The 144,179-nt window shown below is 42.0% G+C and overlaps 1 protein-coding gene across 22 annotated transcripts; it reads left to right on the plus strand.

The window, feature by feature from the left end:
- Positions 1-2,364: 2,364 nt before the first annotated feature.
- Positions 2,365-114,200, plus strand: MPDZ (multiple PDZ domain crumbs cell polarity complex component). 22 transcript variants are annotated; one of them, XM_053372125.1, is made up of 50 exons: positions 2,365-2,448; positions 10,764-10,847; positions 12,262-12,428; positions 20,925-21,140; positions 21,934-22,073; positions 23,565-23,778; positions 25,605-25,733; positions 27,112-27,315; positions 30,485-30,605; positions 31,440-31,528; positions 32,402-32,597; positions 36,650-36,739; positions 39,967-40,049; positions 42,155-42,301; positions 42,807-42,953; positions 45,661-45,849; positions 47,884-48,093; positions 49,193-49,309; positions 50,792-50,953; positions 54,372-54,638; positions 55,494-55,617; positions 57,006-57,204; positions 59,259-59,300; positions 62,511-62,615; positions 63,875-63,967; positions 66,265-66,442; positions 67,995-68,105; positions 69,010-69,093; positions 71,909-72,010; positions 74,082-74,153; positions 75,819-75,981; positions 76,571-76,767; positions 79,082-79,173; positions 79,421-79,511; positions 80,624-80,704; positions 82,167-82,259; positions 82,369-82,443; positions 83,995-84,181; positions 90,821-90,966; positions 92,312-92,395; positions 92,549-92,742; positions 100,625-100,772; positions 102,255-102,341; positions 103,547-103,643; positions 105,378-105,421; positions 107,828-107,950; positions 109,828-109,932; positions 111,678-111,790; positions 111,982-112,105; positions 112,953-114,200. In XM_053372125.1, exons 2-50 carry the CDS (start codon positions 10,832-10,834, stop codon positions 113,097-113,099), a joined length of 6,405 nt encoding a protein of 2,134 aa, XP_053228100.1. In that variant the 5' UTR covers positions 2,365-2,448; positions 10,764-10,831; the 3' UTR covers positions 113,100-114,200. The 22 variants fall into 22 exon arrangements, with proteins under 22 accessions (XP_053228100.1, XP_053228101.1, XP_053228105.1 ...); XM_053372126.1 differs by having other exon boundaries at positions 105,381-105,421; XM_053372130.1 differs by having other exon boundaries at positions 83,995-84,109.
- The last annotated feature ends 29,979 nt before the right edge of the window (positions 114,201-144,179 follow it).

Here is a 144,179-nt window from a genome sequence, read left to right on the forward strand (position 1 = left end):
ATTGACGTCATTGTGTTTTGATTGAATGGGAATTTGGCTTTGGGCGCAATCCCCAGATTGTAACCCATGTTGTGTAATAGTTAGTGTGTTGGACTAGGACCTGGGAGACCAGGGTTCAAATCCCCACTCAGCCATGAAACTCACCAGGTGACCTTGGGCCAGTCACCATCTCTTAGTCTATCCTACCTCAAAGGGTTGTTTTGAGTGGCACTGGAGATATATTGTCCAAAACCAGTTTGAAATCCATGTCGTGACATCAGTTTCACAATTTTAGCAGTGGATCACAAATCATATGCTTTTGTGTGTGTGTGTTTGCGCGCTATGCAAAAAATCACAATGTGAGGGAAACTGTGAAGCCAGCCCATGCTTCTACATAGTTCCATCCTTATTTCAGACACTGTGATATATCACTATAGCACGATGCTATATCACGATGCTTAGCTGGTAATATATTGTGATGTTGAAAACCAGGTTTCGCCCAGCTGTAGCTGTGAGGAAGAAATGCGGAGGGGGAGAATCACTGCACCACCTTGAGATCCTTCTAAGATAAAGGTGCTCTATAAATGCAATAAATAAATTAAAATAAATTGTGGGTTTACAGTACCCCTACACAAATATGCATAACATCAGCCCTAAATGTACTGAATGAAAATATTTTGAGGAAGAGGCAGCATCATGGTGGCCTAACATCCTAAAAATACTGGAAGCAGCCTTTTGACCTACATAGACTGTTCTATGTAGAGCCAGTGTGGTGTAGTGGTTAAGAACGGTTGACTCGTAATCTGGTGAACCAGGTTTGCTTCCCTGCCCCTCCACATGCAGCTGCTGGGTGACCTTGGGCTAGTCACACTTCTCTGAAGTCTCTCAGCCTCACTCACCTCGCAGAGTGTTAGTTGTGGGGGAGGAAGGGAAAGAAGATTGTTAGCTGCTTTGAGACTCCTTAGGGTAGTGATAAGGGAAAGAAGATTGTTAGCTGCTTTGAGACTCCTTAGGGTAGTGATAAAGCAGGATATCAAATCCAATCTCCTCCTCCTCCTCCTCCTCCTCCTCCTCCTCCTCCTCCTCCTCCTCCTCCTCCTCTTCTTCTTCTTCAGGCATAGTTAATGCTATGTATTCATTCATCCACTAAAACAGATTTCTACCACTGCCTGTTGATCAAATCTTGCCATGAGGCTCTCATAAGACCAAAACGTGATAAGATTCCTGGAAGTTGAAAGCAGCAGCAGAGCAAGTAGCCAGCTGCATAATTAGCAGGACAATTAATATCCCGTTAAAAAAAATATACCTGGTGCTTCAAAGAAAACACTCTGGTCAGCCAGGCAAACTGGGGGCAGGGGTGCCAACTTGAATAAAATATTATTTTGGGGGGAGGGGGCGCAGGTAAGCCCCAGCTGGCATAACAGATCCCATGACAGGGCGCGCACACAGAGCATCTGAATGGCTTTGCCCATTAACTTTTTTTGGGAAGGGGTCTGTCCCCCTCATTGGGGGTGGGGAGAAGGTAACCTGGCCCCTAGAAGATTGGGGAGGGGGTTTCAAAGTTCAGGCACCGTGACCGAAAAGTGGTCCCGGTAGCTACCCACCTAATGGCGAAATGGGGCGCGGGGGGGGGGGGGGAAGAGAGAATGAAGAAACTTCTTAACACGTGTTGGAGAGGAGAGCTGGGCCGAATCCGACCCTCGCTTTCTCCCTCCCTCCCGCCGCCCGCGCGCTTCGTTCCTCCCAGAGCAGCCTCGGGGAAAATAGGGCAACTGCCGCCGCAGGATTCAGGGTCCTGGGAACCGGCGCGCGTTTCTCCGAGGGCGCAAAAGGAGCCGCCGAGGGGGCCTCGCCCGGCAGAGAGAAAGCGGGTCTCTCTCGGCACCCGCCTCTCACCGGAGACGGACAAAAGACTGAACCTCAGCTGAACTTCGGGAGGGCGAGGGTCACCCTCGGCCCAGCCGGGCTCGTCAGGCCGGAGGGACGGCGCAAGCTCCTCGCGGGACCCGCACTCGATCGCGGCGCTGCTGCTGCTGCAACAACTGTGAGGCGCTGCGTAAAACCCCCTCCTTGGATCTCGCTCTTTCCTGTCTTTTGGGAACCTCCCTTTCCCCTCCCCCCCCAACGGAGCATCCCCGTTCGGTCGGCTGCGCTGCTGGCGGGGGTGGGGGGCGCCAGCCTCTCTCGGCCAGCCTCGTTTTTCCAGGGGGGGGGGTGGAGAGAAGCGGGGTCGTGCGCGCCGCTGCGCCCGCGGAGGCCTGGCCTGCGGGGGGCGGGGGGAGACCGGCTGGCGGAGCGAAGGCCGCCTGTTGCTTCTTGGGCAGGAGCTGCTGGCGCTGGCCCGGTTCCAGCAGCGGGACCTGCCGGAGGGGGGAGGGGAGGGGGCGGGTCTCGGTCCGGGTCTTCACTCGGCGGCTGGACGAGCAGGAGGGATGCGGCGGGCCGGTTCTGCTTCAGCCTCTGCCGCGGGTAGGAGGAGGAGGAGTCATGGGGAGGCCCACCAAAACGCGCCTTCCCCGGCCTGGCCTGCTGGGCTCCGTCTCCCCCCTCCCTTTCCTCTGGCGAGGAGTTTCCTGCGGTCACGCTCCCTGCTCGCCTTCCTTCCCTTCCCGTCGCTCTCCCAGCTCCCTTTACCGTCCAGAAACACTCGGGATCAATGCGACGCCTTTGCTTTTTTGGGGGGTGGGAGTGGGGGGGGGCACCGGGGAGCAGCGAGCACCCTCTCTTCTCCCCTTAGGCGAACCCAGGGAGTTCAAATGGAAAGGAACTTGCATTGCTAAGAGGAGAAGATGCGGGGAGGGGGGGAAAGAGAGATGTGTTTCCATGCGCAGTGGAGCGGGCAGGGAGCGAGGATGCCAAGGAGCATCATCCTGAGTCGGAAAGAGCCAGACTTGTCGCTTTCATATGTCATATTCTGTGAAAGCAACCGGAGAGAACTAATGTAAGACTTCCCCTTTCCCGGGGACAGTCCCCGGATTTACAAATCCGTCCCCCATACAGAATCCATTGAAGCTGAAAAGTGTCCCCGGATTCATTGAAAAATAATCTGGTAACCTTAAACTAAAGCGAGCCGACAACTCCGCCTTTGCCCTTGTTGGGAGCGGAACAATGAGGGTTAGTTGTGGTTGCGGCTACACACACTCAGGATCATTTCCCTTGGCTAAGCGTTGCTTAACAAGGCTTATTCCCACCCTCCTTGTTGAAAAAAAAAGTAGAGAAATGCACAATCCTCACACTTTTGGTGTGCTTGAATGGGTAGGGTTTTAGTCTGCTGGGAGCACACTGTTAAGGACTAGATCATTACTCCACACTGGATTAGCCTGGAGCAGAAGAGTATTGGCTTTGTGTATATGCAGGAGCGAAGTAAGCAACCGGGTATAGGTGTAATCCTGCACACCCACCTGCTTTTACATCTCATGCTGAAAAGGCCCAAACGTCAGTCGCTGCTCAACATATTAATTGCACGGGAGTTGATATAATCCCCTGTGTTAAAGTACAACTAATGTGTAAAATGGTCCTGATCAAAGTCGGTGTGTGAACATAGTCCCCACTGCCCTTAATATTTGTGTGGCATGTTCCCATTCTGCTGGACACATGATGCAGCAACGCTTGCTCAAAGCAAGAGGGGGTCAGTAGAAGTAGTGTATGGAAAACACCATTTCAGTGTTTTTGAAATTAATGCAGTAAGCACCAAAGACCCAGTTCAGAGCTGAAGTGCACTTCAGTTCACTTAACTCTCTTTCACATTGTGACTGTTAAGTTAAAGTAATGCACTATCTATCTTAATCATTAGCTCTTTCTTTCTTTCTTTCTTTCTTTCTTTCTTTCTTTCTTTCTTTCTTTCTTTCCAACTATCTCTGTGCTACTCTCTGGAGATCATGTGGCTATCTTTAAAGTGTGGATCTAGAATAATTCACAAGAGTGCAAATAAGGAGTGAATTCTTTCTTCAAGTAATCATGCAGATCTGTAGGTGTTTTGTGCAATACAATTAGAATCAAACTTCAAATGGTAGATGCTTTTTTGTTTGTGGTGTTTCTTAATTTAGTTTTTCCAAAGGCTTTTATGGACTAGTGAATAACTATAGTACAGTATAAATACTGCATGGCGGTACCGAGAATTTGTCTCCAGCGTTTTTACAGATAGGAGGACAAGAGGCTTGGGTTCTGTGTAGCATGACCCTGTCAGCAAAGATGTATTGTATTTTCTTGATAATATAGCACCCATTTTAAAGAAAGGCTCACATGACATTTTGGAGAACTGTGCTTGATTATTTATGGCGGTCTCCTCTCCAGTAAGCAGTTCAGTGCACTCACTGAAATGAATGTCAGCATATTAATGAATCTTAGTGTGGTCTAGTAAGTTTTCTTTTCTTTGCCGATGACAAAACTACACTCTAAACCTAAGGAGGAAAGGTGGTAGGCAGCCTTTTTGATAAGCAAGTTAGGCTGTTGTAGTTGACTTGAAGTCATTTTGTATCTGGCTGTTTATTTTGCTTTGCTACAGTGACATGTTTTGTCACATTGCACAGATGGTGGGCGTTGCAACCTATTTGCAATGACTTGTTGGGCCAGCAAACAATTCTGAGAACTGAGTTGTAAGAAGTCCAGATTAAGGACAAATAGTGGTATGTTCTGTACAGGGACAAGCTCCATGCACTTGGAAGTTAAACAGGCACATGCGTGCAGATGGACCTGCCTTCAGTATTGTATTGAGCAAAAATTCGTAGTAGCATGTTAGCTTTCTGCATGAGCAAAGATCAGGAGGATGTTATTTTTCCATAATACCAAACCCCCAATCCTAAACAGAATTAGGCATGGTTAACGCTTGAGCTCTACAGTGTCTTTGCAAGCCAAAGGGGCAGTTTCGTGTGGCAAAATGATTGCGTGAATTGGCTCCCCTTCTAAGTCAGGTGCTTTTTACCATGGTAGTAGATGGTGAGGGAAAGTTCTGGGTTTTAGCATAATTGACATGCAAACTGCTTTGAAAGCCACTTTATCAAAATGGTTTGCTATAAATTTCCAGCAAACTTAGAATATGGCTGTGCTTTCATTTTAGCTATGATGCCAGAAAGTGTAGGTTTGAGTTGGGTTTTGTTGGGAAGAAAGGAAGACTGAAATTAAGGAGGCCTAGTTTTAGCGAAATGTTTAGGACTTTTCCCTTGGTGTGTTTGATGAAATCATGAACTGAAGAAACCATTCTGTGTCAAAGCAAAAACTTATGTTTTGTTAGATCGCTGTTGTTACCTGCGCTCTTTATAATTAACAGAGAATTAGACATTTACATTTATATTTGAATGCCAATGAATTTGATGAATGCGTGCCCTGAACCTTCTGTTGACATGCTTTCCCATAAAGAATTGAAATACATTCTTCTTGTCTTGGGTTAAAATAGAAATCTGCATTAGGACAGCCAAGGTCAATATCAGCTTTAGGAAAGTAGAAAAGTGCCGCTCTGAATGCTGGTATAGATAGCTTTTATCTCTTGTCTCTTCCCTATGTTTTTTTTTGACATCCATAGGCATGAGAGCACTGAACCTTTTCTATGACAATTTAGTCTGAATGTTTAGTAGGTTAGTATCTTCTAATGCCCAGATTATACTTTAATCTTTAGATTTAGGTTTGACCAGGCCCAGCTTGCAGTAATAAAATTCAAATTCAAACACTTATGGGTTTCTAACAAGAGTATTCATGAGAATTCTAACATGGTATTCATGAAATCAATTGGATTATGTAAATCAGCTTCTTAAATATTTTTAATGTGAATTCTTTTGATGTTTCATTATTGCTTTCTGATCCTAGAGCTTCTAGCAACAGTGCGCTGTGTGGTTATTAGTTTGTATAAGAAAAATATCTTCACTTATTTTGAATTTATTTATTTATCTGAAATTTATATATGCAGCTTTCTTTTCTACCGTCAGAGGTGAATGGAGATGTTGACTGGTTAAATCATGATCAATATTTAAAGAAATTGTTTTTTTGAACAGTAGTAAAGACAGTCTTACATTTATTACAGAACCCCAAATTAACTGGTAGGAAACAAAGCTAGCACAATCAATTATTAATAACTGCAATGAATTTCCGCAAATATGAGTGTATGTTAGTGCTGTTAAGTGATCAGCTTTATTTGCCAGGTAGTTAGAAGCAACAGGGTACTTTACTTACAAATTTTACTTTGGTGGCAGATTTTGTTTTATATTAAGCCAGATAAATAAACAAAAACAACAGAGCAATAAAAAAGCAAAGCAGAAAAGTTGGTTTTGTAATGCAACTATGTTTCTAGATGGTGTGCAGGAGTATATTGGTGTGTATCCCTAAACTGCACAAGGACTCGGGAGCAAGACTGCTCACTCCTGCCTTTGCTGTTTGATGATACCATGATGGACATGTTTTGCTTCATGGAATTTTTGCCAGATATTTTCAAATGCGCTGAATTATCAGTAGGTTGTATTGGATGCAGTGGCGTAGCGTGGGGGGTGCAGGGGGGCCCGACCGCAACATCTGGGGGGCGCTCGCTCGCACTCGCAGCTCTCTGCCCCTACCTGGCTCACTCACTCTCTCTCACTTGCCTTGCCCCGGGTGCTGACAACCCACGCTATGCCACTGATTGGATGATATGTGTTATTGAATCTTCTTCAGATTTGAAGTGAGTGTGTCATGCCCTCCTAAAACAGTTTTGATATTATGGGATAGATACTTGTGGGCATCATTTTTAAACAGAGCATATGGGTGAAAAATCCAGTGCACACAAGCCAGTTCATGTGGTTGATGTCACAGATACCAGAAAAAGGTATCAGAATATTAAATATCAGTGGTTATTTAATGAATAAATCCCAATGGATTTTTCTCTTACTAATCAAGGGAATCTATGTAGACACTTGTTTTGTTTTGCTTAGCTTTGCCTACTGAATAATTTTACAAGGCTTTTACCCTTTTCCTATGCCTTTTATATTTGATTGGGGAAATGGTCAATTTTTGCCCTTCAGAAATTTCACATCTTAAATAACATTTTACTGGTTTTGATAGATTTATAGTAATTGTATGAACTCTTTTGTGTCATAGTTTAATTGTGTATTTGTGGATATATGTTTAAGCAGATTTCCCCAGATGCAGATCAGTTAAATGCATTGATAAATATATTACTTATATAAATACTGCACTTGTCACATTCCTGGTGTACTTTTTCAAAATGCATATAAAAGTAGGAATAAATTGGCTGTATAATTTGAGTTTACAATAAATTGTTTACAATAAAAAAATATTTCCTATAACAATTAGAATGTTCTACAAGTATTGATAAAATAAGAAATAAAATAATAGTGATCATGTCTTTTATCTTTTATTTGTACTTTTGTGAGGCTTTTATTAATTACCATTAACAGTTTTTAAAACCTTTTACAGTTCATATCTTGTTTTAGCATCACAACCACTCTGTAAAACAATTCATACTCCCCCCCCCCACTTTTTAGGCAGTTGGGTTTCCAATATAGTGACTTGATTCAGGCAATTCATTTATCCATTAACTGTGATAAACTTTGGCTTATCACTGCATTTACTCTGCATTGCTTTAACCTCTCCGAGCTTTGATAAGACCAGTGACCAAGTTGCATTGCTTGTTGAGAAACAAGATAGTGGGCTCAAAAATGCTAGTTATGAGCAGAATCTTGTGTGTGTTTAAAGAACATGTCATCACAAAAAAATAGTGCCCCATGGTTATGCGAGGAACAATCAGTTACAGTATTGAACAGGTAAAGTAGCAACCATATTTCATGGTTATTATGCATCACAGTTTGAGAATAGATCATATTCTTGCATGTGCCTTAACTTTGGATGTAAAATAGTCATCATTTTATTAATTTAACCTGACGCAGCAAGGGGACCTATATGTCTAAACAAGTTTCCTTTTGAGTATCATCAGCTAAAGCCACAGATGGGAATGCTCATCTGAGCGTGGGTGGAGCATAACTAAAGTATGCTTTAAATAGCATGCACATCTTAATGTGTCTCCACATCCTGATGCAAATACTCATGCACAGAAAGGTTTCTAAAATGTGATTTGAGCTGCGTGGGAGTGAGAATGAAAAAAGGAGGCTGTGAAAAACTTCTGAGATTTCAGTTGTTTTTACAGTAGGGTTGTCATATCTTGAAGAGCAAAAAAAGAGGACAGCCCGAGCCACTGCCAGCCTGAGCTGGGGAAATAGGCACACAGGGCTGCGGCGCCTGAGACCAAGTCTGAGCTACTCTGTGCCTGCACCAAAAACCCCATAAACAAACCAACAAACCCTGAATATTTCCTTTGAAATGTAAAACATCACCTAGGATGAACCTGTTGCCCCCCCCAAAAAAGAGGACATGTCCAGGATTTCTTGGACATAAACCCTAGTTTAGAGAAACATCTGGATTAACAGTACTGTCCTCGAGAATATGTATTGATTTTAGCAAAAGGGAGAAAAGTAAGGGTGCTCTCTCTGATCCCAAACTTACCTTGCGTCTCTGTTGGTGATGCAACAACATCCAAGCTTTGGGGTTCTGTTCTGCTTATGGAGATCAGGATTCAGTATTGCATGGGCAGCCTCCATCTCCACATTGGGCAGGAAGCCTGCTGATCACATAGGGTTCCCATTCAAGGCAGAGAGCATTGCACCTCAGCCATGGTGAGGCGTGCCTGGCCTGACCTGGTAGCAGAGACTAGGGGGAGAGTGAGCGGCAAAGCTGGCACATGCTCTTCTTGGCCACAGCCTGCCCCATGTGCCCACCCCTGGCAGTGCGGGCATACGCTCCGCTGCTGTGCATATGCATCGGGGTGGGGCTAGTGGCCACAGGCCCAGCTCCACTCCCTTCCTTCATGAAATGGTTAATCATGTTGATCAAACACTTGAATGGGGCTTGATGCTGCCAACCCAAATATATTTGCATGAAAGCATTTAACACTACAAAAGAGTGATTGGCAAGGCAGACAAAATGTTTGTGTTGCTTTTTGGGCATCTCCCGGAAGGAAAGGCACGTTGATTTGCTTTCATATATAGTATGAATTCATTTGAACTCACGGCGAAGTGTTGCTCACAGTGGATTTAATTTATTTACAGTGGGTTGGGTCCAGAAATGTGTGAGCGGAGGTCTGTTCACAGAACGTTCCCCTGAATGGAAGGAAGAGGTGATTTTGGCCCATTTCCCCCTCCCTGTGCAGTTTTGCTCGTTCTGTTCTGGAGCACCTGTGTGCCTTCTAGAACAGTTCTACCTTTGAACTTTAGAAGATGTGCACAGTCATTTGTCTGTCTTCGGCTATTTAGCTCACCATCACTTATCTCTGTAGCTGAAGGGCTAGAGGCTTCCTCTAAAACAAAACAACAAAAGGCAGCAAAAACTTGCTGGATGACCAGATACCAAGTTTTGTGTTTACATGGTGTGATCACTTAATATATATCATGGTGTGATATATCATGGTGTGATGCTTAATATACACACACTTCCCTAATATTGTGTAGCTCTATCTAGAAGAATCCTAGGGATGTATAAGTAGGACGCCTCACTTAATATCTAATTTCATCCTCTCATTTGATAATGGGGGCTCAGGTAAAGAAGTCTGACTGTATGTGTAAGGCAATTTGCATCTCAGTGTGAATGCCTGAATGGTTCATTCCTCTTTGTGTGGGTGATCAGCTTACAAATCTGTTCCTTTTGCCATTCACTGGCCTCTGTAAAATTGATAACGTGGCACTCGCACACAAAAAGCTTCCTCTCTTCCATCCCAATGGGAGGTTGCTTCCCTGCGAAGTCCAGCCTACCTAATGAACACGTGGGGCCTGGTTGTCAGTGTTAATTCCAGTAAGGCTTGAGAAATGCCATTGCCTGCAGTAAGGGCTGCAAGGCAAAGCCTGTTACTGCACCTTCTATCTTTGGCATCGCATGTTTGTTAATCTGATGCTGTAAGCCTTATAGTTCCCCCAAGGTATTTATTCAAAAATGGATTTGTGAAATATTAAGAGGACCGGTTTAATGAAGCGTGGTGAAACTTCTGTTTGGAAATTATGTGTTCAAGTACAAAAAGAATTCTCACAGCTATTGGAGGGGAATTGCAGGATACATGCCTTTTTAACGAAATGCCGAAGGTTCAGTCAAATAGCATGGGATGGTGTGTTGTAGGTAACAGAGTTGCAAAATCCAGGGACTTGCCCTGCCTTCATTAGTGATGGTGTTTTCTTTATATTATGTGTGTGTTGCACTTTCTGTTTGTCTTTGCAGCTGTGTATAATTTCCCTTGAATTATTTCTTTTGGTGAAAAGCGAGCAAAAAAAAAAGTTGCCCAGTGGTTATGGGGAGCATAGAAAAGCAGCCATATTGCTTCTGTTTTCTACAACTACATATTTCTGCAGCACCCCACTTTCTCTGCCCCTCTTTTCCTCCGTATCTTCATGAGAGTTTGCATAGTGGGTTTTAGAACCTGCATTTTGAATGCTGCAGCATAATGTCTGCTAGCATTTAAATAAAAAGAAGCTATTGTTGTACGCCTGCGCTAGTAAATTGCTCAGGACAGGGTGCCAGCTCAATCTCTTACAACACAACATCACTGTGGCGTTGCAGTGACACGACAACTGCGCAAACGTTTGAGATGAGGTATCTAATTAGCTTGTTGTTCACTTTTTGGACTACAACTAATACAGAAATAAGAAGCGATTGATTGAGATTCTGCTAGATCAGTCAGTCGGGGCGGGGGTATGGTTCTGACATAGTAGTTTTAAATTCCTGTTTTTACAGCTTAGTGTTTAAAATCTTTCTTCCTCCCACAGTTCTGTTGTAGGAAGACCTTGAGCTGCTGACTGCTGTTGGTGAAGTATAAATTAAGCAAGTGGAGGCCATGTTTGAAACAATAGGTAAGACATGATACCAAAACACATTTACATACTTAACAAACCCTTTTCATTCTCTTTTTAAAGAGCTATGGTGAACTGTGTTTCCTCGTGTTTATCCAAATTCAGGAGAAATACGTGCGATGTTCATTGGTAAACAGTTCACTGAGATGAAGTCCTGGTGGAGATAAATGTCTAAGACTGCTGGCAAGAAATGCTTATAGATCTATATGAAGATGTATTATGCCAAGTGAGGTCATTGGTCCATCTTGCACAGTACTCTTGACTAGGAGCAGCTCTCTAAGGTCTTAGGCAGAGCTATTTACCAGCCCCGTTAGCAGTGTTAGAAACAAATGGCCCTTAAACCAAGGTTACATTCGCCAAAATGGAATGTCTAGTTGCCATTTTGGGGCAAGCCGGCTCCAGTGTCTCATTTTTCAAGTGATATACTGACTGCGATTGATTCTCAGTTAAACATCTGGCTAGCTCAGATGATTACCTTGAACTAGGTTAAGAACTTTGACAACCTAAAGCATGGCAGTGGGGTGGGGAAAGTGAAGTGAAGATGCACCTCTAGATGGTGTAAATGCCAGGTTATATTCTGGCGCCCTGGCATCTTCATTGGGTCGCAAGTGACCGATAGCCAGGTGCAAAATGCACCTGGTCCTTGGCTTATTTCAAACACTGCCTGTTAGCTGCTAATTTTTAGCTAGAGATTGAACCTGGAGCCATCTGCATGTAAAGCATATTCAGCTATAGCCTCTTGCAGATGTGTGTTGGTGTCCAAGGAAGAGCTGAAGTTGATCTCATTAGTTAAGCCAACACCTGAAGCAGATAGTAGAACAATGAAGCAAGGTGATCAGGCCCTGGATGTGGAAGACAGCTGTGGCTCAACCTGGAACAGAAGGCCAAAGGGCAAGACAAAATAAACAGGGGCCTTCAAAGGCATTTCGGATGGAACAAAGCCATGTCTCAAGTAGTATGGTTGGAAGGACATTCACATATATGGATAGAGGAGAATGATTGGACAATGTTATTGGTGCATCCATCAATCAGTGATTGGGCCATATGATTACTATTGTCTGGAAAGGAGGACTATACATTCCTGAGCTTCAAAACAATGGTGCATCCATCATTTTGTGTTAGCTCCCTGATAAAAATTCATTCAGGAAATCAGAATCCATTTGGGCCATGGGTTAACTGTAGAAAGCTAAAATACAGTCACTTAAAAGTATAATTAAATGGATATTCTGCTGGCGTTGTGCTATGACAGGGTAGTTGGATGCAATTTTCACTAAACCGGATGTTTAAAAAAAGTGTGTGGAGACATCCACATTTCCATCTTGTTTTAAGAGCTGATAAAGTAGCATGTAAGCATCTATGCCTAACAGTATATACGCATATTAAGGGTACCAAGTAATAGGGAATATTCTTTCAGATACTCACCGGGCCCTCCAGGCAGTGGAACGCCTGCAAGCTAAGTTACGGGAACGAGGTGATACAGCAAATGAAGAGAAACTGAGTTTACTGAAATCAGTGCTGCAAAGTCCTTTGTTCAATCAAATCCTCAACCTTCAGGCTTCTCTTCCACAATCAAGAGATCAGGTAGGATGGTAACATCTCCAGGGGAAAGAGGAAATGCCAATATGACTTTGTCAAATCCTTTTATCTGATAACACTCTGAACAGCTTGCAAAATAGACACCAAACAGTAAAAATGTCCAAAATTTTCCTTGTAACTTAGCAAGTTTGGCCTTCTTAAAGTTAATGTATGCAGTTTTCTCACTGAATACTGATTATAGGTAAACCTGTAAACTTTAGGAATACTGTTACTACTGAAATTAGGATAACTGGTATCACACACTCTTTTCCCCAAGCTGTTTTGTGAAGAACGGTGCCATTTAACCTCTGTCAGAATAGCTTGAGAGTTGTGGGGATTCATTCTTTGACCTTATTTTTAGCTGTTGGAAATAAAAGAGAAGTTTTACATTTGCGCTGACATTGTGAGACGAATATATATATATATATATATATATATCACAAAATTTGGATACCGCAAAGACCTCAAAGTGGTTTGCATAAAAGATAAAACAATAAAATTATTATTGCTAAAAACGTTACAACCGTTTGCTAACTTGTGCAACACAGAAGAATGCTGGTGTTAAGCCCTGCCTTGAGTTATGTGACGCATGCCTGTGGAAACATACCATTCGTAATGAAGGCCTGACTCCAGCCATTATCAGGAATGTGATAAGAATGGAATGCAGTTGTCATAAGGAATATGAATCGCTAACAGTGCAGAACTATACATGCCCACTCAGAAGTAAATCCCATTGAGTTCAAGGGGCCTGATCCTCAGTTAGGTGAGTGTAGACTTGTAGTCTAACATGCCTGGTTTTCACTCAAATGAGTGGAACACAAATGTGTGAGGTGCTGGTAATAGTTTAAATCTAGAGGCAATTGTCACACATCTGTTTTATTTAGTTAAATCTGGTGCATTGAAGTGAGTATAACAACAACAACAACAACAACAACAACAGCAGCAGCAGCAGCAACAACAACAACAACAACAACAACAACAACATTATTCTTTGTACCCCGCTCATCTGACTGGGTTATGACAAATTTAGTATAACATTAGTATTACTGCTATATATCTCAGCCATTGGCCACCTTTTGAAGAAATGAAAACATAAAAATCTTTTACTGTACTTCTATTTTTTCTTTTGCTAGAAGCAACAGCATCTTTGCTCATCCACGTATAACATGGCTTATTACATTCTGTTATCATTATTACAGTGCCTTTACTCTTCTGTGCTATGTATTTTTTTTAAAAAAAACATATGTGCATTTTTGGGCATAGTTGGGAAAGAATTCCTTTGATGAGATATGGAGCTTCCTTGTCTGCATGCTAAAGGGCTGGAAGAACCAAAGCTTAAGGAGTTTTTAGTTATTTGTTTAGAACATTTCACTTAAGCGTGGATGTTTTATAACTGGCGCTCAGATGCCTGTTGATAGGTTGCCTTGTAAGCCTTTTCATTAAAATAAACAAGATTTGTTGCTTATGTTGAGGATTTTAAAATGCAAAGTAAGCAAGATAAGTAGGAAGAAAATCCCAACAGCTAGGGACTAAACCAAACTGAATCAATTCTCTCTTTCAGAGAGAGAAACTGGTACTTAGCCTTCAGCACTCATTTGCATGTCAGCACGCTAAAAGCAAGCGCATATTTTCCCTCTGAGCATTCCCACTCTGTCCGTTTTTCTAAGTCTGATGGCATAGCAAAAGCCCGGTGTTTGAAGATAAGGGAGCAACGACAAAACTAAAAGAAATAAAAATAAATTCTGCTCTTGTGATATAACGAACTTCTTAAGTCTTCATTTGGCTTTTGTTTATAATTTGGAATATTTAAATATTCAAATAAAAACAACCGCAACCACCACTCAGTGCTGGCAATCCAGCCTTCGCTCCAACAGTGCTTGCTTCCCCTCCTCCACTGGAAAAGCTCAAAGCTGTGCTAATGAGAAAAATCCCTTTCCTCGGCTGGGTGACATTCTTCAAATTTTTTTCATACAAGTTTGAAGATAGATTTTGCAGGGTGGAAAATTACTGACTGCAGTGTAAGGGGTCTAGCCTGTCTTCACGTGCACCCCTTTTAAGTCCTGTTTCTACTTCCTTAGTTCTTTCTTTCTTTCTTTCTTTCTTTCTTTCTTTCTTTCTTTCTTTCTTTCGTGGCTTCAACCGGAGTTGCATTGAGATGTAACTATGCTTGCTTTCCTTTGATTTGTAGCCTGTGCACAGCCCCAGCTGGAAAAAAAAAAGTGCTGCAGCTCATCTTGTGCTCCACTGGGGAAAAATGTGTGAAGAAAAAGAGCAGAACCGACCAACTGGTTCTGTTGCAGGCAGTTCTGACGTTACTCTAAGGCTGTGGTATTATGCACGCTTACTTACATGGGTCTAAGTCCCATTGAACGCAGGACTGATTTCTGAGTAGACCTGCACAGGATTCTGTAAATTGCAGAACTACTTAATTACCCTGAACACCAAACCATCCAGCGTGGATCACACCAAATCCTTTTGCCACTGTCTTTCTACCCAGCTACAGATTGCTCTTGGTTCAGTGCTTCCTGCTTTTAAGAACCATGTCTGTACCAACGTTCCTTCAATTAAGAAACTGAGCTCTCAGAGAAAGATATCACAAGTCAGAAGTCCTCTGTTAAAATCATGGCACTGTGCTAAGCACCTTCTCCACCTTGGAGAAATTATAAACAGTCAGTGTAGAAGGTGCTGGACACAAGACTCAGCTGCAAATACAATGTTTTAAGTGCGTTTTGCATGCATTATACAAATGGGACACTAGATGGCATTAGTCTTATACATGGGGGCATGTTATACATGGAAAAATATGGTACTCCTTAGAGGCATAACCTTTCATGGAAGCCACTGTTGCCATCAGCTTTTTTAGGCTGGAAAAGAAGAAATATAAACTAGGTTCTGAGACCAGTTCAAATTTCCAAGAGTTTTGTGCAACTTCCATTGCTATTTTATCAGGTAGTCCAATTGCATAGTTTTCTTTATACATATAAGGCAATAAATTCAACCATGATCATAGTATCCCTGTTTTCAGCAGTGGACAGCACAGTGGGGCTGCACCGCTTACCTGAGCTCCCCTCAGCTGAGTTGCGTCTGCATACTGGGAGGGAGAGGGGAGCACGAGGAAGCAGTAAGTTTTGTGCAATGCAAATGAGCCAGCAGGAGCACCGGATTGGCTCTCCTGGTTTGCTTGCAGCATGCCAGCTTCATCACTGCTTCACCTCTTGCCCTCTCCAACTCAATATGCAGCAGCAATCTGGCACAAAGGAGCTCAGGTTAAGTGGCGCTGTGTGGTAGTGCCCATTTTAAGCACAGAAACCAACCCCATCTTTATGTGTTCCTACATGCATTGACACCCTAGCTCCACCTTCCTAGCAAAACTTGTGCTCCTGTAGGTTGCAGATGAAATGCTTTACCAAAGAATGCGCTTTGAACAAAGAACAAGCAGGGATCTCCTAAATTTTATTGCCCTTGCTCTCCTTCTCTTCGCTCCTTTCAGTGCGAGTTAAGGCAAAAGTTTTTGAAATAAGTGCTCGCTCTCATTTTGTTGCCTAAAATGCTGACATTCCATAAATGCAACTGAAGTAGATTTTTTTTTTTAATTGGGTGACATTTCAAACAAAATACAGAAAGTAGCATTTGATTGCAATGAAAGTTACCCAAATGTACATTTTATCATAAATTGTGGCATCGAAGGGTGGTGGGGTTTTTTTTGTTTCCTTCCAAATTATGCCAATATTGCAGATGTTATATACAGTAAAAGGAAAGGCAATTGTGGCAAATTAGCTTTAGGCAATTTATAGAACAAAGCTATGCTCCTTTCATACAGTATATACATAATCACTTTGCTATAAAGCTACCTCGTCATGGAGTTAACGGTGGCTTTTTTTATTGTGAAGCAGAACAGTTTATATGCAATGAAAAATATGACTTACAACTACAAAAGGCATTATTGTTGTGTGGCAGTGATCACTGAGCTACTTTAGAATATGTCACATCTGAACTGAATCACATGCAGATACACACACTCAGAGAGTCCTATTGTTTCCTGTGGAAATACTTAATCTGGATGAGCACACACCTGCGTTTCTCTCCCCCCCCACCCCAATTTATTTTATTGAACTTCCAGAAATTCCAGCTACAATTCCAATACATATTAAAAATATATTTTTTTATATTATCGACTTCCCATCCCATTTTCCGAGATGTTTTTTCTTATCCCCCTCTTGCTACACCCTGTTTTCCTTCCTTCTTTTTTTTTTTAACAAAAATCTTAATACAACTGTCTCTAATTCTTTCTGTTACTCATAATTAAAATCCTGCTCATGGGTTCTTCACATTATAATATTGGTTCAAATAATCTGGAAAGGGCTTCCATTCTTCCAAAAATAAAAACAAAAAATCATCAATTGATTCTCTTATTTTAGCTGTTAGCTTTGTTGATTCGACATAGTCCATAACTTTGCTTATCCATTCTTCTTGAGTAGGAACTTCTTCCTTTTTCCATTTTTGAGTGTAAAGGATGCAAGTTGCTTTAATTACATACATAAACAACTTAGCAATCTTTTTTTGGAATTTCTGTCCCTAGCAGTGTCAGGTTTTTTGGGCTTTAAACATCTTTTTTTTTATGTCACCATATATCATTTCCCATAATGCCCTGCCAACCTACCAGTTCAAAAATGAGTAGATAAATAGGTACCGCTGTGGCGGGAAGGTAAATAGCGTTTCTGTGTGCTCTGGCACTCGTCACGGTGTCCCGTTGCACCAGAAGTGGTTTAGTCATGCTGGCCACATAATCCAGAAAGCTGTCTGGGGACAAATGCCGACTTCCTTGGCCTGAGGCGAGATGAGCGCCGCATCCCATAGTTGCCTTTGACTGGACTTAACCATCCAGGGGTCCTTTACCTTTACTTTCTAGGTAAAGGGGCCCCTGACCATTAGGTTCAGTCGCGGATGACTCTGCGGTTGTGGCGCTCATCTCACTTTATTGCCCGAAGGAGCCAGCATACAGCTTCCAGGTCATGTGGCCAGCATGGCTAAGCTGCTTCTGGCGAACCAGAGCAGCGCACGGAAATGCTGTTTACCTTCCCACTGGAGCGGTACCTATTTATCTACTTGCACCTTGAAGTGCTTTCGAACTGCTAGGTTGGCAGGAGCTCACCCCGTCGTGGGGATTCGAACCGCTGCCCTTCTGATCGGCAAGCCTTAGGCTCTGTGTTTTAACCCACGTCCCTTCTAGGTATTCACACGTAAACTGTAGCTGTGTGGTTCTGGTGCCCCTGACTCCAAGTGCATGTGAATAGGGCCAGGAAGAATCAGTTTGTGAGTAGGGAATGCCACCTTTTCCTTGACAGAAGGCCCTCTGCCCTGAACTGGCGAATTTAACAGACAGAAATTAATTAGACCACCTTTCCCATTCCCTGTGCAGAGAAAAATGACACGTGTTCAGTTCCTTCTCATTTCTAAAGCTGTTGGGGATTTCTTGAGGGAAAGGTGCTAATCCTAGCTGGAGCCAGAGTAGTAAAGTAAGTCAAGATTCAGATACTTATGTGACTGTGACACTCATGTGCTAGCTTTGGGCAAGTCGCTATGTCTCAGCCCTCACAGGGTGGTTGTAGAAGAGGCCAGACATGTAGGGCACACTGAATGTTGGAAAGTGTTACAGAAACGATTGGTGTATTCACTGAACAGGTATTTATACAAGAGTGTCATTCTGCATGACTTGAAGCTGTCATGCCACTTAAATTGTTTACTATTGGCCAATTGGATTCACAGTGGCTAAAATATTTCCCCCCCCATACACCTGAGTTACTCTCTCATTTTTCTGTTTGGTTTGGTTTTACCCACCCCCTCTGCTGCCCTGTAATGCAGTAACCAGAAGCCACTTTGTCTGACATAGTCTTTTCACATTAAGCTAATCCCCTTTGAACATGCAACTCAATTTCTTTAATTAGCTTTAAGAATAAAGATCATTAGAGTGGAGTGCCACTATCAATTACTATGGACGAGTTCGTAGTCAATAATACATCAGAACTCTACCATAGTCTATACTAAAGCGTTATTAAAAAAACAAGAAGAAGTCTTTGGGTCTTGAATTAGATGAATTAAGGTTATGTTTTCATTCTTCTCTTCTGTTGGCTGATCTAAAGGCATACTAGGAAGCTGTGCTCCACTTTTTCTAGGGTAGATTTGATTTAAATCACGATTTAAATCACTAGTCAGTAAGACTTGATTTAAATCTTTTTTCTTCTTTTTTTACAGAAAGGCATTCCTGCTGGTATAATCTTAATATTTACAACCAGATGAAGGTTTCGTTTTTGGAATAATAATTTTTCAGAATAGTTTTTACAGTTATATAAAAAATTGCTGATTTGGTTATACTGTTAGAAATACATACACAGATAATTATGAAATTATTTTGAGGTTTAATAAGTTATCTGTTTATATTTGGACAACTTTTCTGCTGTACTTTATTGGAAGGAGAAAAATAATCATTTCCTTAATAACAATTTAAACAATTTAACTCAAACAATAACATTATAGTATATGTATCCATGTTTGTTAACTGATGTGGTTAAACTTTTTTAAAAAAACTTAGACTGAGTTTCAGCACACATGAAAAACTTAAAACAAATCCTTATTTCCTGATGGCCTTTGGACTATAATGTAACTTAAATAGAAAACTATCTTTAGAAAGATTTTTTCCTCCAAAACCATTTTATTTTAAAAATCCAATTTAAATTAAAAAGATTGATTTAAATAAAAAAAAATCTGATTTAAATAAAAAAATTCATTTTTTAACATAGATATTTTAAAAATCATTGATTCATCCTGACTTTTCCCCATTCTACCTTTAGAAGGGTAGTAAGAGAGAAATATTTTCTTTCTAAAGCAGTTTTTTTGCATTAGCAGAAGCATGCTATGTTGTTCCCTAAGAGAGGGGAGAAGTATTAGTTTGATGAGCTTCCAAGAGCTGTGATTTGTTAAAAGCATTGAAGCCTGTCCCCATTTTATATTCCAAGAAAGATGGCCTTTGTTTTCCTTATGAGAACATTAAGCCATCTTTTCCAGCATTCTGTCTTTTAACAGTGGATGCACCCAAAATAGCCCTTAGGCTGCTATAGAATGATCTATCCAAATGATTCGTTTATAATGTCTAAGATCTTCTCCTGGTGCTATATTCCCCAAAGTTTAGAAATAATCCTACGGACCACTACTTCTTTCAGCTGGTTTCTGCTGGCTATAGCATTTGTAATGTGTCGTGCTAGATGCTATGTGATTTCTAATTGTAGTTTTATTGCTTCTTTTATTTCTTATGTTCCATAGAATTCAAATGGTAATAAAGGAAAATATAATATAAGGAATAAAAGAAGCAATGAAAATATAATTGAAAATCAATATGAATATTAAATGCAGACACACCACGGTTTGGGACCCCAGATATACCTAACACAAATACATAAATATACAACATTCTGTTCATATATCAGAAATAATTGGAGAGCACCGTATCTCCCTACATAATAATTATTAGCAATCAATAAGCAATATAATTTCAGAAAGTATAGTATACTGTGCAGAAAAGCTGTTATGGTATTCTGTAGCCATACCATATCTGTTTTTTATACCTTCAATCTACAGAAGTAATTTACTTCTAAAATTTCCTCTTTTTTTTGTTTTCTGTGACGCAGTTGGACCATTTCAAACCATTTCTGCTATTCTTTTATCATAAGTGGTTGCTTGTTGTTGCATATTTGAGCTACTGACAGATTGACAACAGTTAATAAATTCCACACCAGTTATTTGGGGTTTAATGTGATCATCTAGATAGCCCAACAAAATTGTCCAAGTATTTAATGGTATAACCTAAAGGGTCATTAGTGTGATTAATCTGATTACTTCTTCCCAATATTTCTTTATTAATGGGTGAGACCACCAGATAGGCTTCAAATCTGCATTTGAGGATCCACACCTCAAGTCTTTGTCCTAACACCCAGTGTATACTTTTCTCAGTCTATGTGGTAAAGCACTTACGTTTTCTAGTCTTTGGTTATAAATTTTATGCCATTCCAGCTCAGGTTTCTCTGTCCATCAGTTCCTTATATTTCTTCTCAAACTATTGCCAAAAGCCCCTTTATTGTTTTCCTTCTAAAAATCTTACCGTCTACACGCCATTTTATGTGCCCTCATGTCCACCCCCCCCCCCAAGATAACTTCTTAACTGCCACTAAGAAAGTCAATATGTGGTTATACTAAATTTCAATTACAGTTGACTCTTAAGCCACCAGTGTGTACAACATTTATCATACAATGTTCCGTTGATTTGTTTCATGACTTCTGTAGTGTTTTAACTCTGTTTTGAACACGTGTCGTATCATTAAGGGCATGATAAACCTCCAATGTTGGATTATGTGTGGGCTTTTTCTATTTTGTTTTGTGTGTTTTGCCCAGTAGCTGCTTGTTCTTGTGTTCTTCACAACTAAAATCCAGTAATGTTGCATAATCTTTTAGGTACATGTTGCACCTTCTATCTCCTCATCTGGCGAACTCCTACAGCTTTCTCATCATGCTGCTATTGTGGAAACTTCACTCCCAAATGAATCCTATCTGTTGGCTCAGCAGAATGGCAGTCTTTCTAGTGGGCTAGAAGCAGCTGCCCGGTCTCCTCAGATTATTGTGAAGTCTGCTAGTGATGACTTTGAACTACTGATCAGAAATATGGCACAGGTAGGACTTCATAACTTGAATTAACCATCTGGCACTGTGGCCTTCTGCTAGGGCGGACATGTCAAACCGGTTGACCACAATCTACAGGTAGATCCCTGGATGATCGTGGTCGATTGTGGTCCATCGTGGAATCCTAATCTATTCCTAAGAGGGATCCAACTGTAGTGGGCAATGAATGTATCTACCCCTTGGGCAGTCATTAGGTGCCCGCTGCTGGCGATTTGGGAGATGAAAGTTGGCTTTGTTGCTGTATGCGTTTCAAAGCTGTGGATTGTTTGGTGTGCGAGTTATGGCACCCCCCTTAAAAATAACTCCACAACCCTGTGCATTAGTCCCCCCAAATAGCTCTACAGCTCATGGTACTCTCCCCCTAAAAAAGCCCATCAACGCTGTGCAATCGTCTCTCCCCCACCACCACAAGTTTTCTCGATTTTTATGAGCTTTGCTTCCCAAATGTTAGCACTAACTGTAGTTACCCTAAATGCAAGTTCCTAACCAACTTTTGCATGGTTGCAAACTGTGATTTGGCTAGTGAACATGCTGGTGGATATGTAAAGGTAACCGTACTTAGTCCCAAAGCTTAAAAGAGAAGGGTGAAGAGATGCTTCATTGTAGGACGCCCAGATTGCCTAACCACAGTGATCAGAACAGGACCTGTTCATTATGCCCCTACTGGATTTATTTGTTGCCTGCCTGGTTTGTTTATTTGTAATTTGTTTTGTTAAACATGCACAAACTTTGAAACTATATTGCTTCTGAATTTGTTTCAAAATGGTGCTGGTTTTTCTTACAGGGACGCCTTGTTGAAACCATAGAACTTGTGAAGCCTCTAAGCGGTGGTCTAGGCTTCAGTGTAGTTGGCCTGAAGAGTGAATATAGAGGTGAACTGGGCATATTTGTGCAGGAGATTCAAGACGGAAGTGTGGCACAAAGGTGAGATTGCCAGGAACCACTTTCTTAGTCAGATTTTAGAGATGGGGAGAAATCTGTAAGAGACGTGCCTCTTTTGGTCATGAGCAATAGTATAACAGCTACAAAAGGATATATTGCTCACAACTGATAGCTCATTGGAAGTTATAAAGATTGTAATATTCATGCCATTCATGTACAGTTTGAATTTCAGATCTTTCTGAAGTTGTTCCTTTTCCAAATTGTTTATCTAATTTTTAATCATTATGTTCATTTATACTTGTTGCAATTTTCCTTTGTTATATGGCAAAGGTTAAGGACTGCCCAGAAAGTTTCCCACCCTTTTTAATATTCTTTTGGGAGCTGACCAGACTGGCTGGGGAATGAATGAATGAATGAATAAATAAATAAATATTCCTAAGTTCTTATGACCTCTATTTCCTCTTCTCACACTCTGTCCCATTGCAACAGTATACTGTTTGCATGATATATTGTTAACTCCTTCCCCTGCCTAGTTTTTCTTTTTTTTAACATGGTGAATCTGTTGGTTTCTATAATTTCTTTGATTCTTGATATTTCTCTGTTTCATTCTTCTTCTGTATTGATGTGTGTATTCTGCAGGTTGTTTTGTACTGCTGTGGGAGCTTTTGGTTTGAAGGGCAGCATATAAATTAATAAAAATAAAAATATTTTTAAATTCTATTGATTTCAGCAGAAGAGAATTAAACATGAGTTTCATTCTCCCGTTGGAAGCAATGAAACTTGAAAGGACTTAGTTTGTGACCAGTATGTTTTGGGCACATAGGTTTTAAAGACTGTTTAATAAATTTATTGATCCTAAAAAGAAACGTGGATTAGGCTCACAGCTTACTTTTATTCAGCTTACTTTGACTCAAGTCTGAAGAAAGGCAGATTATGTGATTCCCTGAAAATAAATTCTCCACCAGCAAATGAATGAATCCCTTTCGTGATTAAGTTAAGAGCAGAAAGATGTCCCTTCCAATGTAGTTTCCTTCTTCAGTTTTAAAGAAGGAAAACTAGTCTCCTCCCCACCTCCCTCTTACACACCTGATGGCAGTGTTTGGTAAGTAAACTGTATGGATTGATGAATATTCAGTACTTGTACCGTGAATGAAGTAGAGCACATGCTCTGTTAAGCAGCAGGCTCAAAGTCAAGAATGAAGTTCCCAGGCTATAGCTGGAAGAGCTGGAAGCAACCCACTTGTAATATGCTTAGTCTCGGATGCGGGTGCAGGGAGAAGGAACTACCGTAGCTGTGGGGTGAAGCCAGGAGACAGTGGCAGTGGGATTAGCTTCAAAGAAAGCTGATCACCAGGGTGCCAAAATAGTTGCTCACAGCAAAACAGTAGGGAAAGATTTTTTCTTAAAAAAAAAGTTTGGGTGGGGAAACAGAAAAACAGGATTAAAAGAAACTATTTTGGAAAAACTGACAAACTAATATTTGGTGGCACTTAATTTTGATCATTTCTTTTACCCTTCGCTTGCCTACGATAGAGATGGAAGGCTGCAGGAAGCCGATCAAATCCTCGCTATTAACAGGCAACCCCTTGACCAGACCATCACACACCAACAGGCTATCGGGATCCTACAGAAAGCAAAGGATTGTGTCCAGCTGGTTGTGGCCAGGGGCGCCTTGCCTCAGCTTATCAGCCCTGTGATTTCTCGGTCCCCATCAGCTGCTAGTACAATCTCAGCCCACTCCAATCCAGTGAGTACACTGTATGAGCATTGAAAACAAGCATACCTTCCTTTTCTTAGCTTGTTGGTGGTTGCAGTTTAAATGCTGTTTTCCGTAGTCTTGTAGACTAATCACCCCTTGCCTCAAGGTCAAGATAGTCATGCATAATCTTCTCCCAGAACATTAAGCAGGCAGTTGAGTGAAACTGCATCTCCAAGGGAAGTTTTCCCACGCTGTCAATTTGTCTCCTAGTGCTCAGGCAACAATGTTCCTTCTGTAGGAAGGTCACAGGTGCAGAATTTGTGGCTCTTCACATGCTGCTCCCACCTGGCTTTGAATTCGCTTTAAGTTCCAGATTTCAAGATTTGCGGTAGGGTAGACTTGTTGAATCCACAGATAGAAAGAAGCCCATGCCTTCAGGCTCTAAGAATGATGACCAAGTGTCAATCAAGGTATCAGACCCATTTGGATTGTGGGCAAGACTCCATAGCATTCTACCCTTCTGGGAAGCGTCTACATTGAATCACAGCAGCAGCAAAGAACTCACATCAGTACTGCCCTCTAGACCAGTTCCACCCATCGCTGACATAACACTCCCTAAAGTACAGCGAATCATGCAAGAAGCCATCAGTCACCTAATAGTGATAGAGGCTATTAAACCTATTTCTCCAGAAGAAAGGTGCTTAGGCTTTGACTTAATCTTTTTCATCTCCCTCTTCTCCCCTTGCGTATTATTCTGGAGATTCTTCCAACCCTCCAGAACAGATTTTTTTGGGGGGGTGGGGAGTGCTCAGGGGGTATGCGGGGAAAGAGAGTCTTTTTTTTTGGGTAGCAGGAATCATTGTGGTGGCTTCTGCTGGCGCAGTAATTTAGTTGAATACCATCCCTAGTTGTGAAAATTCTGTCCCGAATTTCTTATAATTGCGATCCAATATTGCCCACCAGTTGTCTCATTTCTTCAGGTGCCTCATTGTCCCAGACATCCTTGGTTCTTGCCAATCCTGTAGTTAGCACAGTTGTCTTGCCATTTTCTCCCAGCCAGGATGGACCTTCTCTTTCAGGGCTCTGTCACACACCTAGATGCGCTTAACAGAAACCTAACAGCACCATGGCTGCAGTCTGCCACTTGGAAGTTGAACCACAGTCCCTCTTAGCTGCTAACAAGCCCCTTCTATATGCTGGTGTGGAGCATCATTGGAATATCCCTCTACATCAGCCAGTGCTATGGCCCACCTCTTCCAGCTCACCCATCTGGGTGAGCCACGCAGAGGATGTTAGCGTAGCTGACATTTCCCTTCTTGGATGCCCTTTCCTGACAAACAAATGGGCAGTGAGGAATTGTGGCAACTGTATGCAACCGCTGGCCAACCTGTGCCTTCTCCCCCACACTAATTTTCAGAGGCATACTGAATATATCTGAATACACATTGAGCTTCTACCACCTCTACCATGGAGCTTCATTGGATTATGAGGTAGAAAGACATATCATCACCCATGGCATGCATAATTTTATATCTTTCTGTTATATTGACTGCTTCAGAGCAATGGGTCTCAATTCCTTTTTCTATGCCTACATAGAAAAGAACATGTGTTCTCAGCTACAAGCTTTAATTTTGATTCCTGGTCCCATTTTGAGCTAATTCATTGAGACGGTAAACACTGTTGATTTGCCATTGAATACGCTCAGAATGAACAACACTGCATAGTGATTACTCATAGGCAGATTTCTAGAGTGAGGATACAGCCAATATTTAGCATGTTTACAGTTCTGTGCTCTGTTACACTAGAAACAAGACAAATGCTTGTCCTCTATTGTTGTTGTTGTTGAAATTAACTTTCAATATTGATATTTTCAGGTTCACTGGCAGCATGTGGAGACCATTGAGCTGGTGAATGATGGATCGGGCCTGGGATTTGGGATAGTGGGTGGAAAATCAACTGGAGTGATAGTGAAAACCATCCTTCCAGGAGGAATAGCTGATCAGGTACACAAACTATGTTCTTGTTTATAGCACAGAACGATATAGAATTACAGTTTATAAGTATTTTACCCACAATCGTACCTTGGTTTTTTAACAGTTTAGTTCTCGGGACGTTTTGGCTCCCGAACACCGCAAACCTGGAAGTGAGTGTTTCGGTTTGTGAACTATTTTTTTGGAAGCTTTGGTTTCTGAACGTTTTGGAAGTTGAACGGACTTCCGAAATGGATTGCGTTTGGCTTCTGAGGTACGACTGTAATTGGTACCCATCTTTTATTTTCTTGAAGTAAAATGAGGGGGTTAGCATTTTTGTGTGGGAAAACTGCTTCAGTAACTAAGAACTGCCCCACTCCAAAAAACAGCAACAATATAAGCACATATCAAAAGGGAAGAAGGAAACGGTTGGAGCTGTGCGCAGTGCCACCGCCCATCCAAGAACAGCACTGCTGCCATCCAGCAGGCGCAGATTCTGTTGCAAAATTATGACTCCCTTAGCTGAAGTTGCCGCCAGAAGTGGAGAGAGAAAAGGGATGGTCTACTCTAGCCTCAGCTTCTCTCTCTCTCCTTCCCGCTTCACCCCGCTGACTGGCAAGCTCTCTGGAGGTTTCCTCCTATTCTTCTTCCAGCTGGGCTGCCATCTACCAGAAACCATGAGAAGGGAGAGTGCTTCTACAGCTGCCTCCTCCATGGCCAAACATGAAGGTTTGTTTGCCAGAAGCATCTTAAAACCACGGGCTAAGAAGCTGGCTTGTTTAAACAAATCCTATCTGATATTGGCCACAGTTTATGGTTTAGACAACATGCTAAACTGTGGTTTGGTGTTGTTGTTGTTGTTGTTTGCGCTAAATCCCACTTCGTTTCTTTTCACTAAAACCCTACCAAGCAGTGCTAGGCGCAAAAGATGCTCCCAATTTTCGCTACTCTCTTCTCATTGCAATCCCCCCCCCCAAAGCTGCTCTTAAGAGTTGGAAGAACCCCTGGAACAGTATGGGATGTGGCACAGAGGGTTGCAAAAGGCTGTATATTGCAATAGTGTATTATGCTTACTTTTTGAAATATAAACACTAGGCATCTTGGCATCGCTTTTACCTGTGTTTATTATTTTACTGCTGCAACAACAGATGATACATTAGAGCATAAACAAGTTTTTTGAATTCCCCTATATCGTTATTGTTGCAATACTAGTACTGTTAATGCTGTATTGTTTTTAATACTCGATTGGGAGCTGCCCAGAGTAGCTGGGGAAACTCAGCCAGATGGGTGGGGTATAAATAATAAATTATTATAATTATTATAGTAATTTCTTGTTGGGGTGCATGTGTGCCCTCTCTATCTCTCTCTCTATATTTTGCCAGTGAAGTAATTGGTTTTTTTCCTCATCTAGCATGGTAGCCTGTGCAGTGGAGATCACATATTGAAAATTGGTGATACAGAGCTGGCTGGAATGAGCAGCGAGCAGGTGGCGCAAGTCTTGAGGCAGTGTGGAAACAGAGTGAAGTTGGTTATAGCCAGAGGCCCACTTGAGGAGCCCACGCCACCAGCAGTTCCTCCAGGAACACCAGTACAAACCTTTATGATGGATAACAAGGTAATGATTTGACAAGGTCAATTTAAGTAGCTGCACTGGCAATAGAGACTTCAATGGTGGTTCATTATTTAGAGTTCATGGCTCACTATTTTCTTAATCCAAAGGCATATAAATAGAGTGTGCTTATCACCATACTTAAAAATAAATCAGTCAATCCCTCACGGTAGTCAGTAGTGCATCGGTGCACTGGGAACTCTGAGGAGCCAGACATAAAAACATGCAAATAATTTCTAACCCACTAACCTCAATGTGCCACTTGAACGATGCTTCAACAACAGCTGAGCAATCAGTGTTTTGCAACACCTCCCACTTACTCTGTGGCAGCCCTTTCAGTCCAGCTGGATTATTAAAACAGTTTCTCCCAATATGCCTCTCTTCCTCCTGCCTCCCCCACCTACCTCATCACCCCCAGCAACCATCAGCCTTTTCCTTTCTGTGCCAGCCGGCACACAGCTGCAGCTCTTCACCTAGGTCAGCTGCTACAACTTCAGCTGCTGCTAGCTGTGTGCCAGCTAGCCAGCTGCCACCTTCATTGCATGCTGTATACCCCTCACTTCTCTGTTTTGCTGTTCTGGCTCTCTTTCTTTGCTCTCTGAAAGGCTCCCTCAATTCCCCCGCCCCGAGTCCCTCTGCGTTCTCCCATTCACAAATGAGTCCTTCGCTTAACGTTCCGAAGGGATGCCAAGCAAGATTGCGGTTAGTAACGTGAGAAATGGGAGAGGCAATCTGAGGCGTTGGGTGTGCGAAAACAAAGAAATACCATGCAGTAAAACAACGCATTTTTCTGCGTCTTAAGAAAGAAAAAAATCTACAGTAACATGTAGAGAGACTCAGCACCCTGTACAGATAATCTGACAGCTGTCGAACTTGATGCATCAGTTGAGCTGATTTTATTCAGCAAAATGAGGTGCTACTCGGTGGAACTGTGACTGCCACAATTGTATACTGAAATAAATAAAGGAAATAAAGAGGGGATCAAGCTCAAACCTTTCTGCCTGGAGGCATGGCTTGTTCCAGTGACCTCACAGTTTTTCACTGAACTTTCTCCCCCTGCAGTTTTCAGGAAGAATTCCTGAAAGATTATTTGAACCATTGCTTCTCATCAAATGTGTAAGGTTGGGAAACAGTCTTTTAGTCTATAAAGAAGCCTTTATTTCCTTTAATAGTTGAATTTATACTAATAGCTATTTTTAGGGACAAAGAGTAGGCAGCACGGCAGCTTTGCCTATTGGCTCTCCCTGAAATCATCACAAAAAAGCTGCTATTAATCGTTACATGCCCCAGTTCCCAAGTTATTTTTACTTTGCCAAGTAGAATTTGCATTTGTTCAGTTTTACTCAGTGACCTTCCCCTCTCCCTGCCCCTAGAATCCTTTGTGCTCCACTTTCTCTAGCATACATAGTATGTTACCTGTAAGTCATCTGTATAATACACTGTTAAATCATGGCTCATCATTTAGTTATCATTATTAGTAAAGGAGGATTTTTTTTAGCAGATCCATTGTGCCACACTGGGTGTAAACAACTGGAGTTCTGCTTGTGCAACAGGACCTCCCTGTTCTCTATCTACAGCACCTCTCCCCACCAAATATGTTTTGAAGGTCTCTGGACATTATCGGATTCAACCCATATGTTATAGGCGAACCTTAGCTCTATTTCCTGTTGAGTTTCATAGTATCGAGAATTATGGCTCTTGTTATGTCTACTGGCGTGGTTGCTCGAGAGCGAACAGGCAAGATCCCCACTGGTCTTTTCAAAAGGCTTTATTATTGGTGCAAAAACATTTACAGTGCAGAACGTCTCACTTCCATGTCTTGCTCAGTCACTAGCAGAATCTGAGAGTGGGCAGTCCTTAAACTTTCCCCAGCAGAGTAGTCTCTTGACCCCCATCCGACGCCTCCCCTCTCTGCGTGTAAACCTACTGCGCAGAGAGGGCGTGGGTAAAGGGGGACCTGCCTCCCCTCCGCTTTGCTCATGCACCATGTCTTGGCTCTCTCTTGCATCTTCTGAGCCCTGCATCTCTTCCCCACTAGAGGCGGGGCTTCCCTCCTTCTCACGATCTTTGGAGGCTCCCTGTGACCCAGCTGCCCTTCCACCTCTCGCCTCTGAGCTGATGGCAGTTCCCTGACAGCTATTATTAGTGTTGTCGTTGGCATATTTTGCACTCAGGTATCTAAAAGTGAATTGCACAATGGAAATACAAATGACAGCGATGTTAAAATCAGATATGAAAGAAGCAGTAAGCAAAAACTGAAACACTTCTACTACCACTTTCATTTAAAGCTACTCTGTTGAATATTTGTTTGTCTACAGTATTTTCAGTAAAACAATTTGGTCATATTCTAACTTGTATTCTAATCTCTACCAGCACAAGGAGTTCCTCTTCTCCTTAAATCTGCTCCAGAGTGATATGGGAACCACTGCAATAGATTTTAGGGGGCACATGGGGGGTGAAAGAGAGGGTTGGCAGTCCTGCTGCATTCTTGATAATTTTTTGGACTGACGGGACCCGAGCTTAGCACTACATTGAATACAACCCTTTTGTCTTTAAGTGTTAGCTCCTGAATTGAAAGTTTCAGGACCAAGTTGTCGTTTTATTTGCCTGAATCACATATCCTCTTGTTATTTCAATTTTAATATTTGTGTGCATATCTTTTATTTTGAAACATTTCAGTAATAATAAAATTTACCCTGTCCTTTAGTTTCCTTCTCTTGCATGATAGTAATATCTGTGGAACTGAATCTTGAAGGACCTCAAAACTGCAAAACACTTCATGGAGCCCCAAACCGTTATCGTTATCTTACTTATTTGCAAACATTTCTTCACGGATAACATTTTAACAAATGTAAGGGAGGTGAACAGCATAAAATCAACAATAAAACAACATCAATAAAACAAGTGCAGAATACATCATAAATCTGTAAATCAGAATAGTACATCAGTATAGCTGGATTGAGCTGTATAAATAGGTACTTTGAAGACAAGTAAAACTAACATTTTCAGCAGTTATTTTGGAGGGTTGCCATCTGTACAACTATCATTCCAGTTCCATGCTATCTATTTGCAATTTTGGTACCTGAATTGGTTTGGAAAATACGTACCAAAATTTTTGTCCCTCATGGGACATTCTTTCATTTGTTTTTTTTTTTTTTGTTTTCTTTTTTCTAAGAGAGATGAAGAGACACAAGTTGAAAATGATGCTAATGGAAATATGTTTGATGTGGAACTCACAAAAAACATCCAAGGATTAGGAATAACTATTGCTGGTTACATTGGAGACAAAACCTCAGGTAATATTAAGACCAGATCTGTGGAGGGCTATAGCTTGGTGGCAGACGCCATGATTTGCACACAAGAGGTCTTAGAGTCCAATCCCTGGTATCTCCAGGTATGGGTGGAAAGGACTTCTTACTGAAACCCTGGAGAGCTACTGACAGTCATTATGGACAGGGCTCAGGCTATTTTAACCAATTTTCAGGCTCTTTAATGGTGGGTCAAGCGGGACTTCAAAAGCACCATCTTCAGGTACCATTAAAATACCAGTAGCTGAAGGGGAAGGTAGCCAGACCATTACAAGCATCCAAGGTGACCAGGAACCTCCCCACTGCTGGAGAGGGTTAGACACTTTAAAGAGCAGCTTGCTTAACCGCTCTCTAAAGCACCTCCCACTCTCCTTTAAATAGCTCACCTGGGCTACCAGCTGCTTTCTTGCTTGCTTGCCTGACAGTCTGTTGTTGCTCTGCAGTTGCATGACTGCCTGTTGGTGGCCATGTGAACTGCAGCACGATGACAGCCTTACAATTTTATGTATATAGGAGGCTGTGCATGTTCAAAGAAGCCGGCATTTAACTGGGGCTGCCTCCTTGTATGCATCTATGCATTAAAATGTAATCTTATATCCTGTAATGCGTGGTACAACCCTTAGGGGAAAACGTCTTCAATGAGACTTTGGACTTACATCATAGTACTAAGGTTAAGTGCTTGGGCGTTTTTTGGTATGATAGAGAACAGTGAAATGTCTCTGTGCTGTGTCTGGGATTTTGGACTCGGGTCCTAGGTGCTGATGTAGCAATAGCTGAAAAGTAAGTTTTAATTGCATGAGGTTTTTCCCTTTTCAACCACAGAACCTTCTGGTATTTTTGTAAAGAGTATCACAAAAGGCAGTGCAGTTGAACATGATGGTAGAATCCACGTTGGAGACCAAATTATAGCAGTAAGTAATCATAGAGGAGTGATTTTATTGAATACTTGCTTTTATTACCCTCACTTTTATGATCCCCATCCCACCCCGTGGCACAGTTGACCAAAACGATTGATTTATTTAGAACCTTACATACCTTTTGTCTAACAGAAAATACACCTTATGCTAAACATTGAATAGCCAGCCATAGGGTTGGGCCATCTCCTTGGTGTGGAGACATGTGTCCAGCAGAAGGCTGATTAGATTCAGTGTTTGAAGCTGCTATGAATAGACTGCATAAAAGAAACTGGAATGGATAATTCACACGGGCCTGTTTGTAATAGCTCCATCATCAAATGCAGGTGTCTGTTCCAAACACAGGTTTTTGCATGCCTGCTTTCATTGATCTGCACTTGGAAGCATGGTTATTAATGCTGTACCCATACAGAGAGAAAACACAATTGCTCTGTTCTTCCAGTTTTTCTTGTATCAATCATTTGGTCATCCCAGCTGTCACTGATGACACGAATATATCAAAGTGCTGTAGTTGGTTATCATGTGAACACTTATAACACCAGACTGTTACTCAGCAGTAGTAACCAAGAAGGAAAGTGACTATTTGGTTATGATATTACAAAGCTACATAAACCCAGTCCTTTTCTTTCACAGTGGCTTTGTATAAATCTAAACACTGAAAGCTGAAGGAATCTGAATGTGGTTTTCTGGGATGCTCATATTCGGAGACAACAAAGCAATAATAGATAAAAGTGGCTGGAGACCAAAATAAGATATGACATTTTGCAAGTGGCTAAGATGAGATTTGGCTCATTTTGAATTACACACTTCTTGCACGTTTATCTTCTTTATAGTGGCCTGCTGGAAATTAAAACACATTTAATCATTCAGGTGGATGGAACAAATCTTCAAGGTTTTACCAACCAGCAAGCAGTGGAGGTTTTGCGGCATACTGGCCAAACAGTTGGACTCACGTTGGTCAGAAGAGGCCTTAAGCAGGGAAATCACATTCAACCCCATGAGGACTTCAGTGGTGCTGTTGAAAAGGATTTAATTTTCCAAACGATGGATGTTGGCACAGGCAAAGGTAATTAAGAATGGCTTTGCTTCAAATGAGTTGGATTTTATTTCTCTTTCTACAGCTTATAGAACTGGGGAAAATGGGTTAAATTTGCCCTTAGAGTCTGCATTTCATTTTTTTTAAAAAAATCATATAGGACTTTCTCATGTAAGGGATTTGTGTTCTCATCCATAGCTTTTATAAAGCTTTCCTCCTGGAATTTCAGAGCTAAATAAAGTGTCAGCAGGAAGCTCCCTGTTTAAGAGAGTCAGCAAAGATATGGATAGAGCAATGGGATATTACAGATTATTCTTAGTGTTGAAGGAGAATATAGTGGTGTTTTTATAGTAGTGCTTTTGTTAGGTTAGATGGATGGATAGCACCACTGTCTGTGATCTTGGAAAGTTGCCATCAGTCAAAATAGACCAAATGGATTGATTGGCCGACAACATAGGGAACTTGATAAGTTAAAACACTTTCTCCACTACTTTACAAGTAAAACAACTATACTGTATATGTGACGAACAGCTGAGCTGGTGATGCAGTGCCTTAGAATTCCACCAGAGGGCTGCAGCCTCTCTCTGATTGGCTACTAAGACAGCCAACCAGAGAGGGGTGGAGCCAGCACTTTGGGAGGGCAGATAAAAGGAGCTATTTCAGAGAGAGTGCTAGGATAGGGAGATGGTTTAAGAGAGAGCAGGAGGAAGAGAGAAAGGAGAGACTTGAGAGTTGCTTCTGGTCTGTGTTAGGGCTGGGCGATATCTGGTTTTTGACATCATGATATCTCACCAGTTAAACATTGTGATCTCCCAATATATCATGATGTCTGAAAGAAGGGTGGAGCTATGTAGAGGCACTGATTGGCTTCATGGTTTTTCCCACATTGTGGTTTTTGCATAAAACACACACATACACCATGATCTCCAATATATTGCCAGGTCAAAAATTATGAAACCTATATCACGATATGAACTTCAAACCGGTTTTGGACAATGTATTGATATATCACCCAGCCCTAGTCAGCGTGTCAGATCCATTCTGAGGAGAATATTTACAGCTATAGAAAGGAGTCTCTCAGTTTAGATAGAAAGTGGCTTGGGAGAGTATTCAGACAAGAGTTAACTGGAGGGCTGAGTTTGAAGAAGGAGAAGTAGAAGCTGTGAGGGTGATATACTTTGGTCTTGTTTCAGTCAGGAGGGGAGAGATATTCAATAAATATTTAAGAAGGATGTGGTGATCCCCTGGGTCTGTTATAATGCTAGAAGTATCTCAGGAGTATGATTGATAGAAGGTTGGGAATCTGACAGAAAGTACCACCTTGCTTAAGAACCAAAGTATTAAGCTGTAACACCTATGGTACAACTAAGTTAAGGAACTGAAGTGAAATAGCTGGAAATAAGCCAAGCATTTACTAATTAGTCTAGAAACCTGTAACATCTAACTGAAAACAAGCAACTGAAGTTTAAAAGAAGCTGTGTGTTTGCTACCTTGTTAGAAGCCTGTAACATCCACTGGTTTTAGTATACCGGTAATTATTAAATAGTTGACTGTTTCCTGAAATAACTTTATTGCTTCACGAATAATTTGTTTTACCAACTTTGTTGCTGTTTGTTCAACTTCTGCCTGAGTCTCCAAGTACTGAAGTTTTACCTCCCACAAAAAACATAAGTAAACCCGTTGTGGTTATGTAGGGTCTATGAAGCTCAATATGCTTCATCCTAGAAGGCTTAAAAATGCAGCAATGTGACATTGACAAGGTGTTGCATGGAAATATGTTGTTGGATTCTAATCAGACTCTCTGAGGCATTAAGACATCAGCCTTTCCATGTCTTAAAAATCCTCTGGAGAAGCCTGTCTCCAAGTACCCTCCTTAGTAGAGGAACACTGCTTCTGCAAAGGAGAAGACCTTTTTTGTGGTGGTGCCCAGACTCTGGATATCTTCCTATTTTAGAGTGTAGATTTTTGGAATTGTGTTAATTATTGTGTTTGTAGATTTTCAGGTTTTTATTTTGTTATAATTATTGGTTTTGAATTGTATTTCCATGGTTTGTGTTTACCCACACTTCGGTAAACTGCCCTGCAATCTTTTGGTGAAGGGTGCTTAAGAAATATCTGAAAACAAATGAGTAACTTTAATTTTGATAATATCGCCATAAAGTAAGAATTTCTTGTAGCATTCGTGTGGTGACTTTTTCCTTCTGGCTTTAACTCCATGAGATAACTTCTGAGAGCTAATAAGCCCCGTACTGAGTTTCCGATAATTTCTGCAGTATGTTACATATCACCAGGTTCAGACAAAGCGTGTTCTCCTCCCCAAAGTTGTGGGGCGGGCTAATTGATCATTGGCCACTGTTGTGATTGTGCTTCCCTTGTTGTTGGGAAAAAGTTAATGTTGCCATTTGTTGATTGACAGCCAGAAATGCTAAAACTCCCTGCACGAGACGTAGAGCTTCCTCTTTTCGCCCCGTGCATCTGATTGCTCGTCCCCCCTCCCTATATTTAGAGTTGTTCGCTTTGACCTTGCTATGCCTGTCATGGGGTCGTCTGCTCTTGGGGCAGGGGCCCGGTAGGAATTTTGTCCATCTGGCTGATTGGCTGGGGCCATTTGGCTTTTGCCTACTGTGTAGCAAATCGACACAACTTGTAAGGTTGCGGTTAGGCATTGGTTTATGGTTTAGTTGGTTGAGGGGCATGGATTGGCTGTGCCTGCCCCTCTAATGCTGCTGCTGCAAGGGATTTCGTTAAAGGAATACAGGGGCTCACTATTGCTTTTGTCCACCCTGTCAAGGGGCTAGGGCCACGCAAGAGCCCCTGGTTGTATTTGGGGAGGGCTGAGGGCAGGTTCCCTGCTCCGTCGCTACCCCCAAGTGTATTCCCCTTTTCTGACTTTCACAGGCGTGCGGAATGTCAGTCTGTCCCCCATGGTGGGGGCAGATAGTCGCAACCAATGCCTAAGCAACCACTCACATTTTTGTATTGTAACAAAGCTGTGGCCAAAATTATGCCAAAAACCTTAAACAAAAATTTCTGTGTGATGTGTGAGTTATTGGGGTGGCCCTGGGGACCTCGACACGCAAATTAAGAAAACATATTCACCATAAAGCTGGGGTGAGAGAGATAAACTTACGGGTGATTTTTTCTTCATTAAGAATAAACCATTATTGATGGATAATGCAACTGCAAGATTTATAATTTTCAGTGAAACTAATAAAAATATTAAGAATGCAATCTTATACATGTCTTACAGATGTTTACTTAGAAGCAAGGCCTGTTTAGTTCAGAGAGATTTACTTCCTAGTTAGTGGGCACGGAATTGCTGCCCAGGGCACATATTAATGTGAGAAATTGGCCGTCAGAGGACTTATTTGAGTTATGCTTACTAGCAGCCTTTTAAATATTCTGATTGGGACTTGAACCTCTGTCTTTCAAAGCATGGTCAAGGCAATTGCAGGAAGGATTCTTCCCATTGTAGAATAAATAATGCACAGGCAAAACTTTTCCCACCTGTAACCTCCACTTACTCCCCTCTCTTTGGATGACATAGATTGAATATACAACAAGAAGAGTATTTGCCAACTTTATGTATCCACAGTATTTAACAGCAGTCTAGTGGTTAAAGAAACGGTGGAAGAACAGATTTATTGTTTCCAGTGATTTGGCAAACGTTTATAGGTAGAGTGATTATTAGAAACCTCGGAGTTCTGTGTTCTTTCCCCTTTATCTGAAACAAAGGAATAAGAAAAAAAAGGCCAGTAGTATGAATTATTTTGATAGCATACATTTTTTTTCTTCATGGCAGAAAGATTTAATGTTTAGATTATTATGGGGAGTTGTTCTTCATGTATAAAACTCTACAGTGATAATGCAGTACGTTATTTTTTTAAAAAAATAAAAAGCTACTTTCATTATTATACACCTCTACAAACACAATTTCTTGTTTGAAAAACACACCCTATATTTGGTCCAGGAGGGAGCTCTTACATGATAACAAAAAATGAAAGCAGGAGAACGTATTAATTCCACATCACAGAACAACAGGGTGCACAGAAGCTGCTCAGAATATTCTTCTTCTTTTCCAGAAAGCTGTGAAGGAGAGCAGGAGCCTCCATCATTGTCATGCAGTACCAGTGTGATTCACACTGGAGAAGACGTTGGTCCAGAACAATCAGGTCCGAATTGAGAATTTATAATATAATCCCCCCCCCCCATTGGAAACACACTGGCATGCATATCTCAGCTTTTGCCTTAGTGTGTGTGTGTGTGTTTGCAACCTCTGCCTTAAAAATCTGTGAAAACCTCACTGGAAAGAACAACAGACAAAGTCTGGAGCTGTTTCTAGAATTTACCTTTATAACATGTTGTTGTTTTTTTAACTGAAATAAGCACCATACATAATATCCTTCAGAGGTTATGTTTCCATAGAACTTTTATTCACAGAAGCAAGTTTCCAAAACAATATGGGTCGGTGCTTTATCCTAACTTCTTCAATGTAATCTCTGCTTTTCCTATTTTGCTCTTTGGGAACTCTCTAACTTCCTATCTGTGATGGCCTAATCTCTATGTTTAACATTGCTTTCTACAATAATAGCAAAAGCTGTTTTTATTTGCATTTTTTTTTTCATTTCTGTATTCTAATAGTATTTGAGTTGAGTGGCTTCAGACACAGCCTTTCATGTTCTCTCTAAATATTTGTCTTCTAACACATGTTCTTTCTTGTCAGTGCTACATGACTAACGGTCTCTTAGAAAGTTTCACTAAAACATTCGTTCTGAGTCTCACAATTGGTTTTATATATATATAAATGCTTTTTAAAAGCAACCTTGTTTTATACTAGCAACAGTTTTCTACACTTTCAACTCATAAGTCATTTTGAATGATGTAGCTTTTAAAACATGCAATCTGGAGAGTACACACAGACACAGACACACACAATCTGGTGGCAAAATGCCCACTGATTTTTAATAGAGCCATTTTGTATCCCATGAAGTATTCACACATCTGTGGGTGGTCATGGTAGAGCATGTCTTTGCTTTAACATAGGTATGCACTATTTCTGATGTGGAAACTTGAATGTATAGCAGCCCACCAAAGGCTCTGCAGATCTCTTGGTTTTACTATCTGCTTTGGATTGCAGAAATGGGTGTGGGTGTTGCCATACATTTGGTTTCCTGCTATACACTATATACCTGGTAAACCATATTTTGGCGTGATAGGTTATAAGTTGTGCTGGTTTGATTTCCATTATTAAATGATCACATTTGTGGAGATCATTTCATATTCATGTCATAGTTAGATATTGCAATGTTCGCACTTTTTCGTGGCACTGGCTGTGTACTGCACATTCTCCTGTATTTCTTTAGCCTTGATGTAAACTCTTTCGAGTCATTCAGGTTTACTTTCCTGACACATTTCTTTTAGCATTTCCTCACTTCCCTTATCATCTTTCCAAAGAAACCTTCATGTTGTATATAGTATTATGAATTCGTGAGCAGGATTCCAACTATGAGCAAGAGAAGGAATGAGAGATTATCAAATTATTTTTATGGTATAAGAGACAGAAGATAGGATGTGGCAAGGAGGAGAAATAAAAATCACCATGGGAAATGGGATGGGAAGTAAAAAAAATAAAATAAAAATCTATTTCTTATTGGAACGTTTATGTGAAATTCCTGGAAATCTAATAAAATATATCTTAAAAAACAGCGAAAGAAACTTTCATGTTGTAGTACTACACTACAGCAGCATATTTCTTGTTTTTTTCCATGGGCTAAATCTATTAGAAGTGCACATATGTTTATGAACTTGCATTCTTCCACTGCCCTCTAGGGACCATAAATTCAATAGTAGCCTCTGAAACTTTTGAGTGCTAAAATCTCAAATCATTCGTGCATATTGAGAGAATGTTGGCTGTCTCTCTGCGTTTTATATTAGGACATTTCTGTTGTAAGCAGAAGGTTATTTATTTGCCTATAATCACTCAACGGCAAGCCAATTTTAAGTATATTAATATCACCAAAGAAGTTTGTGAAATTGTATAACTATAACTTGTGTGCCAGCTATTGAATCTGGAACTGGTGTTGCTTTGGATCTTGTAAAACTGGTCACTTAACAGTATCTAGCAACATACCTGCTGTTATAGCATAAATGCTAAGTGGTAGTTGCATTTTAAAAAGAAAAACCAAGACCTTCTATTATGTTGTTTTGATAAAGAGTTTTGGGGAAAAAACAAAACCTCACTATATCAATGTTTTGTGCTGTATTTTTTAAAGATACCATTTCTTATTTTGAACTGATAGAGAACATTACGGCCAGTGCTTTTTTTCGGGGGGGATGCAGGGGTATGCATATCCCTAAACATTTTGTGAATCTAAGTTTGTAAAGTAAGTAAGTAATTTTTTTATTTATACCCCACCCTCCCCGGCCAAGACCAGGCTCAGGGCAGCTAACATCATATATCAAATACATTAAAACACAACCAAACAGTTAATTAAAATACAGCTTAAAAATAGAATCAGGATAAAATTAAATGATTGCCCACAAATTACAACCATAGGGACCGGGAACCTCAAGTATTTATCATTTGGCCTCATTGAGGGGCTGTATTTCAATATGAGTAGGAAAAAGAGAGTACCCCTAAACATTTTTTTTAAGAAAGGAAAAAAGCACTGATTACAGCCAGAAAAATCTCTTTATCTTATGGTTCTTAAAGGGGGAAAATGGAGTATTTTAGACAACAGTTCTGCCAGATGAATACAGAAGCTGCACGCAATTTCTGCGTTCACAGAGAAAGTGCACTAGAGGGTAGCCAGAGAGAAACCTAATTATTCAGAAAGCTAGACGAGCACAATTAGCATTCTTTGGAAGAGAGGAGATGAAAGAAGATCCTTGCAGTAATACAACTCTCATCTGAATAGCCAGGATAAGTGCTTAAAAGACTGATCCTCAAGGTGATGCAATTCCAAACTGAATAGCTAGGGTAAGTGCTAAAAGGTACTTAGTTTAGTGTCCAATCTATAAACAAAGTGATACAAAAGTGCTCCCACAATAAACTGTTCACCTTGCGACTTGCTAAGAGTTGCTACAGATGCAGTAAAGCGACGGCAACAGCAACAAAAGTTTCAGAGAGCTTTCGTACAACCTACTTTGATTTGAGAAAAAAAATACATTGCGGGAGTTACATTGAAGTTTTCATTTCAAATTTTCATTTATTTTTCTACATTAACAGGTTGTGTGCATTAATGGCATTTTCTCTCCCCCCCCCCTTAAAATAAACTGGCAGATAGATATGCACAACATGTTTTGTCGCAGTTCATTTACTGTATATAAAAAATAAGGCTAAGAATAACACACAGGATTTTTCTTCTTCTATAGTTAACTGCCAAACTGCATCTTTTAGGTTTTCAGCTAACTTCCACCGATGAAGAAATATCATTGCAGAACAAATGGCAGTCATTTTTGGGAGCACATTATGAGGTGGTGGTAGGTAAACTTTTGCTTGCTGTTTATAGTGTGTGTGTGTGTGTGTGTGTGTGTGTGTGTGTGTGTAATGGGTGGAAGAGCTGTCCTTGCAAAATTCCAAAGGAAGTAAACATTATGTATTTGTCTTTCAGAATATTAAATCTCAAAAATAAGCATAAAATTCCATGTTATGTACGCTTTAGATGAGAAAATAAAATGTGTTCTGGGCAAACAACAGTTCATAAAGTGCTGTAGTCCATAGGAAAACTTGGTACTTGACTGATTCATAAGTTCACGGTATGTTATATTATGCTGTAGGTACACCAAGCTATGCCAAGTACATAAATGGTTGTTGTTTGCCACAACTATACCATGCAAACATGAAGTGAGTACCTGAAGTGTGCCTTGAAAAATTTATATATAGTGAAATGAATTAGTGTCTGCTTTCATTCATTTTGAGGTGGCCACTAAGCTACAGTGAAGTGAAGCAACCCTTATTTTCAGATCACTTTCAGATGCTATGCCCTTACAGTGGTACCTTGGTTTAAGAATTTAATCCGTTCCGGAAGTCTGTTCTTAAACCAAAGCGTGCTTTCCCATAGCAGCGGGGGACTCAATTTACAAATGGAACACACTCAACAGGAAGCGGAACATGTTCTTATTCCAAGGCAAAGTTCACAAACCAAAACACCCACTTCCGGGTTTGCAGTGTTCTTAATCCAAGTTGTTCATCAACTAAGTTGTTCTTAAACTAAGCTACCACTGCATTCCCATTGTTTTTTTTTTTTTTGCAAGGATGGTATGTGTACATGAAGTAGCTCTTACCTGCTCTGGAAGTAAGGGGAAAGGTAGGAGATGAAACCCAGTTATTTTTAGTTTACTAATTATTGTTATTTACATTATAGAATTAATTGACATGATTATAAATTATATATAAGTGAACTAAGAAACTCGGTAAAACATGAGTGATTTGCCATTTCATTTTGAAATTCAGGACAACACTTTTTTTGCGATCTGTTGCGCTGCTTTTTGCAGTGCGTCCAATCCTCATATGATTACAACTGACAACAGAGCATCATCCCAACTTTCTGGGCAGCATTTGCTTATTGATGTAATTACACACTGGGCAGTGCTATAGCAAAAGTACTGTACCCATATTGCTGCTTTTGGGGGATTAAAACATAGTGGCTTGTTAGTCAATCCACCCCCTTACGTCATATGGTGCTCATCATAACACAGCCTTCGAAGTAAAACCTTGCTCTATAAGCTTCTTTGCATGTAGTTATTATTTCAAATGAAGGGCTTTTCAAAGGACCACCTTTTCTCATGCGGTTCTGCTCACCCACTGGATTATTTTGCTGTTCATTTACGGCTGGTTGATGAGCAGGGGACGGTGTAGTACATTTCCTGTGCACTGTACCATCCAAAGGAGCGATACAGTTGCCTGAGCACACATGGCACTCTGGGGTGGCGGCGGTATTTTAAATATAATTCAGGGTCACAGTCAGAGCTACAGTTCTCAATCACTGACTAGCACAGCTGTTCCTCCACCTGGGATTTAGGGAGCCAGAGGGGATTATATTGCCAGGTGTGCATCCGGTCCATGCTTGACTGCTCCCAGAGGGTGACAGCAGCATGTACCGAATCTGGAATCCAGGCTTTTTACGTTGCGTGGAAACACTTCCGTTTTAGAGCACTGTATTTTGCTACCCATTGTCCCTGTGGCACCCATGGAAGCTGACTTCTTGCATAACGGGAGGTGCGATTCCTTTGATTGTGGCATTTGTTTCATTTATTTGTGGCTTTCTCCGGCCGCCTTTCATCTCTGGGGCAGCTGTAGCTCACCAGCATCTGTTCCCCTTTGCAAAGGAGAATGGGACGTTACGGCTGGCTGCCCCCTTTCAGCTTACATTGCGATTCCATCTTGTCTTGATGTGAGAAATCAATGGGCATGGATGATGTTTGAAAGAAGTGAGCTTGTAGCTTAGAAAGTAGAGCATCTGTGGCAGAATGTTAGGGTTGCTGCTTTTAAATCTACTGTCCCTTTTGTCCGTGGGTCCGAGTGCAATTTTGAGAACAACTAATCCTTCAGTGTTCTGAAGAGCCATTGTGTTCCTTCTTTCTAGGTAGCTCACGTGAACAAGTTTAGTGAAAGCAGTGGCCTGGGGATCAGCTTAGAAGCTACAGTGGGACATCATTTCATCCGATCTGTTTTGCCAGAAGGGCCAGTTGGACGATGCGGCAAGCTGTTTAGTGGAGATGAATTACTAGAAGTATGAAATAATTTCTGCTTTACTTCTGATCCTTCTTGAAAGGCGATTCTGCTGAGGATTTCCAGTATTCATAGATAGTAACATACTTTACCATATGAAATTCCTGCATGAAAATTGTATGGATAAATCCTGCATTGGCTAATTGTATGCATCAATTTGTAATGGTGCACAATACACTGCAATTTTTTTTGCAGTGTAAACCCACCTCATATGAGTGGAAGTTGTGCAGATCTGCACTCTTGAGCAAGCCCTGCCTCATTCAGCGGCATTTTGAGGATGAAAAGTTCCCAAAGGATTGTTGATAATAGTAAAAACGAATGTGGCTTTCAGAAACCCTTTCCAGCTGACATTTGAATTTGTGTTTGTGTTACCTGCTTTCTGCATTGTGCCTGCAATTCTTGCAGGGCATTGTGTTTTGTGTCATTCTGGTGCACTGTTCTTCTTACAAATTTCATTTTAAATATATATATATATTTCTGTATAATATTTTGTCTTCTGTCGGCAGGTAAATGGAATATCTTTGCTTGGAGAAAATCACAAGGATGTAGTAAATATTTTAAAAGACCTGCCCATCAAAGTAACAATGGTGTGTTGCCGTGCAGCTCAACCTATTAGTCAGTTGTTAATGGATGAATCTCAGATGATGGAACAGGTAAATCAAAGCAAAGGTGTGGGTCTTGTATGTGTAGGATGCTGTGAAGAAAGTGTGTGATCACTTGACTCTAAGCAAGGCTGTTTCAGCCTCTCTTACTCCTGTGGCAAATGGAGGCAACCAGAAAATCTCTACAGGCACTCTTTCTCTCTCTCCCCCTCTTCCCATTATACCTTGTTCGAGGTTCCACTCTGTGCTCATTCTGAAATAGAGAGCTTTATGTCAGGCATTGCCAATGTTTCTGGGCCTCTGGGCACACTTGGGATGTTGAGGAAGTGCCACTGGTGCCAGTCACAAAATGGTTGCTGTGAGGTATGTGGCATAAAACAAAATGGCTGCCGTATTGAAAAAGAGCAGAAAAAAGGAACAGGACACAAAATGATGTGAGCATTCCCTCCCTGCCCAAACATCAACCCCCCCCCCCAAAAAAAATCAGTGGGGGGAAAAGGCACATCAGTCACTACCACATTCACTCACGGAAAAAAGCCCTTTGTTCTTCTTTATTCTGATCAGAAGGAAAGGTGGATGTCCAAATCTGGCATCCAAAGACACGTCAGCATGTTTAAGGGGTCTATTGAATTAGTGTAAACAAATCGAATAGGAAGAGCAAGCAAAGAGTGCATTGTGCATTGCAGATTTTTGAGAGGACACTTGCAGAAACCTTTTGTGGGTGCCATAGGAGGTATTGGTGGGTGCACACAGGCACCAGTTTGGCAACTCTCGCTTAACTATATAGCAGGACCTTAGCAGTCTTTCTTCTTGGCTGAGTGAATGTGGGATCTTGTTGTAAGGACATACAACAGTTGGCCTTGCATGCAAGTTAGTTGCAGGTTTGTCACTTCCTTGCAAGCACATACATTCACTTGAGCGAACAACGGAAGCACTTTTATCCCACTACAAAGATGCTCAATTTGTGTGAGCTGTCTGTTTTACTGATAAAGCACCACAGTTGCACGCAGCAAAGAGAAAGCTCCAGGCTGCGTGCAGAGTATTTAAACATTTTACCCCTCCCACCAAAATTGCAACATAACTTTTACCCCAGCAACCCAGTGAACCAATCACTGCCCCAGGCCATCTTTAGAGACCCTGCCTGGTAACAGAGGGGTGGCTCAGCAGACCCCACCGCAACACGTGCTCTCCATGAAGGAGAACACGCTTTATCAGATAACACCAATGGCAGCTAATAAGATAAGGCAGAACAATCCAGAGGGAGGGGAAGCCCACATCTGTACCAATGGGTGGCTGTTGGAAGCAGCTGAGTCAGGAGCAAGGAACACAACACCATGCAAAGCATCCGTCCCCTGGCTGCCTTCAACAGATGCCCTTTTTGCTTGCTTTTCAGTGGTGGAGAGCCACTAGCCATTTACTTCTTAACACTTTCCATTCTGCCTTTCATTGCTATTCAGAGGAGAGATAGTTGGTATATGAAGGCAGACCTGATGTAGAAGGAAAATTCAATCAGAAAAGTTTGGATGAATGAAATATATAATATATACATATATGGTACAGCCGGTCCGATCCAGTGACTGGAATGTTAGATAATATTTCCACCTACAAAGCCTGGTTTAAATCCCTACTTTAGATTCTCAAAGTGGCTTTGGCCATATTAGTATGGTTACTCAGAGGAAAAGGAAAAAATGTCTCCTCCCACAAAGCCATAAAATCGTTTTAGTTCTTTATCCTGGGTGGGGGGGACGGACAAGATGTTGGCATTCAAGAAATGCAAGTCCAAAGTCCTTTAGACACACAGAAATAGTTGCATAGTTGTTTTTCACAATGAAGCAATTACCTCATGGGTTTTTTGTGAAGGGGGCAGGCTAGAGGTAGCTTGCCATTTTGTCAAGCAGAAGTGCTGTGTAAACAACTCATTATTAATAGGAAGGTTGGTTAGAGCTGCAAAGCAATGTGGACACAAATATACAGTTAGAAGCAAAATTAAAATGCAGGGGCTATTCCCTATGTGGCTTTAGAGTGGCTTCAGATGTTTTGAATGTGGAGAGAATAGAGCAGTGGTTCTCAACCTGTGGGTCCCCAGATGTTGTTGGACTACAACTCCCATCATCCCTGAGCTCTGGCCTTGCTAGCTAGGGGTGATGGGAGTTGTAGTTCAACAACATCTGGGGACCCAAGGTTGAGAAAGGCTGGAATAGAGAGTGGAATGACTTCCCTGTTCTCTGCATATGTTTGTACCATCAGAAGTGGATCTTGCACATTTCTCTTGTCTCTCAGCCTGTCCCCACCATCTAAGCTTCTGCGTTTGACCACTTCAGTGTGGTGTAGTGGTTAGGAGCTGTAGTTACGTAATCTGGGGAACCGGGTTCGCGTCTCCGCTCCTCCACATGCAGCTGCTGGGTGACCTTATGCCAGTCACACTTCTTTGAAGTCTCTCAGCCCCACTCACCTCACAGAGTGTTTGTTGTGGGGGAGGAAGGGAAAGGAGATTGTTAGCCGCTTTGAGACTCCTGAAGGGGAATGAAAGGCGGGATATCAAATCCAAACTCTTCTTCTTCTTCTTCACTTCGGATGTTATAAAGATGCATGCGGAATAAGAAAAGCAAATCAGTCATGCTTGCCATTCTCCCATCTCTCAATGTCCAGAGTTCCTTTTAGTCTCTTGTTATATGTGTATCTACTTGGAATCGAGTTTCAGTAAAAATTGTAGGATTTTCAGTTTTATTTATGGAACTGAATCTCTTTCATTTTGCAGTCTGTTATTGATCTTGGTGGACTCCTGGGCTCTTCAGAGACAGAGGATGCTAACTTGGACATGGATAATATGGGCCAGAGTGCAGATGAGGTTCAAGGATCTTCTTTGGCAATGTGGGAGACAAACATACAGCAAATTGAGCTAGAGAAAGGGAGCATGGGACTTGGATTTAGCATATTAGATTACCAGGTAATGTCCAAACTACTTATTTTGCAGAATGGGAGTACTTACTCAGGGGAATTCTGCCCCTTTAAGCAATGTAATGTCATTTACCAGGCCTTTCCAAACTCTACTGTCAAACGTGCAACATTAAGTAAACAAATTTGTCAAACTAATTCTATGGACCATCATTCATTTTATGGGACCTCGGTCTAATTCTATGGCACAGTGATCTCTGTAGCAGGTCAGCTTGCATAAAGTATTTTGCTACGATTCAGGAAGAATCTACACATTGCATAACAATAAAAGCAGTTAACATTTATTAAGATGATTATGCAGAATTGTTGGCATGAGTCTCCACAGATTAGAAACACTGATTTGATTTTCAACTCTGATTTGGTCGTTCCTCTGGTACAGACATGTACTTGGCCATTTATGTCTGATTCTATTTCTTTTAGAAATATTATTATTATTATCAGTGGCTGGACATTTGCACATTCAGCTCACAGGAGAAAAATTGATATAATTATCAATTTGAGCCGAATGTGCATATGCCCAGCCATTGATAAAAATAACAAGACCTACAAAGTCTTGCACAAGACCTACAAAGCTGCAGAGGAGTGTGAAATAGATATGCTTGCTAACAGTGAAATTGCTTTGCCTAATGCTGCAGAGCTTGGTTAGTAAAAGTCTGAGTATGTAAACATTCATAAAAGAATTGGACTGTGCCACATTAGTGGGGAATTGCTTTCACATTAAAAAATCTCTTGTACTTAGAATGCTATTCCACTAGAGAGGCGTTTAAGTCGAATTTCTACCCTAGCATTCTAGCTTTCCATGTGCTAGGACTTTCCGAATTGCTGGAAGGATTCGAATCCACAGTCCCCATTGCATTCTGAAGTGGCAGAATCCTGTTTTATTAAAGAAGTTCAATAATCTCCTGAGCTAGAATCACAAGCTGTTATATTGCCCAGCGTAATCTCCCAGTGTTACGTAGCCTGATTTCATGTTGGGCCTGGATAAAATATTCAGATTGAATATATACAAGAAAATGATCTCTACAAATGTAGGAATTAAATATTGGGTCCTGGAGGGTATGAGTGCTCCCTCTCCTCCTCAGTGCCCCAGCAAACTGGCAGTTTTGGATATGCCACAACTCTCGTAAGATGTTTAAATAGTGAAACTTTCTATTCCTCGTGAGGTAAATGGAGCTTGGGGGAGGGATATCCAACTAATCAATGACCTAAAATCCATTAATTTCAGTGGGTCTTCTCTGAGTGTACCTATCATTGGATAGCTCCCATTGGCTTGGATTCCTGGACTACTGAAGGAGCCTGTGTAATGTTTTTGTCTAGATTGATAAAGAGGATTTGGCATTATTTTATTCATAATATGCTTCTTTTATTTTCATTAATGAATAAAGCGCTTCCTGAAATGTGTATTCCCCAGTGCTTTTACATAAACATGTTAGGGATCAAAGAATACTATCTTTCACCCTTGGTTCTTCTGACATAATTTGAGTCGGCATAAACAAATATGCTTAATTATAGGGAAGCACATAGCCATTAGAAGTCTTTCAGCTGATCACTGCCTGAAACTCTCAGGTTTTAGTTTTAGATTTTTACACAAAGATATTCCATATGCCCATGTCTAACACAGAAGAGGAGAATAAAGCAGTGTGGGCACTATTTATATTATTTGATGGAGCCTCTTATTTGCTGTAGCACAAAGCACAATCGAAATAATCTAGTGCAGGCATAGGCAAACTCAGCCCTCCAGATGTTTTGGGACTACAACTCCCATGATCCCTAGCTAACAGGACCAGTGGTCAGGGATGATGGGAATTGTAGTCCCAAAACATCCGGTGGGCCGAGTTTGCCTATGCCTGATCTAATGGCTGCTTGCAGCTGCTATGTAAATGTAGACATATCTCATGAAAGTGGGGTTTCACCATTCACTGGGTTAGGGCTGGGTCATCTGCATCTTGAAAAGAAGCATAAAAACTTGCACGGGCTCCTAATTTATTGAGAATATGTTTTCCCCACTTTCCTCTTCTTTAAAAAGGACCCTGTGGATCCTGCGAATACGGTGATTGTGATCCGCTCTCTAGTTTCTGGGGGAGTGGCCGAACAAGATGGCCGGCTCCTCCCCGGAGACAGACTTATGTACGTGAATGACATCAACTTGGAAAACGGCAGCCTGGAGGAAGCTGTGCAAGCGCTGAAAGGAGCGCCGATGGGAACGGTTAGGATAGGAGTCGCAAAGCCCTTGCCTGTAAGGAACTTAAATCTTACACATTTTGTTTGGGGTTTCCTATTTTGCCAAGAAACCATACAGGTTGCCTGTTCGCAAATGCATGCGTTTCATTTATTGACCTAGCAGCTGACGACACTCACTGTGGATGTGTGAACTAATCTCGTTTTGTTTTAAAGTGATGTAAAAAAAAAAAGTTCTGTCTGTGGAGTTTCATCCGTAAAGGTCAGTTCACACATGTGTAAGTGATGTGGCTTCGGCTGCCATCAAGTGATAAGCATACGCCTCTGAACCTGCCCACAGTGTGTCTGACTGCAAAAATAAATAAATAAAACAATAGCAGTCTGAAGTGTATCTGAAGAAGTGTGCATGAACCCGAAAGCTTATACCAGAACAAACTTAGTTGGTCTATAAGCTGCTACTGGATTCTTTATATTTTTTATTTTCATTTCAATAGCAATCTGTACTTCAGATTCATCAGGGCTTCAGATTCATCATTTACTCAATAGCATCTTGTTTTGACCCTAGCTATGGAGCTTCATTTGGGAATAGCATACATTGGGCATAGTAATGGGAAGAGGAGCGGCCATCCTGGTTTGACAGAAAATTCAAAAAGGAATTTGTTTAAAGCTGGTTTTCTTCCTAACCTCAAACACAGCGTTCTTGACTTCAATGCTCTTAAGTTCAATGGAGCTTATTGATGAACATTTGTGTTTAGATTCTGAGAGTAAGTGGGACTGAAGTCTGTGGGACAAAATAGGTTTAAATCCAATCTGTTAGGCTCAGCTACATTGGTAATCGGGCTCTTTTGGCAAATATAGTGAAGTAAATATAAATCATCAGGGCTGAGAAAACATTCCAAATTCCCAGGTGCCAGGACTGGAGTATTAGATACTACCGTTGTGCACAGCTAAAATATTATTTCAAACTCATGGGCATTTCATTCTTCAGTGCTTTTCCTAGCCTTGTAAACCATTACACCTGCTCAGGGCTAAAAGAATAATCTGCAGTTCTCTCTTTTTCGGAGGCTCCCATTCATTCCCCTTTCTAAAAATTCCCTCACGCTGCATGTCATGAACATTAGCCACTATCCATCTCAAGAGCTTCATTCTCTCTGCAGCTTTCACCAGAAGAGGGCTATGTTTCTGCTAAGGAAGATTCCTTTTTCTACACTGCCCAGTCCTTTGAGGAGGAAGGGCCAGCTGATTCAGCCCTCTTCCATGCTGAGCTGGCTCTGGTTAGTGGCCACTTCCTTTCCATGATAATGTGTTAAAACCCTTTTGATCTTATGTTTTCATACCAAACAAATTTTGTCTAGCATCAGTGGAGAAACAGCCTTGACATTGTAACATAAAGACGTATTTTAAAATGCTTGCTTAACTTCTTTTTTTTTAAGGGCTTAAGAAGTTTGTTTTATTGGGTCGAGATGCTAATATCTAAATACACACACACACACAACAACAACAACAACAACAACAACAACAACAACAACCCACAAACTCACACCCACAGTCATGAGAAAAAGAAAGTACACCCTCTTTGGTTTTACATATCAGGACATAATAACAATAATCTGTTCCTTAGCAGGTCATAGAATTAGGTAAATACAACCTCAGGCGAACAGCAACACATGACCTATTATACCGTGCCATGATTTATTTAACAGGAAAAAAGCAAAATGGAGAAGCCACATGTGGAAAAACTAAAAATGAGACAGTAACTTGGATTGGATTTCAAAAAATAAATTCCATATTTGCACATTATCCTGTTTTAAGAATCTTACATCGATACAGGAAAAGGAAATTAAGGCTGCTGTCCTATGCTCTTCTGTAGGAGTAGTTAGTAGACTCACAGGTATTTGTTTCTGGGTAGAAACACAAGATTGGGCTGTCAACCACTTATGCAAAACAAGTGGTATTGACAACAATGAGTTAAGGGGATGTGTATACTGCATTACAAAGTGAGGTTTTTGCTGCTGTTTTTCAGGTCATGCTATATCGTCACCACAAAGTCTATCTAGAAGCTTGATGGATTCTTAGTTGGCTGCAACTTCCATCGTTCAAGCAAACTAATCACTTTTAAGTTTCAGTAGGAAGTTTTAATGCATGCACTTGAGATATCACATAAGTGCAGGATTTGTAACATCCTGGATACGTTTTTATTGGGCATTAAAAGATTAGTGAAAAGTATGCTAGCTTTGAATTTGGACAATGTGTATATATATATATATATACCCTATTATTTAAAATAAAATGAGAGATTTGGTAGGCAGCTTTTGTATCATGAAGATAATTAAACTTTTTTTTTTAAAAAATGGACCTGTTTAGACAAACTTAAGCAGTGCACCACATTCTTAAATTCAACAGTGGGACAGCAGATGAGATTTTTTTTCCCAGAGGTAGAAAATTATAGGAAATCATTCCCCCCGCCCCAGCATCAAACATCACCTGTTTATCACTTGATGTACTTGCAATTTCAGATCTAAATAATATTCTCAGATAACACTGGTGTATCATTGAATTTGAGGATATGGAGACATAGGTGAAAATGGAAATGGGCTCATTGTGTGTCCAAAAGATTTTGTATGTTGGAAATCAAAAAGAAAACTAAAACAAGGCACGGTAGCTAAGAAGTATTCATCCAGAGATGCAAATGTTTGGGGCTTATGTGATACAAATGCAGCAGATAGCCGGACTGATTAAATTGCCTTTGCTGTTAGGTGGATTCAAGTGAGGCAGATCTAGTGGAGGAATCCACCTTCGAATCGCACTATTCCCCAGACAATGATGGTACATTCCAGTCTTCAGTTTCAGCTCTGCATGGCAGCGCCTGTGCCGATGACCTGAAGTATAACATCTCACTACCCTCTTCAACTCCCAAGGTAAAAAGAAAAATATGTATCATTTTATTGATTGCGGTGAAGCACCACTGAATGTGAAGATGTTTGCGTTTGGCTGCTGTATTGGATGTAGCAATGACTAATGTCGCCCCGGTTGGTTCCATCTGCTCGTAGGTTTGTTATTAGATTAAAGAGCAATTTCATTTAGGTAGTGTTGACTGAACACCTTTCAGACTTTCGGAGTCCAAATGCATTTTGTGCTTTATGAGGAGGACAATATCAATTTGAGGTCTCTTGTTTCACTTCTTAAAAAAAAGAAGAATGGTTTCAATGAATTTTAATAATACTGTGGGATATTTTCAAAAAGGTTAACGTAGAGTAATGAACTATTGCTCAAAAAATAATATTTCCACCATAATAAGACACTGTTCATTTTCTCCGTATCTTTAATCGTAGTCAGTTAGTTACTATATCCCTTTAGTAAATGTGATGTCGCAGTTAGGCTAAAATTAAATCAACAGCAAAATAGCATCAACATGTTGACATTAAATTTAACCATAAAGAGCAAGATATTTTAAAAAATGTTTTGATCCCATACCCAATCCTGTTCTTTAGCATGATGGCATCTTTTACATTTTCTTCCCCGTGTTAAGATCTTCCATTTCTTGGCAACCTGTTAATTTTTTTCGCCTAAGCTTGAATAATTTCCTGTGTTTTTTTTAATACTCATGGTAGTTCTGGCATCATCATTGCCGGTGATGTCGATCCATTTTCTTGGTTGGTTTGCAGTGTATATTCCTGAAAAAAGGAGTTGCTCATCTTTCACACCTGAGGTTCACCAGCTGGCTGTATCCCTTCTGGAATGTATTTCAGTCTTACTGGCCATGGGGCCGACAGCCGGAGTTTATCTCATAATGGAATTTCCTAATCCACAACAGAATGTACCTTTGCTGTGCCAATGAGACAGATTGCATTGTTTAACTTGGTAATTGTTACTTAAAGGGATTAGACAGAGAGCATGCTGGGAAATGTACGTTCTGCAACACATCTGGTCTTACAGAAGACATCACATTGGTGTTCCCAAAGACTCTCTTTCTGTCTCTGTCTCTCCTTTTACATCTACCAGATGCAGTCCTATATATGTCTTCTCAGAAATAAGTCCTGTTGAGTTCAATGGGGCTTACTCCCAGGTAAGTCCTTATAAGACTGCAACCCGAGAGTAAAATGCTAACATTAAAGTTTGGTAGCAATTCACGTTTCATTTTGCCCAGATAAAAATAGCCACACAGAAAGCAATGCAATATACCATTTCAAATGAGCCAGAGACCTCTCTTCACACAGGGAGAGGTAATAAATAATAATAATAATAATAATAATAATAATAATAATAATAATAATAATAATATTTATACCCCACCCATCTGGCTGAGTTTTCCCAGCCATTCTGGCTGGCTTCCAACAAAATATTAAAATACCCTTCTAGAAGCAGAGGGACATGTGAAGTAGGGAATATCCACCTAAAAAACATTTTCATCCTTAGAAGAGCACAGGAAGCCCACACATGTGGACCTCAAAGTCATAGATCTAAAGTTTGGAATACAGGCAGTTGCAACTCCAGATGACAGACACATTGGAGTTTCAGTACAGTCATTATTTTGAAGAGGGGAAAAAGTTCATCTCAAATTTTACATGTTTTGGAGCCTTTCCTCACACTTGCAGAATGAAGCTTTTTGGGTAATTTATCTTAGATACAGTAGTTTGAGAGGAACATTAAAGCACTGATGGGTTAAGAAACGAGCGAGACATTAACTCCCTTACTGACAGACATGCATTCAAATAGTGCTCCATTAGGACCAGAGTCGCAGGGTTGTATCAAAAGCAGCACCAGTGAAATTACTCTTTTGCAGTGGCAGATCAGGTCCACTTCCTGGTGGGGCCGGGTTGTGGTCCGGCCACCTAGCCACTCCTCTCAGCGTCGGGGTGGTACGGCATCCTGCGTCATGCTGGGGAAAACCCCGGCAACATCAGGTTGCCAGGTGGCTAATCAGGTCACTTGGGGGGGCGTGGCCTGGGACAATTTAAGCCTCAGCGTGACTCTGTGGCTTCCTCTTCTGTTTCCTCTCCCTCCTCCCCCCCCCAGTCCTCCAACTCCAGCTGATTTGGAGGGTGTGTGGAGGGCTGCAGGCGCGGAGGGAAAGCTCTGTCTTGCTTGCACCGGTCTGTTGCGCTAGTGGAGACGGAAGAGTGGCTATTGCCCTAGATTTTTAACTATATACATGTTCAGAACAGTAGGTGCTGTTCAGGAATGCTGATGCTGTCTGAAATGTCTCATGCTCTTTATCAAATTGTCAGTGTAGTTTGGTATCGTGTCTACTTGAAAATGTGCTGCCCTGAGCATACTCCCAGGAAACTGGATAGTAAGGTTGTATCCTTAGGCTGGCATTCAACTATGTTTACTTGGAGTAGATGCATTGGAATGAATGACCACGACAAAGTTAGGTCTATGAATTTCAGTAGGACGATTTGGAGCAAAATCTGGTTGAATACCCTTGGGTGCTCTTGCCTGGAAGCAAGCCCCACTGAACACAGTGAGATATACTTCTGAGTAAACATGTGTCGGTTTTGTTCTGATGGGCTGTAATTCTATGCACACTTACTTGGGGCTGGGTCTCACGGAACTGTGTGAGACTTAACTTCTGAGTAGACGAGCAGAGATTTTAGTTCTATCTTGGTGATTGGAAAAGCATTTAGTCTTTGCTGAATTCACTTTCAAGAGATGGGCAGAACAATAACATTGTTGTTGTTTATGTTGTGACGTGGGGTTTGTGATTTCAGCTCTCTTGACATAATATGCTGGAGACAGTTCTGTAGTAACACTTCTTTATTAAAGCAAACAAGACTGAGAACTGAGGAGGGGAGAGCTACATTTATAGGGACAGGGAACTAGCTAGAAAGGATACATTTTGGAGGGAACAATATCAGGCAATCACAGTCCTGCCTTTTGGAGGAAACCAATAAGACAGAGGATCCAAATACAGCAGCTTAAATGAACCAAGAGTAGCTGTACCCTCTGGAACCAAAAGGCAGTTACTTTACCCTAATGCAAATACAGACAATAATAATACAGATATAAAATCCTTTGACTCAATACACAACAGTTTAGTTGTTTAGTCGTGTCCGACTCTTCGTGACCCCATGGACCAGAGCACACCAGGCACTCCTGTCTTCCATTACCTCCCAGAGTTTTGTCAAATTTATGTTGGTAGCTTCGAGAACATTGTCCAACCATCTCGTCCTCTGTTCTCCCCTTCTCCTTGTGCCCTCAATCTTTCCCAACATCAGGGTCTTTTGCAGGGATTCTTCTCTTCTCAAATAATAACATACCAAGCTGTTATTCAAAAAAACCCAAACCTCTAAAAGTCAAATAAACTTTTAAAAACTTTTTTTAAAAAAATTATAGGCTGTTTGCAAAGAAAGTTCAAATGCCTCAGTTGGTTACCATTTACCGGAGCAAAACCTGTACACCATGGATCTAATGCAAAGGGGAGGAGAGAGCAGATCTTCTGCTGATGTATGTGTGGAACAGTCTGCTGGGAGCACAAGAAAAGATCCAGTAACACATTCTCCTAAGAAACAAGCTGAACATGAAAGCACAGGAACTTGGACAGCTGAAGCCTCACACAATGCAAATTTAACTTCTAGATTGAACCCTGATGCTACTGGGAAAGTAAGTGTTTCATTGCGTATGTTTGTGCAGTAATGCCAGTATTTCCAGGGATCACAAAACGGAACTGATAGCCTTCCGGATATTACTGTGCTTACGAACTCCCTTAATAACTCTGCCAGCCTTGATAGCCTGGTTGAATTGTGGAATAACAGGCTCCCCTTGCAACATGGTATATCTCCCAGGTGTCCTTCTGGCAGTGCAAGTTCCTCTTGTTCAGGGAGCACCAAAGACAACTGAAGTGGCTGGCTTTGTTGTAAAGATGGCAATTTTGGTGATCAATTTATGGCCTAGGCCAGTTTCAAAGGGTTGCGCTACTACTGTCAGCGTAGCATCCGTTCTGTAAAACTGTTCTGAGCGATAGTAAGTAAGGGCTAAGTTTGCAGAGAGCTCCAAAGTGAAAGGGTGCAGGGATACAAAGGGTTTCTCTCTCTCTCGTTCTTCTAGGTCAGGCTGATTTGCAGCACAAGCACACAGTAGGAGCTTGTTCTTGGACAAAGCAGGAAGACTTTGGCATAAAACCAGGCTTATACTCCTGCCTACCTCTCCAGCACTCTGCTGCTGCTTGCACTGAAGAAGATAGTTTGCTTTATTTTCTTGCTTTGCTGCCAAGGAACTTGCATAAATGCTGATGTTTTAGCAGTAAACCATCGTGTTACTTCTTTTTTATCCCTTTAGCTCAGTCATATTAATTTGAAGGGAAACGAGTTCTGTAAGCAAATTAGGAATTATACATTTTCGTATTACGTGAATGCCTAGCAGATTGGAAACCATCTGTAATTGGCAAATCACACGGAATCCAATAATGCTCTCCAGTTACTTGTCTCTATAAACTGACACTGTTTTTCTTCTTATCAGGATCACGTACTCTTGATGGAAAATAACAGCTTAACGCATGCTGGGAGGTATTCTGCAACCCTAAATACAAACAAAAACAAGTTTGAGAAGACGATTACTATTGCAAAAGGCAATTCAAGTTTAGGTAGTTTATCTGCATCACCTTTTCTGCCGTTGTTGTAATTTCTGCCTACTTGCTCCCCAAATAAAACTGTGTAATGGTATGAAAAACAACAACAGACAAACCCATTGAGAGTGTGGCTGCTGTGTAGGCAATCTGCAACTTTTCAGGTCCATGGTGCTGTCTCCAGGAATAGGTTTTTCTCAGGAGAGTAGGAAGATATTTCAACACAGGTGTTTTGTTTTGTTTTGCTAATTGGGTGGAATTCCTTCTATTGTTTTGCTCATGATATGGCATGAGATTTAATGTGAGTCAATAATATCAAACCGACCTATGTAATTCTAGTAATTAGTGGTGAGATGGGAAACATATGGCCCTTAAGGTATTTTTGGCTTTCAGCTCCCATCATCCCTAGTTGTGAGAAATTATGGGAAACGTGTCCAACAAAATCTTTCCAAAGCATTTGACATTGGGCTATTGGAATTAGTTGATAGAATTTATTGCTTGCCTCTTTTAGCGAATACTTCAGCTAAGAGTTGTTGCAAACATGACACTGAGTAAAGCCTCACAAGACTGTCTAATCTTCTTCAGAGGATGAACGAACAACAGCACATTGAAACTGCAGTCCTATATATACTGTTACTTGGAAGCAAATCCCGTTTATTTAAAATATTTATATCCTGCCCTTCATTACAAGATTTCCCTGTGGGGAACAATAAAACTCATTCTAAAACCACAAAGCCATTAAACAGATGCAAGAGTGGGTCAGATTGCAATTAGCATCAGTTATAAAACTATAGAGCAACATCTATAAAAATCTCAAGCTGAGCACTTAACAGTTTCCAAATGCTTGAGTAAATAACTATGTCTTGATCTGATGCCGAACTGAGAGGTGATGGGTATTCCACAACTGGGGCACAACCCCAGTGAAGCTTCTCAAGCCCTTGCATAGCGTATAACTCCTGGAAGCTGGACCATTTAAATCAAGGGGACTTCATTCTGAATAGGATTACACTGTAAAAATAGCAATTCCTCAATGTTTCAGTGTGATGTTCAGAATGGAGTTTGTGCTAGACAGCTGCCAAGAAACAGAAGTTATGGTCACGCTCACAGCTTTGCATAAATGTAAATATCAGCATCTTGCTCAGAATGATTCTGATAAAAGTGCCTTATCTTAATATTATCAAATTTCACATGTGGTTTTATTTTATATTTTGGGTGGGTGGGTGGGGAGGTTGTAGGTGGTGGTTTGCTTCTATGGATGCATATCTGCTATCAGCAAAAACACCTATGTATAAGGTTTAGGTTGACTTTTTTGGGGGGTCTTCTCATAGGCTGGAATTTGCTACCGTATTACCTGTAATATTGGCTGCAAATGTATCTTCTTTATTTTCTTCTACTTCTCCTTTAAGGGATGACAGTAAGTTCCAATAAAGATGGCTCTGGAATGATAGTCCGCAGCATTATCCATGGGGGCTCCATAAGTCGCGATGGGCGCATTGGTGTTGGGGACTGCATTCTGTCTGTCAATGAGGAACCTACCACTAATTTAACCAACGCACAGGCACGAGCTATGCTGCGGAGACATTCCCTCGTTGGACCAGATATAAAGTATGTAGAGTCAATTGGTACAAGAACAATGTCTGGTGTATTTATTTATTTATTATCTTTAAAAATAATCTTGAAGGACATCATATTCCACACTTACCTTGAAGTTATGTTCCAAATTCAGAATTTAAATGGCTAGAACAGGCACCCCCAAACTCGGCCCTCCAGATATTTTGGGACTACAGTTCCCATCATCCCTGACCACTGGTCCTGTTAGCTAGGGATGATGGGAGTTGTAGTCCCAAAACAACTGGAGGGCCGAGTTTGGGGATGCCTGGGCTAGAAAACAACTCAAAATTGCCAGTGTGAGTCCAGGAAGAAAATGCAAGATTGTGATTCTCACCACGGCCTGCTCTGACCCAAGTTTACAGCTTTTAATGAGCATCCTTAAGATTTAAGTCTGATTTAAATCTGCCAGTCCTCCCTGGGGTACAGTTCTTCCTTTACTCCCACTCTGGGATCCCTTCAGATTCAACCTGTTAGGTGGGTTTGACATAAACATTTTATGTTCTCTTGCATCAGATTGCATCAGATCAGCATCAGATTGCCTTCCTTGGGCAAGAAGGGCTCCTTTTTTCACTAGTACACTTGCTGGTTTTCCTTCACCCTCACAAGGCAGCAAGTGTCCCAGCCCCGCCCCCCTTTTCCACACAAACAGATTCCTCCAGCTTCTAGCAGATGCAAGCATGTCCCCATGGGACCCAAGTTATGCAATGTCTTTCTGAGTGGAGAGAGCTGTGCCCTGTTATATTGCGCTGTGTGCATGCTTGGCGCAAGAAGAGCCTCTCAGCTCCTTGCTCTTTGATGCGGAGAAAACTTGGATTGCACACCTCCTGTGACTGAAGACCTTTGCTCAGGAAGATAAACTAGGGGATATGTTGGAATTTTTATAGGGGAAGTTTACTCTCTGTTTGCCAAAGATTCTTTTCTTTGAGAAAAATCTCAGTAGTGAAAAAGTGGCTAATTGCAGAAACTATGACACATGGCATTAAGACAGAAGAATAATGTTTTAAAGTATAACTCTCAGTACATCTTTGACAAATATCAGGAAAGTGGTTTATCTTGTACCTACATTTGTATTTCACACATGTAGACTTAGAGGCAGGGTAGCTTGTTACTTGAAAGAGGAACAAAAATCTAAAGCCTAGAAATAAAATACAGTGAATTGAAATAGTTTGCCGTCTGCTTACTCTTTGAAGACAACAGCAACAGGTGCATTATCTTAACTGCATGTTAGGTGTTCAGAGACAAGATACTTTCAGGTAACCCAGGTCATTTACAAGAAACTGGTGTAACCCGTAACTTCCTGGACCTATTAGTGGCATCATTGTCATTTGCTTAAATTGCATGTATGTAGTAAAAGGTAAATGACCCCTGGACGGTTAAGTCCAGTCAATGGCGGAAGGTGAATGCATGTTCTTTATGAATAGGAAAAAATCCTCTTTACACATTGAGGTGAGCACAACTCGCTTCCTAATAAGGGTCCTTAGCTTTCTATCCTATCCAATCAGAAGCAGACCAAAAGTTCAGTTCCTCTGGGCATGCCTGTCTTATCTATCTATCTATCTATCTATCTATCTATCTATCTATCTATCATCTATCCAAACATGTACATTTTTTTTCTAAGCAGACAAGCAGATGTGTGGCCTCACTTCTCACTCTACCTTACAATTTCTGTAATAATATCTAGGGCTTTGCTTTTTAGCAGCAGTCGTAACAGCTGCTTGTAACATCTGCCAGATAATTACCGAGCTGATTCAGAATTCACCTGCCTTCACCGAACGTGTGGAGATGAATCTCTGATCAAGGAAATAAAAGATTGATTGCGGTTCCATTTTTCATGCTTGTTAATAATCACCGCTATACACTCCCAATAAAGAGCAGATGCTTTCTGTTGGGAGGTGTGGATAGAATGGAGGTGGAAAGGGGAGAAGAGGAGAGAGAATAGGAGTGCACACTTTTAATGGCGCGTGTGCGCATCTTGCATTCAGCACAAGTCACTGACATTTGTTAACACCATTGTAAAAAGATGCTGCGTCGTATGCTTCACATTCTAGATCTTCTCCAACACCTGCTGATGATCAGGCCCCCTTTTATGTGTGAGTATCGGTGATTTAAAAGCTCATTATAGCTCTGTGTTGCAACTTGTCTGTTAAACCATTCATGCTTTCATAACACCCAAAGTAGCTGGGATATATCCAGATATAGGTACAGCATTATGTACGCAGACTTACATGGCTGCCTTCATCCAATTAGTCTGTTACTAGAATCGACAAGTTGATTCATTACCCAATTACATTACAGTATACTGGCATTTTTGGAGGTATTTAATAAAGATAACATTTTTTTGTCTTCTTAAATAGCACAGTAAAATAAGATATCGGGGGGGAATTCATCTTCAAAGGGGAGAGGACCGTTTATGAGAGTGAGTTTGATTGTTCACAGTTTTCCTTTACTAGACAAGTCAGCCTGCCAACTGACAAGTATTAACCAGTGGCACGGGGCAGAGTATTTTTCTGGACTAAAACAGAAGACACGTTTCATCCTATGCTTAAAAAGTTAAACATGCATATATTTACTCACATAGTTTCGGGGGGGGGGGGGTATTTAAGTGTAATTTATTCTCTTTTCAACTGCTGGATAGCTGCATTAGTACAGACAACCCCCATTTTTGGTGTGACAGATTTGTGTGTGATCGCACACACGTAAACAGGGCAGAACCTGGGAGTGACATGGAAATGTCATAAAAGATGTCACTCAAGGTGCGAAACGGGTGGGGCAGTGGCAGAACGGGGTGTTTGAATTGCACAGGATTTCACACAAGCGTGCAATGACCCGGGATGCAACCCCTGTGCAAATTGGAGTTTGCCTGTACTGCTTTTAGTTTCAGCCCCCTACATTCCACTTTGCCCAGTCAGGACTCAGGTATAGGATTTTGCTTTCTGAAAAACAATGATGCTTTTCTAGTCATCTGTGACACAGCTTCATCTGGGATTCCCAGTGCACCCTTGCTCCTCTCCTTGTGATGATGTATTGGCAGGGAAATACAGAATCATTGCTTGGAGTCTTTCCTATTCTGATAGGCATAGAGAGCAGTTTGATACATGCGATATGCAGCATAATTCAGTTCATGTGCATTCAGAAGTTAAGTCCCTTTGAATTCAGTAGGACATATTCCTAGGTAATTGTGTATATAGGATTACAGTCGTAATGGCTTGGTTTTGCAAAGCACACTTCAGCAATTGTTATAGCACAGGACTGTGCTCCTTCTCACTGCATTTATGCATTCAGTCTGATTATATATTGTGGCTTTTCAGCGTTGCTATACAACTGTGTATCGCAACACTAGTAAAGATACCTGAACACTCTTTCCCAAGGTGCTAGTTACTGATACAATCATGGATGTACTGATATCTGGATTAATCTCACTGTCATATTTTCTGTGACACTAATGTTTTACTCTCTCCACTGTGTAACCAAAAGACTCTAGTTGCCAAGCCTGTTGACTGTATTGTAAATTGTCCTGAATGTGATCACAGATTTCTTTATTTGGTATATTTCCTATCATAGTATGTACAGAAGGCTTTTTTTGTGTGGCTATAGAATCAAGCATGCAGTTGATTCCTTTTAGTATTGCATGCTGCCTCACGTTTACACCCCCTGTCCTCTGACTTTATTTAGCACAGGATATGATTCATTCATTTATTTATTTTTGCTTACTTTCTGAGTGCTGAGCTGATGTGTAGTCAGTTTAGTCCTTTCCAGCTTCAGTTTTTCAGCCTTTCCTGCCAGTTATGGAATCTAAAGTGGATGGGCTTATGAGCCACCTCTCCTTTTATCATTTTCTTCTTCCTAAATTGTCTTTCAACCAAAAAGAATGCTGTGCAACTACCCAATTCTACTCTCATTTTCCATCTAATCTAAAGATCTGAAGTTGTGACATCTGTTGGAAATTTTTGGTTGAATGTATGAATGAAGTTTCCCCTGCTCTGGAATCTCTCTCTATAGTGCTAGATTTTTTATTTATTTATCCATGTGATTTATTTATCAATGTGAAACCATTTTCATCGCTAACGTTACCATAGCTTTATTCACTTCCCCCCCCCGAGTCAAAATCGTGTTTTTGTTGCATTTAACAGTTTAAAAGAATCATGTTACCTCCATAAATACCACCATCTCTCCAGACTTTCTGACCACTACTACTTATTTCTCTCTAAAATGAGCACTTTAAAGGGATAACCTTCAAAACATCAAGGCGGCATTTTAGCCAGAATGGATGTCTGCAAACGGCAGGGGTAATTTCATCACAGTCAAGTTGATACGGTTGATATATTGATTGGCAGTGGGGAACAGTAAAGAGGCATAAGGAATTTTTGGTGGTATTTTTTTTCTTTTAAATCAATTTTCCATATTTATGATTGCCTTTGTGAAGCACCCAAGTTGATGTACAAGGAATAAAGCAAAAACAAGCCAATTATGAATATTCCAAACATTAAAATGACAAAAAACCTCAGCAGCATTAGCCACTTTCATCCTTCCTGTTGTGTGTGCAGAACCTTCTTGGAGAGACTGCTCTAAAATTGTGGTGCCATTGCTAAGACTATCCTGCTTTGAGTCCCAAACCACCTAATCTCAGAGGAAGGAAAATGGTACCCAGAGGAAGGATATATCAATTGATATGAAAGGGGATGTGTGTAGCTAGTGGCAGTTTGGCACTAGTAGAAACTGCTTCCAATCATGCAAGGCAACACAATTTTCAAACTCCTACCACTGCGCACACAAAGATGTGCTACAGCCCTCTGTGCCATATTCCCTGCTGTTCCAGAGAACCTTCTAACCTTCAGGAGCAGTTTCTTTTTAGCAGACGGGTGGACTGCAGTACTTAGGGAGAATTAGTGAGTACTGTGAGAGGAAGTGCTTTTCTCCAACACAAAACTATTATTGGTGGCAACCCAGAGAGAAGCAGCTCCTGAAAGTAAACACTAGATCCACGTGTTTCTGTCACCACACCTCTGAATATTAACTGTCATGCTTTTAGCATTTTCACCAGTTTTAGAGCCCAGCATGTATCATTCATTGTTATTTCTAGGTCATCCAATAAGAAGAACGGTTCTGAGTCATGGCCTAGATCTTGGTATCGTGCTCTTGTTTTGAATTGTTGCACACCCCATTAATTCGAAGAGAGACTTTTGGCTCAAGAACCAAGTACTGCAGCTGGAGAAGGCCTTAAAATCTTGACTGTTTGTTACTAAGCCATTCCTCAGACACCTGCAGCATTTTAGGTTTTATTTTTATGTTTCATATTGCAGCATTACCTATGTGCCAGCAGAGCAGTTTGAAGAGTACCAGGCCAGCTTAGGGCAGCAGCTAGAAGGAAGAATGCCACTAGATGTTTTTCCTTCGCATGTTGTCAGGTAATCTACTACACCATATTGCTATAATCCTTTCCTTCACCTCTGTTTACACATACATATGCTAATAGCATGAAAATTCTACCTCCATGCTTGCTGGAGCAAAACACTTTTACTAAAAAACGATAGGCAAATGTCTGGCATCTGTTTACTCTAGACGATAATATGGTGGTTGTGGTTTTTTAAAAGCACAGACAAAGAAATACTCAGGCTAGCCAATGATTTGCTTCAGAAAAGTTGTTCACCATTGTGCAAAGATTTTGGTCTATACTAAACCAGAGTTACTGGTGTGGGCTTCATGGGGAACTGTTCTTGATATAAGCCAGAATTGTCGCAGTGAAGGCAGAACATGATGGGAGGAGGGACCAGCCCCAACACTCATTTACAGCATAATAAATCATGGTCTCCCCCCCCCCCGAAGACAAAATAACAGTTAATTGACTAGTCGTCATTCTGCCTTCCTTTCCCCCACCCCCATTCTTAACCTCCGCCAGTGACTTTTCCTACAAATGAGAATAGGATTTTCCAGAGGAATTGTGAAATTACAAGAAGGACTTATGATATTTAGCAACATGTTCACAGATTGGATTTGGGTTGGCATAAGCTATGAATGGATACCAGTTTTGAATGAAATTGTCAATGTGACTTTGTGAACCGTCTTCTCCAACTGGTATTGTCTTCAAATGGAAGGCTGTTGTGTGTCATGCAGTGCTATTCTGGAATACCAGGGATGTGAGGAGGGGAAGGAGTCCATATGTAGATATAAAATACTACCTGCAGTTTTTGGATCTCGATTGATATACAGAATATAGAATCACCCCCATTTCCTATACATTTCTTAACCTTCTTCCTATTCTTGTGCCCTTGTTATTGTCTTTGTTGTATTTTTATTTTCTCAGTGTGCTTGCAAGGTTGTATTTTTTTTTAATCCCCCAAAAGCCCCAAGAGTTGAAAAAACAATGTAACTGGAAATTGTATCCATTTCTAGTCTGCTTGACTGGGGAAAACGCTTTAGATTGTTTGATTTTTTTAAAAAATGTGGAGCAAGGCTATAATCCTGGATTGTATTCAGTTAAGTTATATTCTGAGTAGACCCATTGAAATGGATGGACTCGAGTTAGTCACACCGATTAATTTCAGTGGGTCTACGCTGAGTAGAATTAACATTGGTTATGACCCTCAGTCTTCAATACTTCAGGACGATGAGAGATGCTATTTGTAGGTTACTAAAGCATGCTGTACATGCCCTTGTTTATTACCAGAGAAATTCCAGAACTACCAGAACGGGAAGAAGGTGAAGGAGAAGAAAGTGAACTTCAGAATGCAGGCTACAGTAACTGGAACCAACCAAGGAGGTATGTGTGTTTCTGCTACTCAGATAACCCTCTTAGCAGTTTATTTTGGTTCAATGTCCAGTTTCTCACATTTTATTGATTTGGGGGCACAGCCAGAATGCCTGGACAACTGGAAATCAAGATAAATTGAAATCTTAGTTAATTCATAAGGCACGTTTACCAAATCTTCACCGTGGTCAACTCTTGCCCGGAAACCTATGTCCCACCTATGGAAAGACGTGTGGATCCAGAATTAGCCTCCACAGTCACTTACGGACTCACTGTTAAGACCGTGTTCATGGAAGACAATTTTACTTGGCTATAAGTGATCGCCAAACAAAGAAGACGTGGGCATGGAATTTGGGTCATTTGGATAGTTTCCTTTCTTGTGCAGTTTATTGAATCGTAGTCAGGAGAACTGGAAGTGCTTCTAACCATGGTTGGAAATTCTAGTTGGTGCCAACTGTAATAATTACGTATGAATGACCGCCATACTTAGGCTTGTTTCCAACACACCACTCGTGCAGTGGGACACCCCCCCCCCAATTCCTTTCATTTCCTCATTCACCACCAGAATCTGCAACAGAGTGTCCTCAAACCTTCTGGAGCAGATTTTGAGGGTGCTCCAGGGACTGCAAGGAAGAGGACAGGAGCGGAAAGGTTTCATTGCACAAGCAGAAGTCTGTTGTGTAAGTTGAATGGCATTGCTGGATGCAGCCCTCGGCTTTGGAATCAAAAGGGCTTCCTATGAATCGAAAGGAGCAAAGGAGAAATCCTTAGGCAAGGTGGGAGGAGATCTGGAGCTGTAGAGGTGTGCCTGATCATCATCAGAGGCAGGCAGGCAGAATTACATCTGTGCCTGACCTCTTGAATCCCTAGATTGATCTTTGATAGTTCTCCACAGAGCTCTTAACTTGTGTAATATTAGCAGCGATGGATTTACATATAAACTAAACAAGCTATAGCTTAGGGCCCCACTCTCTTGAGGGCCCCCAAAAAAATTAAATGAAAAGAAACACCTGGATGTACATTTCCAAAATATAAGATAAAAAACAAATAAAATAAAACCTACATACAGCAATAGTGTTTTGTGTTGTGTATGGACCTATTAGGTCCATAAATTACCATATAGCATATATTCAACACAAGAAACAGCAACAATTTGTTGTTGACAAAGGACAACCGGACATATAAAGGGTCCCATTACCTTCAGTAGCTTAGGGCCTCATCAAACCTAAATCTGGCCCTGTTACCACCTGCCATCACTGACACCATAGGAGGAAGAGGAGGCAGCAATCAGGCACCTGTTTGTCACCCCTGGGAGTAACCACTGTGTGAGCTCAATTCTATATCATGCTGTCAATGCTTTTTTTGTGTGCTTCCTCCACATGAAGTCCAGAGGGTAGCAGCATGAGAGTAGGCCTTCTCTGTAGTGGCTCCCCGTTTGTGGAATGCTCTCCCCAAGGAGGTTTGCCTGGTGCCTTCATTATATATTTTTAGGCGCCAGGCAAAAATGTTCCTCTTCAACCAGGCCTTTAGCTGTTTTATTGTTTTGGTTTAATTATTTACTGCATTTTATCTTGCATTTTGGAGGGACGCGGGTGGCGCTGTGGATTAAACCACAGAGCCTAGGACTTGCCGATCAGAAGATCAGCAGTTCGAATCCCCGTGATGGCGTGAGCTCCCGTTGCTCGGTCCCTGCTCCTGCCAACCTAGCAGTTCGAAAGTACGTCATGTGCAAGTAGAGAAATAGGGGCCGCGCCGGTGGGAAGGTAAACGGCGTTTCTGTGTGCTGCTCTGGTTTGCCAGAAGAGGCTTAGTCATGCTGGCCACATGACCCGGAAACTGTCTGCGGACAAACGCCGGCTCCCTTGGCCTATAGAGTGAGATGAGCGTGCAACCCCAGAGTCGGTCACGACTGGACCTAATGGTAGGGGTCCCTTTACCTTTACTTTTATCTTGTATTTTATTCTGTGAACTACCCTGGGATCTTTTAATGAAGGCCGATACATAAAAAGAAAGAAAGAAAGAAAGAAAGAAAGAAAGAAAGAAAGAAAGAGAAACTGTCAGTGCAAGTTGTTGTTGTTGTTGTTGTTACTTAAATCTTAGTAATGAATAGTTTCTGATTTTGCCCATATTTGTTTTTTTGTTAATGAAACATTCTCCCCTTGACTCAAAATGGCACAATCCTAAATAACAACCGAAAGTGACAAAGAGTCTTTTCAGCCCTAAGTTCGAGCACGCTGAGATGCAATTTGTAAAAGTTGCAGACTTGTAATGTAGATGCACTGCATTTCTTAACATATTTATAATTATAGGGTTGAACTCTGGAGAGAACCCAGCAAGTCACTGGGAATCAGCATTGTCGGTGGACGAGGAATGGGAAGCCGACTGAGCAGCGGCGAAGTCATGAGAGGAATCTTCATCAAACACATTCTTGAAGACAGCCCTGCTGGCAAAAACGGAACCTTGAAAACAGGAGATAGAATAGTGGAGGTAGTAGATCGCCCTCCACTTTCCCACAGTTAAAGCTCCCAACCTCCTTACACACATGTAATGGGATTGCTGGTTGTTCTAAGAAGATTGACTTCCAGAAGTAGAATGCATGTTGTAAGCAGCTTCTGGCATGACTGAACTAGATCTGTTGGGCTCAATTGGTAGAGCACGAGACTCTTAATCTCAGGTCATGAGTCTGAGTCCTCACATCGAGCAAAAGATTCCTGCATTGCAGGGCGTTGAGCTAGATGGCTCTGGTGATTGCTTCTCTATGATTCTATGAAATGATTTCTACTGTACATTTGAATTAAGTATTTCGTTCTGGTACCCATGGTTTGTGTCTTGCAAGCACCATGGTTTCCACTTCTGGAAGTTTACAAACTCTAACGGTTGCCCATCTCTCCGTGCTTTATAGTGGATGGTTTAATTCTCAGTCATCTCATAAGAACTAAAGCGGTAAAAAGAGCTCCTCCCATGAGACTTCTAATGTTAAAATTGCAACTAACCACTAGCATGCTATACCTTGGCTTCCAGCTTCAATAGTGACTGAAAACCCGGATTAACTTACTAACACTAATATTATAACCTCATTTTCTTAGGGTGCCAAAACAGCCTTTGGATTCTTGTCTTAGACATCTGCACAACTGGAAGCCTCCTTTCAGGGAGTGCTAAGCCTTAGCCTTCCTTGGAAAGACTGCATTTTGCAGCTCTTGGGGGAGTCTAAATGTCTCACCTTTTCCCTCCCTTCCCCCTCCCTTTAAAATGAAGATTGTACTTTATACGCATGTTAATTGAGTCTTGCAGCAATTCAGTGAAGCATGTAAACACAATCTTGCTTTGGAAATACGATTTTTAAATTTTTATTTGCAGAAGGTGTTTTAGAAATTCTGTTCGCTGCTTTCAAATTATGACCCATCCTGAGACTTCTCTTTTTTTAAAAAAAGAAATAAGTACACATGTAAATTGACATACACAGGTGGTTTGTCTGCTGTGGACTGATAATACATTGAATTTGAGGCTGGATCTATACACATTAAAAAAACATGTTGCAGAAAAATGCGTTATAAAAACTGTTAATGTAAAACCCCACTAGGGATAGATCATGGCTCTACAACGCCATCTGGTGTCACATGTTTATAATGCAGTTATAATGATATAGTTGATGAGTGTATCTGAGTCCTGAGTTTTCTCAATGATTCACATACATTTGTCTCAATATCCTTGCAGCAGCCCTGTAAGGTAGGTCAGGATTATTGCCCTCATATTGCAAAAGACAGTACTCAGGCTTGGATAAAGCGCTTTGCTTAAGGTTAAAGCTCATGACTAGAACAAGATTTGAACTACGGGCTCCTCATTTGCAGCTAGGTCTCCTTAACACTGCACTATCCTGAAGGCCTGATGTCAGAAAAGACTGCCCCTAGTTTTTTGCTTGTTTGCTTGTTATGTTTTCACCATGACAAAGAGAAGTGAAATACATTTTCTAGAAGTTGCTGCGTTATTATGTTTCTAGCTGCGTATACCATTGTGTTAAGCTTAGGCCTTACGATTTCAGGTGGATGGAATTAACCTCAGAGATGCAAGTCACGAACAAGCTGTGGAAGCCATACGAAGAGCAGGCAATCCAGTAGTCTTTATGGTACAAAGCATTATAAACAGACCAAGGGTAAGCATATGAACTGTGAAAGAAAGATTTGCAGAACCAAAATATGCAGGGAGAAATTAAACATCCAAGGCTATGTTATTTTGGGGAGGACATTTCCACAAAGCTAAGGGTAGGATTCATAGTGGTTGCGATTAGCACACACATGCAAACTAAACAAAAAAACCAATCCTTGAAAACCTACTTTAGAATGGATTTGTAAGACAGTGCAGGTTTCTGGATCAAAGTGAGTGGTGGCAACCAAAAATATATATGTACATTTTGTTAGGCACTGTGGAAAAGTTTGAAGACAGGGTTTCCTAAACTTGGATCTGCAGCTGTTTTTTTACTACAACTTCCACCACCCCTAGCTAGCAGGACCAGCAGTTGAGGATGATGGGGATTGTAGTTCAAAAGCAGCTGGAGGCCCAAGTTTGAGAAATGCTGTTCTAACAGCTCTTCCACACCAAGCAGTTGTTGAGATTATGAGACTGCTCATTCAGTGCAGCTGAGACCTTCCTGCCCCAGAGCACCTGTGTATATCCCATCTTGATTACATGCTCGTCAAACATGGCAGCTGGAGACAGCTGTGGGCTGTGCATGGCCTGCACAATCTGCATGGGGCAGAATAGTTGCAAACGCCCTTTGCACCCAAATGCCCCTTTTTGTTTCAACGCTTGTAAAGCATTAACCAGGAGGGACGGAAACTTCCTGTGCAGATGCACCGTTCAAGTATGCAGAGGGACCTGTTTCGTTTTGCTTCACTTCACACTTTCAGTAACTTGTGCTGCATGGGCGACACAAACACCTGCAAAATAGTTTTAATATAGTAGCTTGCATTGTTTGTAACGACACTTCCTCCTTGTAGATTCGCTGTAAGCTGCATGTCTTGATTTACAAGCTGTTTCACAAACTTTTTGTTTCCCAGCCAGAATCTCTCTATAGCTCTGTATCGTCCTCTGCTCCCAGCGGGCAGAAACCTAATAATCCATTTTACCACCAGTCGTCGCAGGTAAATTCGCATGGAGTAGCTTTGCAGAATATTGGTGATTGTGTGCAAGACGCTATTTGAGGCTTGTGCATTTGCTGTGGCATGGAGAAAAGCAGCGCTTCTAGTTTGTGCTCTTCGTTTGAAAACCGCCGTTGTGTTTTTAGAGCAAGATCCTATAAGGGGACTTCCAGTCTTTGGTCACAGACAGTAATCCACAGAACTAACCGGGTACTATAATGAGAGTTACCTTTTAATACAGCTTTGTTAAGAAAAAAAAGTATCCAGCAATTTAACACATTCCACCAGTGCATGTTGTGGGTGGGAAATGGCTAAGTGTTACCTAGGGGATATGAATGATTACTGTGGCCAGTTATATATATTGTTTTGAAACAACTCTTAACTTGCTTGTTTAATAAGTTAAGTATTCCGTTGTGCATTTCCCCCCGGTAACTTATTTGCAAAGGATGGGAGTCGCGTTGACAAGCCTTTTCAGATTCTGCTTACCACTATGTTTTTATCAATATTTAAAGTATATACCATACTTTTCCATGTATAAGACTAGATTTTTTTACTTTAAAATTATGTGAAAAACTGTGGGTCTTCTTATACACGGATAGTGAAGGGTGGGAATTTCTTAAATTGGAGTCCCTAAAAATAGGGGGTGTCTTATACATGGGGGCGTGTTGTACATGGAAAAATATGGTAATTTATTGTCTGTTGCTGTAATATTTTCGCCTTGTTAATTGTAACAACAGTGGCAACAGTTGTGCATTCTGATCCTGTCCTTTTTTATTTAAAAGTAAGTCCCACTGAGTTGAGTGGAATTTACCGTACTTCCAAATAAGCAGGCATAGGATTTGGTAGGAGATTGGGAATGCCCCTTGGGCTTTGAAGCTTTCATTATCTGTTGCCCTTGTGTTGTGCACTCCTTCTTCATCACATCTTGCATGGAAATTTCCCCTTGTGTTCAGTGTCTGAGCTAACGATGACATAGGACCAGGGTGGATTTGATTTAAAACAGAGTCAGCAAGACTTGATTAAAACTAGTCAGTAAGACTTGATTTAAATCATTATTTTTTTTACAGAAAGACTCACTCTAGCTGGTATCATCTTAATATTTACAACCAGATGAAGGTTTCATTTTTGGAATAATATATTTTCAGAGCAGTTTTTACAGTTACGTATATCAGAAATTACTGATTTGGTTTTACTATTAGAAATATGTAGACAGATAATTATGAAATTATTGTGAGGTTTGATAAGTTAACTGTTTATATTTGGACAACTTCTGTGCTGTGCTTTATTGGAAGGAGAAAAACAATCATTTCCTTCATAACAATTTAAACAATTTATTTAACTAAAACAATAACGTTATAGAATATGTATCCATGTTTGTTAACTGATGTGGTTAAACTTTTTTATAAAAAACCACACAAAACCTTAGACTGAGTTTTAGCACGCATGAAAAACTTTTTTAAAATCCTTATTTCCTGATGAATAGCCTTTAGACTATAATGTAACTTAAATAGAAAACTATATTTAGAAAGGTTTTTCCTTTAAAGGCATTTTATTTTAAAAAATCTGATTTAAATAAAAAAAATCATATATATATATATATATATATATATATATATATATATATATATATATATATAAAATCATTGATTTTTATTCACCCTGCATAGGACAACCTCTATAGCGGTACTAATCATGGTTATGTAAGACCACAGCTTCCAACCTACTTCCAGCTATGGCTGAAAACTGTGGTTTGGCAGTAACCATGAGGTCCTCCTCTTAATCCCTTATCCATCAGGCAGCTTTGTGCCAGGCATATGTTTATATTGTTTTCAAGCTACCTTTGCTGGATCACAGCTAGTGCTGTGGTTGCGCTAAGAGGCAACTCGCCCCCCCCCCCTGCACTAATATAAATTATGGATGTGTGCACCTGCTTTTCTAATTTGGACTTGCAATGATAATGAAGGGATATTTGGAACAATCTTGGTGGAGTCCTGTTCCTTTTTGAGATGCTTAAAACCATGGAGAGGTCTCATGCATAAAGGGTGGTACAAACATGGATGCAGGTGCAACACTCAACATGCTTATTTATCAGTGATTCTCAGCTGGAATGTGTGAGTTGTCATTGAAACGCATTGTGTCTGAAATGCTTTGCAATCACTCTGTGGTATTTGATCCATGGCCACCATTTTCACACATGGATTTGATCAGGGGTCAGCAAACTATTTTGGGGAGGGTGCTAGTTCACTGTCCCCCAGACCTAGTGGCTGCGGACTGCAGAGGGGGCTTCTCTCTCCCCACCTCCCACAGCCCCTCCCCTCCCCCTGCCTACCTCCGCCGCTGCTCTGCCTGTGGTTGGGAGCCGGTGGTGGTGACCGTGCTTCTCCTTTTCGGGCCAGCTTTCCTGGGTGCCAGGCACAATGCCAGCAAGTGCACCAAGCTCCAGCCCATGGGGAGAGGCTGGCAGGCGGGTGGCGAGGCTTCCTATCAAAGCCCAGCCCCCTTCCTCCGCAGGGTGGGGAGAAGCCAGGAAGAGGGAGGGAGGAGACGCCACCACGGTGAGGGAGGGAGGGGAAAAACCACCCAAAAAATGGTGCCCGAAAAAATTGAAAAAAAATGGCAATCGCGCCGATCCAAGTGGTGGTTGCAGAACCATTTGCGGGCCGGATCCAGAGGGCAATTGGGCCAGATCCGGCCCACGGGATTTTTAGTTTGCTGACCCTTTGGATTTGATGTTGGCCAATGGATGGTCATGTTTGTGTGGAAGTGCCCTAATGTATTTGCCTTTTGGTTAGCAAGCCCCTTTCTGTTTTTCTCGTAGAACCTCCCTATGTCTTACCTGCAGTACAACCCTTTCAGTAAGCCTCCTGCCTTCAGCAGCACTAACCCTTTTGTTGAGCCTCTGCAGTTCAACACTAACAAGGTTGGATGATGCATGGATGTTTGTGATGGACTCAGTGAAAATTTATGTGTTCCTCTCTTTCTCTGCTCCTTCTCCTCTCCCTCACTTGATATTTTTTGAACAAACATCAATAAGCCAGTGACTTACTGGAGGAAAAGCATTCTCCTTATCAGAGATAGGTCCACCACACTCACCCAAAAAGCTTTCACTTGACCACTGAACCAGCTGGTCCACAACCATAGTAAGACAGAGAGGCAGCCTGTTGCTTGGGGAAAGACTAGAGGCTGCAACTGTGTCATGCTTTGTATTTAACAGATAAACTGCTCACTAAAGCTACAGATTTTCATTGTAAAATATTACATGAATCGGTGTGGGTTAGGATTTTAAAACACACACACACGTATACACTGATGAGGCAAAATTGATTGGCAGTATGACCGCATTCCCAAATCTTTTTGAGAATATTAACAGAAATAGTTTGGCTCTTCTTCTCCCCCACCCTGCCCCCAGTGAATTTGGAATATTAAGGAATGGTGTGGAGAATACAGAACACAAATAGCTAAGGTTGCAGTTCTGTAATCGCTTACCTGGGAGCCAGCTGTACTGATATCAGTGGGACATAGTCATGTGTCAGTGTGTAAATGAATTGTGTCTAGAGGCATTCTTGTATCACTGGTTGCATTGCCGCCGCCAGAACCTAGTCACAGGACAATTCTGTGATCAGTCCTGACAAAGTCAATAGCAGCTCCCCACTGCTGTCTGCAACGGAATTCAGGCTACAGATCTAACTAACATTGATGCCTCAGTTGGTAGAGAATGAGACTCTTAATCTCAGGATTGTGGGTTCAAGCCCCATGCTGGGCAAAATATTCCTGTATTCCTGTCTTGCAGGGAGTTGGACTAGATGATCATTGTGGTCCCTTCCAACTCTACAATTCTACAATTCTACCTTAGGTTCCCATCCCAGATACTTTATGCTATCTGTTATTTGTTGCCATGAAAATGGGTGTGTGTGTGTCGTGAAGCTTAGTGGTGGAACATGTGCTTTAGATGCAAGAAGTTCCTCTGCCTAGTCTCTGGCTTCTTAGGCTGAGCTGGGGGGGGGGGACGACCTTCTGAAATCCTGGGCAGCTGCTGTCAGTCAGTGTACTGAGCTAGACACCAGTGGTTTCATTCACTATAAGGCACCTTCCTGTGTCTCCAAGGTGCCACATAACTGCTTAAATGCAAGCGTTCTGTCTCTACTTGGTGATATAGGTAAGGGCTATAGAAGTAAACTTACTTTTCTTTTAATAAGCTAATAGCTTAGGTCAGAGGTCAGCAAACTTTTTCATCAGGGGGCTGGTCCACTGTCCCTCAGACCTTGTGGGGGGCCGGACTATAAATTTTTTTAGGGGGGGGAATGAGCAAATTTCTATGTCCCACAAATAACCCAGAGATGCATTCTAAATAAAAGGACACATTCTACTCATTTAAAAACACACTAATTTCTGGACCTTCTGCGGGCCAGATTTAGAAGGCGATTGAGCCAGATCTGGCCCCCAGGCCTTACTTTGCCTACCCATGGCTTAGATTCTCAAAACAAACAAAAGGCAAGGGGTTCTCTGCTGTTCTCTCCAGTACTGCTGTTCTGTGAGTAGAAGCCACTTTTGCTCACAGAACAGGACTTAAACTTCCTTTCCTCTCCTCCCTCCTGCAGCCCCTGAGCCACCTTCAAAAGCTAGTTGGGGGTTCCCCTTGAGCAGATTTTGGAGGGGCTGCTATGGCATTTCACTTCATGTACATCTGCATGCAAAAGTGAATTGATGCATAAATGTTTGTTCTCAGGTTGCAGAATTGTCTTTGTCAATTTTCTCCCAAGAAGGATTTTTTTGCTCCAAGGCTTGTGCAAATACATATTGGATAGGGCCTATGACTGGTAATGATAAACCATGTTAGGCCCTTTAAGAAATGTAGAGTCATTCTGATGTGATAAAAAAAAATAAAGTTTATATAAAACCCATTCCCTATGTAAGAATACTTGTACAGTACAAAAAGTAGCATTCTTCCAAGGATACTGTAATAAACAGCCTGCTGTTTTCTGTTACCATAGGATATGCAGAATCCAATTAGATTTACCACCAGTTGCTCCCCATGTAATCCCTTTGCTCCTACACCATTTAAGGTTTGTTTTAATTCACGGTTACTCTCCTAATTTGTAGTTAACTATCGTAGTCAGTGTATGTACTGCACTCCTTGTGTGCTGTCTGTCCTCAACCCCCCATTTTGCCCCCTTGATCATTTCAAAAGACCACGTGCTTCTTCCAAGCGTACCTGCTTCTTTCAGAGTGATGCTGCTCTCTCTGTACTTACTGTCTCCCAAATTCGTTGTCTGAAACCCACAGGATACTACGGCGAAGGATTCGGGAGTTGCCACATTTGTATTTATTTCTGCATCTTTTATAGTAGCGATGGGGGGGGGTGTCTGTGGTTCTCCAGAAGTTGTCAGGCTGCAATTCCCATCAGCCCCCAGGCAGCTTGGTCGACCGTCAGGTATCATTGCAGGAATTCCAGCAATACCTGGAGAACCAACTCTTCATAATTAAGGTCACCGTTGTTCTTATTAAGAGCTCCCTGTTCAGATCCCCGAAGACAATCATTATGCTCCCATTCACGCTTATAGGGTCTCTTCCTATGTTACCTTAGTGAAACCATTTGCCACAGTTAGGCCCCATACCTCTGCATACAAGAGGGCTAAGATGTTGATGTTGTGTGTGTAAATTGTTGATGATATGTAGCTTACAGCTAGGAAGCCAAATAACTCTTTTAGGTGATCAATAGCTTCTTTAAAAAGACTAAACAATGTCCAGACTCTTTACAGTCGTACCTTGGTTCTGGAACATCTTGCGATGCGAACATTTTGGCTCCCGAACGCCGCAAACCTGGAAGTGAGTGTTCCAGTTTGTGAACATTTTTTGGAAGCCAAATGTCTTCCTCAGCTTCCGCAGCTTCCAATTGAGTGCAGGAAGCTCCTGCAGCCAATCGGAAGTCGCGCCTTGGTTTTCGGTTGTGTTCGGAAACATTCAGCCGCACAAAATCTGAAGCTGTGTGTATATAGTTATTATATATGAACACGCTAAGTATTGAAATAAAGTTAAATTCACACACACACACAGTTGTTTCCAGAGTGTCCCTTTGGCGAATGGAAGCTCCCAAAGGAGAGGTGAGGAGACAATGCCCACAATCTCTCATGCAGGTTCCCAAACCAACTTCTGCTGTGTTCTGGAGAGGTCCGCCAACTCTCTGTGGCTTGTTTCAAGAGGGCTTCAGGGACACAGAAGTAGGCATGTACAGTGAGCAGAGTTCTGTACATGGGAACTTTGGATCCAAACTAGTATTGCTAAAGCTTCGTGTGAGTTTCTCTTCTCCCCCTCCCCACCGTTTGAATAAAGGCACTTTTCTATATGAATCCTCAAAACAGCACATCTTTCCACTTTTCTTTGGGAATCAGTAAAATTATCTCCCTTCCTTCCTTCCTTATATGATACTGTTTTTGGTTTTGGAAATACACTTTCACGTCTATGTAAGTCCTTGGTATGTAGGCCACCCAGCACATAAACCTTCACTGAATTTGGCTTTTAGTAACTGTCCTGCTTTGCTTTAAGTGCATTTGAACCTTCATTTACCATGCTGGTTTTTTCCCCCATCTGCGATTGCCTTTCCGTTCTATTATTGCACAGTATTTTAACTTCAAAGGCCCAGCCCTTTCTTTGTCATCACTTCATGCATTTTCTTTACCCAGTGCCAGTCTGCACGTTCCCAGCCACTGTATTTTCCTTACTCTCCACAGGCATCTAGCCAGTCAGATTCAGAGCCAGAAAAGACTTCGTCTTGTAACCTGCTTCTGCCGCCTCCTTCACTGTCTCCAGGAATGAGCAGTGAAATTTTGCAGCGTTCCAGCAACCAATACCTGGAAGAGCTGGATAAGGAAGATGAGTTCGGATACAGCTGGAGTAAGTTTGCTTCTTGAGAGAACCTTTCACAATTGTTTACATCTTCATATACTAAGTGAAGGTCATCTTCCTTTTTTTTTAATCTTGCATGAATAACTTGTGGAAACAACATTATTTTTTGCTATGTACATTTTGTTGTATGAATTCAGATTCTGTCTTTTGCATAATGGACAAGCATATTAAGCTCTATTCTCTGGTTGTCCTTTCCATTATAGTCCAAGTGAGATAATTGCTGCTATTAGAAAACATCTTAAAAACACAAATATGTGTGGGAGTTGTGTGTGTGTGTGTGTTTGTTTGTTTGTGTGTGTGAGTGTGTACACACACAGAGAGAGGCAGACTGTATAGAGCAGTGAGGGAGAGATTTTCTACTCTTCCATTCTGATAAATTGAAGTGCCTGGAGGCATTTTCTTCTAGTTAGAGAATTTTATTGGAAAAGAACCATAGATTCCTGTTTGAATTGTTTCAGTCTGTGTGAGATTATGGGTTTATGACAACGACTGCTGAATTTCCAAAGTTTGTGTTATTTTTAAGTTTTCGGAGATAAATTCTTCCCTTGCCACCCAATTTCTCTCTCCTTATGACTAGGAAAGATCAGTCAGCGGTATGGGCATCTGTCTGGAGATCTGCACATGATAGAGTTGGAGAAAGGGAAGACTGGCTTAGGACTCAGCCTAGCTGGGAACAAAGACCGGTCCAAGATGAGCGTTTTTGTAGTGGGAATTGATCCAAATGGAGCAGCTGGAAAAGATGGCAGACTGCAGATTGCAGACGAGTTACTGGAAGTAAGTGTCTAGTAATTATACTTAAAATGAAACATGCTGACTCTAAGGACGGGGGGTGGGGACATTCGATTATTGGTGCAAAATGCAGCCTTTAATTAACAGCACATTCTTTTAATCAGTATTGCCTTTCTTTACAATCATACTGGCTTCCCGTTATAAATTTTATGTTTGTGGTCAGGATTGTTTTCCAACTATACTAGTACTGAAGAAGTAAATAGATGCTGTGAAACAGGAGAAGTAAGTACCTTTGCTATGGTTTTGAGAGAAAGAAACCATGATTTAATGAAACAGCAAGACTGCGGTCCTGTTAATTGGGAGTAAGCCTCTTTGAGCTCAATGGGATTTATATATAGGGTTGTACTGCTAATATGTTGTCATTCATCCTGAAGCTTTTCCCATAGGTTTTTAGTTATGTCTGGTTGTCTGACGTCTCACTCCATTTCTCCTTTCATGGTCTCCAAAGTTATACCAGGACTAATGTCACAGAAGTAGCCAACATCATCTCAGATTTCATAGTCTCAGATGAAGGAAGATACACAATTCATTTTATCATTCATTGGACTACTCTTTGGGTTGATAGAAGAAAATGGAAGCTTTTGAAGTATTCAGTACTCAGCACTAGGTCCTATAGGAGGTTTAGTGCTGGATGTTAGAATATAACAGGATTAGAATAGAAAAAGAGGTGGACTAAGATATAGTACATTTAATCTAGAGTTTATCCAGCCCACATTTTGTTTCCATCAGTGGCCAGTCTGATTACTCTTATAGCTCACAAACAGGGTATCAACATGGAAGCTACCCCCTCTACAATTTGTCTGCTACCAGTACTGTATATTCAGAGGTATAGTGAGCACGAGACTTTATTTAGCTACCTTGGCTAATGCTGATAGAGCTAGCCTCCACAATTCTGTTTAACTCTTATTTAAAAACTAGGTAGGCCAATGGTTATCACACGTATTGTAGTAAATAAATATTGCAGGTTAACTATGTAGGTATGGGTGTGTTTATTTATGAAATATAATTTTTTTAAAGCAAAAGATTTATGCATATCTCTTTCTGCCCCATAAATTAGGAGACACACCCCAGCCAGATAGCTCATGACAGTAGTTGAAAGGCACAACAAAAAAATAACATCTAAAATAAAGTAAATAAAAAGATTAAAAATAACTGGTAGGAAAACAAGTGTTCAGGAGCCAGCAGTGTCATTCAGTTTGTACAACAAAACTGCAGTGAAATTGTACTATTTTAACTATATATATTTTAACTATATATAAAAATGTCGGGGGCGGGGGAGTGGGGCACAGTCCATGGGCAACAACTGAAAAGGCCTCATCCTGTGTATCCAACAGCTATTGTTTGGACAGAAGCGATACATGGAGCAGCAGCACTCCAATACACATCAGTGGATTTTTCAGAAGACATTCTTTTAAATATCACAGTACCAAGCCATTTAGGGCTCTCAGGGTAATCATCACCAATGCTTAGAATTGGGCTCAGAAATGGTCTAGGAGCTTGAACAAATAGGGGGTCACATATTCTAAACAATGGGCGCTAGTCAGTATAGACAGGCAGGAGCATGTCATAACCAACTGAAGCTTCCAAATATTCTTCAAAGGTAGCCCCATGTAGAGTATGTTGCACTAAACTTCAGTGTGACCAAGGCATGTGTGAACATGGTCACATCTCCCTTTTCCAGGAACAGGTGTGATTGGTGCACTTGTAAAAGCTGTGCAAAAGTGTTTCTGGCCTCATATAGAGGATTTAAGCACACTCTTTAGACACAGTATGCAATAGCAGAACAATCCCATGTATGTTTAATCAGAAGCAAATCCTTACTCTGTTCAATGGGGACTTCAGTGCACTCCAGGGACTGCATAAAATACCTTTTATTTTCATTTCCATGCTCGTTTACAAAATGACCTGGTTGGAGTGGGCTGATTTACCTTTACTTGCTTGTATAAACCTGCTGTCTTCATGCCTTTTCTTTCCATTTGACAAACAGTGAGTCACGAGGTGATCAATGACTAGTGGAAATTGATAATGATGTTCCCAAAGTCAGCCAGCCCACTGCAACCTAATGAAGGACGATTTCAGCCAGTCGAGAGCCAAATACAAACCAGCAGCTGTTTTATACATTAAAAAAAGGAGATAACAATTGCAGTATAGAGATACAGGATTAGTGCATTGCAACCAAAATGGTTGAATAGCAGTTTTAATAACAATAGTGACAAAGAAATCAAGTTTGCTTTTGTCTGTGGAACAAAGCTGGTATTCATAATTAAAGTAAGTATCCATCCCATTCTGATTTATCTAGATAAATGGACAAGTTCTCTATGGAAAGACTCATCAGAATGCATCTTCAATAATAAAATGTGCACCTTCTAAAGTAAAAATCATATTTATCAGGTAAGCAACCTCTAATGTTTGTATCTATTTTTAACATTTTGTAATATCTAAATGCATATTCAACAGTATCTTTCCCCATATAATTCAACTTTTGAAGCATTGCTAAAAGCTTCCCTGAATGATATATATGCTTTTCAGGATTTACCACTATTGTGGGTATGTCCTTCAAAAAGCAAAAAGCAAATGCTTTAGGTGTCGAAAGTATTGTAGAGTTCGATTTGAAAACTTTCTGCTCCATATATTATAGAAACAAAGATGCTGTCCAACAGATGGCCGTTTGTCCTGGGAAATCAACAGAGACTTCACCTTCCTCTTCTGGGCTACTTCAGTATGAAGAGGTACAATTTGTATTTCATATTTATTTTCATGTGATAGAATTAATAATGGTAGGGATGGGGAAAAGGGGATACTCTTCAGTATGTTGTAAATAGCTTCTAAACAAGAGGGATCAAGGTAGATTTTAGCAAGACTTGTTTTAACAGAGGTACTTTAATATAAATCTGAAATTGGGGGTGGGGAGGGAAGTTTGCGTTAAACAAAATGTTGCACAGTGCACAGAGCACTGCTGCTTCCAGAATATCCTGCTCCATTGCCCCTCCCACCCTGGCTTTTCATTTTGTCCCTAGTAGCCAGTTAAGAGCTTGTTGAACAATGAACATGCCCAGTGGCTTCTTCCCCCCTCCCCCAAATACCTTATATCCTATGTGGACAGTGACATTTTGGCTCCATAAGGGCTGGCACACAGAGAAATGAGATTGCCATTAGTACAGGTGACCCCCAATTTGCGTGGGGATTGCGTTCTGGGTCATCGTGTGCAACGGCGAAGCACACATAAACCCGTTCTGCCCTGCCCCTTTCCCCTGCCACGTCCAGCTTGCCGCAATGCACGTGCGCATGAAGGGATGCGGGTGGCGCTGTGGTCTAAACCACTGAGCCTCTTGGGCTTGCCAGTCAGAAGGTTGGCATTTCAAATCCCCGCAACAGAGTGAGCTCCCGTTGCTCTGTCCCAGCTCCTGCCAAGCTAGCAGTTCAAAAGCACGCCAGTGCCAATAGATAAATAGGTACCACTGCAGCGGGAAGGTAAACGGTGATTCCATGTGCTTTGGTTTCCATCACGGTGTTCTGTTGTGTCAGAAGCAGTTTAGTCCTGCTGGCCACATGACCTGGAAAGCGGTCTGTGGACAAACGCTGGCTCCCTTGGCCTGAAAACGAGATGAGCTTCGCAACCCCATAGTCGCCTTTGACTGGACTTAACAGTCCGGGGGTCCTTTACCTTACCTTTACCTTTTTTTACGTGTGCATGGTCACATGTCAATTGGATGTGCGTAAATTGGTCGTTGCCGGGATGTCATTAGATGTATTGGTTCTGTGACCTCTATAACGAACATGGCATGTTATGTTTTTCTGTATTGAAAAATTTTGATACAATATTTTTCTTTCTTTCTTTCAGGGTGAAGTGAATGATCCAAGCTCTATTTTTCCTATAGATTTGAGTTTATATAAGAATATTAAAAATGTGGAATTGCCTAAAGTGAGTAGATGCTGATGCAAATGGCCCCAAACAGAATTCTGTCTGTAATTTCTTTAGTCTGAAGGGGAAGGGACCATTTCCTACTCTGAATGAACAAATTTCTCTAATGGTCTCAGTTTTCAATCTTACAATCAACACTCAGTTTCATTCTCAAGATTCGCATGTTTTCCCATTTTATATTGGATCGCATGGGGTTATCTGTGTCGTCATTATGCTGGTGCATAGTCTTAGACTTCCCAAAATCCAGCAATGTGTTTGGCTTCATTCAAAACATAACTAAACCATGAAAATGAGTTGTAGCAGGCCTCGGGCTCACACTCTCACTCTCCCTTTCATCGGTCCTCTGGTGTGGAGGAATTTGGATTTTTTTTACTTTAATTTTAGATTAACCACATATTGCTTTATTGTCTAGATTTAGAAAAACTGTGGGAAATGGTAAATAGGATTTGTTAAAACAACCTAGCTTCAGCCCCTTTTTTCAACTAACTATAATTAAGATTAACCACAGTTTAGTGTGTGGAACTCAGTGCTCAAGGCCAGTTCTTGTAATACTAAACACTCTTTTTTTGTTTTGTACAAATGGGGCCTTTCTCTATACCTGTACTTATCTGCAGTGAATATATTTTTAACTGAATTGCTTTATGAAGTGCATACTCTTATGCTAAGCATGGATTTACCTGGGAACATTATTCTCTCTCTCTCTCTCTCTCTCTCTCTCTCTTTCTCTCTCTCTCTGTGTGTGTGTGTGTGTGTGTTTGTTGTGAACTGCGGGTATAAAGTGGTATACAAATGTGTGTGTGTTTTAAAAAGGAACAAATACAGTCATACCTTTTGTTACATTCGGTTCAGGTTACGTTCTTTCAGGATACGTCCCGCGGCTTACTTACGGTTACTTCCAGGTTTCGCTGCTCGCGCATGCGCATATGCTCAAAATGATGTCACACGCATGTGCAGAAGCGGCAAATTGCAGATGCGCAGATGCAGGTTGCATTCTGCTCATGTTGCAAACGGGGCTCTGGAACGGATCCCATTTGCAACCAGAGGTACCACTGTAATCAAACAAATTACAAGCATACAAAAAAATCCCTATTTATTCAAGAGCAACAAATGTCTAAACCATATAGATGCACATGGTCTCTCTGAATATGTTCCATAATTCTGTCCTTTCTGCATTAATCTCTGCTTTAATGCCACCACCAGTCAGTCTCTCTGTCTCACTTTTTTAATGTGTTTTTTCTGAAATAAGTATTTAATATGCACCTTGCAACATTTAAACTGCCAGGGACGGTGCCACAAGTTTCAGAGGAGCGAACTTGTTTTGATCAATGCATTCGAGTGGTGCAGATCGTTTGGGCCATCTTTTAAAGAAATTAACAAAGATAGCACTCCTCAAGCATTCATACTTAAGACAGCTTTGATTGACATTCATCTATACCTCTGGGTGTCTCTTTGTATTTCTTAGGATCAAGGAGGCATAGGTATTGCCATTGGTGAAGAAGACACATTTAACGGTGTGGTTATTCAGAGCTTAACAGAGCATGGTGCAGCAGGAAAGGTAAGGCTGTTAAATTGTGACCCATTCAGAGAAGAAGGTAATAAGTGTATAGATGGGAAAACCTTCTGCCCCCCCCCATCCCATCCCAGTGTTGTTATTTTTATTTCAGGATGGCCGAATTAAAGTTGGAGATCAGATTCTGGCAGTGGACGATGAAGTTGTTGTGGGGTATCCTATCGAAAAGGTACTTGAGCAATTCCTTACAGCATGTGACTTACTGACGCCTGTTCTATACAACCATTTAAGGGCATAAAAATACAGATACCAGGATTCTGTTTAGGCATTTAGTCAGGGTGCTACGGGACCAGGGATGCTCTGTCTGTTTCAGGAGGGTTGCTAAATCTTTTGTCTTTCTTCTCATTCTTTCCTGTCACACTTCTGAACCCAAAATAGCACTTTATGTTGGCTTTTTTGGGAAGCTGAAGTGGCTTGTGGGGCATATTATTTAGCTGTGAGGATATTTAAATGTTTTTAATCCTGTTTTGTTGTTTGCTGCCCTGGGGTCCTTTGTTAGGAAGGGCAGAGTAATATATATACCGTATTTTTCGCTCCATAGGACACACTTTCCCCCTTTTAAAAACTAAGGGGGAAAGCCTATGCATTCTATGGAGCGAATGCAGGGGGAGGCAGGCAGGAAAAGCCCCCAAGAGCTGCACACAAGCATTGCACGGCTCTTGCGGGCTTTTCCCCAGGAGGGAGAAGGGACTTACGTGGCCAGTCAGTCTCTTCTCCCTCCTCGTAGAAAAGCCCTCAGGAGCCGCGCGCTCCTTAAAGGGTGTGTGGCTCCTGTGGGCTTTTGCAGGAGGTGGGGGAATTGCCATAGCCGCGCACAGCCTCTCCAGCTGGGAGAGGCTATGCAAGGCTAAAGAGGAAGCCAAGGCAGCGAGTGGGATGGATCGCACTCGCCGCCTTGGCTTCTTTAGCCACGCTTCTTTAGCCTCACTGGAGAGGTTTAGCTCCCAGCTGGAGAGGTTGCGTGGCTATGGCAGAAGCCAAGACAGCCAGCGGGATGGATCCCACTTGCTGTCTTGGCTTCTTTGCTCTTTGGGGCTGGGGAAGAAACCCGGGCTTCCCCCAGGCTTCCCCGAGCAGCCTGTCCACTGCTCTTTGGGGGTGGGGGGGAATAATTCCCCCCCCCCTTGATTTCTCCCTCTAAAAACTAGGTGCGTCTTGTGGTCCGGTGCGTCCTATAGAGCGAAAAATACGGTATATATAATTAATAAATGGAGCACTGATGGTTGCATGTGTATTTAGCCTATTAACTGCAGTTCTTGTGATCAGCTCTTTGGAGGGGAAGGGCAGAGCAGGGATTCCAGCTCCCTTTTTAAAGCAGCTGAATTTATTATTTATTAAATTTCTACACTGCCTTTCACCTGAGGATCACAGGGCATTTTAAAATATAAAAAACCCCTCAAGTTATGTGTTGAAAGAAGCGGTGTCTACCATGACTTTAATAAAATATATGGGGGGATGCAGCACCCCACATAATCAGTTAGAAGATGTGGCACATGCACCATTTGGATGGCAATGCCCATTGACTTTGGGGGCCCCTGGCCCCCTCAGATTTGGGGGGTAGCCAACAGGACCTCAGTCCCCGGGACTTGACTCCTATGCATGCTTTTGGAAATCTGTTACAATATGCCTTCTATACGATTTTCTGTACTCTAGAATGATAAAAAATCATGTATCTATATTGGCTTGTTACATGGAAGTTTGCTCTTTTTTACTGTTCAAGTTTATCAGTTTGCTGAAGACATCAAAGCCCACTGTGAAACTCACAATCAATTCAGTTGAAGAGGAGAGTCAGACAGCTGCTCAGCCACAAACACCGATTTACAGTGCTACTTCGGGTGAGAGAACTAATATCCAACAATCAGCCGTTGTTTCACCTTCTGAATCACCAGAACCAGAGTCGGTTAAAAGTAAGAATCTTCTAGTTACCCGAAGTCTTGGAAAAGAATTCAGTGACATTCATTCGTAGAACTAAGCCATTGTCTGTTTTAGCCATGGTTTTGTTCACCAAACCACGAGACAAATGTGCAGAGAAGACTAGAAATCACAGCTTATTTATTTCTCCCAAGCTTGGTTTGTTTTCAAGCTGCTGTTTCCTTGGGCCTCTTTCCCTTAGTGAGTGTCTAGGGTGGGATGGCCAAATAAAGGATGTCTAAGCAAAGCTATTACATTTAGATAAAATAACAAACCATTGTTAAAACAAGCTATGGTTCATAAGCTCAGGAACAAGGCTTTCTGCATGGAGGCTTGTCAGAAACCATCTTTACTTTTATGCAGCAGGCAAAAACTTGCCTTTTTACCCAGGCTTTGGGGCCTTAATATGAATTACTCTAAGTACTCCATTAGTGTGGCAGATACTGTAAGACCTGTCTTTTGTCTGTATAAATGTGTTTTTTTAATTGGCTTTGTTGTAATTGATTTTAATGTTTATATATTGCTGTAAGTCGCTTTGTGACATTATTATTATTAGGGAACCTGCATACCTGTGATTTTGCCTAGCAAGCTGTGATGGGATGATGAGCTGCTTGTGCGTGAAATTCCTAGTCCCTCAGAGTTTGGCTCAGTCCACAAACCTCTGTCTGTAACGGAGCTCCTTAAGCATGGCTCCGTCAGTCGCTGGTAGAATCCGACAGTGGGCGTTTACGGAATTTCTTCCAGCATAAAAGCTCCTTAACGGAAACGCGCCTTCTGGACTCTCGGCGCGACAGTTTCCGGCGAGGAGTGGGTGTCCCTATAGGAGGTCCTGAAACCTCCCCACTGTTTTCGCTGGAAATGTCTCTGAGCCATCCCTCCGCCTCACTTTCCCTTGGAGCTCCTTCTCTCCCCCTGCTGGTTCCCTCCTCAGCTGATAAGTCTCTCCCAACCTCTGTGAGCCCTTTCACCTCCTGTTCTTCCGATGGCAGTTCCCTGACATCCACCCCCCCTCCAGGGCCCCCTTCACCCCCTCCCCTCCCCTCCTCTGCGGGCGGCGAGGGAGCAAAACCCCTGAAAGAACCTCCCTCATCTTCCGAAGTCTCGAACATTTCCCTCCACCGGTTGCTGTTTCTGGTTTCTAAGTACTCCTCCTCATCGGAGTCTATTCCTTCTTCCAACTCCGATTCCGTGAATTCTTCCACTTCCTCCTCCTCGTCGGTGGTGCCAAAGTACTCCCTCCGGAACCTCGCTACTGACTGAGGTTTCCTGGGGAACCTTTGATGGAACGTTTCGATCAAGATCTCGTCATTGACCTCCTCTGCCGTCACCCAGGCGTTTTCCGACTCCGGTTCCCCTTCCCACGCTACCAAATACTCCACCTGATTACCCTTCCACCTGGAGTCGATGATTTCCGCCACATGGTTGCTGCTTTCCCTCTCTTCTAAGACTGGTCCCCGTGTGGAAACCCCTTCACCTTCCCCCCTATACGGTGACAGTAATGACCTGTGGAATACTGGGTGCAGTTTCATGTGGTTCGGTAACCGGAGTCTGAAAGCCACTGGGTTGACCTGTTGAATGACCTCAAATGGTCCCAATCTTTTGGGTCTCAATTTCTTGCAACCCCCCTTGAACGGCAACCCTTGGGTTGACAGCCACACCTGACTCCCCACCATTATGGTTTCACCTTCCCTTCTGCTCTTGTCTGCCTGCCTCTTATATTCTTCTTTGGCCCTTTCTAAGTTGAGTTGGAGTTGACGATGGATCGCTTCCATTTCTTCTACAAAATGTTCGGCGGCCGGGACGCTCCATCTCTCCCCTCCTCCCCCTGGAAATGCCCTGGGGTGGAACCCATAATTAGCCAAAAAGGGGCTCATCCCGGTGGACACATTCTCCGCATTATTGTAGGCAAATTCCGCTAGCGCCAACTTTTCGACCCAATCATTCTCTCTGTCATTGACATAACACCTCAGGTATTGTTGGAGGATACCGTTTGCTCTCTCCGCTTGCCCGTTGGTTTCAGGGTGCCTGGCAGTCGAAAAATTGACCTCTACGTGCAGTAAGCTCATGAGCTTCCTCCAGAACCTGGACGTGAATTGTTTGCCTCTGTCTGAGACCACCCTCAAGGGGGCGCCATGCAGCCTAAAAATATGTTCTACAAACAATTTCGCTGTCTCTTCCGCCGTGACTACATGTGAGCAAGCTACAAAGTGGCACATCTTAGTTAACAGGTCTACTACGACCAGGATGGCGGTTTTCCCCTTGGATTTCGGCAGATCAGTCATAAAATCTATCGATACCGCCTCCCACGGTCGTTCTGGTGTGGGTAACGGTTCTAATAACCCCGCCGGCCCCCGCCTTTCTCCTTTGGCTCGCTGGCATTGGTCACACCCTCTTACATACTCCCGTACATCTTCCCTCACCTTGGGCCACCAAAATTCCCTGGTAACCAACCACATGGTCTTGTGTTGCCCAAAATGCCCCGCTGTGGGGCTGTCGTGCAGCTGTTTGAGTACTCTCCCTCTCAATTCCCCTTCGGGTATATATAGTGCCCCTTTGTAATACAATGCCCCGTTTCTTTCTTCAAAACCTCTGGGGTTTTCTCCCTCTCTCCTTAGACATCTGAGCTTATTCTGGGCGTATTCATCATTCTCCGTTCCCTCTACCAGTTCCCTTTGCCCCACCAATGCCGCCCCACACACCCAGCGGTCCTCTGGGATGATATGTCTCTCTTCGGGTGCTCCCTCCCCCTCCAAATATTCAGGTTTGCATGAGAGAGCGTCCACCCTGACGTTTTCTGGACCTGGCACATAGCAAATTTCAAAATGGAATTTGGAGAACTCCTGGGCCCACCTCACTTGTCGTTGGTTGAGCACTCGTGCCGTTCTCCAATACTCTAAATTCTTGTGGTCCGTGCACACTTGCACCTTATGCTGTGCGCCAATTAGTAAGTGTCTCCATCTCCAGAACGCTTCGTGAATGGCGAGTAGTTCTCGGTCATATACCGTGTAGTTCCTCTCGGATTTGTTAAGCTTACGCGAGAAGAAGGCACACGGTCTCCACGCCAACTTACTCTTCCCCGGCTGAAGAAGCACCGCCCCCACCGCCCGGTCTGATGCATCAGTTTCCACCCTCATTGTTTTTTGTAAATCCACATGCAGGAGCTGTTCTTCCAAAGCGAATGCCTTTTTCAATTCCTCAAATGCTTGCTCCGCCTCCGCCGTCCAAACAAATTTCTTCTTGCTACTGAGACAGTCCGTAATGGGAGCCGTTAAGTGGGCAAAGTTCTTGATGAACTTACGATAAAAGTTCCCAAACCCTAAGAATCTTTGCACATCCTTTTTCGTTTTCGGTGTCTTCCATTCCAGCACCGCCTGGACCTTGCCTGGATCCATGGCTAATCCCTTGTCTGACAAGCGGTACCCCAGGAATTCCACCTCCTTGGTGTGAAACTGACACTTCTCCAATTTCACCCACAGCTGGTTTGCTTGCAGTTGGCTCAACACTTCCCTGACATCCTTTACATGCTGCTCCTCATTCTCTGAATATACTAACACGTCATCTAGGAAGGCCACGCAATTCTTGTAGAGCAGAGGTCCCAGGACGTGGTTCATGAACGATTGAAAACATGCTGAGCCTGCTTGTAATCCGAAGGGCATAACGAGATATTCAAAAGCCCCCAAAGGGGTGAACATGGTGGTTTTCCATTCATCCCCCTTCCTTATCCGTATCAGGTTGTATGCCCCCCTCAGGTCCAGTTTAGTAAAAATCTTTCCCTTCCTCACCCTGGTCAAAATGTCATCAATTCTGGGCATGGGGAAAGCCACTGGTTCCAACACTGCATTTAGGGCCCGGTAGTCCACTACAAGTCTCGGTTTATCCGTGTGTTTTTTGTCCACAAAAAACACTGGGCTGCCCCCCACCGCTCTGGACTCTCTGATGAAACCTCGCTTCAGGTTTTTATCAATAAACTCCCTTAACTCCTGCATTTCCCTGTCTGACATGGCGTACAGCTTGCCCAATGGGAGCTGGACCCCAGGGACTAGATTGATTTGGCAGTCAAAGGCTCTATGCGGTGGTAGTTTGTCTGCTTCCCTTTCGCTGAAGACATTGCTCAGGTCAGCGTATTGTTTGGGCACCTTCCCTTTGTCCGTTACTTCCGTCCCTGCTAGAAAGGCTTTTGCCCCTTCTGGAGCCTTCCCCTCCTTGCAGTGTTCCAGGCAATGTGCTGACCCAAAGGAGACCACTCTCTGATGCCAGCCCACTAGCGGATCATGCAACGCTAGCCAGCTCATTCCCAAAATAATGGGAGCCCCTCCCAAGGTGGCCACATTGAACGCTATTCTTTCGGTGTGCCTGGCCACCCTCATTACCACTGGGATGGTCTGTAGGCTAACTTCTCCTCCCAACAGCTCCCTCCCATCGATCGTGGTCACCTGCAGGGGGTTACTTAAAGGGATTGTCTGTATCTGGTGTTCAGCTGCAAACTCCTTACTCATAAAATTACAGGAGCTGCCTGAGTCCAATAGCGCCTTTATCTTTAGTGGGTGTCCGTTTGGCAGCTCTAGCAACACCTCTATCACTAGGGCTGGTCTTGGAGGTTCCGGCGTGGGCACTTTTACTGCTCCTTGGCCTGGCTGCTGTGCCCTGATGGTGTCAGCCAGGCATTGGCTTTTACTTGCTCCTGGACTTCCTCCTCCTTTTCCCCAACAGCTCCCGCCATCCCTTGCCATTCCTTTCTTTGCGGGCAGACTCTGGCAAAGTGACCTGGCTGCTGGCAGAGATAACATTTCTTGGCGCTCTTCCCCTCCTTCTTCCGCCCTTCACTGGGATTTGAAACTGCGCGCGCGCACGCTGTTCCAATTTCCATCGGCTCTCCTGGCGGGAAAGTTGGCTCCGGAATCTCTGGAATGCGGAAATCCCTCCAACGCTCCCCTTTCCCTTCCCGCTTCTCCAAGGCTCTCGCCTCCTGGCGCGCTCCAATGGTCAGCGCTGATTTGGTCAGCTGGTCCATAGACTCTGCCCTGGGCGCCCGGGAAAGTTCGTCTTTCACCGCCGAAGAAAGCCCCTCTTCGAAAAGCATTTGAATGGGTTCCGCCGATAGATCCCACCCCAATTTATGTATCAACATGGTAAACTCAGTCCAGTACTCACGGACAGATCGGCTCCCCTGTTTACAAGCCATCAACTGTCTGCGCACCACTCCCTGCTCAATGTCGCTGGAAAACATCAGGTCCATGGCGCGAAAAAACTTCCTCGTGTCCTTCAGGACGTCATTATTCCCTGCCATCAGGGGTCTAACCCAGTCTCTCGCCCCCCCTTCGAGATGGCCAACCACAAACGCCACTCGCGATTCCTCGTCGGGAAAGTCGTCAAACTGCAGATTGAGAGCATCTCTGTCCTAAAGGCTTGATAGTTCCTGGGATCCCGCCCAAACTTCTGCACCAATCCTGGCATCTTTCTAGCCAGCGGGGAGCCTTTTGCCTTTTCTGCATCCTGCGCCCTCCTCTCCTCGAGCCTCGCCGTTTGCAGCGCTAGCTGGACCTCCAACACCTGGTACCTTTCTTCCAGGCTTGGACCCGCTCCAGCTCCTCCCGCTTCTCCGGTTCCGGCTGGGTTGCTCATGATGCCTCTCTGCACAAGCTGCCTTCAGGGACTGTCGGATTGCTGTGATGGGATGATGAGCTGCTTGTGCGTGAAATTCCTAGTCCCTCAGAGTTTGGCTCAGTCCACAAACCTCTGTCTGTAACGGAGCTCCTTAAGCATGGCTCCGTCAGTCGCTGGTAGAATCCGACAGTGGGCGTTTACGGAATTTCTTCCAGCATAAAAGCTCCTTAACGGAAACGCGCCTTCTGGACTCTCGGCGCGACAGTTTCCGGTGGCATTTCCCTGACACAAGCCAAAGGCACTTAAAAATTATTAGTTTTCTTCCAAGTAGGGAAGTTTACTTATCATCAGCTGGATGTAACTCTGTGATTTTAGTGCCCTTCACTTCACCAGTTTATGGCATGAGTCCAAGCTGGTTGAATGAGCAGGCACGACTAGATCACTGCAGAAATCCAATTTAAGTAGTCTATTAAGGAATAGGAAAATAAGAGAAAAATCATAGGTTGCATTTTTTAAAACTAAACAAAAGCATACTCTAGCTGATCCTTGGCCAAAGCAGTTGAATAAAGTAATTAAAGACCCTACAAACAAAATATGATGTGCCCTCAGCCAAAGTGGGAGTGGCAGACATCCCACATGGAAAAAGTTGAAAACAACATCTAAAACCATCCCATTTTATAGTTTTTTCAACATTGATGCATCCAGCCAAATGTGTGTGTGAGCAGAGATGGTTCCTCTCTGATAAGTTGTAAACATAACTTTGTATTTCTGAGAGATTTCAGACTTTGCAGGAGAGAAAGAAGCATGCAAGAATTCAGGTGGCATCTCTGTTTCTTGGGGCTAGAGCTCATCACAGGGTTTTTTTATCTGCATTGAGGCAAACCAAATATGTGGGTATTTGTTGGGGGCGGGAGAATGGACAACAAAAGCCTTCTTCACCTTAATGAATAAAAGGATAAAGTCCATAGTGGACAAGGATTTTTAAGGAGGAGAGCAGCTATAGCTATAACTAGTTGATTTTCTGTTTCTAGACACAAGCAGGTCTTCAACTCCAGCCACATTGATATCTGACCCAGCTACATGCCCAATCATCCCGGGTTGTGAAACGACAATCGATATCTCCAAAGGACGCACCGGTCTTGGCTTGAGCATAGTAGGAGGAGCCGATACTTTGCTGGTTTGTAACAAATGCCTTTCATAACCCCAAGCTAAAGTTCCTAAGAAGGAAAATGCTACTTTCCTTGACATACCATACTTTTCTGTGTACAAGACTAGGGTTTTGTCTATAAAAATCATATTAAAAATTGGGGCTCATCTTATACACAGATAGTGAAAAGGGGGGACGTAGGATTGGTTGCTGCTGAGAGCCAGAGATTGTTAGTGTGTTATTGGAAATCTGGTGGTTGAGTGAATTTCGGCCACCTCCCCCCAAAAAAGCTCTACAAGTATGGGCAATCCTCCCCAAAAGAGTTCTACAACTCTGGGCAATCTCCCCCTCTCCCATTTTCTTAATTTGGAGTCCCCAAAAATAGGGGGTGTCTTATAAAAGGGGGCGTTATACACGGAAAAATACGGTATATAATGCGACTCAAATAAATGGATGGAAACAATTGATCTCTAAATTGGGGAATAAAAATTATGTCCATAATTGCCCTAGGCAGGGGTGTCCCCCCCCCCAATTCTGTTTGTTTGTTTGATTGTGTGTGTGTGTTTAGCATCCCTACAAGTGATACAAAGTTTTTAAACGTATTTGTTGCCACTTGCCACATAAAATACATTTTAAATAATGGGTTTAATCCTTATTATGTTTTATAAGCATTTTAACATTTTTTCTGAAGTGTGAAATGTTGCTGTTCTAATCTGTAGTGCTCCCGAAGAAGGGTGCTTTGAAGAAGGGTGTTATATAAAAGCAGTCTTTATTTCCGTGCACCGTTGAAATTCCACTCACTCTCTTACACACAAACATTGGTCCTTTCCCTCTTTTCGTTTTTCTTGACCACACACTTTCATCAGGACAGCAAATGAAAACTTCTTTAAATACAATTTTTACTTTTGTACCGGAATTTATTCTAGGCACCACTATTCATGTGTATTACTTTGTGTGTGTGTGTGCATTTTCAATTTTACAAATACTAACAAAAAAAGACCCCCCCAAAAAAAGACAGAATACAAACAATGTATCCCTTTGAACCCCCCCCCCCCCTTTTGTGGTTCCTTTTGTTATTATTTTCCTTCTGCATCTTCTCATTAATTCCAATTATTATAAAACCTTAATGAGTCCATAATTCAATTTTTTTACTACAAGATTTCTGTCAAACCTCCTAAAGTGTGTAGTTCTTTACAATAATTTTTCAGATACATTACATACTTTCTCCCATTCCTTAGTAAAATTTGATTCATCTGTATTCTTTTGAGGTCTCCACAAAACCCCCTTTTATTCTTTTCTTAGGCTCAAAATAGTTGAACTGAATGACGAACGAAAAGGTCTAGCAAGTTTTATATTTTGCTTTTTAAATCCACAGGGCGCAATTATTATCCATGAGGTTTATGAAGAAGGAGCAGCGTCCAAAGATGGAAGGCTCTGGGCTGGTGATCAGATCTTGGAGGTATTACATTGTGCAATGTACAAGCCATCCTTACATTGCATACTTCTGAAAGTGGGAGTGGGAGTGGGGGCGGGGGGGGGGGAGGAGAAAGCCAGGAGTGGACTAGAGGGGGGGCTATATGCTTCTGACATCTGCCATACAATTGAATCCCAGGTGAACGGAATCGACCTAAGGAACGCAACGCACGACGAGGCCATAAACGTTCTCAGACAGACACCTCAGAAAGTCCGCCTCACTGTCTACAGGGACGAAGCACAGTATAAGGAAGAAGACATGTATGATGTGCTCAGTATAGAGCTACAGAAGAAGCCAGGCAAAGGCCTTGGATTAAGTATTGTTGGGAAGAGGTGGGTACATGAGGAGAGCTTCTGGAAGTCTGTTTGGTCTTTGTGTGCAGTGCCAGATTTACGTATAAGCTAAACAAGCTATAGCTTAGGGCCCCACTCTCTTGGGGTCCCCAAAATAATTTAAAGGGAAAAAAACCTGGATGTACATTTCCAAAATATAAGATAAAAAACAAATAAAGTAAAACCTACATACAGCAAAAGTGTTTTGTGTTGTGTAGGCTCCTATTTGTTATGTGCAAATGGCTTTAGATACCTATTAGGTCCATAAATTACCATATAGCATATATTCAACAAAAAAACAGCGACAAATTGTTGTTGACAAAGGAGAGCAGGACATATAAAGAGCCCCATTACCTTCAGTAGCTTAGGGCCTCATCAAACCTAAATCCGGCCCTGTTTGTGTGCAAGCTAATACAGAGACAACATTGCTAAGAGAAGGTAAAATAAGAACCGCCTCCCTTAGCGTTTGAACCTAACACTAAGGGAGGCAATTCTTATTTCACCTTCTTTCACTAATGTTGTTAGTGAGTGCAGCATTGACCTGGGAGATATAGTCTTTCTTTCTTTCTTTCTTTCTTTCTTTCTTTCTTTTTGGAAATGTGAAATACCTTTATTTATTCTTTGGAAATGCATTATATTAAGGTTTATAGAGAAAAATACAAAGCTTAATATCTCCCCCCCCCTGCTTTTTTCAAACAAACCAAGATCTAGATACAATAAAAACACAAAGAGGTGAGGGGAGAAATAGAGAAAGAAAAAGAAATAATTAGAAAGAGTAGAAAATAGGTTAAAAGAGAAAGATAGAAAAATAAGATTCAGAAAATAAAGAACTTCTGATTCTTCATCTGTCCGCTATATAAATGCAATATTCACTTTGTCTAATCCAATATAAGACTCAACGGAGATATAGTTTCAACACACCCCTCACCTCTTGCTTAGCCATGCTGCAAGTCAGATTCACTTCCTCTTTTGTACAACTAAAATAAGAGCTTTCTACCCTTACTGCTTAGGGGTGAGGAAATGTTGTCCCCTTTGGGACTGCATGTGCTATTAAGTCTCTAAGCTTCCTTGTTCGACTAGATAGCAATTTTGCTCAGAAAAGGGCAAGACAAAGAAGATCCTTTTCTTCAGCAACCCCCGAGACTGAAGAAGCTATTGATGGAGGCATTTTAAAATTACTCCTAAGTCTCTTAACACAAATGTAACCACCGGAACATAATATTTTTACATGCACCAATCTGGAAAGAAGAAAAACAGCTGCCTTGGCAAAGCGCTTTTAGGCAGCCTCCCACTCCCTGGCTCATACGCACACACATAATTTTATTTGCATGCGCACACACATAATTTTATTTGCCCTTCCTCTATTCAAACCATCGGTTCAAACCATCTTCAATAATCCCACTGCAAAAACCTCCAAACAACTCCCTGGCCCTAGAGTCTGTTAAGCAGCTTCAGCTTTTGTAGTTGGAGTCAGTCAGAGCCATACCCTCCTGCCCAGGTTGGAAAAGGCCTCCAAGGCAGGGAACAGGTCTTCCAGGACTCACAGCCAAGATAGTTCTTGTTTGAGCCACCAGTTACAACAATAAGGACTTCAAAGCACAGCATCACCTGATGTTATTGTGACATCAGATGATTGACAGGTATAAAAACCCTTTCTACCTGTCAGACTTGGCCTGCCAGGGAATCTGGCCCACTAGTCCCCTCTGCTGACATACACAAACCATTCTTACTAAATTCAGCATGTTGTTATTCTTAGTTTCCACACTTTATGACTGCAGAAATAAATTCATATTTGGCAATTGTGTCTATGGCATTGTTACCTTGGTCTCCCTTATTCACCAGGACACCATATTCTGCTGTAAGATCTGCATATGAGAATCCATCCTGTTAGGTTGTATGCGTATATGAGAAAGTGCTGAAATCTCAAGTTACCCACCAAAATACTTGTTTGATCATTGCTTTTAAAAGCTCATTCTTAACCAGGTAACTATGTAATGAATACATTCATAAGTTCATAGTAAACCACCTTGGAAATGTCTTCTTGAAGGGCAATATATAATGTTTTAAATAAAGAAACAGAACAAAATATACTTCCATTATTTTGTTTGCAGGAATGACACTGGAGTGTTTGTGTCAGACATTGTCTTTTTTTTATAATAATTTTTATTAAGGATTTTACATTACAAAAAACAAAAAGAAAAAACAACAAAAAAGAAAAAATATCCAACAAAAATTGTTAAAAACAATCAATCTTTCCATCTCCTTATTTTTCATTTACTTGTTTCTAGGACCTCCTCATACCACCCTTTTTTTTGTATTCCAAGTTCAAGTTATTAGTTCAACAATTTCTTGCCCTCTTTTTGCTACCCAGATCTCATTCTTAAATTATTACACTCTTAGATTTTTACTTATATAAACCCATTTTTTCATATTCTTTTAGCCCATCACAGCTAGAAACCACTTAGTTCCAATCCAACATTATTCTAAAATTCCTTAATTTTACAATATCTCTGTAAATAATCTTTAAATTTCTTCCAATCTTCCTCCACTGACTCTTCTCCCTGGTCTCGAATCCTGCCGGTCATTTCCGCCAATTCCATATAGTCCATCACCTTCATCTGCCATTCTTCCAAAGTGGGTAAATCTTGTGTCTTCCAATATTTTGCAATAAGTATTCTTGCTGCTGTTGTGGCGTACATAAAAAAAGTTCTATCCTTCTTTAACACCGATTGGTCAACTATGCCCAGGAGAAAGGCCTCTGGTTTCTTCAGTAGGGTATATTTAAATACCTTTTTCAATTCATTATATATCATCTCCCAGAAAGCCTTAATCCTTGGGCACGTCCACCAAAGGTGAAAAAATGTGCCTTCATTTTCCTTACATTTCCAACATTTATTATCGGGCAAGTGATAGATTTTTGCAAGCTTGACTGGGGTCATGTACCACCTGTAAATCATTTTCATAATATTCTCTCTTAGGGCATTACATGCCGTGAATTTCATACTTTCTTGGTACTTTTCCCAGTCTGCAAACATGATATTATGTCCAACATCTTGTGCCCATTTTATCACAGCAGATTTAACCGTTTCATCCTGAGTATTCCATTTCAACAGCAAGTTACACATTCTTGACAAATTCTTTGTTTTAGGTTCTAACAATTCTGTTTCTAATTTTGATTTTTACACCTGGAAGCCAATTTTCTTATCCAAATTGTATGCCTCCATTATCTGATAGTAATGGAGCCAATCTCACACTTTATTCTTTAATTTCTCAAAACTCTGCAATTTAAGTCTATCTCCATCTTGTTCTAAAATTTCCCAATATTTCGGCCATTTAGCCTCCATATTGAGCTTTTTCTGAGCTTTCGCTTCCATCGGTGACAGCCACCTTGGGGTTTTATTTCCCAATAAATCCTTGTATCTTATCCAAACATTAAACAATGCTTTCCTAACAATATGGTTTTTAAATGCTTTATGCGCTTTAATCTTATCATACCACAAGTATGCATGCCATCCAAATACATTGTTAAAACCTTCCAAATCCAAAATGTCTGTGTTTTCAAGAAGTAGCCAGTCCTTAAGCCAGCAGAAAGCTGCTGATTCATAATAAAGTTTAAAGTCTGGCAAGGCAAACCCACCTCTTTCCTTTGCATCTGTTAATATTTTAAATTTTATTCTAGGCTTCTTGCCCTGCCAGACAAATCTTGAAATAGCTCTCTGCCACTTCTTGAAACAATCCATCTTGTCCACAATTTGCAATGTCTGAAAAAAACAGCATTCTAGGCAATACATTCATTTTTATAGCAGCAATACGTTCCAACAAAGAAAGTTTCAAATTTGACCATATTTCTAGATCCTTTTTCACTTCACCCCAGCATTTTTCATAGTTATCTTTAAATAAATTCCCATTTTTTGCTGTCAAATTGATCCCCAAGTATTTAACTTTCTTAACCACCGTTAAACCTGTTATATTCTGAAACCTCTCTCTCTCAGTTTGTGTTAAATTTTTCTCTAAAACCTTGTTTTTAAATTTGTTTAGTTTAAACCCAGCGACCTGACCAAATTCTTGAATTAGTTCTAACACCCTTTTAGTACTAGATTCTGGCTCCTGTAACGTCAAAACTAAGTCATCTGCAAATGCTCTCAATTTGTACTGTCTAGCTCCGACCTGTATGCCTTTAACCAACTGGTCCCTTCTGATCATGTTCAGCAAAACCTCCAGAACCGATATAAAAAGCAATAGGGAAATTGGGCAACCTTGTCGTGTCCCTTTTTCTATTTTAAATTCTTCCGTCACCACATTGTTCACAATTAGTTTTGCCTTTTGTTCTGAATATATTGCACTTATACCATTTTCAAAGCCTTGGCCTACCCCCATACCCTGTAAATTCTTTTTCATAAAAGTCCAAGAAATATTGTCAAAGGCTTTCTCCGCATCCACAAATATTAAAACTGCCTTAGTGTTTATATTCTCTTGCAGTTTCTCTATAATGTTAATTATGTTTCTCACATTATCAGAAAGGTGTCTTCCTGGGAGAAAACCCGCTTGGTCTTTATGTATCTCTTCCACTAGTACTCTTTTTAACCTTTTAGCTAAAATGTCTGCAAAAATGTTATAATCCACATTAAGCAGTGATATGGGACGGTAGTTCTTGAGCTGAGTCTTTTCAGTCTCTGTTTTCAGTACAAGTGTGATATATACTTCCTTCCACGACTCTGGTGCCACTCTCCCCTGCATTATCTCATTGCAGACTTCTTTCAAAGGTTGCACTAGCCATTCCTTCAAAGATCTGTAATATCTAGAAGTCAGTCCATCCGGTCCTGGAGATTTACCCAATTGCATATTCTGGATGGCACCTTCTATCTCCTGTTCAGTTATTTTATCACTCAACATTAATTTATTTTCTTGAGAGATTTTTTGTAGTCCATTTTTCTTCAAAAAATGGTCTAAATCAATTTCTCTCTGTGGCCCTTGTGTATATAGTTGTTTAAAATACCTCTGGAAACAATTTCTGATCTCAGCTGGGTTCTGTACATTCCTTCCTTCCACTTCCAAGTTTATAATTGTATTTTGTTTTTGTCTTTTTTTCATTTGCCAAGCCAAGAGTTTCCCGCACTTGTTAGCTGACTCAAATGTCTTTTGTCTCATTTGTTTAATTTTCCATTCAATCTCTTGGTTCGTCATTTTCATGAGTTTCACTTGGTATAACTTAATTTCTCTCAAAACCTCCTGCGACTTGGGTTTTGCTCTCAATTTTTTTTCACCTTCCTTTATTTTCTCCAAAAAATTTTCCCTCTTCTCATTTTGGATTCTCTTTTTTAGTGCATTCTGTTGTATCAAGAACCCTCTCATAACCGCCTTACTAGCATCCCAGATTACTCTTTTCTCCACATCGGTATTCATATTTATCTCAAAATAGTCTCTCAAGGTTTTTTGGGCCTTCTTTAAAACTTTTTCATCTCTAAACAAGGTGTCATTCATCCTCCATCTGAAGGAGCCAGTTGATATTAGTTTCATCTCCATCTTGACAGCATTATGGTCGGAACAGGTTTTAGGGCAGATTTCCACTTTCCTAGTCTTTGGTGCCATTCCTCTAGTTACCCATATTTGGTCAATTCTAGTCCATGTCATTTTAGCTTCAGAAAAGAAGGTTCCATCTTTGGCCAAGGGGTTCTTTATTCTCCAAATGTCCACTAAATCCAAGTTGTCTGTCATCTCAAAAAAAGTTTTCGGTAGTCTACCATCCTTGGTGACTACCTGTCTCTGTGCCTTGTCCATATGTGTAGATACCACTCCATTCATGTCTCCAAGCAAAACAACATTGTAATCCATATAGTCCATCAGGGTCTCATGCAACCTTTTAAAAAATTCAGATTTCCCCTCATTTGGAGCATAAACACCTACTATCAAGAATTTCTCTCCCTGAATTTGAATTTCAACTGCCACAATTCTTCCTTGGTCATCTTTAAATATAAATTTTGGTTGCAATCTTTCTTTTGCATAAATAACAACTCCTCTTTTTTTCACTTTATCCGATGAAATAAACTCCTGACCAAGTCTTTTGTTAAACAATAATTTCCTGTGTGATCTTGTTATATGGGTCTCTTGTAGACAAATCAAGTCCAATTGCTCCTTTTTTAATAAATGAAACACAGATCTCCTCTTCTGTGGGGAATTTAGACCATTACAATTCCAACTTAGTAGTTGCAGAGCCATGATGTAGGTACTATGCTTCTCCTCCAACTGCACCCAGTGCCTGTTCCTGTTCTGTTGGTGGTATCACCTTCTTCAAACGCTCTTTTAATTCAGGAGGAAGATCTGGTATATCCAAGGTTTCACTTACAAGTGTTCTTAACTCTCCTTCAGCCTTCTTCTGCAGGTCTTCTCCGTGGTCTCTCCAAAATTTGGTTTTGTCGTCCTCTGATTTTATCCTTATCTTCTTGCCTTTGTAACTGAAAGACAGACCTTGAGGAAATTCCCACCTAAAGAGGATTCCGTTACTTCTCAGCAGTGCGGTCAAATCTTTATAGTTGGATCTAAGGTCCAAGAGATGTTTCGGGATATCCTTGAATAACTCCACTCTTGACTGATGTATCACCAAGGTTTTCTGAAAGTGCAAACTCAGAATTTTATCTCTCTCCTCTTTTGTTCGAAGGGTGATCAGACAGTCCCTTACTTTGATCTTTCTCCCTCCCTTCCCGAGTCTGAAAGCACTCACTATCTTGAAACTGTCCTTCTCTAAATCTGGATTCCAAAAATCTACAAATTCCTTTGTAAGGAATTCAATCAAGTTATTCAGGGACCGCTCTGACCCTTAAATTTGTCTGTTTCTCTCGCAATTCAAACATAAAAAGAGTTGATTTGTGATCCTGTAGTTGTCTGTGTATTGGTGGAATCTTCTCTTCTACCACAGTGGCAGTATAGGTTGCAATTTCTTTTGCCTCATCAGCTGTCTTTCGTATTGCAGATGATTCCTGAACTAGTCTCTGAATAGTCTCTGTGTTAGTGTTTACTTTCTGACCCAAATTATTGATACTTGTGGTGTTTTGATTAATGCTTATGGTGTTCTGATCAATTTTATTCGATGCCTCGGCAAGTTGTCTACTTATTTTGTTCAAAGACTCATTTATTTTACTCAGAGCCTGAGCCAAGGCATCAGCAGCAGCCATACTTTTAGGCTTAGATTGTGCCGATGGGGTTGTTGTTAATAAACCAGAGGAACTGGGTACCGAACCTCTCCTTTGCAGCCCAATGTCTGTACGCACTACTTTCCCAGATCTGGTTGCTTGTTGAGACTCTAATTTGTCTTTCTCATCAGCCATAACCTCCAAATAAAAGCCAAGGTCAGTCACGCATTCAAAGTCAGAGTCAGAGTCTGTCAAGGTCAGTCACACTCTCAGAGACTAAACTTGTTTTGAAATGGAAAGTTCCTTTAATCCAGCTGCAGTTGCAGCAAATTCTAAGTTCCTCTAGGGGGACACAATGTTAGCAACAGTCAATAATGTTTTTAGAGTCACTTACTTTCCCTTTCATCCCCCAGTCTCTAAAGGACAACGTTTTTTGTTTCAATTTATTTGTTAAATGATACTTTAAAATCAGGAGAAACCAGTCAGTAAAATTGTATCTTAATTGTATCTTCAGATGCAGAGTTAACTGTTGCAAGGAAAAAGTACTTTCAGTGACAACACACGTCCCAAAGCAATATTATTTACAGTTCTCAGCAACCGGTCTCAGGGATTTGAGCAGTGGATTTAGCTGCTTTCTCTCTCTTTTTTTACAGGGAAAAACTGTTCAAATCTTTTCCCCCTCCTCCCCCTGCCTCAGAGGGGGGCTGAAACTTGTTTGATGTTCGGATCGTAAACTTCCATTATTTTGTTTGCAGGAATGACACTGGAGTGTTTGTGTCAGACATTGTCAAAGGAGGCATAGCAGATCTGGATGGGAGACTGATGCAGGGAGACCAGATATTAATGGTGAACGGGGAAGATGTTCGAAATGCTAACCAGGAAGCAGTGGCCGCTTTGTTAAAGGTAATGGCAGAACGATAGAGAAAAACATAACTGCATAAATGGATACTGGGTCCTCTCTTTTTCCAAAATGAGAATCGCAAATGGGAATAGTGCTGTTGCACTCCCATCTGGCTTGCAGACTTCCCATAGGTATCTGATAGGCCTCTTGCCTGATGTAACAGGGACTTCCTTGTAATTCTAGGGACAAGTCTTGTGCAGGGGGGGTTGGTGAGCAGAGGTTGCCACTGTGCACAAGGGCCTTCTGGCAGTGGAGTCATGGCTACTTCCTGGGAGAGAGGGTGATGGGAAGGTTGGCACTACAACAGCACATTGGTAGGAGGTTATTGACCTCCCCACCACCATTCATTTAAGTGTGAGTGACTCTGCTGCTGGGAGGCCACCCCTACTGATCGTTCCCGGTCTCTTCTGGTATTTTCTTAAGGGATGCTAAGGTTGGCATTTTTTAACGTTCCATATTTGTAAAGCAAATGAAAGGCCTAAGTTAAGCAGTTCCTTTTAGGTACGTGTTCGCACCCACCCACCCACCCCGCTTTCATTTTTGTGTTCAGCACATACAGAACTGACAGACTGGGGATTAAAAGATATTCACTTGTTCCGGGGGATTAAAATATGCTGCTACTTCTGATTTAGCAGTGCAGTGCACGGCCAGCAGTGGAAACAAAAGCTACTGTTTCTAAATGAAGTTCCTTTATCATTCCTACTTGTCAAAGTCAGGATTATACGTTGTGCTTTGAATCAACTTGCAAGCATCATGTTGCTGTGGCTTTTTCGTAGATGGGGATAAAAAGGGGGGAAAGCATTAGCGCTGCGTTATGTGATACTCTGGGCAGAAAAGAAATGCTAGCTAGATGTTAGAAGGGCTAGGTTTAGCCACTTAACGTTGGGGTCACTGAAGACATCAATAGTGGATGTCCTTGCAAACTTCTGTTGGACTTGGAATGTACAGAAGCAAAGCCTGGAATGGCTGAAGGTGGTTTTGCTTAGTTTACCAAAACAGGTTTCGGGTCGCATTCCTTATTTGGTGAATACTTCTTCATTCTCTGTGTATTTTGGAATTGATTCTTCTCACATGCCATTCAATGTTGCAGTTAGAGAAGAGCTTCTCCCACTTAAAGCACTCAAAGTATAATTTTGTTACCTTGTCCAAACAGCAATTTGTTAATGGGCATAGCTGGCTGTGAAATACAGCTGATGTACCATCATTATTATGCCATTGCTTCTGTAGGGACCTCCCTCTATGTCCTTGTTGAACCAACTGGCAGGCATGGGCAATGTGCAATCTACATGCTCCTTTGTGATTTTAGACAAGGTTCATGCAATTTCTCAGCACGGGTGTAATCACACAATGGACAACACTTACAGAAGGTTCAGCTAAGACTTGTGTGAAATGGCCCTTGATCTTCCTTTAACTAAGATATGCCTTTACATCATTATACTCTGGGTTAAGGAATCTGTGTCTTACAAATAATGCCTGCTCTCTAGTGCTCATTAGGTACAGTCAGACTAGAAGTTGGAAGAATAAAGGCAGGCCCATTCCATTCGGAGAGGAGAACGTCTCAGAGCAGCCAGGTTTGTAATTGCTTGCATTGGCTTCATTTGGAACCATCACAAGCATTGTTAAAATTATATAAGCAAATAAAAGGGAATTGATTTTGCAGTGGCAGTGATTTTTCTGTAGAGGCTGATCAGAGATGAATAAACTCCAAGCCAAGTACATAAAAGGCAGTTTTATGTACCCATAGCCATATTGGGTTTATTCTAGCTTTTTTTTTTTAACAGCTTAGATCCTCAAAGCTGCTGTGTAGCACAGCCCTGTTCCCAATGCTGTGTAAGGCAAGGCACATCTACAAATGTGCTGAAAACTAAGTTGGGATTTAACTGTATGATTTTTGCTGTCACAACTAAACATTTGGGGTATGATCTAGTCCCCCTCCCCTCCTTTCTGTCTCCTCCCATGTACTATGTTGTGCCTGAAGGGATGTTCTGGTGCTAACCCCTCTTCTCACTGTTAGCGGCTGTACTGCATCTGTAGGAGGGCTGTGCATGCCTGATTGGTTGCTCTGCACAGGGAACAGAATTGACCGTTGTCTTTCTCTCTGAGTAACTTGGTTACATCTCCATTCAAGATAGCTGCTGAGAAGTCTGATTTAGCAGGGAAAGAGAGTACAATATCTCACATATCTGGAGGGTTCTTTCACTCCAGAAAAGTGCTTCCTTCTACCGGTACACAGTATTTTTACGCCAAACAAGATACTCTGCCAAGCTCTTGCTCTGACTGCTCTAATATGCTGCAAACTATTAAGTTTGCCATTCATACTTGTACTTTCACTCCCATAGGGGGGACCATGTCCTTGAGCACAACTGGCAGACATGGTCCAAGTAAAATATTACTTACGAAATATGAGACAGTAGTTATACTTGGATGATAAAATATCAGCTTAGTGAGCCAAGTTATGAACAAGCTACATGCAGCCACTTTGCTCCTTCCTCTGCAAGAAAACCAGGAAACCGTTTAGCTATAGTTTCCTGTTGCATCCTAACTAGGAAACTGTGGTTAATGGCTTCCAAAGAAATCAGGATATTAAACAAACTTTAAACCTTGGCTTCATATCCTGGCTTGTATGAAGAGAGGAGTGACCTGGCTGAGTGTGGTTGTACGAAGCTTGTTGGTATTTTGGATTATTAAGCTGGACATCTGAACATGCCATTGTTGATGCAGAAAGAAAACTGGACTTAAGGGATTCTAGTAATTCTCAGTGGTGTAACTCTTTAAGGTCAGCGAGGGAAGCGGCAGCCTGTCATCATTCAGTTTCCCAGGTTCGGGATCCAACCCACCAGAAAGTTATGAAAGTACTCTGAAGAAGAATTCCTGTAAGTTTCAGCTGCTGCTGTTCAAATTCTGTAACTAATATCTTCTCAGTTATTTCTGTGCTGTTAGATACATGCTGTTCTCCCAGCAATCACATGGCATTTTGTGCTTTCATGCGCACGTGTATTGGTCATGTTCCAAAATTTAAAAAATATTTGTGTGTCGGCAGTCACACGTCAATTGGATGCTTCTAAAATGGTCATCGGCTGTGTGCAGGAAATGTCAAGCTATGACTTGCCATTAGATCCCTTAATTGTGCTTGTGTCTGTGAAATCCAGTAGTTCCAATGGAAGAATAAGGAATTATTACTCACCTTTTAATAACAGTAGGAATTTCCATTAGAAGGCACAACTTGAAAAATAAAGATAATCCATTTATATCAGATTATTTCCTAAGAATGTGGGATAATTTATATATAAGATAAAATTAACAAATTTGGCCAGTCAGAGAAGGTAGACAAAAAGAAAACTGATTGATTGAGAAATGGGGCATTTTCATACTGTATTGGAATTTGAAAGTATGGGATTCTATAAAGTGGTACCTCGGGTTAAGTACTTAATTCGTTCTGGAGGTCTGTTCTTAACCTGAAACTGTCCTTAACCTGAAGCAACACTTTAGCTAATGGGGCCTCCTACTGCCGCCATGCCGCCGGAGCACAATTTCTGTTCTCATCCTGAAGCAAAGTTCTTAACCTGAGATACTATTTCTGGGTTAGCAGAGTCTGTAACCTGAAGCATATGTAACCTGAAGCATATGTAACCCAAGGTACCATTGTATATCCATATGCATTACTGTGGGTAATTTAGTAATCCTCAGTATTGTTTCAGTGGTATTTCTTTCCTTCTATTTATTTTGCCTCCATACAATTCAGATAACAGTTGATATTTCATTATTGTATGAAAATATAACAAATTATCTTATCAACTGAAAGTATACATATAAAAAGATTTTGTGCACTGGGGATGAAAGCGATATTCATGACAGAACCTCAGTGACTTCAGAAATAAACAAAACAAAACTCTCTTCTTGTTTATTGGCCATTGATTAAAATTTCCCTCTAGGAATGAAATGTTTAAGCCAGGGATGATGGGCAGATTTTGATCTACTTTGTTTTTGACTAGAACTACCAGATATACCAACCAGAGACTGTGGTTAAATTTTTTTGGGGCCCCCAAGAGAGTGGGGCCCTAAGCTATAGCTTGTTTAGCTTATATGTAAATCCAGCACTGAGTAGATCCCAATCTTTCTTATGCCCACCCTAATTGAAACAATCAAGAACCAGCTTTTCTTGTGGCAGTATTCAACAGTATGGGAGTACTGCGGCCATTTTTTTGCTGGTACCCACAACACTTTTATCAAGATACAATTAGCAGCACTTTATTTTTTATTTTTATTTTACCAAAAAAAGCACTGGTTATTTCTGTGGGAAAAAATCAAGCAAGTTCCCCTTTGCCTCTGATGTAGCACATAACCCTGACTTTCCAGCAGCAACTTAATGACCAAACAAATGTCATGAAGGGAAGAGGGAGATGTGCTTAAGGAAAAATTTATCATTTTTGTTTGCTTTTAAGTAAACAAGCAAACCTAGAGACTAGCGCTACCAGGTTCCTTAAATTGCTTTGAAAACAATGTAAGCTTTAACAGTGATAAAAAAAAAAATGTTCTGGAGTGCATGGAAAATAATGTTTCAAAGTGGAAAACACCAGTGATAACAGTGCTGTTTCCCGTTTTAACAGTAGCATCTGAAATACAAGGATTAAGAACAGTCGAAATAAAAAAGGTAAGTAGAACCTAGAAGCTGGTATAAAATTAAGGAGAATTGATTACTAACTTGAATAGATGCAGGATTGCATCATGCATCAATTTGGATATTCTGCTTAATGGAAGATTTCGACTGCATTATATTTTATTAGGTTTTTTTTTTATCAATAGACCTCTCACACATATTTTGAAGTTACATAACACAAATTCCCATTATTTATCCAAGGAAAGAAAGTTAGGTTTGGAGATTTGAAAATTGCTTCTCTGCCTGATTTTTGGGTGAACCTATCAGTAGTCTTATTTACTTGGGAATTGCAGAATCTGAATCTTCAGAATGTTTTGTATCTCTTCCTTTTACAAACATACCACCATTTGCATTATGAATTTATATCGTGCTTTTGGTTGGAAACCAGAGAGCTCCTGCTGGCATTCTGAAAAGCTGAGGCATGCCCAGTGGGCAGGTTGGTTTTGTTGCTTTCCTACTTTAAAATAATCCCATATTACTAGCTGCCTTTGTAAGCACCTTCTGTTCCAGAAACAATTTGCCACATGGCATGGAGATGGACGTGTTGTGGAAGAATCACAAGCCCAAATCTCCCTTGATCATGCACATCTATTTACAAAGCTGTTCCTTATCCTCATCTTTGTCAGGAATCTTCAGATCATTTCAAAACACAAACACTGAGCTTCATAACAGGAATAGAATAAAGTAGGTGCAAGAGCTGTGTTCAAATTCCACTTCCTGCGATGAACTTTAAAATAAAGGTTTTAAACTGCACAAAACAGCAAGGGGAATAAAACTGGACAAGCGATGCTCTCCAGTGTGGAAACTTTAACTGACAAGAATGCTTGCTTTGCAATACAGTTGCTATGAAACATGCAGGAAGACGCAGCTGCTCAGATAATGTGGCCCCACACCATCTGGGCCTTGAGATGCTGACGTTAAAATCCTTGAGCTGAACACAATGGCTAATAAAGCATCAAGTTGAGCTCCTACAGAAGATGTGGGGTACAGTTGCAGCAGCGAAAATTCCTCACAGAAAACAAGCCTATTAGACTGTGCAAAGTTGCAGCCATTAAATACTTAATGCTAAAGGCAGCATTAAACAAAGTGCAAGATTCACAGATTGTCGTGCTATTCCCCCTCAGCAGGCTCAGAGATTGGACGTTATATGCGCAAAGAAGCACTAGAGGGAGCTTGGCTTTCTTTATATAGCTGTTTCATTTTTACTTCCACATTTTAAAAAAACCCACTGGTATTGCAGATAACGGTGTACTGATAAATGTGGGTATGTTTGTTTATACAGTGGTACCTCTGGTTGAGAACTTAATTTGTTCTGGAGGTCCGTTCTTAACCTGAAACTGTTCTTAACCTGAGGTACCACTTTAGCTAATGGGGCCTCCCGCTGCCGCCACACCGCCGGCATGCAATTTCTGTTCCCATTCTGAGGTAAAGTTCTTAACCTGAAGTACTATTTCTGGGTTAGCAGAGTCTGTAACCTGAAGCATCTGTAACCTGAAGCGTCTGTAACCTGAGGTACCACTGTACAGTAGACTAGGGTTCATTGGATTGGTTACAAAGAATTAGGGCAGTAGGAATAGAACAAAGGTAACAATGAGATGCTAACTTGGCTGAATCAAGCCAATTCAAAGTGTTGGTGCTGATCTGTATACCTTAAGAGCATCTCCACGCCCATCGTTCGGCCCAGACACTGAGGTCCAGCTCCGAGGGCCTTTTGGCGGTTCCCCCACTGCGTTAAGTGGACTTACAGGGAATCTCGATAGTGGCGCCCACCCTGTGGGTCACCCTCCTGTCAGATGTCAAGGAAATAAACAACTACCTGCCTTTTAGAAGACATCTGAAGGCAGCCTTGTATAGGGGAGTTTTTAATCTGTCATCAAGATAACCAGGTGACAGCAAAAACTGCAAAAAAAGTAGGGACAATTAAGATATATTATTTGATCAACTTTCTAACATTGCTCAGGTCTTTTTTAATCAAAAGAAAGCCTGTTGCTTCACATGTCTTAACTGTGGTTAAAAGATTATGTATCAGTTCTGTCATTTGTATTGATGATACGTCTAGAACGTATTTCATATCTAAGCATTTAGCTTTATCCTCAGTATATTGTATTTTATTTTATTGCTATGGCTAGTGGCTGATGCAAATAAAGTTTCTATGTCTTATGTCAAGCTGTTTGAAGCAGCCCAGAGTAGTTGGGGCAACCCAGTCAGATGGACAGAATAATAATAATAATAATAATAATAATAATAATAATAATAATAATGTGGAAGTTTAGATGGGAAGCCTTTGGCCGTAGATGGGGATGGAGGGAGTTGTAACTCTGATTTTAGAACTTGCACAAAACGATTCGAGTGTTGAATAATAGCAGCTTTTCTTTTGTTGTTGTTGACTTTGTGTTACAGGGCCCTTCAGATTCCTTGGGAGTTAGTATTGCTGGTGGCGTCGGAAGCCCTCTTGGAGACGTTCCGATTTTTATAGCCATGATGCATCCTAATGGAGTTGCAGCTCAAACTCAGAAATTGAGGGTAAGAAAAGAGTAAAACAAAACCTTGAAAATGAAATGTTCTAACTTCAAGATAACAACTTCAGTTGTTGCTTTTCACCCTCAAATAGGTGTCTTGGGGGTGTGTGTCTAGCAAATGGTGTGGCAAATTCCAGAAAGGCTGTAGACTCACTTCAAAGGAAGAAGGCAGGGTCTTTTCGTTTCTTGGCCCATTCCCACATTGAAACTACATCAGTTGCAGAGCACATTGAACATCTCAGAAAGGATGGTGTCGAATGCAGAAACCTGTGAACCCCTCCCACTTGGTTGGCTCAGAAATCTTAAGACACTGCATGGATGGATGAAAATTTCAAGCAGGGGTGCTTGATGGTGCAAGCAGAATAAAGGTGGATCCACCTCAGGTTGACTCCCCAACTTGATTCCGCCACACAAGCAGGCTCCCCAACTCAATTTTGTTTACGCACACCAGCTGCTAGTATGTCATTTGTTTTCACAAGCACGGTTTTGACGGGCCACATTCAGGAAAGTTGCTAGAGAAGGACTTTTGCCTCAGAAGTCTTTTGCATGGATGGGCATTTGTGCCGAAGCAGCAGTTTTTCATGGTGCAGACACTGAAATAGGCTCCCAAGGGAGGGAAGCACCTGTGGATGTAGTCTGTGAACCCACAAACACCTGGCTTGTGGCCGGATCTTACGTTATACTCTCTCATATATATATATATATATATATATATATATATATATATATATATATATATATATATATGATTTTCAAAAATAAAGAAAGAAAAAAGAAAATAAACATACATCCAAAGATCATACAGAATCCACATATCGAGATTACTCTGAATCACCTGACTCCCCCCCCATCCATGGGTTCTCTTAATTCTGTTTTCAACTGCATATCAATACTTCTCCAATTTTTCATCTTCCTAAGTTATTTGTACTTTCTGTTATATTACAAGTGTATTTAGAATCCTGCTCATGTTTTGACCTGTCTGCAATGATTTTGCATATGCATTACAAACATTTCCCATTCTTTTTTTAAATATCTTGTCCTCTTGGTTCCTGAGCTTCCCAGTTAATTTTGCCATTTCAGCATAGTCCATCAACTTGATTTGCCATTCTTCTTTGGTTGGGGTTGTCTCTTCCTTCCATCTCTGGGTGAACAGCATCCGAGCGGCCGTTGTAACATACATGAACAGTTTCCTCTGGCCTTTTGGGATCTCGGTAACTATAATTCCTAGTAAAAAAGCTTCTGTTTTTTTTAACAAAGGTTATTTTAAACATTTTTTCCCCATTTCATTATATATCATTTCCCTTATATATTTTTTATTACATTACTATTCTACCACATGTTATACTCTTCATGAGTGACCTTTTTAAAGACCATCTTCCTTGCCTGCTTATAATTCCGGAGGCAGGAGCAAGTTCTCTCTCTCTCTTTTTTTTCTCTTCCTATTATTCCTGCAATCAGCAAAGGCTGAAAAACCCTTGAAATATACACTTGTCCCTTGTCATCTTCAAAACCCTCACAATACAATGAAGCTTCCAGCATCGTCACAAAGGGAAGAAGGGAATCACTACCGAGAATTTTTCCATCTGTCTTTGCAATGGACAGGAGAAGCTGAGCACAAAATAAACCACCACCTGAGCAATACCTTATTTTTAATGGTACAGACATAAAGTGCTTTCCCGAGCTGCAGTTCTGTGGCAAGCACTTGGCAATGCAGAATGTGTATCTGTGGTGATCTGTACTTAGGGAAGCAGTTTCAAACCTGCCTTGAAATGGGAAGGGGGTTGTTAAAAGTCCTCTTTGCCCAGTGACTTTCAAGAGGCCAACTTGATATCATTGACATCTGACTTCTCTTCCCCCATCCTTCCCTCTTTTATATTCCAGGTAGGGGATAGGATCGTTAGCATCTGTGGAACACCAACCGAAGGAATGACTCATTCTCAGGCTGTCAGCTTGTTAAAAAATGCTTCTGGCACTATTGAAATACAGGTAAAAAAAAACACAACAGAGACAAAAATAAAGATTGCCCACAGAGCTATTCAGAACATTTATTCAAACTTTGTTTTCAAGGACAGAAATTATAGCCTTCGAGGGTCTGAGTAGAATTTAGCTTCCAGTGGCTGTAATTTAATATATTTTGTCCATGGAATGGTTTATCCATTTTGATGAACGGTTAGTAGCCACAGTGTTTCATTGTTGTTGTTTTTCACACGGTTTGTAATCAACGTGTTTCTTGAAACTGCTTTCGGCTGCAATTATAGGCAATGGTATGCATAGGGGAGAACTGGAAGCATAACTGAAGGTGTTTAGCAGCTGATCGCATGGATGAACAGGCAAGCGATTCCCTGTTAAAGGGAATAGCTTTTTACCCAGTCCACTGTGCGAACTTCTGTTTGCCCAGTTCACTGTGTGGCTGGTAGCAGGAGGGGGAAAAAATCTAAACAGCTTTCAAAGCACAAATATTACTTTCTGAGCCATGGGAGCCCAGGTAGTTTCTTTATGTCACACATGCAAGCCATAATTGGATCTTCACGGGCATTCAAGATATCAGATGGTCCAAAAGCCATGGGTACACTTGGAAACTTGTCAGTTCTTTCCAAATTCAGGCCTGTTTGCTTTAGGACATTTCCACATAAAGCACAGGACATTAAGGGTCTCGGTGTGCATAGGTGTGAGCCTGCTGTGGTTAGATGTGCAACCTCTAAGCATCAGGCTCAGTTGAGATGCATTATTCCTCTTTGCAGCCACAGAAGCTGCGCACAGCCCTTATAAGTTACCTTTGTGGCAGTTGCAAAGTTGCCTCCCAGCACTATTCTAGAAAAGTGTTTCAAACTTTAAAAAAACCACCTGATCGGTAAAAAAAAAAGGGAGAGGGCACTGAAGAAATGTTAAACTTGCAAAGCACTTGAATAAATTTAACTTGTCTGAAGCATGCAGGTGGGACCAAATAGGAAATGAAAATCATGTTGGTAAGAGAAAAAGCCAAGCTTGCTCTGAAGGAAAACACACAAACACAAACTGACCCTCATGTTTTTAGGTAGTGTATCTGTGAGCCTTAACAGAGCAATTGCTCTCAGAGTTCTGGGTGGAACCACAGGTGCAAATCTGTCTCTGAAACAAGCATGTATGAATTAAAGAAAACAATCAGAAGCATTTGGCGAAGTGTCTGTGGCATCAAACACTATACAAATCTTGGGGTGCATTTGGTAAAAAAAAGAATGGAGGACACAGAAGCATTCAGTTGATGTTGCCCCATCAGTTTTAGTCCATTTCCTGCTACAAAATCTTGCACATTCTCACAAGAGCAACCCTGTCCGTATCCAAAGCAAGGCACCATTTGTCTGGCTTGGGAACCAGAAACAATAATGCTGCTATTGTGTTTGTAAATCACCTAGGAAGTGCTTCATATTTCCATCTGCATCTTAAAAATGTCCTTGCAAGCACATACAAAAGCCTCAGATCCTGATCAACACCTGAAGTGGAGACTTGCACGCTTCTTCCAGTGACGTGCTCAAGCTCCTTGGGCTTCTCCCTCTGAGGAACACGCACAGGTCAATCCTTTGGATTTTGCAGGGAGGAGAAGCAAGTGAGAAAATAACAAGCGCAACTCTCCCACCGATTCTGACATCCTCCACTCTCTTGCCTGCCCATAACAACTGTGGGGCTTCTCTGCATGCTGTTTTCATGTGATAATCTGTGTACTCGTTTCATTTATATTTAAACTGAACCTGCAGGTTGTAGCTGGTGGAGATGTCAGTGTCATAACCAGCCAGCAGCAAGATCCACCAACATCTAGCCTTTCGTTTGCTGGGCTAACAACAAACAGCATCTTTCAAGATGATTTGGGGTGAGTGGCTATGCTGAAACTGGTATCTTAACGGTGGGTGGGTGGGTGGGTGAGGTGGTCCCATCCATTGGCATATGTTCCCGTGACCAACCAGTCACCTCTTCATGTGACCTTTGGAGCAAAAAGATCTGCCCATCCTTGATTCAGAGTGGCTGTTGCTGGACTTCACCTTTCCGCCTCTTGCCTTACAGACCTCCACAGTATAAAACCATCACTCTGGATCGGGGACCCGATGGCTTGGGCTTCAGCATTGTAGGCGGGTATGGAAGTCCTCATGGAGATCTGCCCATTTATGTTAAGACTGTGTTTGCAAAGGTATGCGCCAAGATCAAATTTTTGCTTTAATTAAGTTGTTACTGAAGATTTTATTGCATTACCAAACAAACAAGGAGAAGTACATATAGCGTCTCCACTTTCAATTCATAGAGGTTTTTTCACAGCTCGTTCACATTTGGTATGAGTGTCATAAGCCTCTTGCGGTTCGGAGGAAAGAAAGGGGGAAGAAAGAGAGAAGGAGGGTGATGGGAGGTTGTCATTTTGTTCCATTGCATAGTGTTAGTGCAGGGCAGGCATGTCCAACCGGTCGATCATGATCTACTGGTTGATCACGTGATCCTGGTTGATCATGACGTGCCCCGCCCCGTTGCTATTTCCCCTCGCTGCCACCAGTGCTTTTGTGAATGCCTTGATTCCCTGCATCTGCAGGCAGAGTGTGTGAAGGAGTGAGAACTCACTCCCCCTAAAAAAAGCTCAACAACTATGGGCAATGACAATGGGTAGATCACCCCCTGTTTCCTGTTTTATTATACTGGGAGTAGATCACAGTCTCTATAGAGTTGGATGTGCCTGGTGTAGGGATATATCATTGTCTTTTTGTGTTGTGTATGTGATAAAGGGGAACCACACCTGGGTGAAGGTGTCCTCCTTTGCTTGTCCCCGTGCTAGTTTAAATTTATGACTCCCACTTCTCGGAATTAACATTTCAAATACAGAAATACAGTTTGTATTTCAATTTATATCTTTTCTAATTTACTCGTGGGTCAAAAACAATCACCCCAACTTGTGTGTGTGTTGTTGTTGTTTTAATTGCTGTATAAACTTGCTGCTGGTGCTGCAGTAAGCTGCAGGCACAATCCAGTACTTGGCTGCTTTTCAATTTCAGGGTGCCGCAGCAGAAGATGGGCGCTTGAAGAGAGGGGATCAGATCATTGCCGTCAATGGGCAAAGCTTGGAAGGCATCACACACGAAGAAGCGGTGGCTATTCTGAAAAGGACGAAGGGAACGGTGACCCTGACTGTTCTCTCTTGAACCCTCTTCCCCGAAAATTCGGGTCAGCACAGTTACTCTGTCCACATTCCACACAGCAAAGAGAATGGAAATGCTTATATCATTCTCTTGCTTACTGCAGGTGCCAGATTGTTTGACATCATAGGTGGAAAACACAACAACAACAACAAATGATCTTATTTTTATACGCAGTAGAAATAGTTTCTTGCTGTCAAGGTACAGAGGTTGGTTTCTGTAGCATAGGACAGTGGCAGGAGAACTTGAGAGCAGTACTAACAGAATCAAAAGGGGAGGGAATCAATGAAAGGAGAAAAAGATAAAGTAATTATGAGACACTTGATGTGTGATTGTGGGCGGGGAGGGTATGTTCTGAAATTCCGAAAATGTGTGATCTTTGGCTTTGGCAACGTTAAATTTCCAAACATCAGCTAGCCAGTCATGACCTCTGACAACAAAGGAACCTCTCAAGGCTGTGTGTCAGTCAGTCTGATTTAAGTTTACCACTGTTCTTTAGCTGTGTCCATCTGTGAAACTTAGAGAAGTTCCTTTCTGCAATATTATTGCTAGGGAGCCACACTTTTAAAAGGGTCGTGTTGGAAGCTTGCTGGATATTCATGAGAATCATAAGACTGGATTGGACTGCCTGGCCTTTTTTTAATGGTAGCAAAACGTCAATCACTGAATAGGATATGTGTGTGCTAGTAATGCCTGTCTGTTGCAAAGGTCACAGAGATACAGTGCAACTCCTCTCCCTTCCCTAAGGAATCCCTGGCAGTGATAGGAATGCTGTCCAGGATCAGAGGTATAGACTTTGGGGAGTTGCAGCTTTAGCCCCTTTCAGTGGTGTAGCTGTTTATTCTGTTCCACAGAACTAAATGGGGCCCTCAATATTTAATGCCCCAGATTTCATTTCTTAAGTCTTGGAGTGTAATAAAGCTCCATAAGAACTCTCCATATATAACACATGTCCTAACAGTCATTATAGAAATTACTAATCCTAAATTAATTTTAAAATTAAAGCATTCAGTATATAGTTGCAGAGAGAGAGAGATAAATGGGAAAGTTGACTGTATTGCTGTTAGCAGAGGTGGCTCTAGGGGTATGGCAACTGGGATGGTCACACTGAGCTTTCAGGGTGCCAGTATCACTCCAATGGAAAGTGAGAGGCGACAGCGGCAGGGGGGGAATGCTGTATTTCGGTGATGCACAGGGTGCCACTGAAATTTGAGGTGCTAAGGAAATTTGAGATGCTAAGGAAACGATTTGGAAGCACCTAGTTGTGTCATTGCGGCACCTGACTTATGCTATTTGGCAAGCCTAACTAAGAAAGTATGTATAGCGGCATGCCAAATAGATGTTTGAGGAAGCCACAGTTAACAAGCCTCTAAGCGGAGTTCCAGAACTCCAGAAATAATCAAGGAATGAGATGGTGATCTTTTACAAGAATGTTTTCCATCTCAAGAGATTTCATCAAAGCAGTTTGTTAGCAGCCATGTAAACCTGTCTATCAGAACGGCTGCAGTCTTCACTCCAAATGCATAATGTCTTTGCACATGTGCCTGGGTGCATCTTAGGGTGCAAGAAACACCAGGGCAACACAGTTTCTGCAGGAAACAAGGGACTGCCCTTGCTACTTTGCTGTACTTAAGTTCTCTGTAGGAGCCATGGTGACACCATGATGATTGGAATTTGGGCTTAAGAAGGATGTTCCTGCAGCTGAGATGAACTAGCAGACCTGGAGCTTTCCTTGCCTCTGAAGCATGTGAATTTGATTCACTTGCCTAGGCTCTAAGGCACAGGTAAGAAACCTGTGTCCCTACTACTCACATCTCTGACCTGGGGCTGATGGAAGTTGGAGTCCAGCAACAACTGGAGGGCCATCATGGATGTCTTCCCCCAGCCCCAAGGTAATGCCTTATATTAAGTCAGACTCTTGGCCCATCCAATTATATACTGACAATGCTGACTGTGTCTCTCCTGGGCCTCAGTCTAGAATCCATTTAACTGAAGACCCCAGCATTTAAACCTTTTAACTTTCTTTGGATAAGGAATCTGCACTGCCATTGAGCTCCTCCAACAGTGAGCCATAATGGAGTCATATACCCAGCCACCACCATCTTGTTGGCATCTGCTTTCTCTTTATAATACCCAGTAGTCTTAATGACATGGGCTAATGTGTGGCAGCAAGTCAGGCTGGAGGAGGCTTCTGGGAAGGGGTTGTATTAGTTGGTCCCTGCAGTCCCTGCCAGCCCTATGATCTCAAGAGTTTGTCTTATGAACCTGTGAAATCTGCAATACAGGGAGCACTTGCAAAATGCAGCAGTGGTTTGAGAATGCTGTTGCTCCCACCAGCAGAAGTAGAAAAATCCAGGGGTCACATCCAGTTTGAGTTTTTAGAGGATTAGATTGGCTAAAGTCTGCCCATGCCTGCTGTTTTTATGTTGTGTATACATGAACATACTGCAGATATCTGGTACACCATGTACTTGAAAGATGAATACTGTTCTTAATCGCTGCTCCACTTCAGAGTTTATTTATGCAGAAAGTAGTACTTCATAAGAGGTTGTACTAACTTTCCTATGAACAAATGTCCCGTAATGTCCCAAATCCCTGCCACTGTCCATGATGTTGAATGCTTGATCATAATTTAGTTCTTTGAGCATTGTGAACAAAACCAGCTCAAATAGCCCACAGTTTTGGGGAGTGAAAGTGTGAGAAACGCTCAAAGAGTTGCACTAGGATGTTGAAGGTAAACAAGGAAGACTCACACATTAGTCTACAAACAGGAGCTGCTGTTTGTTGGATGGAGGATTTATCAGGAAGAAGGTTTATGAATCAGGTAATAAGTAAGTAAACATCTGCTAGCACAATCCTAAATGTGTTATAACTCAGAAGCCAAACCTTAAGTTTAAGCCTGAGTTAAGTCCCATTAAACACAGTGGGGCTTAACTTCGGAGTAGATATGTAGGATTACTCTCTCATGACTTTATGCTTGTAGCCTGCAAAACATTTCCTACTCCTCTGACCTACTCCAAGTCCTCTTCTGTAGCTCTCCAATTTCCTTCACCCAGTATCTTTGTCTGTGCTATACACTCATCCAAGCAGGGAAGGTTCACATTTTGTGAACATCTTTTTCCTCCTGTGATAGATGCTGCCCCTTCAGAGATTTTAGGTGTGTAGACTTCTTTTTTGTGTGGGGGAGACACTGCAGAGGGGAAAACACACACCACACATTCAGTTCCCCTCCACGTCTAGGCAATGTTTCCAATGCAAGACTTTTCACAGTCTACAGCAGGGGTCAGCAAACTTTTTCAGCAGGGAGCCGGTCCACTGCCCCTCAGACCTTGTGGGGGGCTGGACTATATTTTGAAAAATAAATAAAAATAAATGAACAAATTCCTATGCCCCACAAATAACCCAAAAATGCATTTTAAATAACAGGACACATTCTACTCATGTAAAAACACGCTGATTTCCAGACCGTCCGCAGGCCGGATTTAGAAGGCAATTGGGCCGCATCTGGCTCCCGGGCCTTAGTTTGCCTACCCATGGTCTACAGCAGGGGTGGCCAACTCCCAAGAGACTGCAATCTACTTTCATAATTAAAATCTGGCAGTGATCTACCCCCCTTTTTTAGGGGTTCAGCTTAAGGTTTTTGAGCTTTTTGGGGGAGGAAGGCCCCGTTTTTGTGGGGGGTCAGGTCAAAGTTGGTTTTGGGGGGTTAAGGAGCAGGCTTTCTGGGGGAGGAGAGTTCTGTTTTTTTTGGGGGGGAACCAGGGAAGTAGGGGTTAAGTCACTCACATTGCTATGGATGAAAACAGTCACAAAGACGGAGTTTCGTCTTCCTTTCCTGAGTTCAAACAACAATGCAGGACGGCACGAGGGGGCAGGGGAGGAGTCAGATTTACCAACGCAGAAAGGGAGCCAGAAATCGACCATGATCTAACAAAACATCATGGGGATCTACCAGTAGATCACGTTCGACCTGTTGGACATCCGTGGTCTACAGCTTTGTTGTTACACCTTGCCTGAAAATGGCATTTTTTCCTTCCTAATAACAATGTAATCATGATGCAGTTATTCTGATTTGGCTCCGTAATGTTAATGAGAGGCAAAGAAATTGCTTCAGAGAGAGTGAAATTCCTATTCCGGAAGTACTGCTCATTCTGAATTAGCTTTGTCAGCCCCCATCAACTGGCTGTGCGTTCACGTTATTGTTACTACAAAAGAAGGCTAGTTTAAAAGCAAAATTTTGCACCGCAACTGCAGTTAGTTGGGGCAATGAATAGCACTGAACCAGCATTTTAAAAAAATAGCTTTTAGAAGTCTTTCAGGAAACATTTTGCTCACCTTCACAAAACACCCTTTTCACACTGGAAATGTCTGTCAAAGAACGTTTGGTTCTGCACTACACTTTAATAAAACTTTGCAGCTTTTACAGCTGAGTTAGGTAAAGCTTAATGTGTGCAACAGAAATTTTCAAATGGTAAAAAATAGGTTCTCTTCCTGAAGCAGTATGTTGTGTTTGCTGTTGTAGCAACGTCAAATCACTTGATGAAAAAAAAAAAAAGGGGGAAAAGGAAGATGTTCATACATCTTAAGAGCACAGGTGTTCCTTCTGTTTTCCACTATTTCAAGAAAACGCCAGAAGGCTGTTGATATTGAATTGTTGCTACTTTATGACACAGACAGTTTAAAAAACAAACCTGAATTAGAATATTTAGGAATACATTCACTTTTTCTCAGAATAAGAGAAAAATAAGATTAGGGAATTTTCCTCAGACATTCTTAGCCGGTAGCTCAGCGCAGCTTAATTAAAAAGAAGTCCTTTGGTATCATTAATTACTTTCAGATACTACATGGGCGTAGAGTGAGAGAGACTCTTCGTAAAGTACTATAACTGGAAACAATCAGTGTTGAATCATTGTCTTGTATGTACTAACAGCTTAGAGTGTGTTATACCTACCTTACCGTATGTGAAACCACTTGAAATATTCTCTATATTTGTAACAGATGTAGTGTACAGATATTTTATTATGGCGTTCATGTTTAAAAGCAGATTTAGTTTAATAAATGTGAAGCTATCAATGGTGAACAAGTGAGATTTCAGGTTTCTTGGTTGTTCCTGTAAGGATAAGGTGGGCAACAGAATGGCGAGCAGGTGCAAACGTTCATTCCACAAACATCTGACGGGATACCTTTGTCCCCATGCTTATTTAATAAATGCAATATACAGATGTCACAAAGAATCCATTCTCGTGTTACAGCCTCCATATTGAAGGTAATTGAGTAGAGGTAGACAGATTTATAGAGGACAAGGCTAATGCTCCCGTTGCTCGGTCCCTGCTCCAGTCAACCTAGCAGTTTGAAAGCACATCAAGTGCAAGTAGATAAATAGGTACCGCTCTGGTGGGAAGGTAAACAGCGTTTCCGTGCACTGCTCTGGTTCGCCAGAAGCGGCTTAGTCATGCTGGCCACATGGCCCGGAAGCTGTACGCCGGCTCCCTTGGCCAACAAAGCAAGATGAGCGCCGCAACCCCAGAGTCGTCCGCGACTGGACCTAATGGTCAGGGGTCCCTTTACCTTTACCTTACATCTTGTGGCAGTCAGTTCCATAGTTTCACTATGTCTGATGCAGGAATTTCTTTTGTCCTGAATCTTCCAGAAGTCAGCTTTATGGGATGGCCCTGGGTTCTAGTATTATGAGGGAGGGAGGTAAACTCCTCTTACTCCATGACACACATAATCTTACACGTCTCTGTGATATCCCTGCATTCCGTTGTTGTTGTTGTTATTACATGATTAGGATTCTTAAGACTCTAGCACATTCAGTATTTCCCATGGCCAAATTCCTTGACACATTTGCTAATGGGGGGGAAAGTAGATTTGTGAACTAGACTACCGTTTTCCAGCATCCGCAGCCCTCAAGAAGGTTGCAGGCTGCTCAGCTCAATTAACATTTGCCTTCCCATCTGCATTTCACATGGCATCACCTGCTGTCAGCTGCAAACATTTCAAATCACTGGCAGTATGGAATTACTATCCAACCAACTGAGAATGTATTGAATAGAGGTGGCGGCAGGAGAAAGCTGTTCAGCCTGAGGAACTGATGAATAGCCCGTGTTGGGAAATTAACCTGCTGTTTTTTAAGTGAGTTTTCAACCGCAAGCAACAGCAAACAAGGAAGCCATGCTCGCCTTCAATCAATGGGATTTAAATGTTTGTGTTTTGTGATTTTTACAAAAAACACACACTAGAGAGCAGTAGAGAACCAAGCTTTGCTTCCCTAATCCAGTTACCTGGTTAAAAAACAGTAGCAATCCTAAAACTTCTTCTTTGCTATGGCGTTGACCCAGAAACACAGAAGAGCAGAAAAGAGTTGTCCCATAAGCATTAATTACTCTTGTACTCGGGAGTTTCATCAGTGGGTGACTTTGTATTGTGATGTGTGCCTACGTTTTGAACTTTATTTCAAAATGAAAATTCCACACTCTGAACACATCAGAAAACAAGAGGTCATTTTGCTGTCTCTTGGTTTTCAAAAGAGAAATGCAGCTCTGATGCTGATCTAACAATACACTGTACAGAAGCTGGTGAAATATTTGGAGTTCAGGTTTCCAGGGTTCATGAAGTTTTCCTCAGAGACGGGGTAAGCTTTCTATGCCCCCAAATTGTTCTCTGGTTTGGACTAAAGTCCAGTTGAGGAAGGCATCCCAGCTTTCACCTATCTCCAAAACACGCTCTTTGCCTACCTTCTGGTTACCAGAACATCCTTCCACTTAAAACGACTTTCCTGGCCTCAGCAGGAAGGAAAGCAACATATGGGGAGAGAAAATGCCATGGCGCCTGGCATGCCATTCTGTAGGAACCCTTGGGAGAACTGCATTCCTCATTGGTCACCAAGCTTTCCATCCTAGACACCACATCAGGACACTTAAAAGAGAGGAGAAAGGAAAACATCTCTCTCTTTTCCTCTCCCCACATGCTACTGCTGTAAGCCTTCAATGGGAAAGGTCTTTAGGGGGGATCAAGGGGTCAATGTGAATGGTGCTTTGGAATACAGAAGGTTTCTGAATTGGCTCAGAAATATTATTTCCCATGCAGTGTGAGCTGGGGCAAGCTTGCCTTCTGCTTGTGTGGCCTTGTTCTTTTCAGGTGCAAATGGCCAACGGTGCTAATTTTGGGGGCCACCTTACCTCAAAAAAAAATAAAAATACTATCGGTTTGGAAAAGGTTTAGAAAAGGACAACCATAATGCTCAGGAGGAATATGAAGCAAAAAAATAAGTATCGGATATCTCGGTGTACAGATTTCGAAATTATTTTTATCCTGTTTTTAATGGTTTGTGGGGCTAAGAAGTTTATTGTGCTATTGGGGTAACTGCAACACACACCAATAAATCGATTTTAGAAAGCGGCAAGATTAGATGTAGACACTTGAAGCATTTTTTTTTAAAAAAATCAAGAATCATTGTGCTCCGCTCTGCTCCCCCTTTCTTACTGCCCAGGGCGGCCCTACCCTCTACTTGCCCCTCAGAGCTGGCATATCCCACAAGGCAGGGCCTTGGTGGTGGCAGCCTCTCCTGCTCCTCACCTGGTCTCCAGCAGCCGCTATGAATTGTCCAAGGGAGGAGGCCAGCAGCATAGAGAGGCAACGGGATGCTCCCTGCCACTGCTGCTCAGAACAAGCGCCAGCTCATCCTTCACCCTGAGCTGAGCAGCAGCAGCACTGGTGGAGGAAATAGGGACTGTCAGGGACTGGGCAGAGGAGGAGGAGTGGTGGAAACGGCCTCCCCATCCTGACCCTTCCAGGGAGGAGGAAGAGGAAGACCGTATAGATTTACAACAGGGGTTTGAGGGAGGTCAGAGCTCAGAGGTAGATGAGGGGAAAAGTTGGGAAATAATGGGACAGGAGGAGCAGGCAGAGCTGGCTGACACATCATCATTAGAAAGCATTCCAGACCCTCCATCTCCCAGAACCCAGTGAGCCTTAAAAGTAGGCGAGCAAAGAGCTCAAAACAGGGGACACTTAGCATCACCCCTAGAGGAGGTGATGGTGATGACGAATGAGGAAGTGAGAGAGAAGGGGGGGTGGAGATTCACTTGGGACAATGCCATTATCCAAAAGGTTGGGTTCTATAGCCTCTCTCTGTAAAGTTTGAAATAAAAATGGACTGTAAGAAACTTTTCCTTGTCTTTATACTTTACTGGGCAACCAGCCCAGGAGCTGCTAACAGCACCCTGACAGGGATGTTCTGGGATCAAATCAGAAGCTGGGATGGCTTTTGTAAATTCTGGGACTGTCCCTGGGAAATTAGGACATTTGAAGGGTATGGCATTCTCTCTGTGGCAAGAGAAGGAGAGGACTGTCTACTTAAGGAGTGGTTCTGGGACGCGGCTGGTGCTGTGGGTTAAACCACAGAGCCTAGGACTTGCCGATCAGAAGGTTGGCGGTTCGAATCCCTGCAACAGGGTGAGCTCCTGTTGCTCGGTCCCTGCTCCTGCCAACCTAGCAGTTTGAAAGCACGTCAAAGTGCAAGTAGATAAATAGATACCGCTCCAGCGGGAAGGTAAATGGCATTTCTGTGCACTGCTCTGGTTCGCCAGAAGTGGCTTAGTTATTCTGGCCACATGACTTGGAAGCTGTACACTGACTCCCTTGGCCAATGAAGCGAGATGAGCACCGCAACCCCAGAGTCGGTCACGACTGGACCCAATGGTCAGGGATCCCTTTACCTTTACTTCTGGCCACTCCTAGGCCTGGTTTTTGTGTAACACTAAACCGAAATTTGGCATTATGAAAACAAGTCCCTCCAAGCTCAAGCAAAGCCTCAGGCTCAATCATCCCACCTTCTTTTCTGCTCCACCTGCATGGTCAGAAGGAGGAATAAGTCATGATTCAGCTTCACTTCAAACCATGGGTTGTAAAGCTGGCTTGTTTAACAAACCAGCATTTAATTTAAACCACAGTTCTTGATTGGTATATAATGACAAGCCAGGAAGCAAGCAGGCAATGCTCCAGCCTGAGGCTTCGCTTGGGCTCAGAGTGCTTGCGTTACGTGCAAACCGTCCCATTTATATTGTAAGCATTTGCATTAGAGAAGTCTTCAACTATCATCTGGCCTGGAGCACCTTTTTAAAAAATGGATCAACAGCTTTTAATTGACGAAGCAGAAGGATTAATTGGCTACGCTTTCCCACCCTAGTCTCTGCAAAAGTCAAAAAGAGAATGCCAGAACAGCAAGCAGATCTCGCTGACTTGCAAATGGCGGCGGAAGTATCTTAATTTAATAACTTTCTCCAGCGATGCAGATCCCACATCCTTGGTGTGTTGTGGGAACAGTGTGTATATACAGGATTAAAGGGACTGATTGGAGCTAAGAATTTGTTGTCTATTTTTCCTTGGCTCAAAGGGAGTTAATGATTTATCTTCTATTCGCTTCCTAGTTCCTCCCTCTATAGCTTGCAGGGGAAAACTTTCTCGGCTGATAAGAATCAGTTAAAGCTATGCTAAGTCAACAACCCCTGATCACGCATGAATAACCAATAGTCAGCTATTCACAGCAAACTTGTGGTGTGCATTGGAATCAGAGTCCAAGTTCAAACAAGATTAAGGCATAGGATTTGCAAAAGAATCGCTTTCTGGCTGACTTTTGAGTCACAGAAGCCCTTAGCCTCCAAAAAATTCTACAGATCCAGAGGACCTTCCCCCATCAGCCTACATACTGGATACTTCGGGCACACACATTTTCTAAATTTGTCTAATAAATAAAAGCTTTCTTCTGCAAAAATCCACACCCAATAATACTAGGTGATGGGGAAGGAACAGTTCCATCAACATTAATGCGAGGCAACTTTCCCCTAAGTCCAGAATATATGAATGTTCTTAAAAGGTAATTGTGATATAGTTTAATATTGACTAACACCGGAGAGGATGGCAAGTGCTGTGAAATGACTAATTAAAGCAGAAAGCGGACTTCCAGACTGCTGTGGCTTTGGTAATTTGTTCAGCAGGAATGACATGCCAGGAGAATGGGGTCATTTCCTCTGCTCATCGTTCTACATGGGGGTATGGAACCTTTTTCAAGACTGCATTTCTTTCTGGGCAACCTTTCAGGAACCACAAGAGCACATCATATTACCTATCCACTAGAAAGAAGTGACTCAAAGTCCACCAGGTATTTCCTATAAATGGCAAAAAAGGGGATGTGAGTGCCTGAGAGGGCATAAAACACCAGGACCTTCTCTTCAAACTGATCCTAAGCTATGAGCTTGTTCCTGACCCTCCAAGTGTCCCCTATTTTCCAGGGACAGTCCCAGGTTTACAGAAGCTGTCCTGGTTTCTGATTTGATCCTGGAATGTCCTGCTTTTCCTTAGGACGTCCCTATTTTCATTGGCGAAATGCTGGAGGGTATGGAGTTATGTGACCTGTGAGCCAAGTAGATAAGTAACTATCCAACTTTTAGAAGACATCTGAAGATGGCCCTGTATAGGAAATGGGTTTTTTATGTTTAATGTTTTATTATACTTCTATATATATTGGAAGCCACCCATAGTGGCTGGGGCAACCCAGTCAGATGGGTAGGGTATAAATAGTATAATAATAATAATAATAATAATAATAATAATAATAATAATAATAGAATAGGATGTCCCTCTTTTCATCAAAGAAATGTTGGTGGCATGAGGTGTAATTGTATGGTTGTCAAGTGCAGCCAATAAAACATGTTGTGCAAAACGCAGTACAGTAAAAACGAACAAAAAAAAAGAAAAAAGCTCACAGAATAATGAATCCCCACTCCAACCGCTCCAAACATGATTTCATTTTCCAGCGAAGCGGAGAGCTGGGTGGCACAGTTCCCTCCAGAGGCAGATGCCAATGCCAACGAAGCCATTTCGTGAGAGAGACCCTGGAAGCGACCAGATCCTTATCAGATTCTGCCCCAAAGGCTCCACTCGCTGAGTAGTAAAACAGGTCTGTTAAAGGTTCGTTTGGAGTTACATTAGAGATTGTTCTCAGAGGGAAAGAGCTGATCCTCTGACACCCATTAATTCTCATTGAGAGGGCTGCCGTACTACTCCGTGGTTCTTCACAGTTCAGAAACCGGTCAAGAGGAGACCTGAGGCACAGCCTGGTACATTAGCTTTCAAAATATATCCTTTCATCATCCCCACATCCATTCCCCAGATAAAGCAGTGCCACCAGTTTTATTTGGTTTAGTTAAAATAATAATAATAATAATAATAATAATAATAATAATAATAATAATAATATTTTATTTATATCCCACCCTCCCCAGCCAAAGCCGTGCTCAGAGTGGCTAACAACTGTAAAAATAGTACAGTTTACATAAAATCACAGTCAATTAATTGAAATACATTCTAAAATCAGTTCAGAATCTAATGAATGGCAACCGTTGGGCTAGAGTTCTATGAGGATTACAGAAAGAGAGAAGGGGTCAGACTGTGCCTTGGCCAAAGGCCTGGTGGAACAGCTCTGTCTTGCAGGCCCTGCGGAAAGATGTTAAGTCCCTAGTTACATCCCATGGGCCCAATCCAGAGATACTCCCGTCAAAAGTGAAAAACCTACTGGCTGTAATCAGAAGCAGGAGAATGGAGCATAGCGTCTGAAGAGTTCCTCAAGAGAAAATGCCAGGTGCAGCTCTTTTCAATGACTACCCACAGAATGACTCTCTTTTACACCAGTTGTGGGGAACCTCATCCAAATGTGGCCCTCCATAGCTCTCTATCTGTCCTTTGGTGACGCCTCCTCCTCAGCCCTGTGTTCCCTGGCTGGAATGCGTTCTTGAACTCTCATAATAAGAACATGAGAATCATCCTTCTCTCACAGTGCTTAGTCAGATATCCACGTGAAGCCCCACAGCAGGACCTGAGCATAACAACACTCCCCAGTCCCAAAGTTTCCAGCAGCTGGTATTCAGAAGCACACTGTGAAGTTGAAAGGTATCCTGAGGGTCACCGAGTCCAACCTCTGGTCCCTAAGCAGTTTGACTGGGGGATGAATAAGTCAACAGTTTCCATGAATAGCTCCATGTTTCCCTTCTAAAGGAATACATCCATATTCTGGTCACCTCAAGAACAATTATACTAGCCTTTCCCAGCTTGATGTCCCCTAGATCTTTTGGACTGCAACTCCTTTCAAGCTCGGGCAGCATGGCCAATGGTCAAGGATTATGGGAGTTGAGGTCCAAAACATCCAGAAGGTACCATGTTGAAGAAGGCTGCATTATACCAATTGCTGCCCTCCTCCCAGACATCTTTGCTTGCCTAGCAGCCAATACACCTTGCATTAAAGAACGGCAGTCTCTGCCTTTTCTCCAAGAGCCATAGAATCACAGAATTGTAGAGTTGGGAGGAATTCCAAGGGTCATCTAGTCTAGCCCCCTGCAATGCAGGAATCTCAACTGAAGCATCCAGGACAGATGGTCATCCAACCTCTACTTAAAGACCTCCAATGATTATCTCTCTTTCTGGACACCATGACAGCTAGGAACTCTGTTTTAGCACCCACGTAGCTACGGGACCGCCTCTCCTGGTATGCCCCGTGGAGGACCTTAAGGTCCACAAATGACAACATTTTGGAGGTCCCAAGTCGCAAGGTGGTTAGATTGGTCTCAACTAGGGCCAGGGCCTTTTCAGTACTGGCTCCAACTTGGTGGAACGCTTCTGCCACAAGATACTAGGGCCCTGAGGGACTTGACATCTTTCCGCAGGGCCTGCAAAATAGAGCTGTTCTCCCTGGCCTTTGGTTTGGACTCAGTCTGACCCTTATGTTTCCCTCCCCTTATGGTTTTGATCTATGGGCTACTTTTAAAATGAGGCTACAATTTAAATTGCATTTTAACCTGTATTTTAAATTGTGTTTTCCCCTCTCCTATTATATTTTTACTGTAATTTTACTGTTGTTAGCCACCCTGAGCCCAGCTCTGGCCAGGGAGGGTGGGGTATAAATAAAATTTATTATTATTTATTATTATTAATGAAGGTTGGGATGCTAAGGTGGCCTGGTAATGCATGCTCTATGCCTGTACATAAGCCTCATTTAGGGATCACGCCTGACACTCTAATGAACGATGACATTGGGGAAGGGCCTTAGCTCAATAGCAGAGCTGCCAGTTTGTATTTCTTAGTACAGAAAGTATTGATCTGATGTGCAGAGATCTTTCCTATTCTAATAAATTCAAGAGGGTTCTGGAAGCTTCTCTGTGTGAAATAAACAAGCAGAAGATTCATGAAATTTGGGTTATTCCTTCAGAGAAGCTGAGTACAGCTGGTTCTGTTGTCTCTTCTTCAAGGTCATGTGGACTGTAATAAATGGCCAGAAGGAGCCTGGGTTTCACTTTCTCTTTCTCTCTCTCTTTCTTCTGGTGTGGTGTTCTGTACTGTACATAGTGTTAAGGCTTAGACTTATTATAAGTTATTGCAAGTTTAAATTAAGTCTGCTGCAACTGGATTTCTTATGGACAGTGCCAATCCTGAATGTATTGGATTTGTGACCATGATGATCATTTGCCTTCAGCAGCAGTAAAGCTCTGCTGAATGAAATACAATTGCCCCGGTCTATTTTTGTGGGGAAATCCAGCAATGTGCTTAAGTTTTTACTCTGCTAACTATACATCAGAGTTCTGCTGTGGATCAATATTGAGCAGAATTCCATGACAAGAACATCTGCCTTGCATGCAGCAGGTTCCAGGTTCAATCCACAGCATCCCCAGAAAGGGTTTGGATCGTCCCCTGCCTGAAATCCCAAAGAGCTCCAGCCAGTCAGTAAAGACAAGACTTTGCTAGATAGACCAATGGTCTGACTTGGTATATGGTAGCTTCCTATATTTCTGTAATCAACAACCACATAAGCATATAAGTCCTCAGTCTAAGCCTATGGAATCATCAAGGGTGGAGGGTCAGTCTAAATCTCTCACACACTACTTCCAAAGTCCAGTAAGCCCTTCCAGGAGTCTTTCCCCTGCCTAACAGATTCTAGAAACTGTCCCCAGAATCCAAGGATTCCTGACCGCCCCTGCCCCAAGTTCAGCATACTTAATACAGTTCCATAGCTCCATGGAGTTAAATATCTAAACACATGTTTAATTTCACTAGTTTAACAGATGCAAAAATGCAGATGCTTGAACTGGCAAGTTGTCTCAACTATTTTGTACCCAGAAGCATGATTTCACATTGTGCACTTGGAGAAAAGCCCATGAAGGAAGCCAGTATAATGTAGTGGTTAGGGTTCTGAATTGTGGCTTGGGAGAACCTGGGTTTGAATCCCCAGTCAGCCATGAAAATCACAGGGTAGCCTTACATACATGTAAAAAAAAATTGGGGGGCATGCTGCCTTTCCACAGTTCTAAGCATGCTTGAAGTAGCTTAGAACGTGAAAATATATATATATATAACTGCAACTTGACCAAAGTAGTCTCAAACAATAAATCAAACATTAAAAGAATACACAACCAAACTGAGCAATTTCCACACAAATCACAAGAAGATCTGAGATAAAAGTACAAAAAGACAGCAGTAACAAACTCCCCCTCAGCAAAACAGGAACCCACTTTGAGGTCTGCCCAATTCACAGAGTCAGTGCCTCATGGCTGGAGCAGGGAGCAAGCTGCGCAAAATTCCCTTGGGTCAGTCAAGGAAGGACTAACAGTAGGTAGGCACCCACTCTCGGGTTCTAAACTGAGGTAACTCACTAAGAAAATGTAATTTAATGTTTATTTTATTTTTCATGTGCCACAGATTTATAGGAGCCCCCACTGTTCATTAATAATTACTGCTGTTTTACCCTAATGTTTATTCAATAAAATGGTTGCCCATTTTTGAACAAATCCCAACTGCTGTTGTCTGGCTCATCATATAGGCAGGTCTTGGCGCAAAGACCCTTTGAGTGAATGGAGTCTTCCCCTGTCTCTCTCTGAATCCATCCCTGAGACACCACAACAACTCCAACACTGACCACGCTAATGACATACCCTCCAACATTTCTCCAATTAAAACAGGGGGCGTCCTATTCCATACCCTCCAATATTTCTCTGACGAAAATAGGGGCACCCTAAGGAAAAGAGGGACATTCCGGGATCAAATCAGAAACCGGGACGGCTTCTGTAAATCTGGGACTGTCCCTGGAAACTAGGGACACTTGGAAGGTCTGTAATGGCCACCTAATTATAGGTTAAACATTATGAAATGGAGAGGTGCAGCTTTAGATAGCACCAGGCTCAGGACAAAATTCTATCTGTGGTTTCCCCCTGAGAGCTGCTGGGTCAGGAGCTGGCTGAACCTTTGCAACCCAAAAAGTTCAAGTTTTCATTTAATCTCTTTGTACAGGAATCTTCTGCTCGGTTCACCTTTGGGATACACCCGAAATAGAAAGTCGCTCTTTAATCAAGGGGCTGCAGTCAGAAAAAAGGGCAGGCCCAGCTGCTGCTAGTGCAAGTTAGCTTTTGCCACATTCAGGACTTCAGTGGACGCCAGCTTCAAAGTAAAAGTGACTCAGCAGGGCTGACCCACTTTGCCGGCTGAAGAACCTAAAAAAGGAAAGGGGGAAGCAAGGAAACATCGTATGCAACTTCTGAAAGAGTGCTTTCTGTCCTCTCTGTGTGAACGTCAGGCATCATCAACCATATTGCATGATGCTGGAAGGAAAACGCTTAACTTGGACCTGAAAGTTGCATGAAAAGGCAAAATTTGATAATGAGTGTTGCTAAAGCGTGTTCTCCTTCAGGGAGAGCACGTGTTGCGGTGGGGTCTACTGAGCCACCCCCTTTGTTGCTGGGTAAGTTCTCCAAGATGGCCAGGGGGCATTGATTGGATTGCCGAGTTGTTGGGGGAAAAGTTATGTTGCAATTTTGGTGGGAGGGGTAAAAGGTTTAAATACTCTGCATGCAGCCTTCTACTTTCTCTTTTGCTGCATGCAACGGATCACCCGCCCACCCGCCCTAGAATAAGGGGTTGTTGCGTTGACCTTGCTATGCCTGTCATGGGGTCGTCTGCCTTTGAGCAGGGGCCTGGTAGGAATTTTTCCACCTGGCAAATTGGCTGGCTGGGTGGTTTTTGCCTACTGCGTAGCAAATCGTCACAACTTGTAAGGTTGTGGTTAGGCATTGGTTATAAATCTGGTGGAGGAGGGGTTAGGATAGGCTGGGCCTGCCCCTCCATGGTTGCTGCGGAAAGGGAATTCCGTTAAAGGAATCCTGGGGCTTGCCATCTTTTCGTCCAATCCCTGGAATGGGACTAGGGCCGGCAAGCCTTCGGGGAGCAGGCGGGTGAGAGTTGAGGGTCTGTGTCTCAGCTCCAATTCTTCCCCGACTTGCTTTCCCCCGCACTGTCTTTCGGTGGTGCCCGGAAGTCAGTTCTGTCCCCAGGCGGGGGGACAGATAGTCTTAACCAATGCCTAAACAACCACTCACAGTTTGTATTTTAATAAAGTTGTGGCCAAAATCATGCCAAAAATCTTAAACAAAAAATTACGTGTCCGTTGTGAGTTATTTTGGGGGGTGGATTGGGGACCTCAACACGCAATGCTATTTTTCTAGAAAAAAGATGTGCTCATGAATCTCCCTTCTTCTCTTACAATGGAAATGGCGCCCACTGAGTTCTAGTGAGCTCCGGCTGCAAAAAATAAATCTCTGAGTGTGGTGTTTTCTCCACTACTCTGGCTACAAGATTGGCCATATCTAGTAGAATTAACCCTTCTCTCTCAGTGTGGTTAGAGTCTCACACTAAGACCTGGGAGACTAGGATTCAAATCCCTCCTCAGTCATGAAGCTCCCTCGGGCTACTTACTGTTTCTCAGTCTAACCCACCGCGCAGTGTGGTTGTGAGGGGGAAAAGGGGCAGGGAATTAAACAAGCAAGCAAGCAAGCAAGCAAACAAACAAACAAACAAACAAACAAACAAACCATAAATAGCATTGCCCTTTTTGTGGCCTCTTATCCAATTATATAAGGATGACATGCCCTAAAATTGAGGGAAGCCTCGCCATATGACGGGGTACCAACTTGAATAAGCTCCAACCTACATAACCAATCATAAGATGTAGCGTTCATTCACCATTTGAATGGCAATGCCCATCAACTGGGGGGGGGCTCAAATATTTTATGGAGGAGGGGCAAAGGTACCTCAGCCCCTAGGAAATGTCTCCTATGACATACAAACTCTCCTTTGTTCCTCTCTCTGCTTCTCTTCATTTTGTAACTCTGCCCTGGCCTATGTATGCAGCAGTAAAAAAGAGGTACGTGATAATAGAATCCCAAAGTCTTAAAATGGCCAGTTGCACCTCACATAGCGTGTGACGGAATGCCATTTCCTAAGGCTCTCCTTTGTAAAAACAGCAGCTCCTTGCATGTAAAGAAACCAGTGCATCAGGGACAGAGGTTCTGATGCAGCTTGCTCCCTGTTGCACCAGCTTTTGACAGAAAGGTGGTTTTATATTCAGAAAAGCATTTAGAAAACCCCTCACCCCAACACAAACCTGAAGTCTGGAGGGGTACCAATGCCTTCTATCACGTCAGGAATCTGTTGCATGGTTAGATCAGGGGTGGATCTAGATGCAAGGGCGGTTGGGAACTCCCAGTATAAATAAATCAGAAATTAGATTGTCACAACGAAAGAAAAAAATCTCTATGGAAAACCATTTTATAATATTTACTGCTCTCTGGCGCCACCTGTTGTTGCATGTGTATAGTGCATTCAAATCACTGTTTCCTTACTAATATAGCTGAGTCCCAGGTCTCTGTTGCTGTTGCAGCACTCTTTCAGCACTTCTGAATTTACTGGGAAAGTTTGCTAGGATTCATGAAAGTCAAACTCATCTCCTCATCCTGTGTGTTGATGCATTGAATCCCATTCCAGAATGTTATAATTAACTCTTTAGCAAGCAAGCCACACCACTGGCATTAAGGCAAACAGTCTATAGCTGCTTTAACGTTGTGTGATTACCTTAAATAATATTATAAGTTCAAAGCGGATTAGGCAAAGCATCAATTTACCCAACGGCAAAATTGACGGCATAACAACCCTCATCCCTGCCCCTGCCCAGAGAACTTCAAGTGCTCATGTTATAAATAACTCCTGAAACTTAGTATTATGAGCAATAGCACAGCAGGCAGTGAGTCCCAGATCAACAAACACACAAAACTAAACCCCGAGACCCAATCTGCACTATACATTTAAAGCAGTATCATACCACTTGAAACTGCTATAGCTTTCCCCAAAGAATTCTGGGAACTGCAGTTTGTTAAGCGTGCTGAGAATTGTTAGGAGGCCAATATTTTCCCCATGAAGCTATGCTTTCCAAAGTTTCCTGGAAAGAGGGGTTGGTTGTTAAACCAGTCTTGTAGGTCTGTGAGGGGGAGATGGGGTCTTGTAACTACTCTCAGCACTCTTAACAAACTACATTTCCCATGATTCTTTGGGGGAAGCCCTGACATTTTAAAGTGGTACGATACTGCCTTAAATGGATAGTGTAAATGGGGCCTGGGAGGAGGAACCCCTGCAAATAAATATAAATCACGTTGTTGTTGTTGTTGTTGTTGTTGTTGTTGTTGTTGTTGTTGTTGTTGTAGTAGTAGTATTGATATATTGCCCTTCATCATAAGATCTCGGGGCGGTTCACAATATAAAAATACCAGATAAAAGAACAAATAACTAGTTAAAACAGAAACAACAATAATTAAATAGCAAGTAGCAGGATTTGCACAAAACCTACGCTTAAATCATGGTCCATGGTTGGTTCTTATGAAAGACATTTCTCCTTTCTTTGCATTCTGCTAAGGGAAACTCCTGCCATGCATGGCCTTTCTAAACAGCACAGTTTGATCTAATTCCATCAAGGCATGTTGTTTTGCTTCCTGCTTTAGCCCCTTTCACCTCAGGAGTCAGTTCAGATGTGTTTAGATCAGAACGACAGATACGAAAGAGGCGCGCCAGCCAATAATATCCAGTCAGGGAGTGCTCCTCACAAGGTTCTCTTCTTTCATAACAGATGTCAACAGCAGCATTTTCCTCATATAGTTGGAGAATTCCCAGGCCACATCCCCACCATACATTTCAAGCATATGGCTTCCCCTAAAGAATCATGAGAAGTGCAGTTTATGCCTCACACAGCTACTGCTCTCAGCACCCTTAACAGACTACCGTTTCCGGAATTAACCCAAGCACTGTCAATGTACTTGATACGTCTGGTGTGGCTGTGATTAGCCCATGTGAGTTCATGTTCAGGCTAGATCATGGGGTATGCTGACTATTTATTTGTTAATGCCACTTGGTTGCTTTCTGTTGGATAATGTGAACACTTCAGATTTGCATTATTCAGCTGTCACTTGGAAATCACTCTTACTCAGATTCACTTTGTGCATCCATAAAAAAAGAATGCAATCTGTTTCCTCCTCCTCCTCCTCCATCTTCCAAATTTCTGACTGTCGTACTTTCTTCCCTCCCTCCAGCTGCCATTCTTTGCATCATATATTTACAGCCACAAACTCCACAACTGTATGGCTATTTTTGTACATGGTCATTGTCCCACTACTATGCTCTGAATTTAGCATTCCAAAAGGGGACACGGCAGATGCTGCAGACATTTCTATGACAGTGTTGGGCAATAAGGAAGTACTTTCTTCCATTTGATTCATTCCCAGTTTGGGATAGTTCAAAGTCAAGCAAAATAATTATATTTTTGTGACATTCATCCTGGAGTATATTAGTTGGCATCTGCTCTTCTAATTGCTGGCAGGTGTCAGGCCCCTGAGCCGTTTGACTGGAGGCTGAATAAGTTGAGCTTCCATGAAATAGCTCCATGTTTCCTTTCTAAAGGAATCCATCCATATTTTGGTCACCTCAAGAGAAATTATACTAGTCTTTCCCAGCTTGATGTTCTCTAGATGTTTGGGACTACAACTCCTTTCAAGCCCAGGCAGCATGGCCAATGGTCAAGGATTATGGGAGTTGAAGTCCAAAACAACTGGAAGGTACCATGTTGAAGAAGGCTGGATTATAATAATTGATGCCTTCCTCTCAGAAATCTTTGTTTGCTTAGCAGTAAATACACCCTGTGTTAAAGAAGGAAAGTCTCTGCCTTTTCTCCAAGAGCCAAAGAATCATAGAATTGTAGAGTGGGAAGGGACCCTGAGAGCCATCTAGTCCAATTCCCTGGAATGCAGGAATCTCAGCTAAAACATCCAGGACAGATGGCTATCCAACCACTGCTTAAAAATCCTCAAGGAAGGAGAGTCCACAAGCTCTCAAGGGAGACTGTTCCACCGTCAAACACCCCTTACTGACAGAACGTTCTTCCTGATGTTCATTTGGAAATTCATTTCTTGCAACATGAATCCATTGGTTCCAGTCCTACCCTCAGAACAGGAGGGGGGGAAAGCAAGTTCCATCTTCCATGTGACAGCTTTTGAGACATTTGAAGATGGCTATTATACCTCTTCTGTCTCCTCTTTTCCAGGCTAAACATACCCAGCTCCTTTAACCATTCCTCATAAAGCTTGGTTTCCAGACGCTTGATCCTCTAGGTTGCCCTCCTCTGTACACATTCCAGCTTGTCTATATCCTTCTTAAATTGTGGTGCCCAGAACTAGACACAGTATTCCAGTTGTGGTCTGTTCAAGACAGAACAGAATGGTACGATTACTTCCCTTGATCTGGACACCATCCCTGGAAGTCTTGAGACATGAATGAAGGCAATCATCTAGAGCTGAGCAACAACCAGCCTAATTATTAATTGAAAGCACAACTTGAACAACTGTGGAGAACTTGGGGAATTACTAATGTCTAGACCAATGTTTGGCGGAAAAAATACAAATAAAATAAAAACCTGCTCATTGTGCAAAAAAAAACACCCGTCTTTCACCCAACCTTCCCGTAATCTGGTGTCTTTCAGATGTTTTGGTCTCCCAACTCTCAGCAGCACCAGCCAGTGTGACCAATAATCAGAGATGATGGGCGTTCTCTCATCCAACACATTTGGAGGGCATTAGGTTGGGAAGGCTGCTCTGTTTATTTTATTTGGAAGGATTTATGAGCTGCTTAATAAAAAAAATACCTAAGTCAGCCTTGGCTAATCTGGTTGCTCCATATGTTTTGGATGAGAACTTCCCATCAGCCCTAGCAAGCACAGCTGCTAATGTGAATTGTAGCCCAACACATCAGGAGACCATCTGGTTCCTGAAGGATGCCCTAAGGGTTGAACATGAAAACGATGCAAATCAGTTATCCATAGTATAGGGGTGTCCTTTAAATGCATGGTGTGCACACAGCCTATGTCTTCCTAAGACAGATGTTGTTTTGCAGGTGTCTGAAACAGTACAACGAGGGGGCCATCACCCCGAAATTTCCCTCACAAATGTGGAGTGAACATCTGATGCTTCTTATAACAGGGGCTCTAGGCCACATTTCCTGACACATTCTTACAATTTGTGGGCATTTTGATAGGAAAAGGTAAACTTGGCAGGTCTCTAGAAGTTAATGACGGGGTTACACTTCCTCTGAAGGGGCAGGTTCGTCGCTTGGGGGTACTCCTGGATCCTTCGCTGTCGCTCGAGGTTCAGGTGGCCTCAGTGGCCCAAAGGCCCAGCTATGCCCCTATCTGTACAGGGATAGCCTAACTACTGTTGTCTATGCTCTGGTAACCTCAATGTTAGGTTACTGCAGTGCATTATATGTAGGGCTGCCTCTGAAGACGGTTGGGAAACTTCAGCTAGTGCAGAATTCAGCGGCCAAGTTGCTCACCGGATCAAGACAGTTACACCGATCCTCATCCAACTACACTGGCTACCAATTAGTTTCTGGGCCCAATTCAAAGTGCTGGTTTTGACCTATAAAGCCTTAAATGGCTCAGGACTGCAATACCTCAAGGACCGCTTCTTTCCATATGAACCTACCCAGACCCTGAGATCACCTTCTGAGGCCCTCTTTTGTCTGCCTTCTCCTCGAGATGTCCGGAGGGTGGCAACACAAGAATAGGCCTTCTCTGCAGTGGCTCCCCGTCTCTGGAATGCTCTCCCCAGGGAAGTTCAACTGGTGCCTTCATTTTACACCTTTAGGGGCCAGGCAAAAACATTCCTTTTTAACCAGGCCTTTGGTGGATTTGATTGACATCCTATGACCTTTTAAAATGTGGGGGGTTTTTTGGGGTGTGTGTGTTATTTTTATTTGGATTATATATTTTGAGGTTTTATATTTTGATTTTGTTCTGTGAACCACCCTGAGACCCCTGGATATAGGGTGGCATATGAATTTAATAATAATAATAATAATAATAATAATAATAATGATGATGATGATGATGATGCCAGCCTGGCCAGTGTAGAAGGTTTTGGAATTTTTGGAGCAGGATAATTAAGTTATATAAAATGGTTCATCAAAACATTCAAATGAATTTCAGAAAGAAGACACTCTCCTTGGAATAGCATCAAAATATTTCCTCAAAGGAAGAAATATTTGTTTCTGGAACAAGTAGTAGTAGAAGCAATTTTAAAATGAGATAAGGCTAAGCACTTGATATTTCTCTCTGGGGGAAAAAAAGCTTTGCCATTGGCAGAAAAGCATGCCTGGGCTGAAAATATGTTTTCGATTTCTGATTTCTCTGGGCCTAACTAATGCACCACACAGAAGGAAAGGTATCTATCCATCCCAACCATTTTCACTCCTGTGCTACATTTTGAACTGGAAAGACACCCTGGAATTTCACACAGCTCAAGTTACAGCACTGTTGCTTACTCAATGCACAAACCTAATGAGGTCTACTCAGAAGGAAATCCTATTGAATTCCACAAGATTACTCCCAGGAAAGTCGGATTAGGATTGAAGCTCTAGTGGCTGAAAATCCTCAGCAAGCGTGTTCAATTCTGTGCTACATATTTGCTGTGTTTTCTACACTCACATTTTTCAGTTCTCCAGTAACCGGCTGCTAGATGTAAGTATCAGATTGAGCATCAACCACCCCAGGCATCCTGCCATCATATATTTGACCTTTGGGGTTTCAAAGAATACAGGGCCGGCTCTAGCATTAGGCTGCCTAACATTAGGCTAACAATTATGAATTTACTATTACTGTAGTTTTAGCCACAGGGAGACATCTCTGTGGGATTTTCTCCCTCAGGTGCCAAAATACCTCGGCTAGGCTTTGGGTACTGTGTACAGTGGTACCTCGCAAGACGAATGCCTCGTAAGACGAAAAACTCGCAAGACGAAAGAGTTTTTCGTTTTTTGAGTTGCTTCACAAGACGAATTTCCCTATGGGCTTGCTTTGCAAGACGAAAACGTCTTGCGAGTTTGTTTCCTTTTTCTTAAAACCGTTAATACCCAGGGAATCTGTGCTTCGCAAGACGAAAAATTCGCAATACGAAAAAACTCGCAGAACGAGTTGGCTGTGATCTCCAAGGTGACGCAGATGCTGTTAGGCAGTTGAATGCTCATGTCTACTCTTTCCGTTTCTCTCCCTCCCTCCCATGACACTCCATGCGGCCCTGGGCACTGGCAACCCATGCTACACCACTGCCTCCTCCCAAGAATCCTGGGAAGGGCAGGGTGTTTGAGAGCTGCTGGGAGACGCCTCTTTCCTTCACAGAGCTGCAGTTCCCAGAGTTCCCTAGCTGCTAAGGAGTCTGAGAATGGCACTGCAGTGTAAGAGCAACGTTAGACTTTGGGATGGAATAACCAGGAAAACTAGCACAATAAACTTCACATCCGAATGCAGCCTGAGTGTGGACCATATGTGCATCTAGATCAACCCTGGGTGGAAATTCATACCCCCAACTAAAGAATCAGGCTATACTCATGTACTTCCGAGCTATTATATCAGGGCGATGCCCTGTGTGTATTGCCATGAGATGACAGACGAGAATGCAGATTGTAAAAGGAAGTAACTGAAGGCATAATTGCAAAGAGGTTCTGAGGAATATCACTGCAGAGTCTGTTCTTTGAACTCGTTTCCATGAGTATTATTTGCAATTCATTTAATTGGTACAAAAATAATAGGGTGCCTGTGCTCATCACAATGACATTTGGCAAGCTTTCCCCAGCCTCACATCCTCCTTTCAGTCAGAAGCTAGCTCTGTTCTAGTCTTAACAAGATCTGATATAGAAATCTAGAGCAATAAAAAGAGGAAGCCCCGGAGCACTGTTTTGCTGACTCCACCCTTGCGGTGACTTTGGTGAGAGACAGATAAGAGGTTTCTGTCGGATAATAGCTTGAACTTGCATTTGCCGAGTGTGCTACAGTTCAGCCAGTGCACCGGGCCATGGAGCCAAACTACAGGTGATGAGAAATGCATCACTTGGTGTTGTGTAACTTGAATTTTAAGCTGGCTCTAGCAGTATCATAGGGAGCCCTGCCAGAATCTCCCTGCCATGCCTGGGAGACAGATTGAAACCTTTGCTCCATGAAGCTGGTCTTTGGTGGCATCTTGGTTGCTTCCCTCACAGGTCAAAGAGCAGCTGGAGGGGATTTTCCTTAGGACCATAGAGCAGGAACACCTTCCCCTAGCCACAGTCCAGTCTTATGGCTGCCATTTTTGTGTTGTTTTGTCCTCCTCCTCCTCCTCCTCCTCCTCCTCCTCCTCTTCTTGTTGCTTTACCACCCCTCACTCTAAGGTCCCAGGGTGGATTACAATAATTAAAACATGGTCTATGGCCTTTTGAACTGTGTGTGTATGGAAGGGAGTGTCATTGCAATGTTTATTATGCTATGTATTTTGGTGCTTTTATACTGCAAACTGTCCTGTGATCCTCAGATGAAGGGCAGTATATAAATTTAATAAACAACAGCATCAACAGTTTAACACAACTTCTAGCAATCATAGAAATAAGGTGGGTCCTAGCCCTATACATCTCACTTGTCAAAAACTGGGATACCTACAGACTCACTGGAAACTCAGTTCTGGCACCTCTCAGGTGGGCACCATTGCCATTCTAAGAGAACAGCGGAGGTTTTCCAGTGAGTTCTGGCACCTCTTTTTCTAGAGGAATAGCATTGGATACAGAGATGTGTTTAGCATTTACTGAGAACTGTATAATGAAGGTGCCAGGTCTACCTCTGTCAGGAGGGAATTTCACAGTTTGGGGGCTACCACGGAAAATGCCCTCTCCTGGGCCACCTCTCCAAGCTTCTGAGGGTAGTGGAACAATATTGAAATGACAGCAACCCACTTTTGGTAAGTTCTCTGGAAAAAGCACTATACAAATATACCCTTTTGTTAGGACTTGGGGCTTTCACCAGAATTTAGGGCTCCTTGCCAGTTTCCTCCAGCTCATCTCCAGCCTTTTGAGGAGCCAGGCTTTTAATTCCATTCCCTTCATCTAGAATATTAATAGATTTCATCTGTTCCCTCCCTTCCAGCTAATTAACTGTGCCTGGGCCTCCCACCTTCCCCCGAGGTAGAGAAACATTCCCACCTGCCCACAAGATGGATGCAAAGTTCACAGATACAAAATTCTGCCTCTTAGAAGGAAGTATCCTCTTTACCCTGGTCCCACAAATAGAAACACCACTGGATAATGTTGAGTAAAACACCTTAGTGAACAGAACTGATAGGTACAAAAGAAGCTGCTTTCTGCTGAGTCAGACTTATTGGTTCATTTAGCTCAGTATGTCTGCACTGACTGGTAGTGGGTCTCCAGGATTTCATGCCCAACTCTACCTGGAAATGCCAAGAGGTGAACTTGGAACCTTTTGTAAACAAGACAGATGCTGTGACATTAAGCTATGGCCCTTCCCCAGCTCTGTAATTGCGCCGGCAGAATATTCAGGCACTAATGTGAATATTCATATTCACAGTAAAACAGACTATCTGATCTATCAGATGCGGATCATATAGCACCAGTCCTAAAAGATCTACACTGGCTCCCAGTATGTTTCTGAACACAATTCAAAGTGTTGCTGCTGACATTTAAGGTCCTAGATGGCTTTGACCCAGTACAGTGATAGCTGAAGGAGTGTCTCCAACCCCACTGGCCAGCTCAGACACTGAGGTCCAGCTCCGAGGGCCATCTGGCAGTTCTCTCACTGTGAGAAGTGAGGTTACAGGGAGCCAGGCAAGGAGGCCTTCTCGGTAGTGGCACCCGCCCTGTGGAACGCCCTCCCATCAGATCTCAAGGAGATGAGTAACAAATAACTTTTAGAAGACATCTGAAGGCAGCCCTCCATAGGGAGGTTTGAAATGTTTGGTGCTTTACTGTGTTTACTGCTTTACTTTGCTGGAAGCCATCCAAAAGTGGCAGCATTGTGAAGCAAGACATTTATTGATAGGCTTCATATGATGCCCTCCTCATGGTCCCCAAGACAGATGATGCATGATGAATTTCCTGAAATATTTTCTTCCAGGATGCAATCATTGCAAACTGATTGAAGAAAGACAGGATCAATACATCTCCCACTAACCTCTATAGATCAAGCTGTTGTTTAGGACACAAGAGCAGCTTTATGTTCTTGTGGTTCAGTAGTAGTCAACCTTTTCAGACTAGGAAGCCATTTTTAGCCCAAACATGCATTCGGGGACCCATTTCTCACTTGTTACCATCTGATTGCAGGATTGTAGTGCGGATGCCATGGCCAGCCATAGATCATACCTCAAGTAGTGAAAGTACAATAAAAAGATTCCACTAGAAATCTGAATTTTCCACGAGGAACTTAAAATATGCTCTACAATCAATCTGGATGGATTTTGGAAGATGCAGTCTATGAAGTAAAATTAAACTTTCCATCTAGTGAACCAATTTAGACTGCAGTACTACACCTTGGTGTAAGCCCCATTGAACTCAGTGGGACTTACTTCTGAATAGCCACAATAGTTAATAATAATAATAATTTTATTATTTGTACCCTATGGATCTAACTGTGTTGCCCCAGCCACTATGGGCAGCTTCCATCATAAACAAAAACAAAATAAAACATTAAACATTAAAATATATATATTTTTTAAACCTCCTGATTAGGGAAGTATAGGATTACACTGCAAATGAATGACTTTATTGAACTGAGGCTTTGCTATGATACCATATGTAACAAAGACAAAGAATTGCAGGCAAATAAAAGAGTCTTTACATTCCCACATAATTCTCCCCCCCCCCCAATTCTGGCCAGGGTGTTTACTAGGCTCCTCACCATCTTGTGTAAGCAGAGCCGACTGCTCTCAAACATGGCAGCAATGTCCTAAAATAGATGTATTTCCTCATTCTGTCATATTCCTTTCCCCTGATTTATGGACAAACACTAAGCAGTTACGCTGCTGGATCCAATCTATTTCTGAGTGAGCAAGTGCAGACTACCTAATAAGGCCACATCATTTTCTGTTGCTAATGTGGTTTCAGTTATGGTCTCCTTTGGCAGAAGATGCTGCTAACAGGCTGCTGAATGTTTTCCTGCTAATCCCCCTGCCCCTCCCCACCAACTGCCTTTTTGTAATGACTCTGATCAGCGTATTTGGCTGTGTTTTCCTCCGTAATCCTATTGCAATGACAAGGTTGTTAATAGAATCATAGAGTTGGAAGAGACCCCCAAGGACCATCTAGTCTGATTCCCCTGCAACACATGAATCTCAACTAAAGCATCAATGACAGATAGCCACCCAACCTCCACTTAAATATCTCCAAGGAAGGAGAGTCCACAACCTCCTGAGGGAGTCTGTCCCACCGTCAATCAACTCTCACTGTCAGTAAGTCTTCATGATGTTTAGTCGTAATCTCCTTTCTTGTAACTTGAAGCCATTGGTTCCAGTCCTCCCCTCCAGAGCAGGAGAAAACAAGCTTGTTCCCTCTTCCATGTGTCAGCCTTTGAGATATTTGAAGATGGATATCATATCTCCTTTGAGAGCCAGTGTGGTGTAGTGGTTAAGAATGGTAGACTCGTAATCTGGTGAACCGGGTTCGCGTCTCCGCTTCTCCACATGCAGCTGTTGAGTGACCTTGGGCTAGTCACACTTCTCTGAAGTCTCTCAGCCCCACTCACCTCACAGAGTGTTTGTTGTGGGGGAGGAAGGGAAAGGAGAATGTTAGCCGCTTTGAGACTCCTTAGGGTAGTGATAAAGCAGGATATCAAATCCAAACTACTCCTCCTACTCCTCCTACTCCTCCTCCTCTTCTTCTTCTTCTTCTTCTTCTTCTTCTTCTTCTTCTTCTTCTCAGTGTCCTCTTTTCCAGGCTAAAATACCCAGCTCCTTCAACCGTTCCTCATAAAGCTTGATTTCCACACCTTTGATAATCTTGGTTGCCCTCATCTGCACACATTCCAGCCTGTCAATATCTTTCTTAAATTGTGGGGTCCACCCGGGTCCCTTCCAGCTCTCCAATTCTATGATTCTATGCTACAAAAACAACCACAATAAATATATTTAGCTACTCATTTAGGCAACCTATTTTTCTATCTAAGAGTAAACAAAAGACAAGATGATAGTTAAGCTATTCACTTGAGAACTAGTACACTAATACCACCCAGGAGTCATTGCAAGTCAGTGTGATATAATATTGGCATTTAGACTCAGTGCCACAGGTGCACTGAGATACCTGGTCCCCACGTTACTCAGTCTTGATTTTCCATCCAAAAAAATGTGAGTAATAATGTCATCATCATAGGGTTATTGCTGAAGCTAAATGAATCTGGAACTGAGGCTAAAGACCCTTTTTCTTAGAAATAGGTTAATGTTCTTTAGTAAAAACAATCTGTCAGGCCCTAGTATTCCTAGCTCTTCTATGCCACCAAAATTTCATCTAGTGCATATAATGTAGTGCATTTTTTTAAAAAAAACAAAAACATGGTACTATGTTTTATTTGTGTGTGTGCTTGTAAAATGCCCTGGAATCTCTTCCAAAGGTTAGTATAGTAATTGTTCTTACATAAGAATAACCAGCTTCCCCCACCAGGATTTATATGCTTTCCTCTCCAATGCATTGCTTCCCTAAAGGGGATTATTGGTTTCTGCAATGCCCCACTGCAGCCTCTATGCTTCATACAGTATTTCTGCACAGGCTTTGTATTGCAAATAGCTGAGGGGATATTGCAAACAATAGGCCTGCCAATAGCATTTCTGTGCTCAAAATAGACAGATGTACACAAGGCCCGGGACTTGCAGTGCAATATGACAAACAGATTATATAAACATTTCCAATAGAGGTATTAGTCAAACTGTCTCTGGGTTACATAACATCTTTCAGTGTATTTGGAACAGTCTGTGTTCAGCTTGAATGCTGAACAATAAACCACAGGCAAGGAATCTACTCACTCAACTGACATTTTCCCTTTTGTACTTTGTTGGGTGCAATTTCTATGTCAAGGATTTCTCACAACTATTATGCTGGGAATTGCTGCTCTCTGCATTGTTTCCCTCTAGGTGGCTTTGCCTGACACACCCTGGCAACCAGCTTACCGCACTGGAAAGTTTCCTTATTAAGAACGCAAGAACATAAAAAAGAGCCTGCTGGATAAGGCCAATGGCCCAGCTGGTCCAGCATCCAGTTTTGCACAGTGCCCAACCTATGAGAAACCCTTAAGCAGGACCTGAGCACAAGTCACTCTCCCTCCCTTTTGTGCTTTCAGTGGCATAGCGTAGGATGCCAGTGCCTGGGGCTCAGATTGTCCTCTCAGCTACTAACTAGTTCTGAACCAGGGCCGGCCCCACCTATGAAGCAAGTTGAGGAAACTGCATCAGGAAGCAGGATCCACGGGGCAGCAGATCCGGCCTTCACTGAATGCATGGCCTACTGCTGTTGCAGTGTCAAGAACAGTTTCTTGGAGGCAGGATATGCCCCCTCCTTGGCAGCCTCTCTAGTGTCGTCTTGGGGAATAGGAGGCACTGCTGCTTGCCTCCCACCCTTGTTTCAATGTCGATCTTCTGTCATACACTTTCTTTCCTGGTTGCAGCATGGGAGCACCATTTTGTGGTTTGCCTCAGGTGCCAAAATGTCTTGGGTCAGCCTTGTTCTGTGCTATAAGATGAAGAGATTTCTTCTAAATATCTGTCCATGCTTTGTTACAGCGTTGCATCCCTATTTCCTATTATTTTGTTAAGAGACTTAGGTGGTTTAGCCTAATTTTAGTCATACTTAAAAAGATGTGTGAAGATCCAATGAAAGTCATGGGGTTCCCTCTCAAATTGGATTTGATTTCGTTCCTTTTGGTGTTTCTGCTTTGAACCAAGGTCCTTGTTCCATTTTGAAACATTGGGGGTGACTTTGCGGATGATTTAAAAAATGAAAACAATTATTTAACATGTTTCTGCTTTACAGTGGTACCTTGGTTTGCACCTGCTTTGGATTACAACCATTTTGGATTACAACCGCATCAAAAACGGAAGTGTGTGTCCCTTTTTGGGGATTACAACTCATTTTTGGGGGGATTAAAACCAATTTTGGGGGGGAGGCCCCATTGGTGAAAGCGCGCCTTGGGTTACAACCTGTTTTGGTTTACAGCCGGACCTCTGGAACGGATTATGGTTGTAAACCAAGGTACCACTGTATTTCCCGCCAAACCAGCTCTTTCATTTTGCGTTGCAAAATCAAGGGCTAAACTTCCATGCAACATTGTCACAGGAAATCTATATTATTATTATTATTTATATAAAAAGTTACATTTATATTTAGAACAATAATCACAATTGCAAAAGCAATAAACCTTATTGTCTTATAGAGGGAATGGAAAAGACTTTCACACACAAAAAACTGACAAGCATAAATTGGCTGGAATGTCTACATTCCTGACAGTCAGCAAAATGCATGGAGAAAATTAATAATGAGAGCTCTATATTTATATTTGTATTGGAGAAAGTGTGTGAGAGCACGGGGGGGGGGAGCCAAGTATTGTATGATGTACTGTCTCACGTACAAGCAATGAAATAAGAGAGTCCAGTGTACACATTTTTGGAATGCATGTATGCAACACTCATTATGCATATGTTGCAAAATGTATAACTCACAGCAGTCACGAGGAAAATCCAGCTCTGAATTAAATGATGAACAGTATAAGTTGCCAGTCACCTGACAGCTTTCTTTAAGGGAACAGATGATAATTCTGGTATGGCATTTAGATGGGTCTTAATTTATCTTCTTGCTAGGTGTGTATCAGATTAAGAAAAAAGCATCACA

This window comes from Podarcis raffonei, chromosome 17 (genome assembly GCF_027172205.1).
Source record: "Podarcis raffonei isolate rPodRaf1 chromosome 17, rPodRaf1.pri, whole genome shotgun sequence".
Classification (NCBI taxonomy): domain Eukaryota; kingdom Metazoa; phylum Chordata; class Lepidosauria; order Squamata; family Lacertidae; genus Podarcis; species Podarcis raffonei.

Bases quoted from the DNA above. Each gene is read 5' to 3' on its own strand.
- MPDZ (XM_053372125.1), top strand. The intron at 31,529-32,401 runs GTAAGTAATCAT...TTAATCATTCAG, and splicing joins TTGGAGACCAAATTATAGCA to GTGGATGGAACAAATCTTCA. The intron at 82,444-83,994 runs GTACTTGAGCAA...TTACTGTTCAAG, and splicing joins TGGGGTATCCTATCGAAAAG to TTTATCAGTTTGCTGAAGAC.